General features: G+C 36.0%; 9 protein-coding genes, 2 long non-coding RNA genes and 3 pseudogenes across 32 annotated transcripts; 3 read left to right on the top strand and 11 right to left on the bottom strand.

Annotated features, from left to right (window-relative positions):
- The first annotated feature begins 45 nt into the window (after window positions 1-45).
- LOC137729517 (disease resistance RPP13-like protein 4) lies at window positions 46-20306 on the top strand. 2 transcript variants are annotated; one of them, XM_068468484.1, is made up of 5 exons: window positions 46-173; window positions 448-509; window positions 1273-1357; window positions 17133-18925; window positions 19215-20306. In XM_068468484.1, exons 4-5 carry the CDS (start codon window positions 17137-17139, stop codon window positions 20024-20026), a joined length of 2601 nt encoding a protein of 866 aa, XP_068324585.1. In that variant the 5' UTR covers window positions 46-173; window positions 448-509; window positions 1273-1357; window positions 17133-17136; the 3' UTR covers window positions 20027-20306. The 2 variants fall into 2 exon arrangements, with proteins under 2 accessions (XP_068324585.1, XP_068324586.1); XM_068468485.1 differs by having other exon boundaries at window positions 52-173; window positions 445-509.
- A 213-nt stretch (window positions 20307-20519) lies between these two features.
- Window positions 20520-23271, bottom strand: LOC137728645 (uncharacterized; annotated as a pseudogene).
- Window positions 23272-33239: 9968 nt separating this feature from the next.
- Window positions 33240-33795, bottom strand: LOC137728644 (cold-responsive protein kinase 1-like). The gene is made up of 2 exons (XM_068467373.1): window positions 33652-33795; window positions 33240-33533 (listed from the first exon to the last, which is right to left on the bottom strand). Exons 1-2 carry the CDS (start codon window positions 33793-33795, stop codon window positions 33240-33242), a joined length of 438 nt encoding a protein of 145 aa, XP_068323474.1.
- LOC137728866 (probable LRR receptor-like serine/threonine-protein kinase At1g53430) lies at window positions 33552-39913 on the bottom strand. Of its 2 annotated transcripts, XM_068467652.1 has the most exons (24): window positions 39743-39913; window positions 39448-39598; window positions 39256-39327; window positions 38982-39053; window positions 38758-38829; window positions 38576-38647; window positions 38395-38466; window positions 38157-38228; window positions 37938-38012; window positions 37768-37842; window positions 37595-37666; window positions 37201-37278; window positions 37041-37115; window positions 36462-36527; window positions 36290-36358; window positions 36113-36172; window positions 35875-35922; window positions 35744-35796; window positions 35295-35662; window positions 35004-35202; window positions 34778-34912; window positions 34242-34651; window positions 33881-34121; window positions 33552-33802 (listed from the first exon to the last, which is right to left on the bottom strand). In XM_068467652.1, exons 1-22 carry the CDS (start codon window positions 39873-39875, stop codon window positions 34449-34451), a joined length of 2292 nt encoding a protein of 763 aa, XP_068323753.1. In that variant the 5' UTR covers window positions 39876-39913; the 3' UTR covers window positions 33552-33802; window positions 33881-34121; window positions 34242-34448. The 2 variants fall into 2 exon arrangements, with proteins under 2 accessions (XP_068323753.1, XP_068323754.1); XM_068467653.1 differs by lacking the exon at window positions 39448-39598 and having other exon boundaries at window positions 33554-33802; window positions 39743-39880.
- A 23231-nt stretch (window positions 39914-63144) lies between these two features.
- On the top strand, window positions 63145-70240 carry LOC137730197 (disease resistance RPP13-like protein 4). Of its 2 annotated transcripts, none has more exons than XM_068469265.1 (5): window positions 63145-63280; window positions 63494-63555; window positions 64288-64371; window positions 67112-68916; window positions 69202-70240. In XM_068469265.1, exons 4-5 carry the CDS (start codon window positions 67116-67118, stop codon window positions 70011-70013), a joined length of 2613 nt encoding a protein of 870 aa, XP_068325366.1. In that variant the 5' UTR covers window positions 63145-63280; window positions 63494-63555; window positions 64288-64371; window positions 67112-67115; the 3' UTR covers window positions 70014-70240. The 2 variants fall into 2 exon arrangements, with proteins under 2 accessions (XP_068325366.1, XP_068325367.1); XM_068469266.1 differs by having other exon boundaries at window positions 63174-63280; window positions 63491-63555.
- A 68-nt stretch (window positions 70241-70308) lies between these two features.
- On the bottom strand, window positions 70309-74780 carry LOC137730198 (tonoplast dicarboxylate transporter-like). 3 transcript variants are annotated; one of them, XM_068469267.1, is made up of 6 exons: window positions 74211-74780; window positions 71977-72469; window positions 71446-71489; window positions 71269-71364; window positions 70646-71159; window positions 70309-70528 (listed from the first exon to the last, which is right to left on the bottom strand). In XM_068469267.1, exons 1-6 carry the CDS (start codon window positions 74631-74633, stop codon window positions 70491-70493), a joined length of 1608 nt encoding a protein of 535 aa, XP_068325368.1. In that variant the 5' UTR covers window positions 74634-74780; the 3' UTR covers window positions 70309-70490. The 3 variants fall into 3 exon arrangements, with proteins under 3 accessions (XP_068325368.1, XP_068325370.1, XP_068325369.1); XM_068469269.1 differs by having other exon boundaries at window positions 71977-72454; window positions 74211-74778; XM_068469268.1 differs by lacking the exon at window positions 74211-74780 and adding an exon at window positions 73091-73745 and having other exon boundaries at window positions 71977-72454.
- A 2578-nt stretch (window positions 74781-77358) lies between these two features.
- Window positions 77359-80665, bottom strand: LOC137730194 (uncharacterized). 14 transcript variants are annotated; one of them, XM_068469253.1, is made up of 8 exons: window positions 80566-80665; window positions 80227-80361; window positions 79897-79989; window positions 79130-79790; window positions 78796-78958; window positions 78328-78383; window positions 77944-78020; window positions 77359-77697 (listed from the first exon to the last, which is right to left on the bottom strand). In XM_068469253.1, exons 4-8 carry the CDS (start codon window positions 79133-79135, stop codon window positions 77598-77600), a joined length of 402 nt encoding a protein of 133 aa, XP_068325354.1. In that variant the 5' UTR covers window positions 79136-79790; window positions 79897-79989; window positions 80227-80361; window positions 80566-80665; the 3' UTR covers window positions 77359-77597. The 14 variants fall into 14 exon arrangements, 13 of the variants coding, with proteins under 13 accessions (XP_068325354.1, XP_068325355.1, XP_068325361.1 ...); XM_068469254.1 differs by having other exon boundaries at window positions 79130-79201; window positions 79345-79790; window positions 80227-80657; XM_068469260.1 differs by lacking the exon at window positions 78796-78958 and having other exon boundaries at window positions 79130-79201; window positions 79345-79790; window positions 80227-80658.
- A 2231-nt stretch (window positions 80666-82896) lies between these two features.
- Window positions 82897-90189, bottom strand: LOC137730193 (tonoplast dicarboxylate transporter-like; annotated as a pseudogene).
- LOC137730196 (uncharacterized) lies at window positions 87889-89348 on the bottom strand. The gene is made up of 2 exons (XR_011068098.1): window positions 89312-89348; window positions 87889-88108 (listed from the first exon to the last, which is right to left on the bottom strand). It is a non-coding gene; the product is annotated as an uncharacterized lncRNA (long non-coding RNA).
- Window positions 90190-92289: 2100 nt separating the features above from the next.
- On the bottom strand, window positions 92290-96321 carry LOC137730012 (probable LRR receptor-like serine/threonine-protein kinase At1g29720). 2 transcript variants are annotated; one of them, XR_011068076.1, is made up of 13 exons: window positions 96143-96321; window positions 95951-96019; window positions 95774-95833; window positions 95532-95579; window positions 95012-95062; window positions 94653-94925; window positions 94267-94465; window positions 94058-94186; window positions 93777-93907; window positions 93478-93686; window positions 93126-93357; window positions 92890-93040; window positions 92290-92772 (listed from the first exon to the last, which is right to left on the bottom strand). XR_011068076.1 is itself a non-coding variant. In XM_068469074.1 (12 exons), the coding sequence occupies exons 9-12, from the start codon at window positions 93509-93511 to the stop codon at window positions 92485-92487; spliced, it is 705 nt and encodes a 234-aa protein (XP_068325175.1). In that variant the 5' UTR covers window positions 93512-93686; window positions 93777-93907; window positions 94058-94186; window positions 94267-94925; window positions 95012-95062; window positions 95532-95579; window positions 95774-95833; window positions 95951-96019; window positions 96143-96321; the 3' UTR covers window positions 92290-92484. The 2 variants fall into 2 exon arrangements, 1 of the variants encoding a protein (XP_068325175.1); XM_068469074.1 differs by having other exon boundaries at window positions 94267-94925.
- Window positions 96322-96655: 334 nt separating this feature from the next.
- LOC137727279 (disease resistance protein BAK6-like) lies at window positions 96656-99227 on the bottom strand. Of its 2 annotated transcripts, none has more exons than XM_068466144.1 (8): window positions 99154-99227; window positions 98874-98945; window positions 98457-98710; window positions 98278-98349; window positions 98058-98129; window positions 97508-97922; window positions 97084-97161; window positions 96656-96997 (listed from the first exon to the last, which is right to left on the bottom strand). In XM_068466144.1, exons 3-6 carry the CDS (start codon window positions 98522-98524, stop codon window positions 97847-97849), a joined length of 288 nt encoding a protein of 95 aa, XP_068322245.1. In that variant the 5' UTR covers window positions 98525-98710; window positions 98874-98945; window positions 99154-99227; the 3' UTR covers window positions 96656-96997; window positions 97084-97161; window positions 97508-97846. The 2 variants fall into 2 exon arrangements, with proteins under 2 accessions (XP_068322245.1, XP_068322246.1); XM_068466145.1 differs by having other exon boundaries at window positions 96656-96994.
- A 21134-nt stretch (window positions 99228-120361) lies between these two features.
- Window positions 120362-127819, top strand: LOC137730190 (disease resistance RPP13-like protein 4). 2 transcript variants are annotated; one of them, XM_068469249.1, is made up of 5 exons: window positions 120362-120482; window positions 120653-120705; window positions 121469-121551; window positions 124695-126490; window positions 126777-127819. In XM_068469249.1, the coding sequence occupies exons 4-5, from the start codon at window positions 124699-124701 to the stop codon at window positions 127586-127588; spliced, it is 2604 nt and encodes an 867-aa protein (XP_068325350.1). In that variant the 5' UTR covers window positions 120362-120482; window positions 120653-120705; window positions 121469-121551; window positions 124695-124698; the 3' UTR covers window positions 127589-127819. The 2 variants fall into 2 exon arrangements, with proteins under 2 accessions (XP_068325350.1, XP_068325351.1); XM_068469250.1 differs by having other exon boundaries at window positions 120373-120482; window positions 120650-120705.
- An 80-nt stretch (window positions 127820-127899) lies between these two features.
- On the bottom strand, window positions 127900-132249 carry LOC137730192 (tonoplast dicarboxylate transporter-like; annotated as a pseudogene).
- A 3365-nt stretch (window positions 132250-135614) lies between these two features.
- LOC137727377 (uncharacterized) lies at window positions 135615-142776 on the bottom strand. Its single transcript, XR_011067791.1, has 2 exons — window positions 141900-142776; window positions 135615-135794 (listed from the first exon to the last, which is right to left on the bottom strand). It is a non-coding gene; the product is annotated as an uncharacterized lncRNA (long non-coding RNA).
- Window positions 142777-143002: the final 226 nt, after the last annotated feature.

Genomic DNA, 143002 nt, shown 5'->3' with positions numbered 1-143002 from the left:
ACGGATCCCCTACTTCTGTTCTCAAATATATTGTTTCCATGAAATATCAAACCCAAGAGTATAAGGTATAAGGTTTTTCTTTTTTTAGGTGGTCTTGGAGCATCAATCTTATTGATTGCATAGTCAGTTGCAGATGAAGCAGCTGGCTAGCTTTCACCAGAAAACAAAACAAGGTAGCATTCACCTTCTTCTCCATCTTTCCCCGCTAATTAATTATACTATAGATTACAGAGTAAAAGTCATCAATTTGCCGGGGGCCTCAAACTCATCCGGAGTTGGAGAAAAAAAAAAACCTTTCTCAACGGAATGCATCAACAAAACTGCCCTTCCAATAATTTCTGGTTATATATATATATATATATATATATATATATATGTATGTATGTATGTATGTATGTATGTAACTCTAACTCACAATTGGATTAATTCTTTGTATCTGATCAGCAGGATTTGAAGTCGTCGGATAGTCAAGTTGAACTCGATCGATTTGCACGCATATGTTAATTTGAGTATGTGCATTCCTGAATGATGATGTATAAATTAATTATTGTCAAGTTCTTAGTTAATTTGGTTGTGCCTTCGATCTATATATGTTCAGGACGTCAAGAAAGGATGATGTTTTAAGCGAAAAATACTTCAAACGTTCTTAAAAGTTGATTTTTGTGAAGCTAGATGCACCAAAACCAGATAATATATATACATATGTAATGAGTAGAGCAAAATATTAAGAAAACAAATTGAGTGTTTTATGAATAGTATTTTATATTAAATAAAGGCACAAATCATGTAGTATTTAGATGATCATTTCTTTGTATGACTGTACTAATTAGAGCTTAAGTAAAAGTTACTATGAATTTGTATAAATAAAGTCACAAATCTGGCACAAGTCCAAGGGTAAAACACACATATATCTCTCTTATGTTCCTTCCCACTCTATAATTTATTTCACGATACTTGTATCAGTAAAACAAACATGCATGCTTTGGACTAATAGTGAGGAATAATTCCTCTCTCAAAAAGGTTATCAATAGTTCCTCGCCTTAGACTATCTCCGAGGTGCCTACAATGAAATCCTTATTATAAGACTCTTTCCTGCTTTTAGAGGAATTATCTTCTCGCTATAGGTGTATTTTACTGTAGTATATGAAGTTCTAGAGGAATCAATGAGGATCGTCTCTCTATATTTATTTCTGAAAGTTTTATAGCGATGATTTTCGTTGATACTTTATTTACAATTAGGTTTGTTCTAATTAGATATGGCTTTCTTTGTAGATTCACCATTATCAAGGGCTGGCAGTGCTCTGTACTCGATTGGGGAGAGGTCCCTTGAAGATCAAAGTTTGGACACGTCAACCAAGTAATTCTAAACTCAAATTCATGTTTCAGAGCCTTGATTATATGAACAATTACCATGAAGAATGAACCCAATTTAGTAATTTATAGAATTCTATATCCTGGTTTGGTTATTCGATTATCGTGAATTGCTTGAATTATGGAGTTTGCATGTGCAGTTAGTGACCAAAAATCTGGAAATCAAATAAATAAATCCTAAACAAGAATTCAGGAAGAATTAATTCTCGAGTTGGGTATGAAGCCCAAACCATCAGCCGAGCGCTTGAGCCGAGCCAACAACTGCTCGCGACTGAGTGTTAGGAATCAAACTCGATGGTTTGGTTCAACCTTAACTCTGCAGCAATGGTGTATGGCTGGAGGTAGAAGACATGTATAACAGAAATGGAATAAGCCAAATTCGTAACATATTAAAACATGAGAACGACCGTCGCAATTAAGGGAGGCTTGCCTTGCAAGTCAAGCGGAAACCATAATCCAGCTGGTCCCAATAACAAACCAAAACCATAAAAAGCCCAATAACAACAAAGCTTAACAAATTACAACTTATTAGCCCAAAAGCCCAATTCACAGTCCTAACATCATACCCCCCCTGGAAAAACAACCTCGTCCTCAAGGTTAAAACTGAAATTGTAGAAATCGGGTTTGAAAAATCTTCATAATCTTCCTATGTTGCATCAATCTCCTCCTGGCCAGTCCACTGCACCAGAAGTTGCACTCCAGCTGTATGATTCTTCTTATACATCATTCTGCTCAGCACCTTCAATGGAATGCCATGACTTAGTTCAGAATTAGGACAATCTGGCAGTTGTGTAGTAGATTGCACCAATGCTCCCAGTGCTTCTTCAATGCACTGACATGGAACACTGGATGGATTTTGGACCCACAGGAAGTTTGAGTTTATATGCCATAGGGCCAATCTTCTCCAACACTTCATAAGGACCATAGTATATGGGATGCAGTTTGTGTGAAGTATGTGAAGCTAAGGACTGAAATTGGTAAGGTACCAACTTTAAATACACAAAGTCACCAACCACAAATGTTCTTTCAGTCATATGCTTGTTAGCTTGAACTCTAATTCTATTTTGAGCAATTCCAAGTTACTTTTCAGTATGGAAATAACTTTATCCCTCTCCAACAACCCTTGTTCCACTGTCTCAAGCCTTGCAATGCCCTTTTCATGAGGATTCACATGGGGATGTGCATATCCATAGACCATTTCAAAAGAGGTGAACTTGGAAGATGAACGTATGAAGTGTTGTAACACCATTCAGCCCATGGAAGCCAGGAAGTCCACATCTTGGGTTGAGTGCCTACAAAGCACCTGAGATAAGTTTCTACACATCTGTTAACCACTTATGTTTGTCCATCACTCGGGGGGTGGTAGACAGAGCTTATGCAAAGTTTTGAACCCTGTAGCTTGAAAAACTCTTTCCAAAAAGCGCTAAAAAAATTTAGGTTCCCTATCGCTGACAATGGTTGAGGGCATGCCATGAAATTTGAATACATTTTCAACAAAGGACTGAGCCACTGAAGATACAGTATGGGGATGTGCTAATGAGATGAAGTGGGTGTACTTACTCAATCTGTCAACTACCACCATTATCACAGATTTCCCTTTACTGATAGGAAGACCAACAGTGAAATCCATGCTTATGTCAGACCAAACCTTTTTTGGAATATGCAATAAGCAATAAGGAGAAATGGTTTCATACTTGTTTTGTTGGCAAATATGACATTCAGAGACAAAAGACTTTGATATCACCTCTCATACCAGGCTAATAAAACCCCTTTTTGAGTCTCTGGTAAGTTTGAAAAACCCATTGGTGACTAGCAGCTGGGGTAGAATGATGCTCAGGGATTAGTTTTAACTTCCAATGTAAATGAGGGTTAACCACAATTCTGGATTTATACTTCAACATACCATTATCAAGATGATAATGAGCAAGCTTAGAAGACGAAGTGGCAGAATGAGTAGGTGCGGTGAGTTTTGCTTTTTCTACAGGATCCATTCTTCACCTTCATTGAATCTCCAAAGTTCATCCAAAGTAGGGGTAGGTAATTGAAGAACAAACCATAGAAGGGTCATCCACAGGTTCCATAGCTACATGTAACCTAGATAAGTCATCAGCTACCAAGTTCTCAGGTCTCCTCTTATATTGAATCTCATAAACAAAGCCTAGAAGTTTGGACACCCATTTTTTTTGAAATTAAGTATTGGCTCTCTGATCAAGGAAATATTTTAAGCTATTATGATTTGTCCTGATAATTAAGTGTCTGCCCTGAAAATAGTTGTGCCATTTCCTTGCAGCATGAACAATTGCTATGAGTTCCTTTTCATAAGAAGAGAGTAATTGATTTTTGGGTCTTAGAGCCTTGCTAGAGAAAGCAATAAGCCTTCTACGATGTTGTAGTATTGCACTTATACTAGAGTCTGAAGTATCACATTCAAGTTCAAATAGTAGAGAGAAATTAGGCAAAGCAAGAACCTGAGGTGATGACATTATAGTTTTGAGTTGCTAAAAAGCTGTAGTTGTTGCAGAATTCCAGTGAAACCCATCTTTCTTGGTAAGATGATAGAGTGGTTAGCATATATTCCCATAACCTGGTACAAACTTTCTATAATATCCTATAAGTCCCAAGAAACCTCTCAATTCTTTTACAGTTTTGGGTATTGGCAAATGAATGATGTCTTGAATTTTGTAAGGGTTAGCCTCAACACCATGACCAGATACAATGTGACCAAGGTACTCAATTTTACTTTGACCAAAAACACACTTTTGTTTTTTAACAAAGAGTTGTTCCTGTAAGAGTTCAAAAGTGAGACGTAAATGCTCTAAGTGGTCCTTCGAACTCTTAATGTAGACTAAAATGTTATAAAAAAAGACCAATATAAAGAACTCTAAGATATGGCTTGAAGATGTCATTCATGAGATTTTGGAAAGTGGCAGGGGCATTGGTGAGGCCAATGGCATAATCAAGTACTCATAGTGTCCATGGGTTCGAAATGTAGTTTTTCCGCATCTGCAGGGTGTATTCTAATTTGATGATAACCAGACCATAGGTCCAACTTAAAGAAATATATAGCTCCAAATAACTCATCCAATAAGTCATCAATAAGAGGAATAGGGTATTTGTCCTTAATGGTTAGGGAATTGAGCTCCCTATAGTTCATAAATAGCCTCCAAGTCCATTCTTTCTTTTTGACCAAAAGCACATGAAAGGAAAAGTGATGTGACTATGCCTGATGAACCCTGAGTCTAGTAGTTCCTTCAAAGCCTTTTCAATCTCAGTTTTTTGAAGAGGACCATAGTGATATGGTCTTATGTTAGGGGGTTTGCCCTATGGATCAATGGTATATGTTAATCATGGTCTCTATGTGGAGGCAAGCTGGAAGGGAGGATGATCGTCTCCTCATATTGACCTAATAGAGACTGCAACTCCTGGAGTTGATCATTAGTAAGATTAGAAGCTTCTAACTTCTGGTTCTCCATAGAGTACAAGAACAAACCAAAGTTGGAGCTAAAGATTTCTTTGTCGAGATGCTGCAAGGATATTTTCTGAATAGAAAGAGTGGGTGCAGGACTATGGACCAATTTGTAATGAACATTGGCCTTATCAAACTCCATTGTGAGCAACTAGAAATCCCAAAGAACTGGGCTAACAGAAGATAACCATTGGACACTCAATACTATGTCACAGCCTTTAGAGGAAGGGAAAACTAGTCAACTGAACAGTCATAACCACCCACAGATAATGGAGTGGATTTGTAGCAACCAGAGCTGCTAACTCTACCCCCATCAGTTATCATAACCTCAAATGGTTTAGTGGGTGAAGAAGGCCAACCCTTTTTTTTTAATAATCTGGAGTCCACAAAATTGTGAGTATTGCCATAATCTAACAGAATGATAACTTGTGGGTGAGTGATAATACCCTGAACTTTCATGGTCTGAATGGTTTGCTTGGCAGTGGTACAATAAAAGGCACAGTTACTAAGTTCCATTGCAAGACACTCAGGTAAGGGTTCCTCTACTAAACCTTCCCTAAATTCCTCAGGCAAACCATATCTAACATAAGCAGTTGCTTATGAGCAGCTCTACTCTATTTCTCATCACAAAACCAGCATTCCCCCAACTCTCGTTTTCATTGAATTTTAATGGGAGACAGTTCCTTGACCAACAAGGCACCAGGCTTAGGGTTAGAATTGGGAGTGGTGGTTTGTGGCCTAAAGGTAAAAGGCTACTTAAAAGTGGCGGATCTAAGTTCAGTATGCTTAGGTCAATATGGATAGCTAAAGATATAACATCATGAACAGTTGCAGGACGAAGAAGTTTATCATCAAATTTTAATTCCTTCTTGAGTACCCCCAAGAAACAACTCTTAAGTAATACAAGACCTACATCAGGAGTACGAGTAGCTAATTTACGAAACTTAGCAACATAATCTTTGAGGGTACCTATTTGGCACAATTTGAACAAGGCTTTTGCACAATCCTCAAACTCCGAAGGTCCAAATCACGATAAAATGCCTTAGTGAAATCATCTCACCCAGGCGTAGATTGAAAACAGTCAATTCAACGAAACCATTAAAGTGCGTCCCCCTAAAGATGAAATGAGACAGCTCTGTGGTAATAAGCAAAGAATTGCTCGATCTTGTAGATCCAGGCAAGCGGATCATCCTCAGGGACAAGGAAGGATCCACATAGGGACCTGGGAGGTCCCAAGATCCGTCGGCGATCTTAAATCACTGCTAGAAATTTTTCGGGGACCCCTCGTACTCGAGCATGAGGTCTGTGCAGGTTGCAGTGGCTATTTCTTCTCGGAGAAGATGACCACGCACGGAAAAGAAAGAAAATAGGGACCCTTCCTGTTGTGCTAGGATAGCACCAAACCACGCGGAACCAAATCAAGCTAACCCACAGAAAATATATCAAATGAAATGCAAGAACAATATAGAAAATAACACCAAGATTTTAACGAGGTTCCTCCACAGTCAGTGTAACTGGAGTACGTCCTCGGAGCAGTAGGAGCTCACCCAATAATCCACTATCAACCAAATGAGAGTTTACAAAGTGTTGGCAATCTCACAACCCAAAAGCCCAATACACCCAATAGCTCTCACACACCAAAGAAACAAATAGAGGAAGAAATATAATGAATAATTTCTTCTCTATACATATAGCTCAAAGCTATTACAACAACAACTACTTTGGTGGATGATTACTAACCAATTGAAGCAGCAGCTTCTCTTCTCTCTTTGCAGCTCCTTTAGCTCTCTGCAACTCTCCTTAGCTCTCTGCAAAAGGAGCTCTTTTCTTCTCAGCCGAACAATGAGCTCTCACTCCCTTTTTCTCTACTAAAAAAAGAACTCTTTCTTTTCTCTAGTCTTTATGCCAAAACCAAAGCTCACGGGTGGTGAAGGGAACCAAAACATTTTCAAAAGCAAAGGTCTTTTCCCTCTTTTCCTCCCCAAAACAAGGAAGGTGTTTGCCACCTTTGAATTTGTTTATTCTAAAGTATGGCCACTTGGCCACTTATTCAACAATCTCCACCTTGGCCAAGTTCCGAAAAACGCCATGATAAGCCAAACAACACAATTAACACACAACATCACTCCCAATCACTAGCAAGAGAACAACTCATGCCGAGCCAAATGCTCCAAAACTCCTACTGCTCAACGCCTTCTTTATATAGGCAAAATGTGAGCCAAGTTCAAGCAATGAACAAACTTGGCTACACCAACAACCTTAGTCAACATATCAGTGGGGTTGTCTTTAGTTGGAATCTTCTGAAGAATGATTTCTCCTTCACCAACAACTTCACGAACAAAGTGATAACGCACATCTATGTGCTTGGTCCTCGCATGATGAACCTGATACTTAGCCAAATAAATGGCACTCTGATTATCACAATGCACCTCCACCTGCTTCTGATCAACCCCCAAATCTCTAATCAGCCCATGTATCCAAATGGCCTCCTTTATAGCTTCAGCAACTGCCATATATTCAGACTCTGTAGTAGACAAGGCAACAGACGACTGCAAAATGGACCTCCAACAAACTGGCCCTTTAGCCATAGTAAACACATAGCCTGTAGTAGACTTCCTTCCATCCAGATCACCTGCATAATCTGAATCAACATAACCAACAGCAAAATGACCAATACCAGAGTCATCCCTCTCAAAGCATAAACCAATATCTCGAGTACCATGGAGATACCTCAATATCCACTTAGCTGCATTCCAATGCTCTTTACCAGGATTATGCATATATCGACTCACCATGCCAACTGCATGAGCAATATCCGGTCTAGAGCATACCATTGCATACATCAAACTACCAACCAAATTTGCATATGGTATATTTTTCATTTGTAGCTTCTCTTGATCAGTTTTAGGACATTGTAGAGAACTCAATTTAAAATGAGGAGCCAAAGGGGTACTAACCGGTTTAGTTGAATCATGAACTCCAAACTTCCGAATCAACTTCTCAAGGTATTGTCTTTGATTCAAACAAACCAAACCCTTCTCTCTGTCTCTAGTGATCTCCATGCCAAGGATCTTCTTTGCTTCTCCAAGATCCTTCATCTCGAACTCATTTTTCATTTGCTTCTTCAATTTCTCAATCTCTTCAACATTATTTGAGGCAATCAACATATCATCAACATATATCAACAAATAAATGAAAGACCCATCTTGCAACTTCTTGAAGTACACACAATGATCATATTGACTTCTAGAATAATTTTGGCCTCTCATAAATTTATCAAACCTCAAATACCATTGTCTTGGAGATTGCTTCAAGCCATAAAGTGATTTCTTCAACTTGCAAAACAAATTTTCTTTCCCTTTCACTATATACCCATCCGGTTGACACATATAGATCTCTTCATTCAAATCACCATGTAGGAAAGCCGTTTTCACATCGAGTTGCACAAGTTCAAGATCATATTGTGCAACAAGAGCTAACATAATACGAATTGAGGAGTGCTTCACAACTGGAGAAAATATTTCGTTGTAGTCAATGCCCTCCTTTTGTGCATACCCTTTAGCAACTAATCTTGCTTTGAATCTCACATTGCTTTTCTTATCAGCATCTTCCTTCTTGGCATACACCCATTTGCAACCAATAGCTTTCTTACCCTTAGGCAATTTAGCTAACTCCCAAGTCTTGTTTTTCATGAGAGAATTCATCTCGTCACCCATGGCATTGCACCACTTCTCCTTTTCTTCACTCTCAATGGCTTCCTCAAAATTGGATGGAATCTCATCAGTGATAATAGGAAGAGCAAAAGCAACATAGTCACTATACCGAGCTGGCTTGGTAATATTTCTCTTTCCTCTGTTCTTAGCAATAGACTCTTGAGGTGAAACTTGCTCTTCAACTTGAATAGAATCTTCAAGTTCAACTTCTTCAACATCCTCATGGTCTCCCACTTCTTCACTTGTAGTAGCTTTGACATCAGCGGAAATAGGATTTGAAGTACTAGAGGCAACTTTCTCAAGCTCCACCTGTTGGACATCTTTCACATTCTTTTCAGAGTCTCTGAACATATTTTCTTCATCAAATGTCACATCTCTGCTGATTACAAGTTTCTTCATCTCCGGGCACCATAACCTGTAACCTTTGACACCACTACTAAAACCAAGAAAGATAGCCTTTTTGGCTCTAGGATCAAGTTTATTTTCAGTTACATGAAAATAAGCAGGTGAACCAAAAATACGAATATAATCATAATCAGTAGAAGGTTTTCCAGTCCATACCTCCATTTGCGTCTTACCCTGAACAGCAGCTGAGGGTAACCGGTTGATGATGTGACATGCATAAGTAACTGCCTCTGCCCAAAACGACTTGCTCAAACCCGACTGAGACAACATGCATCTAACCTTCTCAAGCAAGGTTCGATTCAATCTTTCTGCAACTCCATTTTGTTGTGGAGTTCCCCGGACACTAAAATGTCTCACAATCCCTTCCTCTTTGCAAACTTTAAAGAAAGGGTCGGATGTGTATTCACCACCATTATCCGATCTCAAAATCTTAATCTTTCTCCCAGTCTGGTTCTCAACCATTTTCTTCCAACCCAAGAAAATGCTCAACACCTCACTCTTGTGCTTCATAGTGTAGACCCAAGACCTTCTTGAATAATCATCAACAAAGGTCACGAACCAATGTCTACCACTCAAAGAGGGAGTCTTTGTAGGACCCCAAACATCCGAATGCACATAATCAAGAATGCCCTTCGTCTGATGTACAGCAGTACCAAACTTTACTCTAGTTTGCTTTCCCAAGACACAATGCTCGCAGAAATCAAGCTTACAAGTCGTGGCACCTTTTAGAAGACCTTGTTTCACAAGCCCTTGTAGAGCTTTCTCACCGGCATGGCCTAATCTCATATGCCACAATCTAGTAGTATCAGAATCGGATGTGCCCATATTTTCTGAGACTACAGATGCTTCACCTGTCACAGTGCTTCCTTGCAATAAATACAAATGGCCACATCGAGGAGCTTTCATCACAACAAGTGCACCATAAGTCACCTTCAATGTCTGCCCATCTGAATGAAACCTGAAGCCCTTGGCTTCCAAAGTTCCCAAAGAAATAAGATTTTTCTTCAAATTCGGTACATACCGAACACCTGTCAACTCTTTAACCATGCCATCATGCAACTTCAAACGAACTGTACCAATCCCTTTTGTTGTGCAAGGATTGTCATCTCCCATGAACACAACACCGCCATCAAACTCTTTCAAGCTTGAAAACCAATCCTTGTGAGGAGTCATATGATGAGTACAACCCGTATCCAACACCCACTTAGTAGCACAATCAAATGATGAGGAAGAGGTTAAAGCAAAATCAGAAAAATCAGTTTCAACCTCAGCAACATTAGCTTCAGAGCTTTCTTTTCCTTTGGTCTTCAACCTAGGACAATCTTTCTTCCAATGACCCTTATTATGACAAAAAACACATTCATCCCTTTCCAAAGGTTTTCTACCTTTAGAGTTTCCTCTAGGTCGAGACTGTGATTTTTTCCTACTAGAAGACGATCTTCTCTCCGATGATCTACCTCTAACAAATAAAGCTTCCGAGGTACTATCATGATTTTTATCTCTATGCCTCATTTCATAATTCATCAAGGCATTTGACACATCTTCAAATTTCACAGTTTCTTTACCATGCATAATAGTGGTAACAAAATGCTCATAAGAGTCCGGCAAGGAATTCAACAATATTAAGGCCTTATCTTCATCCTTAATATCCTCATCTAAATTTAACAAGTCGGCAATCAACTTATTAAAAGCATCAAGGTGTCTAATCATTTTTGTACCTTCTTTGTATTGGAAGCGGTAGAGCTTTTTCTTCAAGTGTAGCCGGTTCTCTGCACTCTTCGTCATATACTTGTCTTCCAATTTTTGCCACAACACACTTGCCAAAGTCTCCTGCATCACAAAATACTTCTGAGTTTTTGCAAGGCACAACCGAATTGAAGAGCAAGCCCACAAATTTAATTTCTCCCATTCCAGTTTCGACATAGCTTCAGGCTTCTCTCCCAAGGCGGCAAGAAGATCTTGTTGAGCCAACACATCTTTGACCTCACATTGCCACATCCCAAAGTTGTTTGTGCCATCAAACTTTTCAACTTCGAAATTTGCATTTTGCACCGTAGTTCTTGCAAATCCGGAGCTGCTTCCAAAAGGATTCTCATCCTGCCCGTCTGACATTTTTTGGCAATTAGACAGTACCCAAGAGCAACCAGTGCTCTGATACCAATTGTTGTGCTAGGATAGCACCAAACCACGCGGAACCAAATCAAGCTAACCCACAGAAAATATATCAAATGAAATGCAAGAACAATATAGAAAATAACACCAAGATTTTAACGAGGTTCCTCCACAGTCAGTGTAACTGGAGTACGTCCTCGGAGCAGTAGGAGCTCACCCAATAATCCACTATCAACCAAATGAGAGTTTACAAAGTGTTGGCAATCTCACAACCCAAAAGCCCAATACACCCAATAGCTCTCACACACCAAAGAAACAAATAGAGGAAGAAATATAATGAATAATTTCTTCTCTATACATATAGCTCAAAGCTATTACAACAACAACTACTTTGGTGGATGATTACTAACCAATTGAAGCAGCAGCTTCTCTTCTCTCTTTGCAGCTCCTTTAGCTCTCTGCAACTCTCCTTAGCTCTCTGCAAAAGGAGCTCTTTTCTTCTCAGCCGAACAATGAGCTCTCACTCCCTTTTTCTCTACTAAAAAAAGAACTCTTTCTTTTCTCTAGTCTTTATGCCAAAAACCAAAGCTCACGGGTGGTGAAGGGAACCAAAACATTTTCAAAAGCAAAGGTCTTTTCCCTCTTTTCCTCCCCAAAACAAGGAAGGTGTTTGCCACCTTTGAATTTGTTTATTCTAAAGTATGGCCACTTGGCCACTTATTCAACACTTCCAACCTCTCTCCTCCTTGCTTCTGCCATGTTGTCATCCATTAGTGCCACCCACTTCTCCTCCAACATTTCTCTGTCGTCTGGCGGACAATACACATGCCCAAATTTCCCCAAATTATTTCAACCACCTTAGTAATTTTTCTTATGGGTGAAATATCCTACATAAGTTTAGTAAGATGGATATGATCTTCATGGGTTGGTGGAATTTGGGGGTGTAGCTGCCATGGCTTCGGGAGAATGGGGAGGGAGGCGGTTGGTGGAGGTATGACAGCTATGTTCTTAGTGAGAGAGAATGTGGATGTTTGGAAACTAGGAAAAGAGAAAAATGGTGTGTTTGGTTAGAAAGATAGTGGAAGTTTGGGGAGAATTTTATTTGACCGGTGTTTTAAATTTAGTGATCCATATTAGATAATCAATAACTTAGGTACTCTCTATTAACTTATGAAACCTCGTAATAGACACTTGAATTATAATTTTATAATTTGTAATATTGTTTTGCATATGATTTTTGATCTTTATTATTGGGACTCTCAAGTTTAAAAACCTGAACCCGCCACTGCTCAGGAGGAATTTAGGAAAATCAATGTGAAGTTGGAAGGGCCGGTGGTTATTAGGCCCTCTCATATCGTGAATCTCATGACGCGGAGTGCGAAGAGGGTCGATGGCTGGAGGATCGGCCGAATCTGGAAGGATCGATCGGATCTGGCAGAATCGCAGGAGGAACTGGGTTAGAGGAAGATCCATAGCCCATAACACAAGTTACTTCGCAGCAGAATTGCTCGAAATACATCGGCAACTTCCCATTTAACGCCTCGGAGATGGTGACATAGATATTGGCGACATAAGCCACTAACACAACAACACGCTCATCTATTACTGAAAATCAAGTGGTAGTAGTGTGGCAGGTATACAATGAAGGGTAACCAGGACCGAGAGGGTGATCCCAATGTTAGGAATCAAACCGGATGGTCTGATTCAACCTTAACTCTGCAACAATGGTGTATGGCTGGAGGTAGAAGAAAACAAACTCTATTATTCTTAAAATAACCTCTAATAAATATCTAATATTATAAACTTATCTCTTAGAAAAAAGAATATAATCAAATAATATATAAATCTAAAATTAAGGATACAATCATGATCGAATTTTACCTGCTTCATTTAACATAAGAAAAACACATGATTGTTTTATATCAAGAAAAATGTTTTACATGACATACATTTTTTTGAATACGTGATTCAAAATAAAAAAAAAAAATCTTGAAATTTAAATTGCAAAAATGTCTTACAGTAAACCAATTAAAAAAGAAAAAAAAATATATAAATTGTGGATGAGCACTGCACCAAGTTCAATTTTCGTCAAACTCCTTAGGAGTTAAAATCGCGCCTAACCTATTAGTTTTATATATCTTTTAAGGTCTTTACCAGTTATTTTATAAATGAGCAAACTTGTAATTAAAAAGTAGATGGGAAGATAAGACAATAGAATGGGAATAACAAAACTCTAATAATAAAGCTATTTTTTGTGATAAATAGACAACTCAAGATTTAAATAATATTAAAATAAATGAACTAGGATGAATTGACAAAAAATGTTTTAAGGGGATTGCAAAAAGGCCCACAGGCTTGGGTATCCGCATATGCCGGACCCTAATGGGGTGGTTATGGATGACAATAAACGGTTATGGGGCGGGTTTGGAATTTTCAAAAAAAAAAACTCGGGGTGGATATATATGGAATGGAGCGGTGGTGGTATTGCAAAACCCGACCCGAACAGATATACATATAATTAAAGTGAAACTAATGAAAATGGTTTGAAAAATTTGAGTTTTAACGAAAATGACAAAATAAAGGGTAAAATGAATAGTACCATGATTGACTTTTTAGTGTAAAAATGTGATTTTTCGTTAAATTGAACAATACCGAGAGTTTATCGTTAAAATTCCCTATAATTAATTAGGGTAATATTCCTTTATTATTCTTAAGTATTATGATTTGCAATACATCAAGTTTTTATTTTATTTATTTTTTATTTATTTCAGTCTCATATCTAAAATTAAGTTTTTCTCCAAGCTTCAAATCTCTGTTAGATTAATCATTAGTAACTCCGTTAAAGTGTGATATGGCTTCCACGTGGATGATGACTCTGCATCCACGTGTTACTGTGGTCCCACGTCAATATTAAATTAAAAAATAAGAAAGAAAAAATCTGAAATTCCTGACCCAACTGGGTTCTTCGTTGTTCTTACGCTGACGAGCACCACCCACATCATCATCAATAACTTCGCGGCCATCATCCATTGCATCAACCCCAATCAAAACTTCATCCGCTATCGGGTCCCGACTTCTGAATCTCCTTTTTCTTATCAAAATGGGATGCGGGGGTAGAGCAGCAACGCCGACAAATGCAAGAGATTGGAAAGCCGTTAGACAGAGTCAACAAATAAGGAGTCGACGGGAAAATTTTAATTTTCTATTTTCTCAAGAAAAAATTTAATTTTTTAATTGTCCACGTAAAAACCGTACCAACACTTCAATAAGTTATTAACGGTCAACCTAATTGGGAAGCATGGGTATAGCAGCGACGGCGGCAAATGCAAGAGATTGTAAAGCCGTTCAAGCGGAGTCAGCACGCAAAGAGTCGACAAGAAAAATTTTAATTTTAATTTTGTAAAAATAAAAATAATTGTTTTATATAAAAAAATAATGTTTTAATTGTCTACGTGGAGCCAAAGTACTATGTGGATACACAATTATTGTCCACATAAGAGCCGTGCCACACTTTAACAAAGTTATTAACGGTCAACCTAACGGAAATATGAAATTGAGAGGAAAACATAACGTTAGGTATGAGACTGGGATGAAAAACACTTGATGTATAAAAATTTAAAAACCACGGTACTTCAGGGTAGTAAAGTGATAATTATCCATTTAATTATTAGTACAATTCTTATAAATTATGTTTGTGACTCCTCCGCTTTATTGGTTATGCATTGTCTCATATTTCCTTGCTATTATAATTGTGTGGAGTTTTTCTTTTGAAGTTACTTACTTTGTTATTATCTTTTTTGATTTACATACTTACGCTAGTCGATCATTGATTATCTTGTATTGCATAATCAATATTTCGAGATTAGTTTTTTTTTTATCATAGGCGGGTTAGTTGATGTTGGTTTAAAACATCTTCAAAGGAGATGTTAAATTTTAAACATCAAAATGATAATTGATAGCTTATGCGGCAATTTGATATTTTGTACAATATTTTGCTCCACCCAATATGTTAAGTAATAATGTCATTTAATAATTTTTTTTATTTTTTTGTGGAGTCCAATGATTAAGGCAATCAATCAAATATTTCAAAAACATAACACATTTATTATATATTATATTAATCTATCAAAATATCATTTAATAAATTTGACATCTGCTGTCAAATTTGATAGCAAAATGCTTTGCCTTCAAATGATTCAGCGTCACCTAAGAAATTGAAGGCTCGGTTGGAGAGAGTTTACTGCCATTTTTTACTGTTGTATACTTATGTGGTAATTTTAATATCTTCTTCGAAGATACTCTTAGAGTGCACCTCCCCACGGAGGTGGGGATGTGGAATCCCCGTTTAAAAAGAATATTTATGAATGTTGTTATGAAAAAAAAAAAGTCACCAACGGAGGCAGGGATGGAGGTGAACTCCCCCGTCGCCCTGCCTCGTTGTCATTCTAATGTTTTTGGGGAACAGATTAATAAACCTTAGCGCAGACCCAATTAAAAACTAGTGAAAAAACGTATGGAAAGTTTGTTGGACATGGTTCTCAACGACTGTTAAAAAACTTAAAAAAAAATCAATGAAAGATGCGTCTTTGGCTGTTTGGTTTTATATTAGTGAGACTTGAGAGCAGATTCGTATAATAAGAAAAACTGCGATAACAGATTTCGCATACAACTATTGATTCCCTAATTCGTTTGAGACCTGGGTTCTTTGTTGGGACAGAAGCCCAGTCAGTTTTTCAAGTTTTTCTTCGAGTCAACAATGGTGAAACTCCACTTGACGTGTGTATGAGATGTGAAGCTCCACTTAACTACTAAAAAATTAAGAAATCATTGAAGCCAATAATAACAAAGAAGCTGAATAAGCCATCACCTTGATCTTTATTCAAAGACATATCCTGTAAAGCATTACAAACTAAGTTCCTTGCTAAAGAGGATCCTTTGGCTCACTCTTATGGATCATTCCAATTATTAAAAAAAATGAGCTATTTGCTTGAAGCAAGATATAATTGGAAAAAAAAAAGGGATTGTAATTCAATTAGTAAGCTATATTTTATGTATATAAAATTTAAGCTAGTTAACCATGGTTAATCCATCAACTCGTGGTGTACTCTAAGAATGGTGGTAACGATCACCACCTAGTAATTAAGAGTGAGTAGCAAATTCATATCCTATATTAAGTGTAATTGTGTGAACTAGATTGAGAAATCTTATAGGGTTTAGTTTGGGGTCAAGTAAAGCCCACCATCAATTAGTATAAATGAAAGGGCAAGACTAAGGTGAAAACACACATCACAAACCTTTGGTCCATATTCTGAACAAGGATGGCCTCCCATGTCCTCCTTAATTTTTTGGGTAGTGAAGGGGGCGACGCTTGGCACTTGATGCAGCGTCTTTAGCATTTGTTCCCCTCTTCTCTGCTTTCTGTTTGTTTCCTTTGGTTGTTGCCTCTTGGTAGGCCTCCCTGTGTTTTTGGCTCCGGCCTTGGTTTTAATATAACCTCTCTTTATTCAAAAAAATGAAAACCCTTGATCCCCTCTTCTCTTTCATTCCGTCCCTCTCACTCACTCTATAATTTATTTCACAATACAGTCTAACATTTAAAAATAACAGTTTTACTATTATTAAGGGGGATGTCATCTTATTCGTTTGTTATTATTATTATTATAAGAAATATTTTACATTAATTTACATTAAGAAAAAGAAAATAATTTAAATCCGAGACACAATGAGTTTTTTTTTTTTTTTTTTTTGAAAAAAACCATATTATCTACACTAAGGGGGAATGGGTGGGCTTAGCCTCATAATGAGCTAGCAATAATGTGGTTCAAATTCGGCTTTGGGGAGAATCGAACCTAAGACCTCTCACAAGTGAAGAGGAATACCACTAAAATGTAGTATTAAGTGACAAGACACAATGAGTTGAAGTGGAAGATTCTACAATTCACCACTTGCAATTTTCCAACTTATTCTATGCTAAAATGTTATCGTATAGATTTTATCTATTTTAATTGTCATAAATAGTTATAAATATAATATAACCAAGAGCGAAATGTGTAAAAATGTAACAGATCGATGACGATGCTAATAGCTCTGGTTCAGGCCGTAACAGCAAAAGCAGTCAGTGCTGCAGCGCACGAAGCTCAGTTCTGTTTTAATTTCAAAAGTGAGCTTGAGAAGATGAAGAAATGGCTTGGAAAAATGAATTGCTTAGTTGTCGACGCAGATAAGAACCTGAAACTGTCCGATCAGGAAACGATCAAGAAATATTTGAGTGAGCTAAGGGAAGTGATTTATGAAGCCGACAACGCATTGACGGATTGCCTGATTAGGGAGGAAAAAAAGAAGAAAAATAAGTTCTTCTCATGCTTGTTGCCTCTGGATCCGGTTTTCCCGCATAAGATGGGCAGGAGGTTGACAAACATTAATTCTGATATGAGGGACGTGCATGACGAGTTGGTCAAGTATTTGAGTGCATCAGCTGCTGCACAACATAGTAGTATGAGCCAACCCATCAGCAGCAGCAGGCCATTTGTTTGTTCACTAAACCCACATAAGACATATGGATTGGATGGGGACATAGAAAAGTTGAAAGGGTGGATACTTAACGGCGACGAGAAGGAACAAGCAATGAACTGCATTGGCATTGTGGGGATGGGGGGCTTGGGGAAAACCACCCTTGCTCAAAAACTCTTTAACGATTCTCAAATCTTGGCTCACTTTGAAAAGACAATGTGGGTGTGTGTCTCGGAAAATTTCTGCGAGCGGGGGATCCTGAAGAAGTTACTCAACAAAGTTAACGTAGAAACGTCTTCCTTGGATAGTGATGAAATATTGCGCAGACTCATTAATGTCCTTAACGGTAAATCCTATCTTATTGTCCTGGATGATGTGTGGCCTTACAGAAACAAATCAGATTGGTTGAACGACCTGTGCTCCAAGCTACCAACATCAGTTAGTAAATCCAGCTGCATCATTATTACCACCAGGAATGAACACGTTGCACAAACAATGGTTCTTAGAAACACACAAATTCATTACCATAAACCTCTGAAGAACGAAGACAGCTGGGATTTATTCAGTGAATATGCATTTCGAAAAAGCAAGGGAGAATGCCCTGGTGATCATTTTAAAGATGTCTCCGTGAATATCTTGAAGAAATGTGGTGGCCTTCCTCTGGCAATAAAAACTTTAGGAAGCTTATTGTCTGAGAAGGTTGGTTCTCCTTCAGAATGGACAGACATTTCGGACAAATTCCATGAACTCACAAAAGAAGGAAAAACTGACTCTGTCATCAACTCTCTGCAGTTAAGCTATGATGAACTTCCATTTACCAGTCTTAAGCAATGCCTATTGTGTCTCTCCATTTATCCTGAAGACTTTGAGATAGATGCTGAACAGTTGATTCACTGGTGGGTTGGGGAGGGCCTCGTCCAGCAACAGGGCTCAAACACAGCTATAGAATTAGGATATAAATATCTCGCAGAACTAGTGAATAGATGCCTGCTGGAACTAGTGGATCGGCGATGGTACGATGGGAAAGTTTATAAGTGCAAGATACACGATATGGTGCGGGAGGTAATTATCAAGATTGCGGGAGAGGAGGCATTTTGCATCTTCAATGAGCAAGGAAAGCTAATGCAGAAACATGAGCAAGATGAGCAAAAGCCACGATGGTTCCGTATCAGCGAAGACATGGATGATGACGAGAAGGAACTAGAAGATAATCCAAAGTTGAGGACATTTTTTCTCATGTCAAGCCCTCCTAATAACTTTGGCAAGAATTTTAGGTTCCTGGAGTCCCTCAGGGTGTTGGACTTGTCTTACTCTAAAGTTGTCGAAGATAGCAGCAGCCTGTCTCCAGGTAGAACGTACTTTAAATTCTTCATCATGCTTTCTAATTTCGATCGATTGAGTGTGTGCACTTGTGTATGTGATGTTTGTGCATATAAAAACGATTATCACAAGCCTCTTTTCTTCCTTTATGCACGCCCACTTTATTTATGACCTTTGATAGAATAAATCAAAGGAAAAAAATAAACATGAGTGTGTATAAGAAGAAGAGACATGTAGAAATCATTTTCCACAAACAAAAACAAAAACAAAAAACGAAACAAAACAAAATATTCCATCTCACATGTTTTATTTAACAGTGACGTGCGCTGAGGATCTCTTCAGAGATATCAGTTCTCTCCAACGCTTAGCATGTCTAAACTTGAGTGGAACTCAGATACGGGAAGTCACGTCTTCAATTAAGAAACTGCTTAACCTCCAGCTTTTGGTGTTGAAAGGATGCAAAGAACTAGTCAAAATACACCAATCAATCAAATGTTTGAAGAGGCTCATTGTCTTGGACCTTGGAGATTGTCCCCTTGTTTGCCTACCCAAGGGTCTAGGAAGCCTCTGTCTTCTACAAGAACTCACCGGATTCAAGGTGGTGAATCCGGCCAAAACACAAGGTTGCGCCCTTCGTGAGCTCAGCGAACTAAAGCAGCTAAGAGTTCTTCGAATTGTCCTAAGTGCTGACACTGAAATCTCCCAAGACGAAATGGGTATCCTATCAAGAATCAGCAATCTCAAGGTCCTTACCATTGACGCTGAAGAATGTAAAGAACGGGAAACTTTGGGAAAGTTAGACGGGCTTAAGATGCCTCCAAATCTCAGGGAGCTGTATGTAAGGAATTATCATTCCAAAACAATGCCCAACTGGTTTCATCCGGCCAAGCTTTCTAGATTGCAGTATCTCTGTGTCGAGAATTGTGACATTGTGAGACTGACCAGTGACGAGTCCCCTTGGAAAAATGTTGAGGGTTTGTGTTTGAAGTTGCTGAGGTTTGAGGAAGATTGGGAGAACTTGAGGAAAATTATGCCTGCACTTCGCTACATGGAGATTAGCAGTTGTTTCGAGTTCAAAAATTTTCCCTGCTCGGTTGGCCAGCGAGGAGTTTGGACAAAGCAAAGTTGATCAGTATAGAGTGATCAATAACAGCCCAGAAAATCACCATCTCCATGGAAGCCTCCGATCATTGGTTTATCTTGGTTACTCTAGCCTTAAACTTTGTATGCGAGTTATATATTGGTGTGCTGTTAAAAGTTAAATTTGCATGGGATGTAATGTATGATTAGAGATTATGTGGTGATATGATCTAGTATAATAAGCAAAAATGTATATGCATTAGTAGTAGTTTATTTATTTGATTGGTTTAAAGTTAATTTGATTGATATACATATTCACTCATGTTTATAAGGTTGACCATCATGGAGTTCAAATATAAAATGTAATTTAAAGTTGTGTTTCGAATTCATATAGGTATCTTAGTTACTGATAGACTCACAAATGAAGGGGATCATAAAACTATCGCTAATGAAATATGTTCTACTTTTTTTTTATGCCCTGAAATTTTGCGAGACATGGAAACATTTCTGAACTTTCAAGTCATTGAGCTGGTTCATTTGTCTTAAATACATAAGCTCCTGCAATTTTCCCAGTCCATCAACTTCTCACCCTTTTGCTTTTTGCTTGGAATTCTGAACAAAAAAGTTGCAACCATAACCTACAAACATTTCAAGTTACACTTGAAAATTTGATCCAACGAAAGGTCTGTTTGTAAGGCTATTTCGTCTTTAAAGTTAGAACACACAAGAAGAAAGGTCACTCACACTGACAGTTCCATCTCCGGCACGCCCGTTGAAGAGGACTCCCCAGCCCGGAATATCCTCTGTTATGCTTCTTGTCATCCACAAAACAATCAGCATCTGCAGAAAACGCTAGTCATAATAACTGGAGGACACATCCATACTCGAAAACTATGCAAAACTGAGTACTTGGGGACGCACCGAAAACAAAGCCAGTACCATCTTCTCAGCAAAAGCCATTGGACCTGCCGGTTGCCGCATTAACACTTGTAAGTTGATTTGGAAATACACATACACAGAAGGCGTTCTCTAGTGCCTAAAATTAGATACTGAACATTGGGCCAAAAGAAAAAAAGAACATGGCCAATACGGTAATACGATGTGTTACATATTTTATTATGGCATTTGGGGTATTCACAGCAATTGCCATAAAAAAAATTGGCTTTTTCGAGATATTTTTGTAAGAAACACTTTTTCTCATCAAGCTTTAATACCAGTTCTTTCATCAGAAACACGTTGATTTTTTTTATAACAGTCCTACTCCCTCAAAAACACATTTGAACTTTTTTTGCCTAATTTAGTTAGAAGCAGTTTTAGTTGTCAAAAAATTCACACAACAATGCGTGATTGATTTAGAATACACCAAAATTGGATGCTGATTGCATGCAACTTGCTATAAGTTTGAGAGTTCCTACCTAGCAATTCGAGCTCCTTCTTCAAATGGGCCTTGTCTAAATAAACAGAGAGAATCTGGCCTAAACTCCTTGAGCAACACAAGCAGCAAAGCAAACCCCACAAAGCCAAGAACATCAACAATGCCGAAGGGAAGGCGAAACAGAACCAGGTGCTGAAGGCGATCAGAGCTGCTTGTGGGAATTAGCTCTTCCATATTCCAATCAATATGAGATTGACACCTGTCCCCGTCAGAGTGCTCATCCCTCCTATGGTTATGGAGTACAACACCCCCAGAATCACGGCTTTGCAAAAGTTGCTCACAACCACGGATTGGTCGGGACCCGTCGAAAACTGCTGGAGAATTCCGGTGGCTACGGGCATCATCATCACCGCAGTTGCCACGTTGTGCATCCACATGCTGATGAATGCTGCGGTCCCACATATTCCCAGCAGCAGCAATGGCGGATTCAAGGGATCTCCGCAGAACACTAGTAATACTAGTTAAATGAACTTGTAAAAATTTGTAAATATGTTACTAGTATAAAGTAAACACTTTAATTAATATTTTAATAATAATTCAATCATCGAAAGATTTTTTATTGTGCCTAAACACTGCCTATTAGATCAAGTGTTATAATACAATTTATTGGAAACTTGAAAAAGGAAATTCTAACCAATTTTATTATGACACTTGATGTACCAAACAATATTTCCGGCACATTAAAAACTTTCTCTCAATCATCAATGACCATGACATATAGATGGTTTCTTTAGCAATAACAAATATTATTCATGTACCTCTGAAGTCCAAAGTTCGATTCTCCTTCACTAAAATTGCTTGAATCCAAAAAAGGAATTATTTTAAAAACCCTAAGCGGATGGTATGCGACAGGGTTTGAGCACAATGTGGCTCTCACCCTGGTAGGATTCGAGTGCTAAAACAGTCAATTCTTAAGTTGTGACACGTATTAATGTTGTTGAAAATATATTTATGTTTGCTTTATAGACGTCAATAATATTTTGTGGAAGATGTATCACATTTTATATTACTATTTATTTTTGTCTTATTATTTCTATAAAAAAACAATATAAAATATTAACGTGGTTTAACCGTGACCATCCAAAATAGAAGGGCACGGGAGGGCATCGAAAGTGGAAGGCAAACAAGCCTTGTCCTTTTAATATGGGCTAAGTACTCATTAGGTTCTCTCTCTCTCTCTCTCTCTCTCTCTCTCTCTCTCTATATATATATATATATATTATAATATTTATACATTAATGTTCCTCAATCTTGAAGAATTATCATAGTTAAATATACCCAAATCTTTCATCAATTTGGCATATATATATATATATATTTATATCCTATATCTACGACTACAATTGTCAGAAAGATGATATTAATTATAATAACCAAACCCACAAAAGAAAACGAACAACTAAGAATTAGACATCAACTATTTCTTCGTTTTCTTTATTATATGGTAAAAGATGATAAACTTCAAGCAATCCAAAGTTCACTAGTGCATAAAACAACGCATTAAAATATGATTTGATCATCGTCCTGAAAATTAGTTAAATTCTACCAATTGATACAAAAAAGAGGAATTGCTTAAAATGCTCCCAAGACTTCTCCGACACAAAGACGTGATAGTAACCGACGGCAGAGATGGCGGCAGGATCAGCCACCATCTCATCCCTGGCGGAAATGACAAGCAGATATTTGATGCCGTCCTCCACTATGAACTCGCCCCCTTCAACGTTCACAAACACCAACTTGTTCTGGCCTTTGGTTTCCAATTGCTTGTTGTAGTCCGTCACTGCAGAGTTCCCGATATCTTTCAAATGGGGTCGATCGCTGATGTGTACGGCTCGCGATGGCCGACCAGAAGGCTCCATCGGTCCGAGGCAGCGACCACTAAAGGAAGGAGGACGAGGGCGAAAAGGAGGAGGTATTGAGGGCGCATCATGACCGTTGTTTTCTTTATTTTGTTGAAGATTTTTACGGCACACCACACAAATGACAAGTGATGACCTCAACTGGTGCATGGCTGGATTATACATGTGACGCAGATGCATGTATGATGAAGGGCTCTTTATTTTTTCGTACAAATTTAACAGATTTTAATTATATTTGTTGAACTGACCATATGCTTTGAACCTGCACTCCTTCGCATTAAGTTTCATTTAATTTTGTGATGTGATTTCTTCCAATATTTGTTTGCTACATTATTTGGTTTGTGATTCTCACATACGTCTCCGAGAAGAAAATACGAACTTTATCAAAGTTCAGTAATATCCTTAAGTAACGTTTCGCATTATTCATGACAAGGTCCTCATAACTTTGAAATCCAATCACTCATCTAAAAGGTCAAATATGTTTTAGTGATATTTAATCATTATCTCTAACCGTCAATAAATAATTGTACTTACAGAGTGTAAGTATCGTAGCTATTCTCCACTTTTAGGGTGCTAATGTCATTTTGTGCTATAATAAGCATGCATATTATGATGGCTAACGATTTTGTTTTAAGTCACTTAAGTGGATAGTCTGGTGTAATTGTGAATACAAAGTTTTGGGAAGAAACTTGTAATTCAATGAAATAAAAAGTTTATTCATTTTTTCTACTCTTTAATTGTTAAAGTTATTTGTGAGTATTTTCAATTGCCACAGAAAAGAACAAGTATTGTTTATTCATGTTTTGTATGTCTTTGAGGGGAGTTGGGAGAGGTGACCGTCTAGCTAGCTCCACCAACCAATGCAAGGTTCTTTAAGGGTTGTCTTGTGTTGTGCACCTCAAAGGAGTTGAGAAAGGTAACTGTCCAGACTCAGACTCGGACTCTTATGCGAAGGTAGTTACGCTTCTAATGGATGTTGAATTAAGCCTTATATTGATGCTTATGATGGTTAACTGTGATTGTATTCAAGTTTTTCACTCACTTAAGAATGAGTTTGTTTTTTATTTTTTTGGTAATGTTATTAGGGAGCTTAATTATTTTTCTTTTAATAAATCATTTATAGATCTAGGTAAGTAAAGCAATTCCAAAAATTATTTTCCCTGTTTTATTTGTTAAAAATAGCTATTTCCTACATTTGGTTTGTGATTCTCACAGACATTCAGTAAACAATTCGGCCCTTCTCGATTAAAAATAATAACTTAACTTACAAAAGATCAAGAAAATTAAGAATTAAACATCAAATTTTCACTCAATTTCTTTATTATAATGAAAGGAGGTGATATCTTCAAGCAATCCAGAGTGCATTAGAGCATATTAAAGACAACGATGAAAATACGAAATTATCATAATCTCCATAAAATTATTTTGTTTTTGACAATTAATGAAATGAGATCAATTGCCTGAAATGCTCCCAAGCCTTCTCCCACATAATGCCCTCATAATCGTCAGTAGCAGTGGCAACAATGGAATCAACCACCGACCCTTTTTTTTCAAAAATGACAAGCCGGTAGTTGATGCCCGCCACCACCTGACTGTCACCCCGGACGACGCTCTGAAACGGCAACTTGTTATAGCCTTGGGCTTGCTTGTTGTACTCCGACACGCGAACTCTGCGATCTCTTTCACATGGAGGTCACTCGTGTTCTTTATGGGCTGCCAACAACAGGTTATAAGGCCCCATCGGTTTGCGGCAGTGGCCACCGGAGGAAGGAGGATGAGTGCGACAATGAGGCGGCAGTGAGGGCGCAACGTGACCGTTGATTTCTTCAATCCGTTGAAGTTTCTTTAACTGGCTCTACTCCACAGACGACAAGCGATGACTGATGACCTGCATTAGGGGATGGCAAGATATATAGGTGGTGGTTGGACGTGCATAACGGATTAGGATCCTCTTCTGAGCTAAATGTGAGGATCCTCCTGAGCAAGCTCATGGGGTCGTTCAAATTTTATCCAACGGCTACAAACAGGGAGCCCCTCTAAAAGTTGTAATAATTGTAACCTTTGGATAAAATTTGAACGGCCATATGAGCTTGCTCAGGAGGATCTTCACCCTTAGCTCAAGAGAGGATCTTGATCTGTGCATAATGGGCAGGAAAGTAAAGGGTTTGGCGTACATGGAAGGTTAGATATATATATATATATATTTTAGTACATCGATATTATATACACTAAAAGTGAGAGTTCGGCTAAGCCAAACAATGAGCAGCCTAATTTGGTATCAAATTCACCTTCCACGAGATTCGTACATGGAAGGTTAGATATTGATTTGTGTATTCTGGATATTACTGTCCATTATCGGGTCATTCGGGGATTTTCTTCGCGATTGCTTTCTTGATATATTTAGGGTATGGTGTTACCCTTAAGTAGACTATAGTTATCTGTATTTATAAAATGAGAAGGCAAAAATGGTGAAACTTTTAGTATCCTATAATGCTTTACTTTCATAGAAAGGTATAGAGAACAACCCTAACAAAATAAGGACAAAATAGTAATTTTAATTAAATCTTCAACCCAGGAGACCAATATAAAAGAAAGGATAAATATCAGTTTACTACCCTCAAGTTTCGTGGGTTTCAAAATTTGGTACATGAAACTTTTTTCATCCCAAAGTCATACCTAAAGTGTTAATTTTGGGACAATCTCATACATCTGTTAAGTTTTCCGTTAGAACTTTTGTTAATTGATGATGTGGCACCCACGTGGACAATTACTGGGCACCACGTGTCAATATGGGCCCACTTCAATATTAAAAAATTAAAAAAAAAAAAAAAAAAAAAAAAAAAAAAAAAAAACCGTACCCACCTTCTCCCCCGCACCCTCTCTCATTCCCTTATCTTTTCTACAGCCAGCACCTATTCCCTCATTTCTCTATTATGCACCTGCACCACCCTACATTCTCTTCTCTGCACCTGCATCCATTCCCTCCATTCTCTCATTTGCACCTGCAATTGAAGAGGCTTTGCTCAATCAGGGTCTTTGCGGTGTTGGTGGAATCAAGGATTGAAATGGGGATGAAATCGATGCCGTATCGGGAAGCATGGTGGATGAAAGAGGTGTGATATCCCATCCCTAAAATTATTATTTTATTTTATTCTTGACGTATTTCGAAGATTTGATTGGAACTAGTTCTTTATTTCTCCAAATTTAAGAAAATCGAAGTGAGGGGTACTTTAGTCATTTCTAATTTCTCAACCTTTTCGGTCAACTCTTGAATTGGTTAGGTAGAGTTCGATTCCATGAGCGCGTAGGCGTAAACAGATTTTTTTTCCGAGTCGGAACAGAGAAGTTAGAGTCGTTGAAGTTGGTGGCATTTTGGTAATTTTACCAAAATGCTATAATTGGAGTGAAACCTCCTGAAAAGGGGAGAGGTTTCAGAAAATGGAAAGGGGGAGCTGCCTAACCGTTTTAGGGAGAATTGGACCCATAAACCCACCAAACTTGACCCGCTTGTATCTTCTTCATTCGAGCTCCGTTTTGGGTGATCTTGGTGTCCATGGAAAGCTCTTGACGAGCCCTACATTTCTGTAATGTTAGATTTGCCCATTTCTTTTCCATCTTTGCAGTTCGAGGTCGCAAAGCCCACAACTTTTCCGGCGGTTTTATCATTTTTCCGACGATTCCGGCAATGATTTCCTTCGAGTGAGGTATGAAACTTCATCTACTCTTCAAAATATTCAAGTGGGTATGCTTAGTTTGTCCTTTCGTATTCATTTTAGAGTTGGGTGTTTTGAACCCTAGAAATCCGGTTTTCTCCGGTGAAATTGGACGGTTTCCGGTTAGAATTTATCGTTGGCCTAGTTGTGAAAAGTGTTTCCCTTGTTGATCTCTAGCTACCACGTAAATTTGAGCTCATCTAGTTAATGTTGAAAATTCGGTGTTTCTAAACCCTCCATCTTGACTACCACCGCGTGTGGCGGTGCGTGGGATCGTTCACAAGTGTTTTCTAGGTTCCAAATACCTTCTAGTGACCCTGTGAACCTATGTCTAGCTCGGTTTCCAAAGATTCATTTGTTTGGTGTGGTGATCAATTTGGACCGCCACTTGTTTGTGTGATTGACGACAATCCGACCGTTGGATCATAATGAAACTTTAGTATGTTATTCTCAAAGCATAATGTGGACTTTGGGAAGTTATGGATCATAAATCTAATTTGCGAATCGTTGTGGACCCCATCGTTGACCGAGAGTTGAATTATGGTTAACATGTCTCAGAACGTTCTAAATAATAAAATTAGTACTATGGGAGACTTAAAGTGAAGTCTAGTGGGCCTACATTGGTTAGAGAGTGACTTGAACATATGTGATATGGTTATTACCTTGATTTCTTATATTGGTATCATCTGTGAATTTGACTTGGTCTTACAATGTGATTCTATTGAAATGTGATTATATATATATATATATATATATATATATATATATATATATATATATATATATATATATATATTTATTTATTTAGCCATAGACCTATGTTTATTAAACATGATTTGGCTTGTGTACTGATGATGATCGTGATATGTGATTTGACGTGCATATTTGAAAGGTGGTTGATTTACATAGATGGTATGATATGATGAAATGTGAGTGACTTTAATATATGTGAATATGAAATAGTTTTATAATCATTTTTCCTATAAATTGTTAATTTTTCATATTTAGCCAATGATATAGTTATATGAAGTGGGATTTGACGTGCATATTGGAAATATGGTTTGTTTTCTATAAGTGGCTTGATTTGATGCGGTGATGGCTAGTGGTGGACCTTTAACCCATTGCCATGGGGTTTGTTGCTTTGAAACATATGTCAATGCTCGTTTCATTATTTCATTCCTTGTTTCGTTGAGCCTTTATAACTTGAGTAACTTGATTTATGTGTTGTTTCATAGATTGTTGGTTATGCAATGTACTCCGCGATTCCGTTGAGTGATGGTCAGGAATCGTATCCTAGTTTGGATTCCGTTGAGTGATGGTCCGGAATCCTTCCTACTTCACTCCGCGATTCCGTTGAGTGATGGTCAGGAATCGTATCTTGGTTTGGGTTCCGTTGAGTGATGGTCTGGAATCCCTCTTACTCTGGATCCCATTGAGTGATGGTCCGGGATTGTATCCACCTTAGTTCATTGAGTTTAGTTTGAGATGGTTGCAAAGGTGTAGGCTTTGGATGAACTGTGTCGCCCTAATTCTACTTTCATTGTGTGTATGTGAATATGGGTGTGAGATGTTATGGTTGTTTGAAATGAACTTTTGGATGTCTGGGTGACTCCTCAGAGTTTTCAAAAGTTTGGTATTGATTTCTTATGAAAGATTTATATTCAAGGTTTATAAATTGTGATTGATGGCTGGTTTTATTATTGTATCACATGCTTATTTTATTGTCCCTCACCCGAGCCTCTCAGCTTATCTGAGTGCCTGATTTGCCAGTGCACCAATTCCATAATATTGGCATTGACTTTACATATGACATGTCTGGGTAGATTATGAGAAACCACTTGATATTTTGGTTCCGTTGAGTAATCTGGAACCCAATGTTGTTGGATTCCGTTGAGTGGTCCGGAATCTTTGCTCTTGTTCATTCCGTAAGGTGATCTTAGAATCCTAAATTCGAGTAGATGGGAATTACCCACAATAGATATTGTGAAAATAAATTAGAATTACCATGTTATTATTCATAACCCAAGTTGGGAATTATGAAGAGTTCTTTAATTAAATTCGTGAAATGATATGTTATCTCACTGATTGATTCACGTAATTAAATATTAATATTGTGCTTCGTGATTCCTTGATATGTTACAAGCTATGTATTGAGATATAATGTTGGAAGTATAGTGATTGGTATGATGAAGTGTAATGTGATTTGACTTGCGTATTGGAAATGGTTGTGATATGTGATTGAAATGCATATTGAATTGCTTGGGAGATGTGAGGTTTAGTAATTGAACGATAACCCATTGTGATGTGGATTTGTACTCGATATTGCTTCGTTTCGTTGAGTTTTCATGAATTGGGTAACTTGAATCATGTCTTGTTCCTTCGAGCCGTTGTTATGCTTCTTGGACTTCCGTTCAATTCGGTTGGGTGGTCTGGAACTGAGTTCTGTTTGGATTTCGTTGAGTGATGGTCCGGAATCCCCTTTGGTGCCTTGGTCCGTTGGGTGGTCCAAAATCCCCTTTTTCCAAAGATGTAGTCTTCAACCGAATTGTGTTGCTCTAGCTTTGCATTTCGACATGTTGCATGTGTTATTGATGATGTGATGGTTAACATTATTGATTGATGTGATTATGGAATGACGTTGGATATGAGTGTGGTTATCATGAGTATTTTAGTTGATTAATATTTCTAGATAATAATGTGTACTTTGTTAATTCTTAATTATGTTACACACAATGAAATGCGATTTTATGTGGGAAACGTGATGAATTATGTAATGGATGAAGTGGAAATGTTAATCGTCATGTGGGATTGTTATGTCGGATATCATTGTTATTGTTATGATTAGACTTGTTGATAAATGTGGCTAGAGAATGGTATTGTGCTTCGTTGGTTCTTTGAAAGGATATATGTTGTGAATTGCGGTATCATGTCGCGACATAATGACCTATATATTGATGGAGGGGAAATCATGATTTTCAGGTGGGTTTGTTATGTAACCCTGAGTCTAATAATTTCATGCTTGTCAAGTTTTATTGATTGATTGAGAAATGTTATACCTTTCGACTTAATCAGACTGTGTTATATGTCAATTATTGAGCATGACGAACTATGAATGGCTTGATCCCTGTTTAGGGTACGTAGGCAGTCTAACATGGAGGTTAGATGCAGCTATAATGCATACGAAAAATAACTATGCGATTCGATTATTGAGTTATGCTTGCCCATATCCCGGAGGTGAGATATGATATATACGGATTTTGGTGACGTCACGTGTCAATTCTGGACGTATGTCAGGATTGAGGCGTGACAAGAGGACTGGATGAAGGTTTGCTCTTTTTTGGGTGTGAAGGCGTACCCGATGTTGTGGCACCCGTACCCACCCTCCCAGTTATATAAATCCCCCTAATTTCCATCCCATAATATTCATCATCAGTAATTAATCCAAAGATTAGAACTTTAATTACTAAATGGAGAGGAAACAAGGAAAAGGGAAAAACTAGGCGGCGCCGAAGAAGGATTAAAGCGATGTCGGAGGTCACGGCGATCGAGCATTGATGAGATTCGGTCCGCAGTTTATTCCTGGGAAAGGGAGTCGGACTGCATGTGGATTTAAGTTGGGGGACGATTGGGGAGAGTGTGGTGTGGTCTGACAAAACGACAGCATAGTGCACGAGGCTGTGGGAGTAGTTTGACAAATCGAGCTCACCAACGATTTAGCCATGGTTTACGTGCGTATAGGGAGTTGGGTGTGTTCAATGTGGGCTACGGTTTACCCGCGCAGAGGGAGTTGGCCATGGTTTACCTGCAAAGGAAATGAGGAACTGTGGTGCGGGTTACAGAGGAAAGAAGGGAAGGATGATGGGTGGGGGTTGCAGAGCAATGGAATGTACGGGTTGTTGGGGAGGTAGAAGACGGGTAGGTTAGTTTTTTTTTTTCACGTGGCATCCAATCATTGTCCACATGAGCATTACATCATCAATTAACGGGAGACTTAACAGCCAAACTAACGGATATATGAAACTGTCCTAAAATTAACACTTTAGGTATGGCTCTGAGACGAAAAAAACTTTATGTACCAAATGTTGAAAACCACGAAATTTGAGGATAGTAATCTGATATTTACCCTAAAATAAAATTAGATAAACTCAAGGACAGACGTGGTCAAGGGGCAAACAAGGATGGATCATCGATCGTGCATGTGCAGACAGAGAGTAGTGAGATTCTCTCCCCTACAATTTTTGTCGCTTTTTCTTTTCTCCTCTAGCACTTTTTATTTTTTTAATAAAAAAGTTAATACAAAATGTTGACGAAACTTAATCGTGACCATTCAAATAGGAGATGGAGAAAAAAGAAAAGGGGAAGAATTCTACTCTTTGAAAGCATGTTGGCAATTAAGTTTTTACTTTAAAATAAATTGACAACATACGTAACATGACTCATTCATAAACTCATGCAAAGTCCATTCATTCATAATTTGAAATTCACTCACTCAAATGATTGCCTCCAATTATTTATTTATTTCAACTCACTTTTATATCAACAAAAACTATATATAGTTATGGATGACCAACCTGATGGATAAAATACAAATGCTTGTTATGTGGGTATGGTCATGGTTTGGAATTTTAATTTGCATCATGTCAATATTTTTTGGCAATTTACTAAGATGATCTTTTTTTTTTTGTTAAGCGATAGATTTGTTAGATTAAGTGTTAGATCAGAGAGTTGACGAGATTTGAATTCACGCCATGATGCAAAAGCAACACTCCTCTTACCAGTGCGGTTGAGGGCCACTTGTTAAAATGATCAAAAAAAAAAATTTGGATTGTCTAACTGATTGGACACTCTTATAAATCCATCGCTTAAAGGATTTAATATTGAAGGATAACCCATTTTCCAAATTGCGAGAGTAAAATTAGGGGTGGGCACTAGAAATTGAAAACCAAAATCAAAACACGAACCAAATTGAATCAGACCGAACAATTTAGTTTTGTAGTCTTGAAACGGTTTCAGTTTGAAACCGGATCTCACTATAAGAAAACGATTGGATTTTGGTTTTGACTTTTAAAATTTTCAACCATGAGGCTGCAGTACATTTCAATTTTTTTCCATCTCTCTCCTTCTCCTCACATTACCAAACTTGTAAGTCAAACAACATTGTACCTCGGTCACTACATAAGTCAAATCAAGCAACCAAAACCTTAAAATATATATATATATATATATATTGTCAACAGTTAAGTGAGTTCTGAGGGACTCAAAAAAAAAAAAAAGAAGGTGTGTTCTGAGGGGAAAAGCAGGTGGGCAGCCTTGAATCCGAGTCAAAAGGGCTAGAAGAGTGTGTAATTTTTATTATGACACTGGTCCTCCTCTAAAGTATACAATTAATAAGGAAGAATAACATAAAATAATATTAATCATACTGAAGAGCTGAAAAATTGGTGTCACATTAACCTAGTTCATCACCTCTTCATCGGTCCCTAAGCTCAAAGCCGAGGGCCCAATTTCCTTTAGGAACGGATCGTCTAAAGGCTCCACTTAAAAAGGAAATCTTAGGGCTGTATCCAATAAAGTGAAGCAACTGCTGTTTCTAATCCGACCCATCAAATATTGTGAAAAAGCAAAACAAAATGAGATGGATCTGAAAACTGGTCGCCTAATGTGTAACAAGTTAGATCTTTAATGGTTTCTGCAAAAGCGTGACAAGCGTGACGAGTTCGATCAATAATGATAGATTTTTCATTATACTTGAAATACGAAATAGTACATTACATATTACTTTACAATTGAAGAATGGTTGAAAAATGAAAATTTTCTTCTGTTTATATAAGAGTAATGTTAGAGAGGTTAAATTTGTAAATCAAATAATGTGGTATATGATGATTAAATGATTGCTTAAGTGTTGATTAATATGCATATTTTTTATTTGTTACATTTCATTTGGTTGGCAAATTTAGTTTAAAAATTTGATCTTCCTAGCATTATCCTTTTTATAATGATACGTAATGTACCACTCGATGTTTCGAACACAATAAAAAAATTCTCACAATTAACATGATATACAATGATACAAAAAAGAAAAAATTTCAAACCAAAACCAAAACCTCAATGTTGTGATATAACATTTTGCTGGAAAAAGGGTTCACAAAGTTTATAAGGATACGAAAGAAACCACAAAAAAGATTAAAATACACCAGTAGCGGTAGCAATTCAAGAACGCCTAATGCTAATCATATGAACTTTTTCAATCTAGAACTACTTTCCGGGATCATTAGACGAAGTTGATGCTGCTGAAGTCTTCCCCGAAGAGGTGGAACCAGCAACATTGCCATCGCCGGTGAGCTTGGCGGGTGGAAAAACCTCGCCAAGGGTTTTTTCGCCAACCAGAACACTCACAACTTCAGACATTGTAGGTCTGACACTAGGAGCTAGAGTGGTGCAATGGACTGCTAATTTCATAATGATGAGGGCTTCTTTTTCATCATATTTATTAGACAAATTTTTATCAACCAAGCTCGTCAAATTTCCTTTGGCAAGTGCTTGATATGCCTGCACATATGCAGGATGGGTTGTTAGCATCAGGCTTGAATGCATATTCACACCTAAAAATGCATAATCAAATATAGAGAAGAAAACACTAAAGCACAACCCTGTCACTCTTGCTTACCCTGTCTAAAAGAACCTGAGTTTCCTCGCTTGATTTGCTCAATATGTTTCTCTTCCCACTAACAATTTCGAGTATGACCACCCCAAAGCTATAAACATCCGATTTGCTCGTTAAAACATTTGTTTGGAAATACTCTGGCGCCATGTAGCCTCTGTAGTAAGCATAAGCATTTAGTTTTACATAGACTTAAATTTGCCTCATAAAACTAATGAGTTGCTAGTTTACTTACTGCGAAACTTCTCTTGTGATGACCTTAACTTTCTCTTCGTTGGTATAAAAACTTGCAAATCCAAAGTCTGATAACTTAGCCTCAAAATTTTCATTAAGAAGAATATTAGCGGATTTTATATTCGTATGAAGGATCTTTACTCTCGGATGCTCGTGTAGATGATCCAAACCCTTTGCTATTCCCAAGCAAATTTTAACCCTTGTATTCCAATCAAGCTTGACTGTGCTAGAAGTGCTCGAGTCTGCAGTTGCATACACTTCAATACGTTATATGTTGTATTCGTCTTTCATGATAGTTTTTAAACCATTATATGCATCAAAACATCACAGTACAAGTAAACAAGAAGTAGAAAATGCATTACCAAATAAGATGTCGGCAAGGGATTCCATATACTCGTAAACAAGAAGTTGGAGGTCTTTACCAATATAAACATCCAAGAGTTCAAGGATATTGTTGTGTTGTAATGAACTTATGGTGCCAATTTCCTTGTTCAGGCCTTCGATTTTTTCGTTAAATTGAGCGGGATTTAGTTTCTTCACGGCCACAATGTAACCTTGCAGTTTTGCCTTCATCCACACAAAATTATAGAATAAAACAAAATTACAAAAATTATAAAATGTATACAAGTATAGAAGTTTACCTTATAAACTGTTCCAAAACGACCAAGTTTCGTGTTGTCACTAAAATTTTCAGTAGCTTTTATTAATTCTTTGACTGTGACAAGTTTGTCTTTAAGCTCGTCATCTTTTTTTTCTTGACCTATTTTGATTTCTGTACAAAGAAAAAAATGCATCAAGAACATATATACAACTTTAATTCTTTTTGTTTTGGTGTATCAAAGAAGGCATACAGAGTGCAGTATATAATTGTAGCTTAGCATGCAGCTTATTGACTTACTGGGCTCCTCTTTGATTGACAGCCAGCCCATCCTCCAAGCGAAAGCCAATAAGAGCAGCAGAGCAGCAATGAAGGATGCAATCGTAATCAATGCAATGCGTAGACGTTTATATTTATCGGGACTAATATCGAACTCTGAAATTAGTGGGAAGAGAGCAATAATACATGAGTGTTCATTTGAACAAAATAAATTAAAAAGCAATCAATTCACGAAATAAAATATTACCAGGATTCACAGAAATAGCTGATATTAGAGGTCCATTAAAATTAGGCTGGTAAGCAATAGACCCCTTTCCAGGCCAGTACAAGTGGATCTCTAACAGATCACTATCATGTACAACCTCAGCTGAATGACTTACACTTATTGGTTTTTCTCCAATTCCCTCCTTGTCTCTAATGTCGAAATAATTTAGTGTCCTGTTACCCTGCCACAAAATTTACGTAAAATGAGATGATGCAATAAATAAAAGTAGAATGATGTGATTGTTACCATGACCAAAAAAAAAATAATTGTTACCTGAATATATACATCAAATGCGCGTTTCCTTAGACTAGTATAGTCTGCAACATTGGTGTATATAATTTCATGGAAATGAAGCGTCACATTATATGTGCCTTTACGTAGACAAAAAGCATAATACTTGAGGGATACCGGGGACAGACGAGCTTTTTCATACAACGGTGCTTCAGTAATGGAAACTCCACGTGTTGTGCTCTTGATGAAATCACTAGTATTACTTTTTAGTACACCAATGTCTCCGGAAAGGCTGTAAGCCCAGTTTTTCTTTGGGCTTGTGTAAGAGAGGGATGTGTCATTATCTTGATCATATATATTCCCAAGAACAGTTGTCTCTTCACCACCACAATTAATAAACAAGGAATGGTCTGCAGGAAAAATTAACATATAATATATCCTGCAGCATTTAGTTTGTTTTCAGGATGCCGATTTCTGAAGAATAAACTTACACTTTGGTTTGTTTCGAGGACAGTATGTGTTTTTCATTCCAAATGTATCCATCCTAAAAGTAGTTACCAATATGTTATACAAGGTTCTGATGATCGAGTCTCTTACTAATACAAAAGGGAAAAAAACATACATATCTGGTAAAGAGGTTGAGGAGTTGGGGCAGCAGGCAAACAAGTTCCTGAAAAGAAAAAAAAAGTTAAGGCCATGAAACAAAAAAATTTCATAATTGATATTGTCTCCAACTTAAGCGACGTGCTACAATAGTTGTGGTGTGGTTTAAACAAAAGGCCTTAATGCAATTAGTAGTGGAAGTGGAACCATTCAATTTCGTCAACAGAAACATTAAAGAAGAAAGAACATATCCTCACAGTTGTAGGTTGCTTGGAACTGCAGAGTCTACTGCTGAAAAATTGTTGAACGAAAGATCCCTAAAAAATAACATAGCATGCATCAATCTCATTAATTAATTTGTACATATGAGCAAAAAATTAAAGCTGTCGCAAATGAAAGTCCTTCCAACTTCAGTTCAGAATATGAAGACATACATCCTAGTTTGGGAGGCCCGAAATATCCAACGTGGGACTGGCCCGTTAAGCATATTTCCAGAAAAAGACCTGAATATAATTAAGCGTATATATTATATTAACGCATGTAATTAACAAGACTTAGATCTGTAGTTGATCTAAATTCTTCCAGTTAAGAATGTTATTCCTTTACATGTAAATCATATCTGATTTCATATAATGAGGGAGGCCACCGGTTAAATAATTGAAGCTCAAGTCTCTGCAAGACAAAACACAGAGGATTAACAGTTAAAGGAGTTTTGATCTACAATGATATTAAGAACATACTCAATTATGGTTCCATGTAATTGGCTATATATTGTGAAATAAAAAATACAACATAGAAAGATATATCAGACGATGCTTAATTAATTATCTAATGACGCAGTTGAAAGTTTGTTGGAGAGCGCTTTGAGAATAGCTAAAAGTACTTTTTAATAATGAAATGCAATTACGATTGCCACAAAAAGTAATAAATGATTTTGGGTCATAAAAATGTGTTTTGGAAAAACCAGTGCACATCATATACTTTTTCAGAAAACACTTGTAAGTGTTTTTGCAAGAAATCACTTGAATTTTTAATAATAAAAAAATTGAAACGTTTTTAATGAAAACACTTATAGCATAAGCGCTTATGATTATAAAACAAGCCCTAAAACTGAATCAATTTTCTTTCCAGCCAAATTAACAGGACAACTCCAAAAGCAAAATTACAAAAGTGAAGTGAAATTACAGGTATCTTAGAGATGTCATTTCTTCACCAATGTATTTGGGGATTGGGCCGGTGATTGAGCAGTTCCTCAGTGTTCTGTAGAAAACGAACGTGAAGAACGAAAAATGAAGCCTTTGGGCACAAACTGGGCTAGAAGCAATTATTACAACAAGGCACTCACAGAGAAAAGAAATTAGCACTGTTGGCGATCTTTTGTGGTAATGGGAAACTATGATTCGTTGCCAGGTCGCTTATCAGCCTGTAGAGGAATAAATATATACACATTTTCAACCTCTAATAAAATATATATATATATATATATATATATATATATGTGTGTAATGCTAGAGAAATTAAATTTGTAAACAAAATTTTGTAAATAAAATGACATGGAAGCTCATTATTGGATATTACTTAAACATTGATAAACGTGCTCATATCTACTGGTAACATATTATTTAGTTTGCAAATTTTGTCTACAAATGTAACCTCTCTAGCATTAACCTATATATACACACACACACACATATATTATAGAACCAGCAAAGTGAAAGAAAGAGGAAGATGTCTTATACAGATACTGAAGGTTTTGCAAACTGAATATTTCTTCAGTCACCCGTCCTTCGAAATTGTTTCCCATGAGCACCCTGCACGCCGTGTAAAAAAATTGTCTTTTTAAGAAACCTTAATGGTAAGCGGGAGAGGATAATATTGCTACCTGCTGAGTGTAAAGCTAAAAATTACTTACAGGTAATAGATATTAGTCCACTTGGCTATGGTTTCAACTGGTAAGGGACCAGAAATGTAATTCCCAGCTATTGAACTGTATGCATTCACCAGTCACCATTATATTCTCTTAATTATTTAATTAATGTGTGGCAAACCTCAAATTAATCATTGACAGGAGTGAACACTTACAACTTTTTCAGGCTTGTGAGGTTGCCATAAGAAGTATTTGGAAATTTCTCACTCAAATAATTGGCCGACACAAGGCTGCAACAATGAAAGAGACACTCCTATGTTAATTACTTTTGCATATTAACTCTTGATTGTTATCTATTTTATTTAGTTTTTAAGCGACGAGTTTGGGGTTTTTTTTTTTTTTTTTTTTTTTTTTTTTTTGTCATTTAAACTTACAAGGTTGTGAGTGATTTCAACTTTCCGAGGCTTTCTGGAAGAGGACCAGAGAGCTGATTCTCAGACAGATCCCTGTGGGAAAAAAAATGACAAAAGACTTCTTAGAATTAAGGTTTTAGAAGATTAATTATATATATATATATATATATATATATATATTCTTTTTATCTAAACATGCATACAAATAAAATCACAAGTCTATAAGTATAATTAAATGTGGTGTAAGCAAAGAACAAACATAGTTGTAAGAAGCGAAAGATCTCCAAAACCCTCAGGAATTGTGCCTGATAGCATATTAAACTGCAGATATCTGCAAAAGCCGGTGAAAGTAAAGCATGCATGAAATGAATTAATCCATGACAAATTAAAATCTGAGGTGGAGGAGATTAAGAAAAGAAATAATTAATTAATGTACCCACAATTCAGTAAGCTTCGTCAGTGAACCAAAATTTCGTGGTATACCTCCGCTAAGCAAGTTGTATTGCAGATATCTATATATATAGAGCGTGAAAATGACTTGATAAGAATTTTAACAAAAGAAATTAATGGAAATTAATCAAGATGACTCTCCACAATTAAATTGGCGACATCAAGCCCTTACAAATATCGAAGAGAAACCAAGCCCCCTAAGCTTGCTGGTATTGGACCACTGAGTTGATTTTGCGATAGATCCCTTGATACAGACACAGAGAACCCCAATTCAGGATTCTAATTTTCACAAGTACATATTGATTAACAATGAATTTTCATGTAAAACTATCCATATATTCATAATCATGCAAATTCTAGTGTGTGCGTGTAACCATCTAGTATATATTTACTTACAAGGTTCCGAGATACATCAAATTCCCCAATGTATCAGGTATGCTGCCATGAAGTTTGTTGCTGGATAGAATGCTTTTGATATGATATTTGAAAGAAAGAAAAAATAAATTAATTAGGTTGAACTTATGATTTCTTTACACTCTTGCTTGGTGAATATTTTTGTGAAGGTTAGTTCTTTTTACACCCCAAAGTTGTCACTGGAGTCTGCAACATAACATAAACAACTGAAATTACATTAAAGATTGGTGGGCAGAGAAAGAGTCGGATTACGTACAGTCTCCGTAGATTACTAAGATAACCCACACCTTCATGAATAGTTCCAGTTAAATCTAAGTTGCTTATTTCACTGCCACACAAAATGAGTGCACAAAAAAAAGGGTTAATACCGTTCTATACATAATTTAAACAAGATTTTGATGATTTATTTGACCTAATGCGTATTTGTGAAATACTGTTTCATACATACATTTCAGAGATGCGGCATAGATTAGTTGCGTTATTGCAATCACAATTGAATGTAAAACCATAAGCTGAGACTCCATCGACGCACATTGTGTTTGTAATGGCTGGTTGTTGCTTGAACTCTAAGTCTCTCATAATGGCTCGGAGAGCAGACACTACCAATATTTCGGTAAGTAATTAATAAATACGATGATCTCTTAGCTGAAATTAATTAATTAGTTAAACATGTGTTTGAAGGCGATTTAATCAGAAAGTTAGCTGATGATTAAAACAGATGGAGTGATATTGGTAATGAATACCTTCATCTACCGGCAGTCGAGGCACGTCGGCTCTACAGTGGAATTTGGATTGAGGCCAGCGTCCAAGTTGCCAAAGTAGAATATGGTAAAAAACAAGCTTTGTAAGCTGCAGTCTAAGAGAAGGCTTACTCATTTCTATTGCTAGGTCGTGACTCGTTGTAGAAGATAATTTGCTCCATCAATGTCGATTACCTATATATATTACGAAATCACCCGTGGAAATGAGACCCATCTATATTATAAAGGTGGTCAACATCGCAATCGGTAATGTGGTCATCAATATAAAATATGTACTTGCGAACAATTTCATTACAAAAATGATACTCTTATCATATTTTTTATACCGTAATTGTATCACTTCTATAATATAAATAAGACTCACATATGTTTGTGGACCTTACCTTTATTAGAAAAATGATAAAAATGTGGTAAGTATAGCCACACTCATTTCATTATTTGAGATCTCTTTAATAAAGACGATACTCATTTCATTATTTTTCAGAAACATTTTTGCCCACTACCGCTAGTTTTGATGGATGCTCACCTCTTCCCCCACCAACTAATCAGGATTAAATTTAATATTAAAATACTTTTGAAAAGAGTTAAAAATAAATAAATTAAACATAATAAAAATTTCCAACAGGACTCCTCCTCTTCCTCTCTTTTCGACCCAATAACCACCACCCCGGCAACGGCTACAAACACCCACGCCCCGAAGCCACCACCCTCCATTCCTCCATATTTTACTTCAAATCGTCCGGGCCATGGACGCCAAGTCCACCTCCGAACCCTCCATTCCTTAATTACAGTAATACTGATGTCGTTTTGTGGTGTTCCCAATTGGGTTTCTCGAATATTTCTTCTCTTTTGATGATATTAAGCATTTGAAGAAATGGGTTTACTTGTGATGATTTTATCCATGTTTTCAGTACTTGACTTATTTACTTATAATTTATAAATTACAGGGCTGGGTTTGTGAGTGTCTTGTATTATATAATTTGTATTTTGTCTGTTGGCTAATTAGTTATGTATGGAACGCAGTAATCGCACAATTTTTGGCACGGCATCGTTTCGTCTTCCCGGAGTCTCTCACACTTTTTTATTATTTTCTGCAAATTCGCAATTGGAATCAATATTGTAATTTGGATCTTCTGTATGGACATAAGTTTCTGGATGCAATAACACTTCACCACTTTTTCAACCAAAAAAAAAATACAAAAGAAAAACACTTCACCACTTTGGGATTTTTGATTTGTGATGTTTGCCCAATAACAGAGAAGGGGGAAAAAACGAGAGAGGAAAGAGATGGGAGGAGGGAGGAAGAAGGGGATGAGACGCTTGAGAATCTGAGATACAAATGTTAGGATTGCGTTGTTGAGTTAACATTTATCTTTAAGGTGTGTACAAAGGCAGCACTAGTGTTCTAAAATTCATCATTTAACATTTAACATTAAGGTGTGTGATGAACATTTATCCTTAATGGAATGCAGTAAAAAAAGATAAATGATTTCCAATTGAAATTCAAAAGAGATGTTAAAAAGTCTATATCAGCAATAACGTTAAAAAAAGACAGTACTAGTGTTTCTCAACTGAAATTCCAATTCATATGTGGCATGACATAAAATGATAACAGAGAGAGTTGCTGACAGCTGCTTCAAATCTATTTTTAGTGGGTAATAAATGTTTTTTACAATTTTTGTTAGGGAATTGTTATTGACACTCCAAAATTCTCAATCTACACTCCAAACTTTCTATATTTAGAAAGAAAAATACACTTGTGAGGAGTGTAGAATGAGATTTTTTGAGTGTCAATAACACTTCCCTTTTTGTTATTACCTTTTGTTTTAGAAATACTAATTACAACTAATATGTAATTAATAATAGTTTAAATCTGACGTATCGAGTGAAGAACAAAATTTACAAAAAGATTAATGTGCCACATAAGTGATGAATGGTTTAGGTGTATGGTGAATCAAGAGGAAGGTTCTATTAAAAAATGGTGAGCATACGCTATAGTTATGATGATGAGCAAAAATGCTCCAAAAAAGTGATTAAATTACATAGACGCTATTGTGGATTTTATAAAATAGAACTAAAAAAGGGAAAGAAAAAAAAAACTGAAGAAAAAACCTGTAAAGGTGCAAACAAGAGGTCAAAACCTGCATGGGAGAGATACCTCCATTTGTTTCCTGCTTATCGACCTTCACTCTTGTCAAGTCTTTGCTCTATCATCCTTGGATAGAACCTTCCTCTTGATTTAGTTTCAAATCCCTGCAATGGTTTATTTGTCCATATTTAATTTGTTCTCTGGTTCTGCTGCTAATAAGTTTTGAATAAGATAACCCCCAACTATTACACCAAAATTTCATGGCTCTTGTAGCATGGCAATTGTGTTTAAATCAAAATAGATAGATTTTGTTACTGCAATTAATGACAGATTTTTCAATGAGCTGGGAATATAGGGTAGTACACCACATATCACTATACAAGTGGAGGAACGCTTGAAAACTAAATTTTTCTCCATTCATACAATGACATGGTGTACATACCACTCCAGCCACACTAATTTCAAACAAAAACCAAAACCTCAATAACATAAACCCCAAGTTTTCTTCTTCACGAATAAGGAAGATTGTTTATAACATGAATACCTCCCATCGTCTCATCCAATCGATTCTCTCATATCTATCTATGTTCGTCGGGATTGCCTGTATCATCTCCCGCCCTAGCTAGGATTCGATTGATTATCACCATTTTTCACAGACTAGATCCAGGGTTCCCTTGCCAGTCAGCATCCACGTTCGTGCTATATATGTTGAACCCACCAAAACTAGAATTAGAGCGACGCCCCACCAAGCCTTCCGAGGCCGTCGCGGTTTAAGCATCATTATTTTTAATCAACTACGCTTGTTTTAGATTTATGACGTGGAAAAGGTGTTATTGAACTTGAACAATGGCGCATTTTATGCATCATAAAGCATATTTTGTATGGCACCCTCATTTATGTTATTAATGACGCAATATGTAGTAGTGTCTCCATTTCTTCTCTTCAAACTTTTCTCTAGTTTTATTCATACACGTTACTGTAGTTATCAGGCTACTTAGAAATATTGGTTAAGTACTTTATGTTCTTGCTCTCAAATTTTCAATATTTTATTTTCATTGCTTGTTATGTTTTTCTCATTCCCCTCACTCATACACTAAATAACTCACGTCATCATCACTGCCCTTGTCGATGTGCTCTGCTAAATCCAGCTCGTTTCACACCTTCTGTGAGGCTGTGAGAAACAAATGAATCGTTGTCTAGAATGAGTATTTGGATTATTTTGGTGGTCCGTGTATATGGCCGATTATGATTTTCCATCTGAGGCTACTTCTAATTAAAAAGGGTATCTATATTCGTTTTGATTTAGATTTGATGAATACACACACACACATACATATATGATGAACTATACAGTAGATTGTTATATATAAAACATAGAAGCCAAATTATGGAATATGAAATTATTGCCTGATTAGTTTGACAGAACAAAAGAATAAAAAAATCTAGTACATTACTATCACAGATTCACAATGTAAGGTGATTGTGGGTTTGTTTGTAGAGATTAAGATGGTTGTTTAGAAGTCCAAAATAGCCACCAAATTTGTGAAGAGATCTAAACACAAAACATTAGGTATTCGAGAAAAATAATACCCCAAGATAGTTGATTGGATATGCAACGAGATGTACAAGAAACTCATCAAAAGAAAATAGAGCGGATTGACAAGAAAAAAAGGGGGGTTTTGAACTTTGATCTTTGAAGAAGATTAAAATTTAATAAAAATCTAGTGTTAGATTGGATATTGATTTTAGTCCTTTAATGTGTACTTAATTCAAATTCATATTATATTTTTGTTTTTATATTTAATAGATATCTTGTTTAATGTCATTACATTAAATTTAAATTTATTATTATACACATTTTAATTCATTAATTTTATTTAACTTCTTCTAATTAGTGTACCTCAACGTCCGTATCATAATATATTTTACTAAATTAGTGTACCGAAATGTCCGTACCTAAATATATTGTAATACCTAAATACATTGTAGTGAATTAATGGCACATAAGAAAATATGCAAAAATATGAGTGTACCAAAAATTATGTACCTAAATATATGATGCTAAACTAGTGTACCGAAACGTATGCACCTAAATATGTTATACTAAACTTGTCATATCCCAATCCGGCTCCTCCGTAGCACAATATTGTCTGCTTTGAGCTTACCATTCCCTCACGGATTTGTTTCTGGAAACTCAGACGAGAACTTCCCAGTGGGTCACCCATCATAGGATTGCTCTCACCCTCATAGGATTGCTCTCACCCGAACTCGCTTAACTTCAGAGTTCCAATGGAATCCGAATCCAGTGAATTCCCAAAAGGCCTCGTGCTATAGGGAGGGGAGCATATACATATAAGGTACATCACCCTCTATCCGTTGGTCGATGTGGGATCTTACAAAACTAGTGTACCGAAATGTCCGTACCTAAATATATTATACTAAACTAGTGTACTGAAATATTCGTACCTAAATATATTACAATGAATTAGTGGCACATGAGACATATGCAAAAATATAAGCGTACCGAAAAATCTCTACGAAAATATTTTCTTATATAAGATACTTATCATAATGAGAAAAAAAATTTATAATATAATCTTAAAATTTTATTTATGAACACCATAAAATTATAAATAAAAAAAAAGACATTAAATACATATACCGGCATTAAATAGAGTTTAGGGACTAAAATCAATTTTTAATTTTGTATAAAACATTTTTCTAAACTTCATCTTATTTAATAATTAAAAGCTAGTTTTCTTAAAAAAATGAGGAGGAGAAAATTAGAAGCATGGGTGTTTGGGGAAGGGAGAAATAAATCACAATTAATGATAGAGGAGAGTGAATCAAATTCTTAAATAAAAGAGAGTCAATTGTGAATTAATTAAAACACAATCTCTTATTCCTCAAATTCTTTGATAGATGGTTAAGTGGAGGTAATATTAGTGGCATTGGTAGTGGACTATACTGACCTGAAAGTTTATCACAACCGTAAATTATGGATTAATTAAGAATAGAGGAGACCCTAAACCAAGAAGTTAAGGATTACATTTATGTAACCAACATCTTATTCAATTTTAAACATATTGCCTTTATCCCTCTTGGACCAACTAGACCTTTATTCCTCTTATCATCATCTATTTGCCCTGTTGCAGTTCATCAATTATTTATAAATTTGTCCTGAATGTTTTAGTCTGAGCCAGCAGGCACGTATAACTATTGGGTCCTGTATTTCTGTAAGAGAAGTAACGAGAAAAGTATCCCTGATTATTTGATTGGAAATCTTGTTTCATGCATTATTTGGCATTTTGCTTTTGCACCACATATTGTCTATAAAAGTTAAAGCTCCAAACAATCGGCTTTGTTTAAAGTTGTCGTCCTTTACACATATCTATGAACAATTGGAATTTTTTTGAGTGGCGTACATGCAAATTTGATTGGAATCTTGCTTCAAATAATTAGGCCATATCTATGAACAATTATTAGATCATATCTAAACCCTAAACAATTATTTTCCTATCTACCACTTTTTGATTCATTGCACAAAACTCGTGTTTCATGCATAATCTGTCATTTTGCTTTTAGCATCAAAGTTTTCCACAAGATAGGCTTTGTTTAAAGCCTAATCGTACGAACGAAAACCATGATTACTAAAAGACAATAACAATAATAGATTAGTGCCAGCATTAAGGAGGAGTACCTTGTGCAATTGCACAAAGCCTCCACATTTAAAGGTCCCCATTAATCAACTATAAGATTTGATTATTTTGTTTCTTGTTTGCCGAGGGAGTGTTGAGATATGTAGAGAGATCAAGGCTTTAATATCACTTTGTTGCAGAAAATTAAAGACTACTTTTATTTATGTCTTACTATAACTGCTGTTTTGCAATTTGGATTAGTGTTTATCGTTTCTACTTTAATTTATTCATCATTTTGTTTTGTTTCTTGATTTCTTTTATACCCAAATGATTTTTTTTATTTATCACATAATTTTAAATTTTTTAAGATTAGGCTCTAGAAAGACGCCTTTTTGTTGTTGATTGTTCTTCATTTTGTTTTGTTTCATGGTTTTTTTTTTTTATATGTTCACTAATGATTTTGTTGATTGATCACATGATATATTAAGGCTTTAATTTCATTTGTTGCGGGACATTAAACTATCCTTAATTTAGGTCTTACTATGATTTTTGTTTTGCAATTTGAATAAGTGTTTCTAGTTTCTACTTAATTTATTCATTATTATTTTTGGTTTCATGGTTTCTTTTACATGTGTGCTAATGGTTTTGTTATCACATAATTTATTTTATTTTTGTATAAGGGTTGAGATTCGGGACACACATTTAGACATTTATTTTGTAGAGTCTACTTCGTAATGTATTTCAAAAATATAAATCGTCTATATTTTAGTACTTAATTCATTGATTATTAGACAAATCCAAAACTATTAAGATATTCATTTATAGGGAAGATAATGGCTGAATACAATTATACAAAGAAACATTAAATTTAATTCAACGGACATATAGTTTTGGATTGAGTGATTTTTGGTTGATATGATCTTCAGATGAACGATTTTGATCATTAAAATACATTATGAAGTGGGATCCTACAAAAATGTGTGTTAAAATGTGTATCAAAAGTGCGTGTCTCCGGATTCCAACCCTTCTTTTAATTATGATACTAATAGATGATAATTTTTTTACTATTTTAATATACTTTAGTGAGACTATGTAAATAGGACTCATTCATTTTACCTGAATAAAAAGGCGTTTATCATTTTTGTACATGGCTTCTGAAATCTTATAGACGGAGATGAAGATCAACAACAAATTCGAGTCCTGTCTACCACTTTTTGATTCATTGTACAAAACTCATGTTTCATGCATAAGCTGCCCTATTTCTTTTGGCATCAACAGTAAGGGCTGGTTTGGTATTGCTGTGCTTTGAAAAAAATCTGCTTCTGCTGTGCTGTGAGAATAAGCAACTGTGAAATAAAGCAGCAGAGTGTTTGGTAAACTTTTTTATAAAAGTGCTTTTGAAAAGAAAAAAAAGCAGTATTATAGTGTTTGGTAAATTTTTATGTAAAATAGATGTGAAAAAAAGCCGGTTTTTCAAAATTGGGTTTTGCAGCTTCTTGTTTTTAGCTTTTTTTATCCAAAACTGTGAAAAAAAACTGAAGCTGAATGTTTACTAAACACAAAAACAACTCCCAGTTTTTTTTTATACCAATTTTTTTCAGAATCACCTCAATACCAAACCAGACCTAAAGCTTTTCAAAAAATGCTCCACTTGCTGTCTAAAAAGTTAAGCTTTAATCATGACAAAAAGAAAATGCCCCGAACGGTCAAAAAGCAACTTTCCAAGCAAATAATCCAGAAAACAGAGGATAAGGAAGAGTTTGGGTTTAGTTTATCTGTTGGTGTTTGAAATCATGTGTGGATGGTTGGAAATTAATCAATTATTGGTGTACAAGTTTCCTGAAGAATTAAAGAAAATTATGAATAAGGAAATATAGTTTTTGTATTTACACTCCTCATCCCATTTAAGTTCACCCCATAAATAATGTTCAGCCTCAAAATATCAATATCACCCTTCAATAAACAATTTAAAAACTGAAAAGAAAAAAGAAAAAAAAAATCAATATCACCCTTCAATAAATAATTTCAAAACTGAAAAGAAAAAAAATTAAAAAAAAATTAAAAATAAAAACTTAAAAGCACCCGGCGCACACCCTTCTCCACAGTGGCCGCATCCGCCACCACTTATCTTCTTCTCTTCTACCACCACATCCCAAACCAGTTTCGTTTTGTTTTCTCCCTCGCAATCCCAATATGCTAGACGAACGTATGGGTGCAGATATAAACCCTGATTGTCCTACTGCCACTCACCAATTTATTTTTGTGTCATTGAGCAATTTGATATTATGATCTGGAAAGTTTGGATTTGCTTAGAAAAGATAATGGATCTGTTTTGGGCAAAGATTTCTTTGGAGAATTCTCCTTGGACCTCAGCACAGCTTCCCAAGGAATTGGCATTTTGGATATGTATATTGGGTAGTCGGGCTCTTGCTTGCCTTGTGTGCTGCAGTAAGAGCTTGAAGTTTTTTCTGAAATGTACCTTTGTGGGGCCTTAGGTGTAGGCATTGAGGCTCGCAATCAAAACTAACTAAGTGCTTAGGCGTGCCACTACTATATCAGTATAGTAGAAGTAGTCGAGTACTTTTACTTGTAGTCCTATATGTCCATCTGAAGGGAGTCTAGAGCCCTTTTATTCATCTGATTAGTTCCAGTTTAATGTTTACAATAATAAAGTTAACCTTATTAACCAGATCTGAACACGAATGGGTCTTAACGTGAGAGACAATTGCAAAGAGAGTTAAAAACATAGTAGAATATGTATTAAACGACATATCTACAGGCTATAAATACAAACACAATGAAGTCGGGCAAGATTTCACCTTGTCGGGCAAGGTTCAAACCTTTTGCAACTACTTCTCTTTGAGTTTGTCGAACTATTGTAAGTACTGGGGAAAATAAGTGCAAGTAGGAAATACAAAGAGGGTTTCCTAAAGTGAATTAATACTACAAATCTGGGATCAGGTAGTAGAGCTTCTAATATTGCCAAAGAATGGCTATCTGCAGGGGATCTAAGTCTAAAAGGGGTAGAGTCTGGACGATGTACAGGCTTCTGGGTGTTTGCTTGTCTGAGGGGCAAGTTTGTATGTCTTTGAGTTTGATTGGTTGAGTGTCCTTGTCTCTAGGGCCTGTCTTCCCTTTTATAGGCAATTTGGCCTGGCCGCTGTAACTCTTGCTCTTGCCCGAAAGTACTGGAAGGGTAGTGAGTCATCATCTTTTTACTTGTAATGCCACTAGAAAGTGTTCTTTGGCTGATAGTAAGTTAGTCTTCATCACTTGTCACTTCAGTTATAGACACGTGACTTGTGTTTTGGCTGAGAAGGTTTCAGTTTGCTTCTGAGCTCGATGCTGGGCTTCGGGCAAGTCTTCCTTTAAATTGGCATCCTTGGGTTTTCCTTCATTTAAACCCAATATTCAAATATTAACCCAAACAGGATCTAATTAGTTTTAATTGATTTGATATATTATTTATTTATTTTTGTTTAAATCACAATTTCATTTTGGGAGTAATATTTTGTCTTCATTTTTTCAAGGTACTGGGTGTTACAGAGAGAAGAAGAGTGGTGATGGTGGAATCTTGGAGAGGCAACGTAGGTATACCAAAGATGGAGTAAACAAGGTGCTGCTGGTTTATGACTCAAAGTTGCAGAGTAGAGAAGATGACTGGAAAAAAAAAAGGGAAACGTTTAATGAATTCGTCGCTATGATTAAACAAAGTCGGTTGAATATTTTTGGTTAAAAACATAGTTTGAGAGACTATTTTCATTAAAGGCTTATTATATTAATACTCCACATATTGATGAATACACATCACATACTTAATATACTCCATATTTACTTTTTCAATTAAAATTTATCTTATTACACCTCACATTATTTGTCATAATACTCTCACACGACACACTCTCAAAATGAACTTCACATTTTTTACGTGCACTTCACATTTTTGACATAAACTCAACACAATTTACATCTGAAGTGCGAATACATAAAGTCATCCAAAGCACCTTCAATGTGAAGTTGAAGGCCAATATGATGCCGGAATTTTTCTAACTTCACCCAAGCACACATGAAGGACAACTCCACTTTGAACATGGGGGGATTTAGTTCAACAAATCCTAAACGACGTATTGGTGCGGGTGGAATAGGAGAGAGAGTCGGTCCACTTTATTTGCATGTGTTTCTGTTCATATATCAGTAAAGAGCTAGTTGCACTATTTGGACAGTTTTCTGTTGAGTATACATGATTCAAGAAAGCAAAAAGGATTACCGGGAAAAAAATTAAACTCAAGGAATTATGCCTGGAAATATTTTATGGCGAATCATTGTATGCTATAAATAATCACATTCTTTTGCTTCCTCGAATCCTCGTCATCACATATCTGTTCAAATAAAGTTGGATATGATTCATGCTTTAAACTTAAAGTTGGATATCTGTCGGAAGCGGTAGCTATAGGCATAACGCAGCCTCCTACTTCATTTGAGAGATATCATTCATAACGTAATTATAGGCATGCTCATGTTATTGAAATCATCTAAAACAACGAAATTTGAGAGATACCATTCATAACGTAATTATAGGCATGCTCATGTTATTGAAATCACCTAAAACAATGAAATATATGAAGTCGTACTTCATGTGAAACTTCTGAAACATCGATCTTATATTTCATTCTTAATTTTTTTTTTCTCCATTAACGTGTTTGTAATTTTATTGGTTAGGGTTTTGTTTCACAATGAATGGCGATAGTGGTTTTAAGAGTTGAAGAAGATAAATAATTTTGTGATACACATTAAAAGTGATTAGGGTGTATTCAACACTATGGGGATGCATTTTTTTCACCGGACCATCTCAGACTGAACTAACTTCGAGGACTAAGCTAGACTGGCTTGACTTAGATTAAGCAGGACAAAGATAGTGAAACGTATGGTATGGCGCCAGACAACATGAAAAAGTATTAATTTTTATATCTAATGTATGGTATGGCACCTGAAATCGAATCTCTAAAACTGAATCGTTTAGATCGATTACCTACGGAGATCGAGTTTGACGGGTTAAATTGCCATCCCTTTGAAGCATTAACCCATGTTTTTCCTCTCCTTTCCATGGGAGGGTTAAAATGGGAAACAAGAATATATCTAATGTCTGGTTTCATTAAAGTGGGCCCCATTTTGAAATTTTCATCTAAATGCTAGGGGAAATCCACGTGTCTAGCGAGTCTATGCAGACTTGCTTTTGGGGCAAGTATAGCAAAGAGAGAGGACCATATTCTTTTTGTAAGGATTTCAGAAATTCTTCAATTACGTCTGTTCATTGTATATTATATAATCAATTTTTATCAAGTATTGTTTATATTCAATTTTAAATAAAAAAATTTACAATGATTTCTAACTGCACGATGTACGATAAACGAATGTGATTAGAGAATTTTCAAAATCCTCACACAGAGGATCTGGCGAGGATACTCCTGGATAATTGTGCTTCTCGTTCGTGCGATTACTCATAACATGTAATTAAAAAAAGGGAGTTTTAACGAAACACTTCCGGTACTATTCACTTTTAACGAAAAATCATATTTTTACATTTTTCTGGTATTATTCACTACGTCTTTATTTGTCATTTTTCATTAAAACTAAAGTTTTTTTAGATTTTTCATTAGTCTTCCTTTAAAAAAGCAAATTATAGTTTTGTGAAACTCTTTTTATTAAAAGATGTATGATATCTACACATCTATTTGTATTTCTCACACTCTTCTTGTGACATCCCACATCGCCCAGGGGAATGATCCTTATATGTATATTCTCATCCCTACCTAGCACGAGGCCTTTTGGGAGCTCACTGGCTTCGGGTTCCATCGGAACTCTGAAGTTAAGCGAGAAGGGGGCTAGAGCAATCCCATGATGGGTGACCCACTGGGAAGTTGCTCGTGAGTTCCAAAAAACAAAACCGTGAGGGAATGGTAAGCCCAAAGCGGACAATATCGTGCTACGATAGTGGAGCGGGCCCGGGAAGTGATCTGTCCCGGGCGGGGATGTGACACTTCTAATTTTCAACCGTCGAAGCAGATGAATCGAAGAATATCAAAGAACAAAAATTAACAAAGAGGGTGTGAGAAGTTTTTTTTTTTTTTTTTTTAAGTGTGTAGATAACACACCCCCTTATTAAAACTCTCTATTTTTATGTCCATTCCGCCACTATGTTAAATTATGAGAATTAACTAAAATCCCTAATTTATGTATCTTTCTTTTTTGTATCCTATTTTGAATGTTCCTGCCATGGGGCACCTGCAACACATCTAAACAAAATAGTTACCTATCAAAACTAAAATAAGCAATATAAAATACCTTACCAAATCTATTTAGTATAAAGTTAACATGATACTCAAATTTATTTAGTAGGAGGTAAACACGATACTCAAATGTATCTACAATATAAAATACCTTACCAAATCTATTTAGTATAAAGTTAACACGATGCTCATCATACCTCCAATATAGGCAATGGAACTTCGAAAACTCAAACCTTATACAAACATGAATCTTACAATTGATTTCCTTATATTTATTGGCACTGTAGAATAAACATAGGAGTGTGATATCTACACACCTCTTTTTACTTCTCACACATTATTCTAATTTTTGGCCTTCGGATCTTATGAATAGAAGAATATCAAAAGGCAGAAATTAACAAGAGGGGTGTGGATAGTACACCCTTAAACATAAGAGGCAAAAGAAAAAAGAAAGTTGAAGAAGATTCATGGAGGTGGCAAGTGCCAAAATTCCAAATAAAATGTAGTTCAAATAATAACAAGGGGAATTTGTTTAAGCAACTTTTAATCATTCTTGGAATCGGGGCTGGATTTTGTAAAGCTCCTTGTATAGTTCCTATTTTTTGGCCTCTCCTACAGATGGCCTTGCTAAAGGTAACTTGGGTCTTGTGGCTTGTGGTGGGGTTTTTCGAGATTCTGCAGGTTTTTTTCTTGGTGGTTTCTCACTGAGCTTGGGGTATTGCACTTCTTTCTATGCAGAGCTTCATGCTGTCATTCTTTTTGTGGAATTGGCTCATGTGCGGGGTTGGCAAAGTTTATGACTTGAAAGTGACTCTTCTAGCGTGGTATCTTGTTTTGCTTCTGGTTTTTTTTTCTCCTCCTTGGTCACTCTAAACTCATTGGAAGAACAATATTTTCCGATTGCAGCACATGGTAGTTTGTTGATCTCATACATTTCAAGAAGGGAATGCAGTTACTGATAAATTGGTCAATTTAAGCTTCCCTCGTCTTCACTTGTTTGACATGACATTCCTCTTATAGAGATTCTTCCTTTTTTGCAATTAGATTTCTTGGGTATGCCGATCTACATGTTTATCTCCCTTTTTTGATGTGTGGTTTTCTTTTTACCTAATTTTTTTGAATTTTTCGTTTTTGGTTTGCAGCTTGTTTCTTACCTTTTAGGTTTTATTTTAGAGAGTTTTGGTCCTATGTCCACCCTTTCCTTTTCTTGTATTTTCTATTTTCAAGAGGGTTAAGGTCTAGTCTCCCTTTTCTCTTGTATTTTATTTTTCAAGAGGAGTAATGTGTATGTCTCCCCTCTTTTCTTGTATTTTGTTTTTCTTGCTTTATAAGGGGTAAGGTTTTTGTCCTTTTTGACTAGGTATAACTTTTTTTTAATCAATAAATTTCTTTCGTATTGTCAAGGTTTTCTAACAAAAAAAAAAAGAAAAAAAAACAATTTTGAATCATAACAATTAAAACCATGATCTAGGGAGTTTTAACAAAAAACCCGCGGTACTGTTCACTTTAACGAAAAACCACATTTTTACACTAAAAAGTCAATCCTGTAACTATTCACTTTACCCTTTATTTTATCCTTATCGTTAAAACTTAAAGTTTTCTATTTCATTAGTTTTCCTTTATATCTAAGTGTGGTCATAAAAATCATGTTTCTATTCATTTTTTTTAAGTTAACGGCATTTGTGACTGAAAGATAACAATTTATTAAGTCTGCACTGAAAAAAGAAGGTTACCCTACGGGTTTAAATAAGAAATTTAATTGTCTAATTATTAAAAGCCAATAACAATAATAGAGTTTGTCCTGACTTAAAGTTCAAAAAGATTGACTTCGTGTTGTCATCGATATAGTTATATACACGCCATGGCTATCATCCGTCACTCACAAGATTTATTATTTGTATAGAATCATTAATTAAATATAAATGAAAGATAATAGTTATGAAATGTGGTAGTTAGTAGTGGTGGTGGCGTCAACAGTGATGATGGTTGGTGGTGATGGCGGCAGCGATGGTAGTGGGTGGAGGCGATGGCAGCAGCGGCGGCCACAACGGCATGTGGTGATGGTGGTAGCCGTGGTGGTGGTGGCAACATGTGGTGGGGGTAGGTGGTGGTCACTCATGGTCAAGTTTGTTTTTTTTTTTTTTTTGAACTCTCACTTATAGAAATTTGAAAATGACACACATTTACATAGAATTTAAATTTGGGAATTGGAGGTCCCAAATTTCAAGTTTTTTTTCATGCGGAAATTCTAAATTTCTATGTTTATGAATCCAAATAAGGAAATTGATACATGTCAAATTATAAATTCTTATTTTTGTCCAAAATTCAAGTTTATTTCACTCCTCCAAATATAGTGTTAAAGTTGACTAAAGATACAACGTTTAATTTTCCAAGTTACCCTTCAAGTCAAGTAAATATATACATTAGGACTTTTAAGCTAGAGAATTGCTAAAAGAACTCTCATAAATTAGGACTCTTCATGAACTCTTTGTCACATCACAATTTAACATCAATTTTTGTGTCAACATTATAAAATATTATGCTAAAAATATAAGATGATAAAAAATTCATAGAGAATTCTACTTTTAAAAGTCTCTAACATTTCTCTTTAAGCTATAATTTGATTGGAAATCTTGTTTCATGCATTATGTGGCATTTTTCTTTTGGCATCAATGTTCAAGAGTTGAGCTTGTATTTTCAAAAAGCTCCACGTATTGTCTAAAAGTTAAAGCTCCAAACATCGGCTTTGTTTAAAGTTGTCGTCCTTTACACATGTCTATGAACAATTGGATTTTTCTTGAGTGGCGTACATGCAAATTTGATTGGAATCTTGCTTGAAATAATTAGGTCATATCTATGGACAATTATTTTCGTATCTACCATTTTTTGAAACTCGTGTTTCATGCATAATTTGTCATTTTGCTTTAGGAATTGTTATTAACACTTCATATTTCTCATTTTAGATTCTAAACTTTTTATATTTAGAAAGAAAGATACACTTGTAAAGAATGTAAAATGAAATATTTGAAATGTCAATAACACTTCCTTTTGCTTTTGGCATCAAAGTTTTCCTCAAGATAAGCTTTGTTTAAAGCTTAATCGTTACGAACGAAAACCATGATTACTAAAAGACAATAACAATAATAGAGTACTTAGTGCGAGCAGTCAGGGGGAGTATCTTGTGCAATTGCACAGAGCCTCCACATCTAAAGGTCCCCATTAATCAACTATGAGATTTGATTTTTTTGTTTCTTGTTTGCGGAGGGAGAGTGGAGAGATATGTAGAGAGATCAAGGCTTTAATAACATTTGTTGCAGAAAATTAAAGACTACTTTTTGTCTTTCTATAACTGTTGTTTTGCAATTTGGATAAGTATTTATAGTTTCTACTTTAATTTATTCATCATTTTGTTTTGTTTCTTCGTTTCTTTTATACCCTAATGATTTTGTTGATTTATCACATAATTTTAAATTTTTTAAGAATAAGATCTAGCAAACGAGTTTTTGTTGTTGATTATTCATCATTTTCTTTTGTTTCATGGTTTTTTTTATTTTTTATTTTATATGTTCACTAATAATTTTGTTGATTGATCAGATGATATAAGGCTTTAGTTCAGCAAATCCTAAACGAGGTATTGATGCGGGTGGAATAGGAGAGTGAGTCGGTCCACTTTATTTGCATGTGTTTCTCTGCATAATCAGTAAAGAGCTAGTTGGACCATTTGGACAGGTTTCTGTTGAATTTACAGGATTCAAGAAAGCCAAAAGGATTATAGGGAAAAAATTAAACTCAAGGAATTATGCCTGGACATATATTTTATGGCGACTCATTCTATGCGATATGTGACAGCCCGTTCCAGATTTTCGAACCGTAGAGGTGAAATGACGGTTTTGCCCCTAGTATGGTTGTTTTGTTGTGTGGTTGTTTTGGGATTTTTGTTGGCAGGTTCTGGGCCACACACACTCCCCCACACCTCCCTCACCCTTTCCCTGCCCTGCACCCCTGTCCCGAGCCCTTTCTCTTTCCCATTTCCATCCCCATTTGTACGGACATACCCCAAAACCCTCCAAATCTTCACAGATCAAGGAAACAAAGTACATATTCATGCTCGTGAGGTCCGTAGAAGTCCAACCATACCCATTTCAGGTAAGGATACCTTCGTTTTCACGTCGAACTCGGGATACCCCGATTTTGTCACTGTTCATGCACACGTTAATTCTTGTGTTTTTGGGAATTTCAAGCTTGTAGGAAGCTTGGTGAGGTCCTTAGGAGGCTCGGGGTGGTTCGTTTGAAGGTTTTGGACGTCGGGATCGTGAGTTACAAGGTTGGCCGGAGTTGGTAGTGTTTTCCCGGCGAGCTCCCTTGTGTTTTAGTGCTTGAAAGTGGTATGGATTTCTTCCTCTCGTTGTAAGCTTCATTTTGGTACCAATTTTGTGAAATTTGGTTGAAAAACGAAGAAGATATGAAGTTTTGAAATTTTCACGATTTTCCGGCGCCGGAGCCTCGCCGGAGAAGACGACGGAATATTCCGTCAGTTTGGACGGAATATTCCTAACGGCGTTAACTGACGCTGTCAGTGTGCCAGGCACGTGCCTGCGAGTGGCCGGCGCGTGGGGGTGCGTGCGACGGTGGAAAATTTTTCTAAAAATATGGGGATGTTCCTGAGGTTGAGTAGATCACGTTGGTGTATTCATACACCCCATTTGAGCATTGTATGAGAAGTTATTTCATAAGGTTGGTTATGTGCTTTAAAATTAACGTTTTTATAGTTGTTTCGCATATAGGTGAGACCTATCCCGAGGACAAGCGCGGTCACTCGAGGCAAGGGGGTTACGACCCTTCTACATACTAGTGAGTGGGCTTTTGGTTTTCCGTATATACCTATATACTTATGTTTTTCCCATAAATTGATTTGAAACATTATACGTTTATATGCCATGCTTATTGTTTGCCATTTATTTACGCATTATGAGTCGCATATGTTTATATATGTTTGGTGCTGCGGACGCACATGTAAGTGTCAGGTGAGTTATGATTTATGTTTACGTTCAGTAGTGATTTGAGATGCATAGAGAGCTCATAACCTGCACCCCTGGTATTAGTGCTCCCGCCCAGAGTTGGGCACAGTCCTTCACGTGATGTTCACCTCCCGCACCACACGCTCATCTTGGATCCAAGTTAGGTGCACAGTCTTGTCATACATACCACTTTAGGTGGTTCTGACTTGTAGGTGACCCGCAATTATTCGCCCAGCCTTCACGTGATCGTAGCACTTAAGCGTACTTACATTACACCCAGTCCTGTCGTACAGACCACTTTAGGTTGTTCCGACTCGTGTGCAGGTATAGTTAGTGAGATAGAGATTTGAGCTCTAGATTCAGCCGTACAGGTCACGTTATGTGACTCCGGCTGACAGATTACATGGCATTGATTTGATATTCCTGAGCACTTACATTTTATTTAGAGACATTTGGCATGGCATATTTTCCGTGCATGAGATTATATATGTATATTATGTTCTGGGACGTATACAGGTTTTACGGCGAGGGGTTAGAATCTGTTTTTGAAATGATTTTTTTTTAAAAGCTTTGTTTTTGCCCACTCACGCTTTTGTTTTGCGCCCCTCCAGGTTCTAGTTGGCTAGCACTTTTGGTGGATTCCCTGAGGATTTTCCCCGGCATATCTGACAGCTTATCACCAGTGTAGGACCATCTTTGGGGTGTGTTTATGTAGTATTGTTCTCTCGGACTGCATTAGGTCTTCGTGCTCTAAACTTTGTTTTCACACTTACGCTTGCACATGTATGCTCTTACCTTATGTAAAGCTGGATTTTATTTATTTGTACTACTTTTATTATTATTTTATTAGCTTCCGCACTGTGCACATGGTTACGTCACTTCCACGTGACGGCCAGCATGCCCTGATCTCAATCGGGGTGTGTCATGATAGATAATCACATTCTTTTGCTTCCTCGGATCCTCGTCATCGCATACTTTACTTAAGGGATAATAATAACGAAATACTTCTGGTATTGTTTATTTAAAATTAAAAAAAATCACATTTTCACAATAAAAAATCAATCCTAGTACTATTCACTTATAACACATTTTTATCATTTTCGTTAAAACTCAAAGTTTTCAAACCACCCTTTTCATTAGTTTTCCTTAATAATTATATGTTCAATCATTCATATTTTAAATAATAATTAGAAACAAAGTTGGATATATGTCGGAAGCGGTAACCTCCTACTTTATTTGAGAGATATCATTCATAATGCAAGTATAGGCATGCCCATTTAATCTTACCTCATGTGAAGCTCTTTAAACATTGATTTCATATTCCATTTTTTTTTTCTTAATGAACGTACTTGTAGTTTTATAGGTTAGGGTTGTGTTCCACAAAAGAGGGCAATAGTGGTTTTAAGAGGTGAAAAAGATAAATAATTTTGTGATACACGTTAAAAGTGATTGGGGTGTCTTTAAAAATATTTTTTTTGGGGTATTTGAACTTTAATCCTTGAAGAAGATTAAAATTCAATAAAAACCAGGTGTTAGATTGAATATTGATTTTAGTCCTCTAATGTGTACTTAATTCAAATTTATATTATATTTTTGTTTTAATATTTAAATAGATATCTTATTTAATGTAATTACATTAAAATTAAAATTATTTACTATTATACACATTTTAATTCTTTTATATTTATTTTACTTCCTTTAATTAGTGTACCTAAACGTCTGTATCATAATATATTTTACTAAATTAGTGTACCGAAATGTCCGTACCTAAATATATTGTAGTGAAATAGTGGCACATAAGAAAATATGCAAAAACATAAGTGTACCAAAAAATTCCGTACCTAAATATATGATACTAAAGTAGTGTATCGAAATGTCGGTGCATATATATTATAATAAACTAGTGTACCGAAATGTCCGTACCTAAACATATTATACTAACCTAGTGTACCGAAATATTCGTACCTAAATATATTGTAATGAATTAGTGGCACATAAGAAAATATGCAAAAACATGTGTACCAAAAAATCTTTACGAAAATATTTTTCTATATAAGATACTTACCATAATGAGAATTAAAATTTATAATATTTTCATAAAATTTAATTTGTGAACACCATACAATTATAAATAAAAAAGAGAGACATTTAATTTGTTGGCATTAAATAGAGTCTAGGGACTAAAATCAATTTTTAATCTTGTATAAGACATTTTTCTAAACTTCATCTTATTTAAGGATTAAAATTTAATTTTCTATTTATTTTTTGGGGGGCTTTTAGATCCAGGTCAAAAAACATAGTGTGTTTTTAGGAGTGAGTCCAGTTATCTAATTATATGTTTTTACTTCTTTTATACTCATTTAATATTTTCTAAAAATATTAAAAATCAATTAAAATCTTTTAATATTATGCATTTTCCAACTCCAAAATATCTAATTAATATCTTATAACAAAAAAACTAGTATGCTAACATAGATCTATCTGCAAAACATTATACCCTAACTCAAGTAGCAAATATATGAATATATATTATACTTATAAGTGAGATATAAAACCTAACTAAAAGGTAGAAAAGACATAATATACCTACAAGCAAGACACATCAATCTGTGACAGGTTAACTATGAAAAAAAATTTGTCATATAGGTAGATAAATAAAATTAATCTGTGATATAGGTTGATTATAAAAATTAAAATAAAATCTATAAATGTGTTAAAACGGGAGGAAGAACAAGAAATAACAAAAAAATAAATAAAAAGAAAAAATCAAAGAGATAATTATGAAGAAATTTGATTTTTACAATAAATTTTTTCATTGAAGAGATAATTATTGATAATAAAATATTTAAATTTAAGAAATTGGACTATTCCTACTATTGACTAAAAAAATTGGACTTATATCAAGTTTTTAAGACCTTATAAGGTCGAAATTATTATTGCATATTAGAGTATATAAGTATTAATATGGATGCATTCAATATTATGTAGAGTGCTAATAAAAAATATTTCTTCAATTTTCAATAAAAAATAAAAATATTAAAAAGACTCTAAAAAATGAGACTCTCTCTAAATTTTTTTTTTTTTAAAAACAAATATGAAATAAAACATGTTACCAAAAGAAAATTGCTTGCGAGACTCGCTTTGAGCGACTCCAACCATCCCCTCTAAGATTCCACGTGTTTTAGTTTTCAAAAGACGCAATGGGCTACTTTTATTTCCTGTTGTGCCGTCCATCAAGCCTAGGAAGCATTTGAGATCCTAACCTCCTCTAATTTTTAAAGATAAAATATAAATAAAAAACTTCTCTCTCTAATCCACATTCTTTTTTTCTTTCTCCTTCCCATTTTAAAATAAAAATAAAAATTATTCTCACACAGTAGGGCATATGCTAGTTATTAATAATGCAATGCATATAGTTACTAGTACGGACTTAATGCATGATTATTGGTAACTATTCTCTATATAATAAATATTTATATTTTTTTATTAAAATGAAAATATTTTAGTTTGGGGCATGAGTTCGGGGCGGATACCCCAATAACCTAACCAAACTCAAAATTGAAAAATTTATTCGATGGTTATACATAACCATAAAGTAGCCGAAATCTAATTCGAAACCGAACCATTCGGATCGGTTATTTATGAGGATTGAGCTGGACATGTTAAATTGCCATCCTTAGAAAGCATTAACCCATGTTCTCCCGACGTGGGAAACAAAAATTTATCTAATGTCTGGTTTGTTTAAAGTGGGCCCCATTTGTTTATAGTTTTGTGAAACTCTTTTTATTAAAACTCTCTATTTTTATTTCCATTCCGCCACTATGTTAAATTATGAGAATTAATTAAAATCCCTAATTTATGCATCTTTCTTTTTGGTTTCCTATTTTGAATGTTCTTTCCATGGGGCACCTGCAACACAACTATTTTTATTAAAACTCTCACTGATGGAGTATCGTACTTCTTTCTATGCAGAGTTTCATGTTGCCATTCTTGCTGTGAAATTGGCTCACGCGCGAGGCTGGCAAAAATTATGACTTGAAAATGACTCTTCTAGCGTAATATCTTGTTTTGCTTTTGGTTCTTTTTCTCCTCCTTGGTCACTCTAGACTCATTGGAAGAACGATATTTTTTTATTGCAGCACATGATATTCCGTTGATCTCATACATTTCGAGAAGGGAATGTAGTTGCTGATAAATTGACCAATTTAGGGCTTCTCTTGTAACATCCCACATCGCCCAGGGGAGTGATCCTTATATGTATATTCTCATCCCTACCTAGCACGAGGCCTTTTGGGAGCTCATTGGCTTCGAGTTCTATGGGAACTCCAAAGTTAAGCGAGTAGCGCTCGAGAGCACTCCCATGATGGGTGACCCACTGAGAAGTTGCTCGTGAGTTCCCAAAAACAAAACCGTGAGGGAATGGTAAGCCTAAAGCGGATAATATCGTGCTACGGTGGTGGAGCGGGCCCGGGAAATGGTCCCCCTGGGTCGAGATGTGACAAATTGGTATCAGAGCCAATCCCTGGCCGGAAGTGTGCCGACGAGGACGTCGAGCCCCTAAGGGGGGTGGATTGTAACATCTCACATCGCCCAGGGGAATGATCCTTATATGTATATTCTCATCCCTACCTAGCACGAGGCCTTTTGGGAGCTCACTGGCTTTGAGTTGAATGGTAAGCCCAAAGCAGACAATATTGTGCTACAGTGGTAGAGCGGGCCCGAGAAGTGATCCGCCCCGGGCCGGGATGTGACATCTCTCGTCTTCACTTGTTTGGCATGCTACTCCTCCTATAGAGATTCTTCATTTTTTGCAATCATATTTCTTGTGTATGTCGGCCTACAAGTTTATCTCTCCTTCTTGATGCGTGGTTTTCTTGTTACCTAATTTTTTTGGATTTTCCTTTTTTTGTTTGCAGCTTGTCTTGCAGGTTCTTACCTTGTAGGTTTTATTTTAGAGAGGTTTGGTCCTATATCCACCCACCCTCTCTTTTTCTTGTATTTTTTTTTTTTCAAGAGGGTTAAGGTCTTGTCCCTCTTTTTTTTTCTTGTATTTTCTTTTTCAAGGGGGTAAGATGTATGTCATGTCACCTCTCTTTTCTTGTATTTTGTTTTTCTTGCTTTATGAGGAGTAAAGTTTTTGTCCATTATGACTAGGTATAACATTTTTTTTTCATATCATTAAATTTCTTTTGTATTGTCGAGATTTTCTTAAAAAAAAAATCAAATCATAACAATTAAAAACCATTAAATGTATTAAGTGTGGGCTTAAAATCATGTTTTTATTCACTTTTTAAGTTAACGGCATATTGTGACTGAAAGATAACAATTTATTAAGTTTGCACTGAAAAAAGAAGGTTACCCTACGGGTATAAATAAGAAATCTAATTGTCTAATTATTATGAGAGATTATATTCATTAAATTTCTTTCGTATTGGCGAGATTTTCTCAAAAAAAAAAAAAAAAATCAAATCATAACAATTAAAAACCATTGAATCTATTATGTGTGGGCATAAAATCATGTTTTTATTCACTTTTTAAGTTAACGGCATATTGTGACTGAAAGATAACAATTTATTAAGTTTGCACTGAAAGAAAAAGGTTACCCTACGGGTATAAATAAGAAATCTAATTGTCTAATTATTATGAGAGATTATATTCACACATTCTAAATTACTTCTCTTACATCTTTTTAATTTTTTAATATTTTCTACATATCACTAATAGAAAAATATTAAAAAATAATAAAAAAAATAATTTAAAATGTGTAAATATAATTTTCCATTATTAAAAACCGATAGCAATAGTGGAGTCTGTCCTGACTTAAAGTTCAAAAAGATTGACTTCGTGTTGTCATCCATTACATGTTACATACACGTCATGGCTATCATCCGTCACCCGCAAGAACCAATGATTACTAAAGTTCGACAACAATAATAGAGTATTGTGGACCGTCAAAAGATGAAAAAAAATTATTGTGTTCTCTGATATTTCAAATATTTTAATCTTTAGATTATAAATTTTTGTATTTTCTAACTATTAAAATGTTTGTATTTTCTAAATAAAAATTTATACTTTCAAAACTTCAAAATATGTCACTTTGTACTACGGTCTAATAATATTTTTCTTTATTTGTAAGTGAGAGGTTTTAGATTCAATTCTCATCAAAAGTGAATACGAACCACATTATTGCTAAATCCATTCCTTCATTTTTAGTATAAATAATATTATTTGTTAAAAAAAAATTTAAAAGAAAACCTCAAAATATGAAACCGGGCTATTTTAGAAAGTCCCAAAAGATAATCACCGCCCCCTACTTGTGTGCTTTTACCTCTATATATATATATATATTTGAACGAAATATCAAGCCCAAGGGTACAAGTTATAAGGTGTGTTTTTTTTTAATGTAGTCTTGCGGCATCAATCTCACTGATTACATAGTCAGATGCAGATGAAGTAGCTAGCTAGCTGTCACCAGAAAACAAAACAAGGTAGCATTCACTTTCTTCCCCATCTTTCCCAGCTAATTATACTATAGATTACAGAGTAAAAGCCATCAATTAATAATTTCTGGTTTCATTTACTATACATATATATATATACAGACATATATACGTGCATATATATATATATATATATATATATATATATATATCTCTATCTCTCTCTCTCAAATGGATTAATTCTTTGTATCTGATCAGCAGGATTTGAAGTCCTCCGATAGTCAAGTCCAACTCGATCGATTTGCGCGTATACGTTAATTTGAGTATGTGCTTCTGAATGATGATAGATTAATTATTGTCAAGTATTTGGTTGTGCCCTCGATCTATATGTTTCGAATGTCAAGAAAGGATGATGTTTTACGCCAAAAAATACTTTAAATGTTCTTAAAAACTTGATTTTTGTGAAACTAGATACACCAAAACCAGATCATACATGTGATGAATAGAGCAAAATATTAAGAATACAAATCGAGTCTGTTATGTATAGTATTTTATATTAAATAAAGGCACAAGTTCTATAGGATCTAGAAGATTATTTCTCTGTCTGACTGTTTTTCTTGGGGTTAAGTAAAGGACACTATGAATTAGTATGAATAAAGGCACAAGTTCAAGGTTAAAACACATATATCTCTTTCATGTTCCTTCTTACTTTATAATTTATTTCTCAACACATTTATCAGTAAGACAAACATGCTTTTAACATTGCATTATATAGTAAGAAATAATTCATCGTAAAAAGGCGATCAATAGTTCCTTGCCTTCGACCATCTCCGAAGGATTTACCTCAATGAAAATACTTTATGCGACTCATTTCCTGCTTTTATAGAGGAATTATCTTCTCGCTAAGGGGGCATTTTATATAGTATATGGAGTTTGCTGAATCAAATAGTCTTTGAAGGATTATCTCCCTATATTTCTTTATGAAACTTTTATAGTGATGATTATCATTTATTCACAATTATGTTTGTTCTAATTATATATGGCTTTCTTTGTAGATTCACCATTAGCAAGGGCAGCAGTGCTCTGTACTCGATTGGGGAGAGGTCACTTCAAGTTCAAAGTTTGGCCACGTCAACCGGGTAATTCTAAACTCGAATTCATGTTTCAAAGCCTTGATTATATAAACAATCACTATGAAGCATGAACCCAATTTAATAATTTATAAAATTATATATCATATCGTGAATTTCTTGAATTATGATGTTTGTGAGTTAAGTGAATCTGGAAATCAAATAAACAAACCCTAAACTCGAATTCTGCAAGAATTAAATCTCGAGTTGGGTATTGGACAAAGCCCAAACTATCAGCCCAACTTCTTTCTACACTCCAATTTATTTTCTAACCAAGAATCGGAGTAAGAAAGAATTAGAGTAAGCATGAAATGCATTACCCAGAAATCGGAGTCAAGCATTTGTATTAGGAAAATTTGATTTGAACTCACAACTTCTTTCTACTGAGAATTTATGATTTATAGCGAAATTTTGACACCTAAATTCGTAAATGTCAGTTTTTATTATAAATTTCAAATATAACAAAAATTCACATTAATCTATTTGAAAATCTTATCTATATATGATGCTCATTAAGTGATTTTCAGAAAATTTTCATGCTTTAATTTTGACCAATGTACCCTCAAAGTTAAAATCCAAAGACCATAATGCAAATGAGATTTTTTATGTTCTTTCTTTCTTTCACGTTCTTTTTCATTGTTAGGGTTTTGATTATTCCCACATCCTAGTCCAATAAGTTGAAAGAAAGAAAAGACATTCAGCCAAACAAATTGTCAATTCATTTATTGATTGACAAACACCTACAACTGAATTGCATATTCTTGCATAATAATTGATTGATATTCTGGAAATTTCATAACATACAACTTCTGCATACTTTCAAAATAGAAATTTTCCAGTCTTCAATTGGATGGAAATCTCCAGTACACGGTTTCATAGCATTGTGTATGTGTGTGCGCGCGCGCGTATCATCTTAATTTGGGGCACACATGGATCGATCTAATGGTTTTTCCATAGCTCCTATCAATTCTAATAAATCAATTTATACTTCAATTTTGATACTTAAAATGCATTTTCACTTTAACAATATTGCAGCCGACATATATTCATGGTGTTAGTCTTGTTTAACGCCTACAATTATGCCACTCCTCTCCTAATGAACAACGATGAATAAGATTATTGAGAGTTTTAACAAAAAATCCATGGTATTGTTCATTATAACGAAAAATCACATTTTTACACTAAAAAGTCAATCTTGGTACTATTCAGTTTACTCTTTATTTTGTCCTTATCGTTAAAATTCAAAGTTCTCAAGTCTTTTTCATTAGTTTTCTTAAGATTAAAAGGCTATTGGCTTTTTAGTTGTAATTAGGTTTTAATTTTGAGGCCAATGGAGACATTTAATTAAGTGAAATTTTGGATACATTTGAAATTTTCTATAAAAACTAATAATTATGAATTCAAGGCTTAAATTTTGGCTATTAATGATAAAAACTTCTTTCTACACTCAACTTATTCTCTATACTCTATTATTTTAATTAAACTATCAATATCTTTTTAAACCCAAATTTACTATCTAAATTATTCTTACAAACCTAATTCAATATGTAAATTTATCTCTACATCCATTTAAAAAATAAACAATCAAAATCAAATGTTCTCCAACTCATTCAAATAATAATCAAGGAATAAAAAGAAAATCGTAGGACACAATGAAATCCTTCCTACAAGAATGAAGAACCATGAAATTGCAAATAAAATGCTAAATGGACACAAGAAAATTATAGCATGAGGTAGCATAGTACAAGCTGTGGCAAACAGAACCCCACGACCATTGTTCTATATACTAGCACTGATAGTATTCACGATTGACCCCCTCCGCCTAATTCCATATGAGACATGCCACTTCGGCCGAGAAAGGAACACGTCTTGGCTTTCGGGTTCTAGAGCCTGAAGACAAGGTTGCTAGTTCTGCAAAGTTCAATATCAAATTCGGCTTTCAGTGTGCCGAATGTAGTAACCTTGTAACACCTCACTTCACCAAGAAGGCTGATGAGATGACCTCTACCAACAAGGACTCGGAAATCCTTATTGACTGAGACTTGGATAAATAATTAGTTGGTCTCAAAGCAGTGCTGTTTATCCAAACTGAAGGTGTTCCTCGGTCGGCTGATTCTACGGCTCTAGTGCTGTTTATCCAAATTTAAGATGTCGCCAGTTGCCTCCACAATGCTGTTTATCCAAATTGAAAATATGTTGGCGGGAAAAAAGAAAATAAAAAATCTCAAGGTGATTAAAAAGTTTACGCAAGGTAGTTGTGTGTTGAATTAGCCGGGCTTCTCGTTGCGCTACGTCTTGAATTAGCCACCATGAATTAGCTTTATAATAAAGGCGCAAGACTAGAGAGAAAGCACATATCACAAACCTTTGATCCCATCTTCTCTCTCTTTGCCATTCCCTCTCACTCATTCTATATTTTCTTTCGCAATTGGGTCTAACATTTTTATTTTTAAAAATTACTATTATTGAGGAGAGGGAAGAGTTTGCCATCTTATTTATTTATTTATTATTATTATTACAAGCTATGTTCTACACTTATTTACATTAAGGAGAGAATAATAGTTTGAACCCGAGATGTATTGTGTTGGAGAGAAAGATTCCAACCACCATAACAATTCACCACTTGCAATTTTCCGACTTATTCTATGCTAAAATGTTCTAATATGGATTTTATCTATTTTTAATTTTCTTAAATAATAGTATCATAAATATAATATAACTAAGAGCGAAATGTGTAAAAATGTAACAGATCGATGACGATGCTAGCAGAAGCTCTGGTTCAGGCCGTAACAGCACAAGTACTCAGTGCTGCAGCGCACGAAGCTCAGTTCTGTTTTAATTTCAAAAGTGAGCTTGAGAAGATGAAGAACTGGCTTGGAAAAATGAATTGCTTAGTTGTCGACGCAGACAAGAAACTGAAACTGTCGTCTGAACAGGAAACGGTCAAGAAATATTTGGGGGAGCTAAGGGAAGTGATTTATGAAGCCGACAACGCATTGACGGATTGCCTGATCAGAGAGGAAGAAAAGAAGAAAAAGAGGTTCTTCTCATGCTTGTTGCCTCTGGAGCCGGTTTTCCCGTATCAGATGGGCAGGAGGTTGACGAACATTAATTCTGATATGAAGAAGGTGCACGACGAGTTGGTCAAATATTTGAGTGCATCAGCTGCTGCACCAGATAGTATGAGCCAACACATCATCAGCAGCAGGCCATTTGTTGGTTCACTAAACCCACATAAGACATATGGACTGGATGGGGACATAGAAGAGTTGAAAGGGTGGATACTTAAAGACGACGAGAAGGAACCAGCAATGAACTACATTGGCATTGTGGGGATGGGGGGCCTGGGCAAAACCACCCTTGCTCAACAACTCTTTAACGATTCTCAAATCTTGGATCACTTTGAAAAGACAATGTGGGTGTGTGTTTCCGGAAATTTCTGCGAGCAGTGGATCCTGAAAAGGTTACTCAGCAAAGTTAATGAAGAAACGTCTTCCTTGGATAATGATGAAATTTTGCGCAGACTCATCACTGTCCTTAATGGTAAATCCTATCTCATTGTCCTGGATGATGTGTGGCCTTACAAAAACAAATCAGATTGGTTGAAAGACCTGTGCTCCAAGCTACCAACATCAGTTGGTAAATCCAGCTGCATCATTATTACCACCAGGAATGAACATGTTGCGCAAAAAATGGTTCTTAGAAACACACAAATTCATTACCATCAACCTCTGAAGAGCAAAGACAGCTGGGATTTATTCAGTGAATATGCATTTCGAAAAAGCAATGGAGAATGCCCTGGTGATCATTATAAAGATGTCTCAGTGCATATCTTGAAGAAATGTGGTGGCCTTCCTCTGGCAATAAAGACTTTAGGAAGCTTATTGTCTGAGAAGGTTGATTCTCCTTTAGAATGGACAGACATTTCGAACAAATTCCATGCACTCACAACCGAAGGAAAAACTGTAGATGTCATCGACTCTCTGCAGTTAAGCTATGATGAACTTCCACATACCAGTCTCAAGCAATGCCTATTGTGTGTCTCCATTTATCCTGAAGACTTTGAGATAGATGCCGGACAGTTGATTCACTGGTGGGTTGGGGAGGGCCTCGTCCAGCAAAAGGATTCAAAAACAGCTATAGAATTGGGATATGAATATCTCGCAGAACTAGTGAACAGATGCCTGCTGGAAGTAGTGGATCGGCGATGGTATGATGGGAAAGTTTATAAGTGCAAGATACACGATATGGTGCGGGAGGTAATTATCAAGATTGCGGGAGAGGAGGCATTTTGCATCTTCAATGAGCAGGGAAAGCTAATGCAGAAACATGAGCAAAATGAGCAAAATGAGCAAAAGCCACGATGGTTCCGTACCAGCGAAGACATGGATGATGACAAGAAGGAACTAGAAGATAATCCAAAGTTGAGGACATTTTTTCTCATGTCAAGCCCTCCTAGTAACTTTGGCAAGAATTTTGGGATCCTGGAGTCCCTCAGGGTGTTGGACTTGTCTTACTCTAAAGTTGTCGAATATAGCATCACCCACTCTCCAGGTAGAACGTACTTTAAATTCTTCATCATGCTTTCTAATTTTGATCTATTGAGTGTGTGCACTTGTATATGTGATGTTTGTGCATAAAAAAATGATTATCACATGCCTCTTTTCTTCCTTTATGCACACTAACTTTATTCATGACCTTTGGATGGAATAAATCAAAGGAAAAAAATAAACATGAGTGTGTGTAAGAAGAAGAGACATGTAGAAATCATTTTCCATAAACAAAAACACAAAAATGAAACAAAACAAAATATTCCATCTCACATGTTTTATTTAACAGTGACAAGTGCTGAGGATCTCTTCAGCTATATCAGTTCTCTCAAACGCTTAGCATGTCTAAACTTGAGTGGAACTCAGATACGGGAAGTCCCATCTTCGATTCAGAAACTGCTTAACCTCCAGCTTTTGGTGTTGAACGGATGCAAAAAATTAGTCAAAATACACCCATCCATCAAATGTTTGAAGAGGCTCATTGTCTTGGACGTTGGAGATTGTCCCCTTCATTGCCTACCCAAGGGTCTAGGGAACCTCTGTCTTCTACAAGAACTCACCGGTTTCAAGGTGGTGAATCCGGCCAAAACACAGGGTTGCGCCCTTCGTGAGCTCAGAGAACTAAAGAAGCTAAGAGTTCTTCGAATTGTGCTAAGTGCTGACACTGAAATCTCTCCAGATGAAATAGGCATCCTATCAAGTCTCAGCAATCTCAAGGTCGTTACCATTGATGCTGATGAATGTCAAGAACAGGAAACTTTGGGAAAGTTAGACGGGCTTAAGATGCCTCCAAATCTCAGGGAGCTGTATGTAAGGAATTATCATTCCAACACAATGCCCAACTGGTTTCATCCGAATGTGCTTTCTGGATTGCAGTATCTCTGTGTTGAGAATTGTGACATTGCGAAACTGACCAGTGATCAGTCCACTTGGAAACATGTTGAGGGTTTGTGTTTGAAGTTGCTGAACTATGAGGAAGATGGGGACAACTTGAGGAAAATTATGCCTGCACTCCGCTACATGGAGATTCGCCATTGTTCAAAGTTCAAAAATCTTCCCCGCGAGGTTGAAGAGCAAGGAGTTTGGAGAAAGAAAAATTGATCAGTGTATAGTGATCAATAACAGCCCAGAAAATCAGCATCTCCATGGAAGCCTCCGATCATTGATTTATCTTGGTTACTCTAGCCTTAAACTTTGTGTGCGATATGTATTGTGGTGTGCTGTTAAAACTTAAATTTGCTTGGGATGTTATGTTATTTTATTAGAGATGATGTAATGGTGTGATCTTGTATAATAAGCAAAAATATATATGCATTAGTTGTACTTTATTTATTTGTTTGGTTTAAAATTAATTTGATTTGATGTACATAATCACACATGTTTATGAGGTTGATCATCTCTGACATCATATATGAAATGTAAATTTAAAATCATGCTTCGAATTCATACAGGTATCTCACAATCACAGATAGACTCACAAATGAATGGAATCATAGAACTATCGCTAACAAAACATGTTCTGCTTTTTGTTATGCCTTGAGATTTTGTGAGACATCGTAACATTATTGAACTTTCAAGTCATTGAACTGGTTCACTTGTCCTAAATACATAAACTCCTGCAATAGCCAAAACTCAATAGTTACTTATGAACTACAACATCAAATAGAATTAGTGAAGATGAAAATTCATCAAAATTTAAGTGAGCTAAATAATGAAGAGAAAAGGAATGTTACCAAGAGTGGGCATCAAAAGGGACAACACAGCAATCCCAACAATCTTCAATGGCAAGCCAATCTTGATCATGTCTTGGATCTCAATGTGGCCAGTGGCGAATCCTACGGTATTTGAAGGAGTTGCCGTAGGAAGCAAGAAAGCAAATTGTGCCCCAATGCCACCCGGAATCATCAGAAGGAGAGGATGCACATGCATACTTTTGGCAATTTGAATTAGGAGAGGAATAATAAGCGTGGCTGTCGCATTGTTTGATGTGATCAACTCAGTGATGGAACTACTTATGAGACACACCGCAGGTGCAATGGCAACATATGGGACTGCCTCCAAAAAATCTAGGGTTTCAGATAATAAATTAGCAAGGCCACTGGATCGAACTCCGTCAGCTATGGCTAAACCAGCACCTAATAACAATATGATATTCCAGGGTAGCTTCTTGCATTTTTCCCAGTCCATCAACTTCTCACCTTTTTGTTTTTTGCTTGGAATTATGAACAAAAAAGTTGCAATCATAACCTACAAACATTTCAAGTCACAGTTGAAAATTTGATCCAACGAAAGGTCTGTGTATACGGCTATTTCGTGTTTAAAGTTAGAACACATAAGAAGAAATGTCAATACTCACACTGACAGTTCCATCTCCGGCACGTCCGTTGAAGAGGACTCCCCAGCCCGGAATATCCTCCGTTATGCTTCTTGTCATCCACAAAACAATCAGCATCTGCAGAAAATGCTAGTCATAATAACTGAAGGACACATCCATACTAGAAAACTATGCGAAACTGAGTACTTGGGGACGCACCGAAAACAAAGCCAGTACCATCTTCTCAGCAAAAGCCATTGGACCTGCCAGTTGCCGCATCAACACTTGTAAGTTGATTTGGAAATATAATTACACAGAAGGTGTTCTCTAGTGCCTAAGATTGGATACTGAACACTGGGCCAAAAGCCAAAAAGAACAGTTTCTAAAAATTAAAAAAAAACCAAAAAGAACATCACCAATACGGTGATACCATGTGTTACCTATTTTATTATGGCATTTGGGGTATTCACAACAATTGCCGTAAAAAAGAGTGGTTTTTTCGAAATTGCCTTTGTAAGAAACATTTTTTCTTATCAACACTTTAATATCAGTACTTTCATTAGAAACACGTTGATTTTTTATTAAAAGTCCTACTCCCTCAAAAACACATTTAAATTTTTTTTGCCTAATTTAGTTAGAAGCAGTTTTAGTTGTCAAAAAATTTACACACAACAATGCATGATTGACTTAAGATACACCACAATTCGATGTTGATTGCATGTAAGTTGCTCTAAGTTTGAGGGCTCCTACCTAGCAATTCGAGTTCCTTCTTCAAATGGGCTTTGTCTAAATAAACAGAGAGAGCCTGGCCTGAACCCCTTGAGCAATACAAGCAGCAAAGCAAACCCCAGAAAGCCAAGAACATCAACAATGCCGAAGGGAAGGCGAAACAGAACCAGGTGCTGAAGGTGATCGGAGCTGCTTGTGGGAAATAGCTCTTCCACATTCCAACCAATATGAGATTGACACCTGTCCCTGTCAGAGTGCTCATCCCTCCTATGGTTATGGAGTACAACACCCCCAGAATCACGGCTTTGCAAAAGTTGCTCACAACCACGGACTGGTCGGGACCCGTTGGAAACCGCCGGAGAATGCCGGTGGCTACGGGCATCATCATCACTGCAGTTGCCACGTTGTGCATCCACATGCTGATGAATGCTGCGGTCCCACATATTCCCAGCAGCAGCAATGGTGGATTCAAGGGATCTCCGCAGAACACCAGGGTTATCTGTGTTTTGGAATACTAGGTAAATCAACTTGTCCAATTTGTAAATGTAAACATAAATACGTTAATCAATATATAAATAATAATTCAAACATCAAGAAATTTTTCAATGTGCCGTAAATACTGCCCGACTGATCAAGGGTAATAATACATTTTGTTAGAAACTTGAAAAAAGAAAATCCAACCAATTTTATTATGACACTTGGTGTACTAAGTCGTATTTTCGGCACATTAAAAAATTTCTCTCAATCATCAACAACCACATCATATAGTTTCCAAAATTTAGTTTAAATAGATGGTCTCTTTAGCATTACCATAAATTATTCTTGTACCTGAAGTCCAAAGTTTGTTTCTCCTTCACTAGTATCGCTTGAATCCAAAAAAGAAATTATTTTGAAAACCCTAAGCGGATAGTATACGACAGGGTTCGAGCACAATGTGGTTGTCACCCTAGTAGGGTTCAGACACTAAGGCACTCAATTCTCAAGTTGTGACACATATTAATGTTGTCGAAAATATATTTATGTTTTCTTTAAACGATGTATTTATGTTTGCTCTATTGATGCCAATAATATTATGTGAGCGATGTAATACATGAATGGGTTAATACGAGAAAACAACAATGAAAAGAGGGCTCACATTCAAGGCCAATCTTTTGTGTATGTTATAATGCTCAACAGCGAGAGCCAAAATAAAGCTTCCAAGAACGAGGGCAATAACATCGTTCGTGTAAGAGTGGGCAACATCATCTGCAGAGGCAATTCCGAAGAGCGGGAAGAGGAAGAGAGGGGACATTGAGGTAACTGGCATCGGCACGGCCTCCGTGAGCCACCAAGCAAACACCCAGGCAAGCACGGCCAACATATTCCGGCTAGCGACGGCGCCATCTAAGTTGACACAGAGGCAAATAACGGTGCTCAAAAGAGGCCCCAGGAGGATGGACAAGTTCTTGGATGGTAGAATGGATTCCAGTGAAGAAGGGTAGCGGATTTGTGAGTTATGGTTTGGATTTGGATCATCAAGTGGGAGAAGTGGGATTTTGGGGTCATTGGAGGGAGGACTATCCATTTGATTCTTGTTGATTTTGGAATGAAATGTATGAGAATTCAAATTCACGTTTCCTTTCTAACGTAACATTTACCTTGGATTAGTAAAGCGTTATTGACGCTCCTCTCTTGCATTTCCGTATTCTTGGACAAAAGTGCATTAATTTAGGAAGAAAAAATAGCTAAATATATTTTTTCAATATTTAAAATTTCGATAGGATATAGAAAAACTAATGAAAATGATTTGAAAACTTTGATTTTTAACGATAAAGACAAAATAAAGGGTAAAGTGAATGATACATAATTGACTTCTTAATGTAAAAATGTGATTTTTCGTTAAAGTGAACAGTACCAGAAACTTTTCATTAAAGTTCCCTATTATATATCTATGGGATTAGTCAGTGAACTAACTAGTAAATGACAGATTTCTCAAATCTAATCCAACGAATTTCCGGGCAAACCAAATTTAAAATTATTGTATGTAATATAATATGGCTGCAGTAGCTTTCTACCAAACAAGAAATGCAAAAATAACCGAGGGAAATTGTGAACGAATAAAGAAGTAAAATGTTTGCCATTTGGTCCCTTCCTTTGTTTTTCTCATGTATCTGTACGCTTGTACTAAAATAACCATTAAGCATAATAATCACAGCATGAATAACCATTAAGATGATCCATCTTAGCAGAGAAGCATGGTAGCTAGAGAAACTCACATTCAAGGCCAATCTTCTGTGGATGTTATAATGCTCAACAGCAAGAGCCAATATAAAGCTTCCAAGAAGAAGGGCAATAACATCGTCCCAGTAAGATTGAGCAACATCATCAGCAGAGGATATTCCAAAGAAGGGGAAGAGAAAGAGTGGGGACATGGAGGTAATTGGCATGGGCACGGCCTCCGTGAGCCACCAAGCAAACACCCACACCAGCACTGCCAACATGTTCCGGCTGGCCACCGGGCCATCTAGCTTCACACAGAGGCATATGATGGTGCAAAGAAGAGGTCCGAGGAGGATGAAGAAGTTCTTGAGTGTTATAATGGATTTCAAGGATGAATGGAAGCTCTGCGACCGTTGGATTTGATCGTGGAGAGGGAGAAGCGGGGTTTTGGGGTCTTCGGATATTGGATGATGATCCATGTTATTGATGTTGGATTGGATTACGGAAATCACTTGGTTATATAATGCGAGGAAATGGTGCTTTTATATTCGGTTTTGTATACAAAGAAGTAAGGCTTTTCTATCTAGTTATGCATACAAGGAAGTAAGGTTAATTGGTTGGCCGGTGTAGTGTGTCCGTCTTTTTGTCTTTGAGTTTGAGGCTTTTTTATTTATTTATAGAGTAATGCCATTTAGACTTGCAAATTGTTCATGTTACTGATACACACTCTAATACAAATAAATTCTATAAATTAAAGTGTTTTAAAATATCGTTTATCAAAACATATACAATAGTAGACAAATTTGTCTTTCTTTTTATACATATAATGTCACACGTAGGTATTGTAGATCATATTCATGCGAGTTTTGAATAATATAACTTATGTGTAAGAAGTTTTTGACTCATTCATCACTAAAGTAGTAGTAAACAAGTTTGGCTTTCATTTTGGTATTGCTAATTAAATTGGACTTTGCTACTTATTGTCATTTATTCGCTAAGAGTTAGCAAAATTTATATCCAAGAACATGGCAAAGTGTGACATTTTCTAATAGATTACCTCTCATTCAAATTTAGTGCGGGCAAAGAGGCCACGAAACAGAGCCACGTGTGCAGAAAAGGACTACAAATTGCCACAACCATTGAACTTGATAATAATGCAAGGTCCAGCCGGGCTATCATCTGAATGATTGTGCTATATTGTTGTCTTGAAGAAATTTTTAATTGTGACAGGAACACGGGTGGTATATTACGTGTTTTTATGTAAATAGTAGAAAATTATATTTTTTAAGTTATTAACTTTTTAACATACATATCTCACTATTTATATAATAACATGTGATGTATCATTCCGTTTGACGGTTACACTAAAAAATCTCTCATTTTCTTGACCTCGAAATGATTTGTCTGTATACATGGCAGACCCAAATTCATTTTTTCACTGATGATTAAACTTACAGGTAGTTTTGGAGCATTTTTTAGGATAATGTTAAAATGACTATCAATTTTGAATATTGAATTATTACTAATTAACGTACTTATTTTTCTATAAATATAATCCAATCACAACACGTAAAAATAATACATATCAACCTCTAGAAGTTGGACTCTAAACTTCAGTGCAATCTACTACTCAAATAATAATCATAACTTAGAGGTCGATTTAGCTGGAGCAATCCTAAATTTAGGAATTTAAATTATATTATAATTTGCAGTAAGTTTAATGTTTTCTGGTTTTAAAATCTCTATGTCGAGACAATCACAAAAAATAAAAATAAAAGCCCATAATTACCTTGTGGAACACACATTATAGCTATCCAACTTTGTGGTTTCTATCGATCGAGAGGACAAAATTGCCATTCTAAGAGCAATAATGCTCAATCAAACACAATCACTAAGGTAGGGGTATAATTATATGTGTGGTCCTCCTCTTCTTTTGGCCTTTTTCCTTCTTTTCCTTTAGTTTTCTTAAAAATGGTTGGTGGCTAGTATTGTCATGGCCCCAAGTTTGGTTTTGCCAAATCTTGTTACATGTTCAAGCTCACATGATCAATTATTCTAGCTGCCCTCAATTTCGAAAGATAACGTGTGGGATTGAAAATAAGACCATCAAAACTCATATCACTTAGTGATACGTAATTTGTTGGTGAAAGTGACATAAAACACATATTGGGCAAGGCATTGATGATTCTTCTCCAAGTATCTCACACGAGATCAGGAAATAATGTCAACATGTATATAAGTAGGGTATCAAATATCAATCCTTCATGTGAGGCCATGTACATTTGATTTTATAATGGAATAACTGAAGAAAGTTGGAGTTACAACATAAAATTAATTGGCAATATGATGAATAGACCAACTTACTTATAAGCTCATATGCAAGGTCCCTTATCCCTTCAATATGAGATTCATTCTCAACACGCCCCCCTCACGTGTGGTAAATTTCAAACCTAACACATGAACAAACACAAACAGGATGACGTGAAACGCGCGTGGCCGTTGGGCTTCACACGTGGGACAACCTGCTCTGATATCATGAAAAGTTAAGGTTCCACCATAAAAGTCTATGCAAAGTCCCTCCTCCCATCATTGTGAAATTTATTTTCAACAATAACTACTTAATTCTTTCATTTCTCTTCTTTCAAGTTTCAGCCTCACTTTCATTTCCTCTAGCCATGATCTCCACGCGTGAGTATATCTTTCGATTCATCTGTTCATTCACCGCGAGCGAAAGGTCGAGTAACACAAAAAGCTTGAAAATGAGAGTGACTAGGGAAGCTTCCTTCTCTGTTTTCTAGTATGCAGTCCCTAGTAGGTTCAGATGTTCATATTCTCATTAGTCGGACGAAGACTATTGTTGTCTGTTCTTTCGCACGTTGAGAGAGACAGTATTTGAGAAACATTTATATGCTGATCAATTATTCGTCTTTAGTTTTTGGTGGTAAGTCAACTACATATATTTATGATCATGTGAAAGTGGATTTACAGGTTTTGGATTGCCAGAGATCAAGTACTAGCAAATAAGAAAGTAAAATAGCACTCAAAAGGAAGTAGTGGTTGCAGCTTGTCAGAAAAAATTTGTTTGATAGTAAATGCACACGCCAGGAACAGTTCAGATGATATTTGTGTAAAAAAAATTATTTAGGTTAAAAAAGATGGGGCTTTACTTTTGCCCAACACACGAATTTAATCAGGCCCGTTTCACTACATATTTGGAGGCCCATTATTCTGTTCATAGCTGAAACTTTACAAAGTTTGACCCGTTGCGTGGAATCTGTGAATTTTTCGTCAATCTGAAAGTTATCATCATCGGCTCCTCCCTCGTTTTCTCATGGGTACCAAAGTAGTCGCCACCGAACCTTCGCATTCCTTAAACTTACTTCCACCGTGCGAAGGCGAACAAGAGAGCCTAGCATGTCCTTTCTTGACATCCTCTTGTGATGTCAATCAGCACATGCTAGGATCTCTCGCTGGTCCTGCCATGATGCAAGTAAAGGAATGCATAGGTATTTTGAGGATGATTGTCGGCGAGTACATTGGTACCTATGAGGAAACGAGGGAGTAGCTGATGATGGATATCTTGGAGTCAAAAAAATGAAGAAATGGACGTCATAAAATGGAGCCAAGGAAATGTATTTGATGTATAGAAGTTACTAGAAAGTACTAACCGCGCGTTGCTGCGGGATTAGAAGATGTATGAAAGATCATGTTTAAAATATAAAAAAGTATGTGCTAATAGTAAATTGTTTCAATTTAGGTACAATGAACTGAAACTTATAACAATCGTACCCAATGTTGTGAGAATAAAGGTTTTGGCTGGAATAACACTGATTATATGTGTTCCCCTTCTGCATTTGTTGTTCCTGCTAGAATAAGAACAAATTTACAAAATAATTTGCGTATTTTGGTAAGAGATTAACAAATCAGCTATAATTTATGAGAGTAAATGTAAGAATGGATAAAACACTTTAAATAACTGTAAGTTTTATAGAAAAGCTTTTCAATCCAAGATCATCCAGAACTATGAAATAGAATATATACCATGAATTTAAAATATAAAAAAATAAAAAATTCACAGATTCAACTTTCATAGCATATAAAACACAACTTTCACAATATTCAAATAAAAAAAATTTGTTGGAAGGCTGAAAGGAAAAATCCAAAATTGATTACCTTGAGCATAAAGGGCTTCGAAAGCTGCAGCCCCAAAAAATGAGGAGCAAAGTGTTCTGAAAGAAAAAACAAAAGCAAATCATACAATCAAACGACTAACGATATACTTGCAAAACCATTAATAGGATCTTTCAAACCATTCATTATGCTTATTCATGTCATTTTAGTATCGAACCTTTTAGGAATCTAAGCTCATCAAAGCATAACTTCGACAAAATACACATAGCAAATCGACACTTAATTTCGCATGATACAACTAAAAAAAGTATAAATACACCAAAGAAGCGACTTTTCTTTCCCAATGGTCCTTTTTATGTGTCTTGCTTGCCTTTAGCAACCCAATAACAAATAATCATTTTGTGTATTGAAGCTCATAAATGCAAAATATCGATAGTAAAAAACTCAGTAAAAAATGCAAGGAATCGATAACCCATTAAGGAAAAACAACAAAGAAAGCCATTGGGTTACCATAGTCAAGCGCTCTCAATTGCCTTGAAATGGGGGTACTACCATAGACACATATCCAAACCAGACGCAACGGCTCATATTCTCTCAATGCATTGGTTTGACACAAAACACAGAGCCCTAAGATCTTGTAGTACGATTTGGATTTTTCCTGCGCATGCATATACTACAAAAGTAATATAGTTAATTGAAAAAAAGACTCCGGCTTATCACTTGAAGCCATGTTTCCAATTGCTTCTTGTGTTTTATTAATTTTTCTTCTCTAATTAAAAATAAATCATACATACTCCAAAAACCAAAAAGAAATTGTTGCAAAGGGGAAATTAGAAAACCATACCACCATCAAATGTTGCACGGAAGGTATCTGAAGAACCAAGCAGGAAAATTATGTGAGCATAGAACCGTCTATCTGCAATTGGTCAGTACACAATAAAAAATTTAAAGAGGTCCCTTATGTTAACAATACAATCACCCATGCTAATTGAATATTCTGTAATGTCAGCTAACATAGCATACGTAGGAAGAGCTTAAATAAAGATAAATGATTTAAACCTTCGTCTAAGAGAATGACATCGGACAACATAGGATTGTCTACATACTGCTCCCCCAGATAGACCGGCATGAAGATTTATCAACCATCACAGGCAATTCATACCAAATAAATACTTTATTGCCTAAGATGACAGTAATTTTAAATGAAAAAAAGGAGCCGTAGAATAAGCATAGAATTCAATTTCTTTCCACAAAAGCTATACTGAATCAAGCAAATGAAATAGACTTTAGTTTTGTTCGAGCAGAATTCAAAAATCTAAAACCTGATATTAGAAAAGCTTATTAACATCTCAACCAATCATGTTCAAACATTGTGGATTCAGTTTCTACAATGAAACCCGCTACAGGAGAGAAATTTTTGACTCAAATGGGTGATATTACATCTACTTGAAGAGACTAAAACTAAAAGTCAAGCAACCAAGTTGTTCCTCCAACGACCCAAAATTCTGAAATAAAAAAAGAGAGGGTAAATCTATTAGCAATTCGGAGCCTTTAAAATGATCAAAAACTGGGATAACAACAAAGAAATTGGCAAAAAAAAACTGAACTTACCAATCATTGGTGACCCTCATATGATAAGAAACCTCCCATACTGCAGCCTCCAACGCCTATCCAAAAAAATATCTAATCGCGACGGGATTATTTCTTGCAGAAAAAGAAGAGGAACTTAGACCAAACAGGAAGCACACAGTGCTTTTGGTAGAAAGTGGCGAAAAAGAAGTGGAATCAGTGCAGGAAACAAAAGATCAGTGGAAGCAAACAGAGAAGGTGAGGTCCTCGAGAGAAAGAAATGAAAACCGAAAGAAAATTCGCTATTTACATTTATATCAAAATTACGAACAGGAATTTAATCTTATTTGGAACATCCTTAAGCAATCTTACCTCAAAGCACATCACCCAGGTAGGTGCTATAGCATGTGTGGCCTGATCAGCCAACTGCGCGTGCCCCACCGTCGAGATCACCACGTCGACTTGCTCGATCGCCTTCACCAAACTCTCGTGATCGTATAGATCACCCTGTAAATTATAAATAAAAAGAAAATACAAATCAAGCAAAACCTAATTGGCTAATCGGATTAAAAAGCTACAAAATGCTGGTTTCGTCGTTTTTAGCAAGAATGTGAGAGAGAACTCAAGATCGGAGATCCAGAAAATGCGAGGTTTCAGAACAAAAAAAGCTAAAGGTGAGGTTTCAGAGCAAGAAAAGCTTTTGTGAGACACCTATCGTAAAGGAAGAAAGGGTGTAGAACTTCTGGAACCGGACCAACGCGCGGCTCGTGAACAGTGCTGGAGCACTGATGGACAAAAAAATGAAACCAGAAGCTGGAGCAACAGGGGACGCGTGGGCAATCAGGGCAGAAAGGTCTTTTTACTGTGGAGAAAGAGCAAAAAGTAGCACGCAAATAAGCATTCGAAGGGCGTTTTAGTCTGTTTACTGGTAATGAACAGTGTTTTTGTGTTGAGTTTTAGTATATGAATAATATTGTGGGTAGGGATGAGCAAATACCCATTGGTTATGGGTAATCGCGGTTACCTGTCCATTTAAATTAAACGGTTACAGTTATAGATAACCGTTTAGATAAATAAACGGTTATTTACCCACGAAATTTAAATGGACGGTTATGAGTATTAACCGCGGTTATAAACAGGTAACCGTTTACCCCTTTATTTTATATATGTAAAATTAACACAAACCATGTTCTCGATCCAATATACTTAGCACCCAATAAATTAGCAAGGAATTCATCGGTCCTTCTCTCAATAACACTGCTACAGGAATGATGATTCTCATTATCAAGGAATTCACCAAATTAATTTAAATTTCTTGCGGGTAACCGTGAAATTGACAGAAATGCTTTGACATAAATGTCTTCTAAACAATTTTTGTAACCCAATAATACTTAGCAAATATTATATTTACCTTCATTGGTAACAATTAAAAATATCGTCTATGAACTATTATTTCAATTATTGTAATGGTATAAGGACTTAAAAAATTAAAATACGGAAATATATGATGAATGTACCTATAATGGTGTTTAATTGTCAAAACATGGAAAATTATGACAATTTTTTTTTAATTTTCAAGTTGTTAAAAAACATGTAGACGGGTGAAAAAGGAGCAATGGTAAAAAAAAAAAAAAAAGAAAAAAGAAAAAGATAAACGGGTTAAAAAGGGTAAATGGGTAAACGGGCATTAAACAGTTATGGTTAAATAAGTATGTGGTTATGGGTATAGTTAACCGTTTATAAACGGTTATGGGTATGGGTATAACAGTTTAGGCAATTACCCAACGGGTAAACGGTTATGTGGGTATGAGCATAAATGGTTATAGGTAAATAACCGCGGTTACCCACCCGCCATAACCATTGCCCATCCCTAATTGTGGGTACTGTATGAATGAAAATTTTAAGTCAAAGAAATGTTATCTTAGAGATGGAGTTACGTCCACATTGATGCAGTATCCCGTTTTCAATATGCAAGAGTAAGTTACATTATACAAGAAGACTTGTTATCTTAGAGAGCGCAAGACACTGATTCGAGAGACTCCTCTAAATGAGGGTGAGGGATACCTTTTATAGTTCTGGGGTGCTCCTCTCCTTTTATGGTACTTAAATGAAACTCATAAATTTTTTCTGCATTATATAAAAGATAACGAATATAGTAGAAAGGAAACACATGCATGTTAAAAGCTTCGTAAGACTCCTAATCAAATTGCAAATTCATCATAAACAAGGTTATATTAAATTCAATAATTCATAGTATTTCTCAAAGTTTTGCTTTTGCTTCTTTTTATACATAGAACTGGATAAAAGACAACTTAAATGCCAGCGCAAAAATAGAAAGAGTCATGTCGTCCAAAATTGAATTCTTCTAAGATTCATTGCTTGATTTTGCATGCTCGGTCGATATGAACGTTCTGAAGTATCTTGTAATAAAATCGGTTATATTTGTTTAATGATGACATAATATATTTACTTTATCGTGACAAGATAAACTATTTGATCACACAAAACTAAAACTAAAACTAAGATGCATTAAATAGTTTTTTTCTTCAATTAGTTCTATATGTCTAAATGATAATTTTTCATTTTTATTGTAAAACATGTGATTATGGACCTAAACAAATGAATTTTTTTATTTTTTCAATACAAGCTATTGAAAAAAAGGATTCAAACTTGATAATTTGGGTGAGAGAAAGTATCAACTCTTGTGAACTCTTAAGTTTAAAATGAGGAGATAAAAGAGAAAAATTTCCACTTTTGTTGCTATCATATTAGATTAAAAATGTGATTGTGTAAATCTTAACATATCTAGGATATCTTTATGGGATTCTACCATATCTCTTAGACTATATATTATCCTATTAGAGTTGTAATCCTATTGGAATAAAGAATTAACATTCTCCACTGCTATAAATAAAGGCACAATGGAGTAGAATAGAAAGCACCTCACAATTACACATCAATCTCTTCTCTCTCTATGTCGTACCCCCTCTCTCTCTGGCCTCCATAATTGTTCAGCAAATTATGACTACAACACGTTGGCCTCCATAATTGTTCAGCAAATTTTGTGAGACATCGTAACATTATTGAACTTTCAATCCTAAATACATAAGCTCCTGCAATAGCCAAAACTCAACAGTTACTTATGAACTACAACATCACGTAGAACTAGTGAAGATGAAAATTGATCAAAATTTAAGTGAGCTAAATAATGAAGAGAAAAGGAATGTTACCAAGAGTGGGTATCAAAAGGGACAACACAGCAATCCCAACAATCTTCAATGGCAAGCCAATCTTGATCATATCTTGGATCTCAATGTGGCCAGTGGCGAATCCTACGGTATTTGAAGGAGTTGCCGTAGGAACCAAGAAAGCAAATTGTGCCCCAATGCCACCCGGAATCATCAGAAGGAGAGGATGCACATGCATACGTTTGGCAATTTGAATTAGGAGAGGAATAATAAGCGTGGTTGTTGCGTTGTTTGATATGATCAACTCAGTGATGGAACTACTTATGAGGCACACAGCAGGTGCAATGACAACATATGGGACTGCCCCCAAAAAATCTAGGGTTTCAGATAATATATTAGCAAGGCCACTGGATCAAACTCCGTCAGTTATGACTAAACCAGCATCTAGTAACAATATGATATTCCAGGGTAGCTTCATGCATTTTTCCCAGTCCATCAACTTCTCACCCTTTTGCTTTTTGCTTGGAATTGTGAACAAAAAAGTTGCAATCATAACCTACAAACATTTCAAGTCACACTTGAAAATTTGATCCAACGAAAGGTCTGTTTAAAGGCTATTTCGTGTTTAAAGTTAGAACACATAAGAAGAAATGTCAACACTCACACTGACAGTTCCATCTCCGGCATGCCTGTTGAAGAGGACTCCCCAGCCCGAAATATCCTCCGTTATGCTTCTTGTCATCCACAAAACAATCAGCATCTGCAGAAAATGCTAGTCATAATAACTGGAGGACACATCCATACTCAAAAACTATGCGAAACTGAGTACTTGGGGACGCACCGAAAACAAAGCCAGTACCATCTTCTCAGCAAAAGCCATTGGACCTGCCGGTTGCCGCATCAACAATTGTAAGTTGATTTGGAAATACAATTACACAGAAGGTGTTCTCTAGTGCCTAAGATTGGATACTGAACATTGGGCCAAAAGCTAAAAAGAACATGACCAATACGATGATACCATGTGTTAACTATTTTATTATGGCATTTGGGGTATCCACAACAATTGCTATAAAAAAGAGTGGTTCTTTCGAAATTGCTTTTGTAAGAAACACTTTTTCTCATCAACGTTTTAATATCAGTATTTTCATTATAAACAAGTTGATTTTTTATTAAAAGTCATACTCCCTCAAAGACACGTTTGAACTTTTTTTGCCTAATTTATTTAGAAGCAGTTTTAGTCGTCAAAAAATTCACATACGACAATGCGTGATTGATTTAGGATACACCACAATTCGATGCTGATTGCATGTAAGTTGCTCTAAGTTTGAGAGATCCTACCTAGCAATTCGAGCTCCTCCTTCAAATGGGCTTTGTCTAAATAAACAGAGAGAGCCTGGCCTGAACTCCTTGAGCAATACAAGCAGCAAAGCAAACCCCACAAAGCCAAGAACATCAACAATGCCGAAGGGAAGGCGAAACAGAACCAGGTGCTGAAGGTGATCGGAGCTGCTTGCGGGAAATAGGTCTTCCACATTCCAACCAATATGAGATTGACATCGGTCCCGTCAGAGTGCTCATCCCTCCTATGGTTATGGAGTACAACACCCCAGAATCACGGCTTTGCAAAAGTTGCTCACAACCACGGACTGGTTGGGACCCGTCGGAAACCGCCGGAGAATGCCGGTGGCCAAGGGCATCATCATCACCGCAGTTGCCACGTTGTGCATCCACATGCTGATGAATGTTGCGGTCCCACATATTCCCAGCAGCAGCAATGGCGGATTCAAGGGATCTCCATAGAACACCAGGGTTACCTGTGTTCGGGAAAAAAAAAAAAAATGGTTAACTCGTAATACTAAGTAAATCAACTTATCCAATTTGTAAATGTGTAACCAATAAAAAATAAGTGTCATTAAGCTTTCCCAATATCTTATGTCTTCACCCACTTTGAAATAATACTTTTATTGACAAATTTGTCCTTGTATCAAATCACTTTACTTAAAAAAATCACTTTACTTAAAAACCAATCAATCATATATTGCCACAACCCCCTTCACCTGCACAATTAGGATAAATTATTGAGTAATGCTAAAGAGACTAAATTAGCAAACTAAATGATGTGTCACCAATATAAATGAGCACGTCTATCAACGTTTAGCTAATAAATCAATCATAAACTTACATGTCATTTAGTTTTCAAAATTTAGTCTTCCTAGCATATTACTCTAAATTATTGAAAAATGATCCTTGCCGGATGCTTTTCTTGGGTATCCGGTGATCGTGACCGTTTATCGTACATCGTGCAGTCAATTTTCGTTAAGTACTATTTTATATTTAATTTTAAATTTTAAATTTCAAAATAATTTCTAACCGCATGATGTACGATGAATGATCACGATCACGGAATTCCCAAGAAAAAGATCCGGCAAGGATCCTTTTCCTAAATTATTAAAGAGAGGCGGTAATACAGTATTATCACATACATAACCTCCACCCAAAATTTAACACATATACAATTATTATACAGCTGAACTTAAAGCTTATTTTAACATAAAAAAAATGAAATGTAAGAAAAAAGATAAAACTTGAAGAACCTCATAACCACCACCCTCTCCGATAGGGATGGGCAACGGTTATGGCGGGCGGGTAACCGCGGTTATTTACTCATAACTGTTTATGTTCATACCCGTATAACCGTTTACCCGTTGGATAATTGCATAAATGGTCATACATATACCCATAACCGTTTATAAACGGTTAACCATACTCATAACCGTGTACCTTTTTTACCATAACCGTTTACCCGTTTTTGAACTCATTTATCCTTTTTTTACCCATTTACCCATTTTTCACCCGTCTACATGTGTTTTTTTAACAACTTGAAAATTACAAAATAACAATTTGTCATAATTTTCGTTTTCTAACAATTAAACACCGTTATAAGTACATTTTAGCATGCATTTCCTTATTTTAATTATTTAAGCCCTCATACAATTTCAATAATTGAAATAATAGTTTACGAACGATATTTTTCTGATACACCCAAGCAAGTCTTTAATTATAATCCTTATGATTACAAAGTAAATTTTCTAAAAACAAGAAGTAGTTATTATCTTGAATACTAAATGATTCAAAAATAAAAAATATTCCAAAACTAAATACTTTCGAACACTAATGCTTTCAGAAGAGGTTAATTAATTATGTGGCTTTGTGCTTAGGTGTAATGTGTCCCTTAATTTACGTGACTTTATGGAGCAACTGCATGGGAAATGTGCATGCTGCTCCAAAAAAAAAAATGTGTATACTGATATCAAAATGGGATTTGCTTGCACGATGTGGTCACGTCATGGGTACATAATCTTCTTGCTATGATTTTGTTATCAGTCAAACTTTATGATGTAATTTAAAAATATTGAATCGCATGAGTGTTCACACACAAAAATATTCATCCTTTATTAAATTAAATGGAGGGAGAGATGAGCAGGGACGGGACGTTTGAAACTTTGAGTTTGACGGAGAGATTGAAAATTTAGAGTTTTTAATTTTTTTTTTAATTTTACATATATTAAATTAAATGGATAAATGAATACCTATTATAACCGCGGATAATTCTCATAACCGATGGATACCTGTTACAACCAAGGTAATATCCATAACTGTCCATTTAAATTTCATGGTTAAACAGTTATACCCATAACCGTTTGTTTGTCTAAACGGTTACGTATAATCATAACCGTGAATTTTAAATAGGCAGGTAACCGCGGTTACCCACACTCATGGATAATTTGCCCATCCCTACTCCCCGACCTCAGCCTCCACAACTTCACCCCATTTTAATTTCCTACCTCACTGCTTCAACCCCAAACACTCCTTCTTCCTCCTCCCCTCTCTTTCTCATCTCCCTTTCTCTTATGCACTGGCTTTCTCACTGATCATCTCGCTCGCCATGGCTGAGACCTTCGCCAAACACGTCGAGGCTGTGCTCGGACGGAAAGCCCATCTTGTCCACTGATCTCCTCTGCGATCCACCGACGACTCGATCAAATGGGGACTCGAGAACCATCTCCCGATTCCACAAATGCGCCGTTGAGGCCGACCGAGGATTTTGGGTGAGGAGGGGCACTAGGTGTGTTTTGGAGATGGGGGCTGAGGATTTGGGTGTGTTGATAGTGACAGTTCTGGGAATTTTTTGGGAAGGGACTGCCATGATATTTGGAGTTGGAGTTGTTGGGTATATTTGTTTAAAGCAAGGAAAATTGGAAGAAGAAATATATAGGGTTATTTTGGGAATAATTGTGCGTGGGAAAAGAGTTTATGTGTGTTTTGTTTTTTTATGCTGGTTGTAAATATAAGGTGGGCGGAGAAATAAGACACTGAGGTGGGCATAACACCATTCTAGAAAATAAATACGTTAATCAATATTTAAATAGTAATTCAATAGAAATTTTTTCAGTATGCCGCAAACACCGCCCATCAAATCAAGTGTAATAACACAATTTGTTGGAAATTTGAAAAAATAAACTCTAACAAATTTTATTATGACATTTAGTATACCGACCTGTATTTCCGGCACATTAAAAAATTTATCTCAATCATCAACAATCATGCCATATAGTTTCCAAAATTTATTTAAATAGATAGTCTATTTAGCATTACCATAAATTATTCATGTACCTGAAGTCTAAATTTCGATTCTCCTTCACTAATATCGCTTGAATCCAAAAAATAAATTATTTTGAAAATCCTAAGCATATAGTATGAGCTAGGATTCGGGCACAATACAGCTCTCACCCTAGTAGGATTCGGAAACTAAAGCATCCAAATCTCAAGTTGTGACACGTATTGATATTATCAAAAATATATTTATGTTTGCTTTGTTGGCAACAATATATTGTGTGAACGATATTTCACATGAATGAGGTAATATGAGAAAACTGCAACGAAAAGAGGACTCACATTCAAGGCGAATCTTTTGGGTACGTTATAATGCTCAACGGCGAGAGCCAAAATAAAGCTTCCAAGAACAAGGGCAATAACATCGTTCATGTAATAGTGGGCAACATCATCTGCATAGCCAAAATAAAGCTTATTGTCTATGGATTTTGTGAACGAGCAGATGTTAGGGATGGGCAAAATACTCATGGATTTAGGTAACCGTAGTTACCTGCTCATTTAAAGTTCACAGTTACGGTTATGGGTAACCGTTTAGACAAATAAACGATTATGGGTATAACCGTTTATCCATGAAATTTAAAGTGACGGTTATGGGTATTACCCGTTATTATAACAGATATCCACATGTTATAAGTATTACCCGCAGTTATAATAGACATCTATTTACCCATTCAATTTAATATATGTAAAATTTAAAAAAATAAAAAATAAAAAACCCTAAATTTTCAATTTCTCCGCCAGACTCAGAGTCTCAAACGTCCCATCCCAGCTCATCTTTCCCTCCATTTAATTTAATAAAGGATGAATACTTTTGCGTGTGAACACTCATGGGATTCAATATTTTTAAATTACAGCATAAAGTTTGACCGATAACAAAATCACAGCAAGAAGATTATGTACCCATGTAATGACTACATCGTGCAAGCAGATCCCATTTTGATATCAGTATACATATTTCCCATTCAGTTGCTCCATAAAGTCACGTAAATTAAGGGACACATTACACCTAAGCACAAAGCCACATAATTAATTAACCTCTCCTGAAAGCATTAGTGTTCGAAAGTGTTTAGTTTCGAAATATTTTGGAGATTTAAATCATCTAGTATTCAAGATAATGACTACTTTTTGTTTTTAGAAACTTTATTTTGTAATCATATGGATCATAATTAAATATTTGATTGGGTGTAGCAGAAAAATATCGTTCGTAAACTATTATTTCAATTATTGGAATTGTACGAGAACTTAAATGATTAAAATAGAAAAATGCATACTAAAATGTACTTATAACGGTGTTTAAATTTAAAAAAACGAAAATTATGACAAATTGTTCTTTTATAATTTTCAAGTTGTTAAAAAAAAACATGTAGATAGGTGAAAAAATGGTAAATGAGTAAAAAAATGATAAATGGGTTCAAAAAAGGGTAAACGGGTAAATAATTATAGTTAAATAGGTATACGATTATGAGTATAGTTAACCGTTTATAAACAGTTATAAGTATGGATATAATCGTTTATGCAATTACTTAACGGGTAACCGGCTATGTGAGTATGAGCCTAAACGGTTATGGTTATGGGTAAATAACCGCGGTTACCACCTGCTATAACCTTTGTCCATCCCTGGTCAGAGCTATGTAAAAACAAAAGGGAGCTGAAGTCCATTCTCTACGGCAATGGTGAGTCTGAACGCGTTTCAGAAGCTTGTGCCCAAGTTCACCCATGAGTTTTTTAAAGAGAACACACTTCCACTTCTTATTACATGTCTTCCGAAATTGAATACTGACTCACATAATAGCATATATAACAACATTGCAGCAAATTACCAATTAATCGAAATTTTGATATCCAAAACAATCACAACATGGATACTTTCAAACAGAAGAAATTCACAAACTAATTTTAACTATTTCAGAATTCACAATCGTCAATTTTTAATGAAATCCGAATGAATAAATTCCTTAACCTGGTTGCTAAAAAAAGAACTTTGATCATCAACCAATCCCAAATATACTTTGGTCATAAAAAAAACACATGAACAATCCCAAATTCCAAAGTTTTCACAGAATAAATATAGAAACAAGGGAGAACCGGATCAAAATTTCAATCAGATCGTATTGAATTGGATCGATTTTTGAAGGGATGGAAAATAGATACCTTTTCCTCGCGTTTGCTTTCCCGAGAATCGGGAGAGCGCTGGGCATAGACGAGTAAATCCCGGGTCTGACGAACGATGTCGGCGGGGATTCGGGGCTTGGACTTGAATAATCCCTTCATCTTGTTGCTGTGGGGGCTTTGGCTGCGATGGGGTCGTTTATCCTGATGCTGCTGCGGCGGTGGCTGAGGAGAGAGCCTCGGCGCCGTCAGAAGGCTGGAGGAGGCTCTCCGCTGCTCTCCACCTTGGTTGGACGTACAGATTCCAATTGTTGTTTGATTGTCGTGGACTCCTAATTGTGTTCCCTAATTTACTCCAACCCAATTTAGCCTTCACTTTTTCACCCGATGAATCCATGAATTCTATTTATTACTGGAAATACATGGTTAAAATTATATAATAATTATTTTTTATAATTAAAATTATCTTATTTAATGAATTGTTGGTATTAAATATTTAATTTTATTTTTTTCATTTAAAAAAATTCTTTTTTTTTTAATTTTTTTTTTTTATTTTGTTTTCAGAAAATATCTTGGAAGTCGAGTAATCCTTATCCCGCTGACCGTTGATGGTTGCTCTCCGAAATCTGGATAAAATAGATTGGTGATAAATTTTTATGTACAAGTAGTTAAATTTTTTTATTCAAGATCCAGCCACTAATAGTATGACACTTGTTGTATAGGATCGTGGTTTTAGCATACTGAAAAATTTCTTGATTTGGAGCATGTGCACAAAAAAGGAGAAAAATATAATTTACCAAGGGTGCATTTTGCTCACGAAGTGGTGGTAATGCTCACCAGAGCCTACTTATTACCACTAAATGCATTTAAATTTTGAAATTTGTTTTTATTCACTATACAAATCTCGAAATTTAAACTTATACAACGCTGATGGATATGATAGTGAGCAATATCATCATCACTTGAGAGTGATGTACAAAAATATTCTCATTTATCAAAGGGCACATCAGCAATTAAGTGGGCCTCACTCATGCCAGTTAGAGTATTAACATATTTCTTAACAGATTTGATGGAAAATACAAAAGTGAAGCTAAAATCAAATTTCAAAGTACAAAGTTGCAAATTGTGAACTTAAGGAACGTTTCACATTCTCAGGTTCTCATAACTTCGTGTTGAAATCCACTCACTCATTTAACGATCAATATGTTTTAGTGAAATCTAACCATTATCTCTTACCGTCAATGAATGATTGTACTTGCAATGTGTAAGTATGGTAGCTATTCTCCACTTTTAGGTTGCTAATATCATTTTTGTGCTATAATAAGCATGCATATTATTATGGCTAACGATTTTATTTAAGTATCTTAAGTGGATCGTCTGGTGTAATTGAGAATATAAAGTTTTGGGAAGAAACTTGTAACTCATTGAAATCTAAAGTTTATTTATTTATGGCTTTTTAGCCAAAATTATCATTGAGATTTGCATAACTCTCCTTAAGATTTGAAATCAATACAAGTGATCCCTGAGATGGTCCACCATCAATCATTCTTCTATGAATAGTTATGTTAAGTAAATATTAAAATGATGAAAGTACCCTCAATTTAATAAACAATAGGTCAAAATGATTTGACAAAAGAGGGTATTTTGGTCATTTTATCCTTATTTAATGAAGATTTTTTCACGGAATGACCAAAATGATTGATGGTGGACAAATTCAGGGACCAATTCTATTGATTTCAAATCTGAATGACCAAAATGAGGAGTTATGTCATTGTCCATATTAACACATGGCGTCCAATAATTCTTTTAATTTTTTTTAGTTTTTTAATTTTTAATCTTCATGTGGGCCCATATTAACACATGTCGTCCATTCATTGTCCATGTGGGCGCCACATCACTACTTAACAGCTGATTTAACAGCAAGCTTAACAGATGTATGAGATTGTCCCAAAATTTCGATTTCAAATATCACTATGGGATGAAAAAAACTTCATATACCAAATGTTGAAAACAAAAAAACAGTAGTAAACTGAGATTAACCCTATAATGAAATATAATGTATCCCTTCGTGTTTCTGATACACTAAAGAATTTATCATAATTAACAAGGTATGAAGTGAATGAGTCATTCGCAAGGAGAAGGTGAATTATAATTGACTTAAAAAATGGGAAAATTTCAAACAAAAACCGAAACCTCAATGTTTACATGAATACCTTTTAAATAACAGAAACTCCGAGTTTTCTTTTTCACGAATAATTAAGGACTCTGTGCAAATGAACACGTACAAGATTGTAATTATATTTTTGTTGCTTTCGATTTATAACAGAAGATTGTTTATTCTTGTACGAGTAGGGAATCTGTGCAAAACATGATATCTGTACATTATGCACAAAACTGACTAGTTAAAGATTTAAACGGGAGAAGAAAAATTAGTCAGAAGTTGTGAATGGAATAACGCTGCACATGTAACAAATTTCCAAGTTTTGATATGACATTCTGCTGGAAGAAAGGGTTCACAAAGTTCAAAAGGATGCGAAGTACAGAAACCGCGAAAAAGATTAAAGCACACCAGTAACAGTAGCAATTCAAGAACGTCTAATGCTATTCACATAAAACTTTTGAATAATATAGAAATACTTTTCCGATGATCATGTACGCCTTAGGTTGAATAAGACGAAGTTGATGCTACTGAAGTCGACTTCCCCGAGGTGGTGGAACTAGCAACATTGACGTCGCCAGTGGGCTTGGCAAGTGGACAAACCTCGTCAATGCTTATTTCGCCAACAAGAACACCCACAACTTGAGACATTGTAGGTCTGACACTAGTACCTAGGGCGGTGCACTCCAGTGCTAATTTCAAGATGATGGCGGCTTTTCTTTGATCATACTTTCGCAAACTCTTATCAACCAAGCTCTCCAAATCTCCGACTTTATTTGCTTTATAAGCCTGCGCATATGCAGGATCGATAGTTAGCATCAAGCTTGAAACGTAATCATACGTAAAAATGCATGATCAAACATAGAGAAGAAAGCACAAAAGCACAACCCGGTCATTCTTGCTTACCCTATTTACAAGAAATTCAAGTTCCTTCTTTGATGAGCTAGCTACGTTTCTCTCCCCACTGACAATTTCAAGTACGACCACCCCAAAGCTGAAAACATCTACTGTGTCTGGTAAATCTTCCCTTTGCAAATACTCTGGCGCCGTGTAGCCTCTGTAGGTAGTATAAGAAATTATCATGTAGTTTTACAAACTTAAATTTACCTTGTAAAAAACTGATGAATTACTAGTTTACTTACTTCTTTGTTTCTCTTGCGATGACCCTAACTTTTTCTTCTTCGGTATAAAGCTTTGCAAATCCAAAGTCTGATATCTTAGCCTCAAAATTCTTATTAAGAAGAATATTAGTGGATTTTATATTCGTATGAACAATCTTTACTCTGTCAAGGTCATGTAGATATTTCAAACCCTGTGCTATTCCCAAGCAAATGTTAAACCTTGTTTCCCAATCAAGCTTCACTCCGTTGGGGACTGCAGTTGCATACACTTCAATACGTTATATGTTGTATTCGTCTTCCATGATAGTTTTAAAAACAAAATACGTATCAAAACATCACATTACAAGTAAACAAGAAGTAGAAAACACGTTACCAAATAAGATGTCGGCAAGGGATTGCTTTTCCATATATTCGTAAACAAGAAATTGGAGGTCTTTTTCAATATGAACATCCAACAGTTGAAGGATATTGTTGTGTTGCAATGACTATGATGTGAATTTCCTTTTTCAATTCATCGATTTTTTCCTTAAAATGACGGGAATCTAGTCTCTTCAACGCCACTGTGTGACCTGACAGTTCTGCCTTCATCCCCCGAAGAGGTTATAGAATTAAAAATAAATAAATAAATAAATAAATACAAAAATTATAGAATGCATAAGTACAGAAGTTCACCTTAAAAATTGTCTTAGAACCGCTGATTTTTTTTCTTTCACTGAAATTTTCAGTAGCATTTATTAATTCTTTGACGGTGACAAATTTGTCTTGAAGCTTGCCATCTATTTCTTCACGACCTATTTTGATTTCTGTTCAGAAAAAAAAAATGCATCAGGAATATATATCAAGCAGACAACTTTAATTTTTTTCGTTTTGGTGTATCAAAGGGGGCACATTCACGTACAGCAGTGCAGAGTGCAGTATATAATTGTAGCTTAGCATGCAGCTTATAGACTTACTGGGCTCCTTTTTGATTGACAGCCAGCCCATCCGCCAAGCAAAAGCCAATAAGAGCAGCAGAGCAGCAATGACGGATGCAATCGTAATCAATGCAAGACGTATATATTTATCGGGACTAATTTCGAACTCTGTTTTTGGTGGAAAGACATGAGTGTTAGTTTGAACAAAATAAATTAAAAAGGAATCAATTCACGAAATAAAATATTACCAGGATTCACAGAAATAGCTGATATTAAAGGTCCATTAAAAGTAGGTGGGTCCCTGTCTGTCCCCTTTCCAGACCAGTACAAGTGGATCTCTAACAGGTCACTATCATGTACAACCTCAGCTGAATGACTTACAGTTATTGGTTTTTCTCCACTTCCCTCCTTGTCTCTAATGTCGAAATCATTTAATGTCCTGTTTCTCTGCAACAAAATTTACTTAAAATGAGATGATGCAACAAATAAAAGTAGAATGATGTATTGTTACCGTGACCAGTAAAAAGAACTGTTACCTGAATATATACGTCAAATGAGCGTCTTTTTAAACTAGTATAGTCTGCATCATTGGTATATATAATTTCATGGAAATGAAGCGTAACATTATATCTACCTTTACGTAGACAAAAAGCATAATATTTGAGAGATAGTGGGGACAGACGAGCTTTTTCATACAATGGTGCCTCAGTAATGGAAACTCCACGGGTCGTGCTCTTGATGTAATCACTAGCATTATCTTCTTTATTTACACCATGGTCTCCGGAAAGGCTGTAAGCCCAGTTTTTCTTTGGACTAGTGTAAAAGAGGGATGTGTCATTATCTTGATCATATATATTCCCACCAACAGTTGTCTCTTCACCACCACAATTAATAAACAAGGAATGGTCTGCAAGAAAAATTAACGTGTATCATAATATATCCTGCAGCATTTAGTTTACGTTCACGATGCCGATTTCAGAAGAATAAACTTACACTTTGGTTTGTTTCGAGGACAATGTGTTCTTCATTTCAAACGGATCCATCCTAAAAGTAGTTACCAATAAGTTATACAAGGTCTGATGATTGAGTTTCTTAGACCATTTCCAATGGTTGGGCTAAATGTCAAATTTTTTAGCCCGAAAAATTTAGCTTTTAGCCCAAAAACAGTTTTTCTACTCAAACCATTATACCCTAAAATTTTAGCCCGGGATTATTAAAGAATGAATTTAGGCTATTTTTTTTTGTTAAATTAATTTTTTTTAAAAATAAATATGTAGACTATCGTAAATTAATTTTATGAACATTTTAATCTAAAAAAATTTAAATTTCGATAAATATTGGGTAGAGTCCACCCCGATTTCTGGGCTAAATGTCGGGGGGAATTTGGCATTGGTTTAGCATTTAGCATTTAGCTCAAAATTTCCCCTTGGGTTTGAGTGCGTTTGGGGGGAAATTTGGCTTTTAGCCCACCATTGGAGTTGGTCTTACTAACACAAAAGGGAAAAAAACATACATATATGGTAAAGAGGTTGGGGAGTTGCGGCAGCAGGCAAACAAGTTCCTGGAAAAACAAAAAAAAAACAGTTAAGGTCATGAAACAAAAAAATTCATAATTGATAATGTCCCCAACTTCAACGATGTGCTACAATAATTGTGGTGAGGTTTAAATAAAAGCCCTTAATGCAATTATTAGTAGAAGTGGAACCATTCAATTTTGTCAACGGAAACATTCAAGAAGAAAGAACATATCCTCACAGTTGTAGGTTGCTTGGTACTGCAGAGTCTACTGCTGAAAAATTGTTAAACGAAAGATCCCTAAAAAATAACATAGCATGTATAAATCTCGTTTATTAATTTGTACATATGAGCAAAAAATTAAAGCTGTTACAAATGAAAGTTCTTCCAACTTCAGTTCAGAATATGAAGACATACATCCTAGTTTGGAAGGCCCGAAATATCCAACGTGGGATTGTCCCGTTAAGCATATTTCCAGAAAAAGACCTGAACATAATTAAGCGCGTATATATATATATATATATATGTATTATATTAACGCATGTAATTAACAAGACTTAGATCTGTAGTTAATCTAAATTCTTCCAGTTAAGAATGTTATTTCTTTACATGTAAATCATATCTGATTTCATATAATGAGGGAGGCCACCGGTTAAATTATTGAAGCTCAAGTCTCTGCAAGACAAAACACAGAGGATTAAATTAACAGTTAAAGGAGTTTTGATCTACAATGATATTAAGAAGATACTCAATTCTAGTTCCGTGTAATTGGCAATATATTGTGAAATAAAAAATACAACATAAAAAGATATATCAGAAGATGCTTAATTAATTATTCAATGACATGGTTGAAGGTTTGTTGGAGAGTGCTTCGAGAATAGATAAAAATACTTTCTAATAATTAAATGCAATTATGACCACATTCGCCACAAAAAGTAATAAACGATTTTGGGTCCTAAAAGTGTGTTTTGGAAAAACCATTACAAGTCATATGCTTTTTAGAAAAGAGGAAGATTCTCTATCCTTCTATTCTCATACATTTCCATCACCTCTTCTTATACATTGTTTTTTATCTTATTATTTTTATAAAAAAATCAATATAAAATGTTGACGTGACTTAATCATAACCGTTCAAATAGAAGGGTATGGAAAGATAGAAAAATTAAGAGGGTACAGAATCCTCCTCATTTCAGGAAATGCCTGTAATTGATTTTGCAAAAAACAACACTTAAATTTTAATAATAAAAAAATTGAATCGTTTTAAATGAAAACATTTCTAGCATAAGCACTCATGATTATAAAATAAGCCCTAAAACTGATTCAATTTTCTTCCAGCCAAATTAACAGGACAACTCCAAAAGCAAAATTACAAAAGTGAAGTGAAATTACAGGTGGGTTAGAGATGTCATTTCCTCACTAATGTATTTGGGGATTGTGCCGGTGATTGAGCAGTTCCTCAGTCTTCTGTAGAAAACCAACGTGAAGAATAAAAAGTGAAGCCTTTTGGGCACAAACCGGGCTAGAAGCAATTATTACAACAAACTGCTCACAGAGAAATGAAATTAGCACTGTTGGCGATCTTTTGTGGTAATTTGAATCTAGGATTTGGTGCCACGTCGCTTATCCTCCTGTAGAGGAATAAATATATATACATTTTCAACCTCTAATCAATATATATATATATATATATATAAATATAATGCTAGAGAAATTAAATTTATAGATAAAATTTTGTAAATAAAATAACTTAGAAGCTCATGATTGAATATTACTTTAGCATTGATAAATGTGCTCATTTCTACTGGTGACATATCATTTAGTTTGTAAATTTCATTTACAAATATAACCTCCTTAGCATTACCCCCCCCCCCCCCCCCCCCCCCCCCCACACACACACACACACACACACACACACACACACACAGAGATATTATAAAACCAGCAAAGCGAAAGAACGGGGAAGACGTCTTATACAGATACTGAAGGTTTGGCAAACTGAATATTTCTTCCCTCACCGGTCCTTCGAAATAGTTTCCCATGAAACCCCTGCATGCCGTGTAAAAAAATTGTCTTTTTAAGAAACCTTAATAGTAAGAGGGAGAGAATAATATTGCTACCTGCTGAGTGTAAAGCTGAAAATTACTTACAGGTAATAGATATTAGTCCAGTTGGCTATGGCTTCAACTGGAAAGGGACCAGAAATGTAATTCCCGACTATTGAACTGTATGCATTCACCAGTCACCATCATATCCTCTTAATTATTTAATTAATGTGTGGCAAACCTCAAATTAATCATTGATAGGAGTGAACACTTACATGTATTTCAGGCTTGTGAGCTGGCCATAACTTTTTGGAAATTTCTCACTCAAATAATTGCCACTCACAGCGCTGCAACAATGAAAGAGACACTCCTATGTTAATTACTTTTGCATATTAACTCGATTATTATTTCTATTTTATTTAGTTTTTAAGGGATGAGTTTCTTTTTTTTTTCTTTTTTTTTCTTTTTTCATTTAAACTTACAATGATGTGAGTGATGTCAAGTTTGCGAGGCTTTCTGGAAGAGGACCAGAGAGCTCATTATCAGACAGATCCCTATGGGAAAAAATGACAAAAGACTTCTTAGAATTAATGTTTTAGAAGATTCATTATGTATGTATATTTATTTATTATCTAAACATGCATACAAATAAAATCACAAGTCTATAAGTATAATTAAATGTGGTGTAAGCAAAGTACAAACATATATGAAAGACTCGAAAGATATCCAAAATCCTCAGGAATTGAGCCTGATAGCATATTATACTGCATAGCCCTGCAAAAGCCGGTGAAAGTAAACCATGCATGAAATGAATTAATCCATCAAAATTAAAATACGAGGTGGAGGAGTTTAATAAAAGAATATATAATTTATGTACTCACATTTCATTAAGATTTGTCAATGAACCAAATTTTCGTGGTATACCTCCGCTAAGCAAGTTGTCATTCATACGTCTATATATATAGAGCGTGAAAATGACTTGATAAGAACTTTAACAAAAGAAATTAATGAAAATTAATCAAGATGACTCTCCACAATTAAATTGGCAACATCAAGTCCTTACAGTTTTTCAAGAGAAACCAAGTTCCCTAAGCTTGCTGGTATTAGACCACTGAGTTGATTGAACGATAGATCCCTTGACACAGAGAACCCCAATTCAGGAATCTAATTTTCACAAGTACACACTAAAGCATCTAGTTGATTGATTAACAATGATTTTTCAAGTAAAACTATCCATATATTCATAATCATGAAAATTCTAGTGTGCGCGTGTAACCATCTAGTATATATTTACTTACAGGTATTTGAGATCCATCAAATTCCCCAATGTATCAGGTATGCTGCCATGAAGTTTGTTGTTGGCTAGAGAACTTTTGATATGATATTTAAAAAGAAAGAAAAAAAAACAAAATGTAATTAGGTTGAACTTATAATTTCTTTACACACTTGCTTAGTGAATATTTTTGTGAAGGTTCGTTCTTTTTACACCCCAAAGTTGTCACTGGAGTCTGCAATATAATATAAACAACTGAAGTTACATTAAAGATTGGTGGGCAGAGAAAGAGTCAGATTACGTACAGGGACGTTAGATGGCTAAGATAACCCACAGTGTCATGAATAGTTCCAGTTAAACCAAGGTTGTTTATTTCACTGCCCCACAAAATGAGTGCACAAAAAAAAAAAAAGGGGGTTAATACCATTCTATATATAATTTAAACAATATTTTGATGATTTATTAGACCTAATGCATATTTGTGAAATATTGTTTCATACATACATTTCAGAGATGTGGTCATTCAAATCGCATCTGATTGTAAAAGCATAAAATGTTCCATCGCACAATTTGTTTGTAATGGTTGGAAGTTGTTTGAATTCTAAGTCCCTTGTAATGGCTTGAAGAACAGACACTGCCAATATTTCGGTAAGTAATTAGTAAATACGATGATCAGGCCTCTTAGCTGAAATTAATTAATTAAACATGTGTTTGAAGGCGATATAATTAGAAAGTTGGCTGATGATTAAAACAGATGGAGTGAAATTGGCAATGAATACCTTCATCTGGTGGCAGTGGAGCCATGTAGGCTCTACAGTAGAATTTGGATTGTGGCCAGCGTCCAAGTTGCCAAAGTAGAATATGGTAAAAAACAAGCTTAGTAAGCTGCAGTCTTAGAGAAGGCCTACTCATTTCTCTTGCTAGGTCGTGACTCGTTGTAGAAGATAATTTGCTCTAGTAATGTCGATTGCCTATATATATATATTACGAAACCACCTGTGGAAATGAGACCCATGTATCATATAAAGGTGGTCAACAACACAATCGGTAATGTGGTCATCAATATAAAATATGTACTTGCGGACAATTTTATTATAAAAATGATATTCTTATTACATTTTTCATATTATAATTATATCATTTTTCTAATATAGATGAGATTCACATGTGTTTCCAACAGAACCAACTCAGAAACACCCCGTCCTCCTCTTCCTCTCTTTTCGACCCAACAGCCACCACCACCACCAACCCGACAACGGCAACAAACACCCAGGCCCCGAGGCCACCACCCTCCATTCCTCCATCTTTTACTTCAAATCGTCCGGGCCATGGACGCCGAGTCCACCTCCGAATCCTCCATTCCTTAATTACGGTGATACTGATGTCATTTTTGTTGGTGTTCCCAATTGGGTTTCTCGAATATTTCTTTTCTTTTGATGATATTAAGCATTTGAAGAAATGGGTTTATTTGTGATGATTTTATTCATGTTTTCGGTACTTGACTTATTTACTTATAATTTATAAATTACAGGGCTGGGTTTGTGATTGTCTGTGTTATATAATTTGTATTTGGTCTGTTGGCTAATTAGTTATGTATGGAACGCGGTAATCGCACAATTTTTGGCACGGCATCGTTTCGTCTTCCCGGAGTCTCTCCGTACGGTCCACCCAATGTCTAATGTAGACGCGCTCCAATACCTCGAATCTGCTCTCCAATTCCTCATACTCGCCATTGCCTTCCACTCCAGCTTTGGGGGTTTTCATCTCATCTTATTCATTTTTTAACATTTTGCCCTTATCCGTCTTGGACCAACTAAACCTTTATTCCTCTCATCATCATCTATTTGCCCTGTTGCAGTTCATCAATTATTTATAAATTTGTCCTGAATGTTTTAGTCTGAGCCAGCAAGCACGTATAACTATTGGGTCCTGTATTTCTGTAAGAGAAGTAACGAGAAAAATATCCCTGATTATTTGATCGGAAATCTTGTTTCATGCATTATCCGGGATTTTGCTTTGGCATCAATTTTCAAGAGTTGAGCTTTTTTCAAAAAGCTCCACATATTGTCCAAAAGTTAAGCTTTAAAGCTCCAAACAACCGACTTTGTTTAAAGTTGTCATCCTTTACACATGTCTATGAACGATTGGGTTTTTTTTTTAGTGGTGTACATGAAAATTTGATTGGAAATCTTAGTGGCGTACATGAAAATTTGACTGGAAATCTTATTTCATGCATTATCTGGCATTTTTCTTTTGGCATCAATGTTCGAGAGTTGAGCTTTCTTCAAAAGGCTGGACATATTGTCTAAAAGTTAAAGCTCCAAACAATCGGCTTTGTTTAAAGTTGTCGTCCTTTACACATGTCTATGAACAATTGGAATCTTTTTGAATGGCGTACATGAAAATTTGATTGGAAATCTTGTTTCATGCATTATCTGGCATTTTTCTTTTGGCATCAATGTTCGAGAGTTGAGCTTTCTTCAAAAGGCTCGACCTATTGTCTAAAAGTTAAAGCTCCAAACAATCGGCTTTGTTTAAAGTTGTCGTCCTTTACACATATCTATGAACAATTGGAATTTTTTTGAGTGGTGTACATGCAAATTTGATTGGAATCTTGCTTGAAATAATTTGGTCATATCTATGAACAATTATCAGGACATATCTAGGAACAATTATTTGGTCATATCTATGAACAATTATTTTCCTATCTACCACTTTTTGATTCATTGCACAAGACTCGTGTTTCATGCATAATCTGTCATTTTGCTTTTGGCATCAAAGTTTTCCACAAGATAGACTTTGTTTAAAGCTTAATCATATGAACGAAAACCATGATTACTAAAAGACAATAACAATAACAGAGTACTTAGTGCCAGCATTAAGGGGGAGTATCTTGTGCAATTGCACAGAGCCTCCACATCTAAAGGTCCCCATTAATCAACTATGAGATTTGATTATTTTGTTTCTTGTTTGCCGAGGGAGAGTAGAGAGATATGTAGAGAGATCAAGGCTTTAATATCATTTGTTGCAGAAAATTAAAGACTTGCTTTTATTTGTGTCTTACTATAACTGTTGTTTTGCAATTTGGATAAGTGTTTATAGTTTCTACTTTAATTTATGCATCATTTTGTTTTGTTTTTTGGTTTCTTTTATACCCTAATGATTTTGTTGATTTATCACATAATTTTAAATTTTTTTAGATTAGGATCTAGAAAGACACGTTTTTGTTGTTGATTATTCATCATTTTGTTTTGTTTCATGGGTTTTTTTTTTTTACATGTTCACTAATGATTTTGTTGATTGATCACATGATATATTAAGGCTTTACTTTCATATGTTGCGGGAAATTAAACTGTCCTTAATTTAGGTCTTACCATAATTGCTGTTTTGCAATTTGATTAGGTGTTTCTAGTTTCTACTTAATTTATTCATCATTATTTTTGGTTTCATGGTTTCTTTTTCATGTGTGCTAATGGTTTTGTGATCACATTTTTTTTTTCTTTTTTGGGTATAAGGGTTGAGATTTAGGACACACATTTTTTACACACATTTAGACATTTATTTTGTAGAGTCTACTTCGTAATGTATTTCAAAAATCTAAATCTTCTATATTGTAGTACATGATTCATTGATCATCCTTGCAAAAAATTAGACAAATCCAAAACCATTAAGACATTCATTTATAGGGAAGATAATGACCGAATACAATTCTACAAAGAAACATTAAATTTAATTCAACGACATATGGTTTGGGATTGGGTGATTTTTGGTTGATATGATCTTAAGATGAACGGTTGTGATTGCTAAAATACATTATGGAATGAGGTCCTGCAAAAATATGTGTCAAAATGTGTATCAAAAGTGCATGTCTCCAGATCCTAACCTTTATTTTAATTATGATACTAATAGATGATAATTTTTTTACTATTTTAGTATACTTTAGTGAGATTATGTAAATAGGACTCATGCATAGTACCGGAATGAAAAGGCTTTTATAATTTTTGTACATGGCTTCTGAAATCTTATAGACGGAGATGAAGATCAGCAACAAATTTGAGTCCTGTCTACCACTTTTAGATTCATTGCACAAAACTCGTGTTTCATGCATAATCTGTCATTTTTCTTTCGGCATCAACAGTAAAGCTTTTCAAAAAATGCTCCACTTGCTGTCTAAAAAGTTAAGCTTTAATCATAAAGAAAAATGCCCCGAACGGTCAAAAAGCAACTTTTGAAGCAAATCTTCTATATTTAAAGCAGGAGGTCAGTTTTGATGTCACGACGTCGACAAAAATATTAGGATAAAATTGCTGTTTAATAAAAAAAATTCAAAATAGCTTAATATTATATATCAAATAATGTAGGGGTAATTTGTTGGTCATCATAAAATATAATATAAATAAAAGTGAGATGAGAGAAAAGAATAAAAAAATGGAAGGATGAGTGAGAGTTGATGGTGCCCATGTGAAAGGGAAAGAAAAATATAAGAAAAAATAAGAAAAATCATGAATATTGTGTTCAAAATGTTTTAAAAGTCGTATGGTGCAGATGATAAATTAGTAAAGTTTTTTTTTTTTTTTTTTTTTTTAATTAGTACCTCGTAATGCGCTAGTAATAATATGATTCAATTAGTTGTTTATTGAATATTATTTTCTTTATAAAAAAGTTTTTCGCACGCGGATAATAATGTGATTAAATTAATTGTCAAATGATTTTTTTTTTAACAAATGATATTATCTACACTAAGAGGAGGGGTGTGCTTAGCCTCATAATGGACTAGCAATAATGTGATTCAGTCAATTGTTTATTAAATATTATTTTCTCTATTCTTAATGTAAATTCTATAGAAACTGATTTTATTATGTAAATTCAGCTGCTTTAATTGGTTTATGAGGGGTTTCTTCTAGCATAATCTAAAATTATTCATTTATTTCAAATATTTGATGTGACATCCCACATCGCCCAAGGGAGTGATCCTTAAATGTATATTCCCATCCCTACCTAGCACGAGACCTTTTGGGAGCTCACTGGCTTCGGGTTTCGTAGGAACTCCGAAGTTAAGCGAGAATGAGGTTTGAGCAATCCCATGATGGGTGACCCACTGGGAAGTTGCTCGTGAGTTCCCAAAAACAAAACTGTGAGGGAATGGTAAGCCCAAAGCGGACAATATCGTGCTACGGTGGTGGAGCGGGCCCGGGAAGTGATCCGTCCCGGGCCGGGATGTGACAATTGGTATCAGAGCCTAATCCTGGCTGCGTATGTGCCGACAAGGACGTCGGGCCCCTAAGGGGGGTGGATTGTGACATCCCACATCGCCCAAGGGAGTGATCCTTAAATGTATATTCTCATCCCTACCTAGCACGAGGCCTTTTGGGAGCTCACTGGCTTCGGGTTCCGTAGGAACTCCGAAGTTAAGCGAGAAGGAGGCTTGAGCAATCCCATGATGGGTGACCCACTGAGAAGTTGCTCGAGCCTCCTTCTCGCTTAACTTCGGAGTTCCTACGGAACCCGAAGTCAGTGAGCTCCCAAAAGGCCTCGTGCTAGGTAGGGATGGGAATATACATTTAAGGATCACTCCCTTGGGCGATGTGGGATGTCACATTTGACGTTTCTTTTATCAATTTACGCATTTAAATACATTTAAAACTTGTAAGTCGCGCGTAGCACGCCGTGATTCAAAAAATGTCTTCTGCACATGTATGAGCACGTGCATGAATGCTAGTGTATATATAAAGTCGGAGGGTAGTTTTGTTGTCACGGCTTTGACAAAAATATTAGGACAAAATTGCCCCTCAACCAAAAAAATCCAAAAGTGGCCCAATATAATATATCAAATAATGCAAGGGTAATTTGGACATCATAAAATATAATATAAATATAAGTGGGAAGAGAGAAAAGAATTAAAAAAATGGAAGGATGAGTGAAAGTTGATGGTGCCCACGTGAAAGGGAAAGAAAAATATAATAAAAAAAAAGGAAAATCATGAATATTGTATTCAAAACATCTTAAGAGGAGTGCAATGCCGTTGATAAATTAGTAAAGTTTTTTTTATTTTTTAATAGTACCTCACAATGAGCTAGCAATAATGTGATTCAATCAGTTGTTTATTAAATATTATTTTCTTTATAAAAAAAGGTCTTTCGCACACAGATAAGAATGTGATTAAATTAATTGTCAAATGATTGTGTTTTTTTTTAACAAACAATATTATCTATACTAGGGGGTGAACTTAGCCTCACAACAGGCTAACAATAATGTGATTCAATCGATTGTTTATTAAATATTATTTTCTTTATTCTTAATGTAAATTCTATAGAAACCGATTTTATTATGTGAATTCAACTGCTTTAATTGGTTTTTGAGAGTTTCTTCTAGCATAATCTAAAATTATTCATTTACTTCAAATATTTGACTTTCTTTTTGTCAAAAAACGCATATAAATACATTTAAAATGTGTAAGTCGCACGTAACACGCCGTGATTCAAAAAATGCTTTCTGCACGCACGTGAGCGCTTGCATGAAGTCTAGTAATCCAGAAAACAGAGGATAAAGAAGAGTTTGGGTTTAGTTGATCTGTTGGTGTTTGCAATCATCTGTTGATGGTTGGAAATTAATCAATTGTTGGTGTACAAGTTTCCTGAAGAATTAAAGAGAAATTGTGAATAAGGAATATAGTTTTTCTATTTACACTCCTCGTCCCATTTAAGTTGACCCCATAAATATGTTCAGCCTCTAAATATCAATATCACCTTTCAATAAACAATTTAAAAACTGAAAAGAAAAAAAAAAAGCTTAAAAACACCCACCACGACGGCATACACCCTTCTCCACCGTGGTCGCATCCGCCACCACTTATCTTCTTCTCTTCTACCACCACATCCCAAACCAGTTTCGTGTTGTTTTCTCCTTCGCAATCCCAATATGCTAGACGAACTTATGGGTGCAGATATAAACCCTAAGTAATTGTCCTACTGCCACTCACCAATTTATTTTTGTGTCATTGAGTAATTTGATATTATGATTTGGAAAGTTTGGATTTGCTTAGAAAAGATAATGGATCTAATCAGTTTTAATTTATATGATATATAATTTATTTGTTTTTGTTTAAATCACAATTTCATTTTGGGAGGAACATTTTGTCTTCAGGTTTTCTAGGTACTGGGTAGTACAGAGAGAAGAAGAGTGGTGATGGTGGAGTCTTGGAGAGGCAACGTAGGTAGACCAAAGATGGAGTAAACAAGGTGCTGCTGGTTTATGACTCAAAGTTGCAGAGGAGAGAAGATGACTGAAAAAAAGGGAAACATTTAATGAATTCGTCGTTATGATTAAACAAAGTTGGTTAAATATTTTTGGTTAGGAACACAGTTTGAGAGACTATTTTCATTAAGGCTTATTATACTGACACTTCACATATTGATGAATACATATTATATACTTAATATACTCAATATTTATTTTTCAATTAAAATTTATCTTATTACATATCTGTTGACCCTAAAAATTACAAAACCTACGTGGCGCGCAGGCCGAGTAACTAGTAAGCTAACTACGTCCTTCGGTTGAATGCGGGGCGTGCCAACTCGTCGGCCGAGCTCGGCCGAGGAGTAAAATTTGTTGATGTCGCTTTGAGCGCGTCGTTGACTTCTTTATCTTGCGATTGCGACCGAGGAAGGAACACTCTCGGTCTCTGAGTTCTACAGCCTGAAGACAAGGCTGTTAATTCTGCGGAGTTCAATAATCGTCGGAGCCCGATTCGGTCACCGTGATTATATTCGTGAGAGTATAGGCACGTCGAATCGAGACCAAGGTGTATGGGCACAGGTACTCGAACGTGATGTATGTCTTGATGGTAAACGTAGTTCGGCCGTCGGAATGCCGAACCCTGAAACCTACTTGCGAGTATCCAATCATAAAACCACTCGGCGTCCTGTACGCCGAGCAATGCGATTCGTAACACCTAACTATGCCGAGAAAGCTTAGCAAGGTGACCTCTGCCAACAAAGGTTCGAAAACCTTTCTCGACCGAGACTTGGATAGATAATCGGTCGACCTCGACGCAGTACTGTTTATCCAAACTGAAGGTGCTTCTCGGTCGGCTGATTCTGCGGCAGCAGTGCTGTTTATCCAAACTGAAGGTGCTCGCCGGGCGCTTCCACAGTGCTGTTTATCCAAACTGAAGGTGTGTCGGCAGGAAAAGAAAAGGAAAAATCTCAAGGTGTTTGAGAGGTTTTGCGCAGGGCAATTGTATGCTGATTGTATTGGAGCTCCTCTGAATGGTGTTCGCAGCCTTGTATTTATAGAAGCAGATGTGTGGTGCGGGTTCACTTGTGTAGAATTTGACTTTAATTCAAACTCACCAGCTAGAGTATAGGTCAAAGACTTCTCAAGATAAGCAACAACCTATTTTTTAGATGTCATCATTATCTCCTTACTTTTAGAAATAATTTTCTTAATAATTCGCCAGATAACATTGTGATTATTAAAATCATAATATTATCTAGACAAATTATTAATCAATTATCTCAACCTTCTTCCAATCCAATGGCTCAGAATTTTACTCATTCTACGGTCTCGATTGCTCAGGCCGATAGTGTAAAATCGGGTTCAAACATTGCCCCCCAATTTCCTTGAGCTTCGGCTCATAAGCCGAATGGTTAAGGAAATTAGCGCAATCGAAGAAATATATGGTCGAGAAATCCACTCCATAGCCTGACAAGTCTCGAAATAAACCTCGACGAGCTGGCCGAGAAAAAACCAAATAGGGTCGAAGTCCTGAAGGCTCTCGCCCACTGCTTCTCATGGTACTCGGAATATATATATATATATATATATATGTACAAGTGCCTGATATATATATATATATATATATATATATATATATATATAGAGGTAGTTGATTGCCTGATATGATTTGTCTGCCATGCCTTTAGCATATATATATATAGACACACACAAACACACATACACATAAAACAAACCTGTGCCGAGCATCATCTCGCCGAGCTCGGCATGTGTGTTCGTGTATATATATGTTAGTGACTTATAAAAGTGGCTAAACCATATGGGGCCGAGAGAAATGAGCCGAGTTCAAGAAGCATTGGGTTAAAGTCACATCATCAAAACCACCATCACTCGGCTTTGAGGAAATTCATCTGTTTTCCACCAATGGGCTCCACGCCAGTCTCAGCGGCCTCCTCTTATTAACCGAATGAGCATCTCACTATTCGTGTCTTGGAACTGCGAACACAAACCATTCGGCCAAATTTTTTTTTATTTTTTTTATTTTTATTTTTATTCAGCCATATAGTTTTGTAAAGTGGGCCGAGGCCGAGGCCAAGAAGAATTGGGTGTAGAACCTATATATATATATATCCCATTGTATTCGGCCAAACTTTCTTTTATTCGGCCAAAGAATTGTATTCGGCCATATAGTTTTGTAAAGTGGGCCGAGGCCGAGGCCAAGAAGAATTGGGTGTAGAACCTATATATATATATATATATATATATTCGGCCAATCTGGCCATATATATATATTTGGATTGCCGTACTGTAGTTGCCCCCTTTATTTTCTTCGCATCGGCCGAGGAGCCGAATGGTCCAGGAATTTATTTGTCAACAGGTATCAAAAATTTCCCCAGCTTCGGCTACATGGCTTTGAAACTTGTAATTCCGCCAAATGACCACGAAAAACATATAGTTGAGAACTTGTTGAGAAACCACCGCCGAACAAAATGTATTCGGCAAACTAATGTTTAAAATTCCATTCCTTTCTCCAGTTTCTTCGCCTTCAAAAGTTCCATAGACTTGGTTACATCACTTGGAAAGTATATTGGTACGAGACCGAGAAGAACTGGGGTTGAGGATAAAGTGGGGCCGGGACCAAGTAGAACTAGGGTCGAAGACGATGAAAACCATTCCTGGAGCTCGGCCTGCCTATATATACATATTTATATATAAAAGTGGCATATATAAATATATATATATACACACACGGCATCCTGATGTAAGCTAACTTTAAAACCAAGGTTAGGCTTGAAATTTCAAACAAATTGCACACTGCACTAAGCATCAGGCCATCACCGCTTAAATTTCACTAAGGAGAAGCTTATTGAGAGCAAGCCCATAATGTCTGCCCCCCATTTTCTTTACATCGGCTTGCATAGCCGTATGTTTAAGAAAATAATTTATTTATTATATATATATTTTTAGCATACGGCAATAAAAGTGGTCGAACCATAAATAGGAGGAGGCCAACGATGTTTTATTCCAAGCCGAGATCGTTTAATATGAAAATTTTCAAATTGATTTCTCTCTAGGCCGAATAAAGAATTTTCTCCAAATATTTGTAACTTGGTGAAAATTTTTTCATTTTCGGCCGCCGAATGTGTTGAACAATTATTATGCCCCACAAGCATAATTTCGGCTTTTAATTCAAACAACTTAGCCGAATGAGATTTCTCTATATCGGTGTTATCACCAATAATCATATTGATTGGCGTAGTTTCGGCATCTAAAACCATGTCTCTAATTACCATATCAATTGATGTGGTTTTATGGTCCGAAGTCGTGTATCGGTATTGTTCGTCATTGGAACACTCCTCTAAAGAATCATTTTCTGAGTCAATTTTTGGCTCAGAAACTTGAACATTTTCTTCTAGGCCTACCACACTTTCAGTCTCGACCGAAAAAATAGGTGGCCTTTGTTCCTCGACCAAATTAACAATTTTATTAGGCCGATGTCTGATTACGGCCGAAGCGGAAAATTGCCCCCCAGTCTTTTCAACCAACCATTCCTCAAATGGAATTGATTTGTAGTCGAAAACGTAAGGAAAATATTTTCCATCTAGCCAGGCATTAAATCAAGCCCTGTCTTCATTTACCCATTGCTCTTGCAGGGCAACATGAGCTTTTATTCTCAACATGTAAGCGAATGACTTTTGCAACTCTTTATGGCCACGAAGAACTTTTTCCACTTCCAAAGATCTTTTTCGTTCTTCATTGTGTTTTTTCAATTCCTCTAGGCGCTCGTACAATCGGCTACGTTGAGCCAGATTGGAATCTTGATATATCATATGAACTTCGTAGTTTTAGCACTGTGTCCCACTGGGCGTGCCAAAATGTTGACCCTAAAAATTACAAAACCTACGTGGCGCGCAGGCCGAGTAACTAGTAAGCTAACTACGTCCTTCGGTTGAATGCGGGGCGTGCCAACTCGTCGGCCGAGCTCGGCCGAGGAGTAAAATTTGTTGATGTCGCTTTGAGCGCGTCGTTGACTTCTTTATCTTGCGATTGCGACCGAGGAAGGAACACTCTCGGTCTCTGAGTTCTACAGCCTGAAGACAAGGCTGCTAATTCTGCGGAGTTCAATAATCGTCGGAGTCCGATTCGGTCACCGTGATTATATTCGTGAGAGTATAGGCACGTCGAATCGAGACCAAGGTGTATGGGCACAGGTACTCGAACGTGATGTATGTCTTGATGGTAAACGTAGTTCGGCCGTCGGAATGCCGAACCCTGAAACCTACTTGCGAGTATCCAATCATAAAACCACTCGGCGTCCTGTACGCCGAGCAATGCGATTCGTAACACCTAACTATGCCGAGAAAGCTTAGCAAGGTGACCTCTGCCAACAAAGGTTCGAAAACCTTTCTCGACCGAGACTTGGATAGATAATCGGTCGACCTCGACGCAGTGCTGTTTATCCAAACTGAAGGTGCTTCTCGGTCGGCTGATTCTGCGGCAGCAGTGCTGTTTATCCAAACTGAAGGTGCTCGCCGGGCGCTTCCACAGTGCTGTTTATCCAAACTGAAGGTGTGTCGGCAGGAAAAGAAAAGGAAAAATCTCAAGGTGTTTGAGAGGTTTTGCGCAGGGCAATTGTATGCTGATTGTATTGGAGCTCCTCTGAATGGTGTTCGCAGCCTTGTATTTATAGAAGCAGATGTGTGGTGCGGGTTCACTTGTGTAGAATTTGACTTTAATTCAAACTCACCAGCTAGAGTCTAGGTCAAAGACTTCTCAAGATAAGCAACAACCTATTTTTTAGATGTCATCATTATCTCCTTACTTTTAGAAATAATTTTCTTAATAATTCGCCAGATAACATTGTGATTATTAAAATCATAATATTATCTAGACAAATTATTAATCAATTATCTCAACCTTCTTCCAATCCAATGGCTCAGAATTTTACTCATTCTACGGTCTCGATTGCTCAGGCCGATAGTGTAAAATCGGGTTCAAACAATATCATATTTTTTCTTATATTACCCTCACATGACACTCTCAAAATAAACTTCACATTTTTTACGTGCACTTCACATTTTTGACATAAACTCAACACTCTTTACATCTTAAGTGCAAATACATAAAATCATCCAAAGCACTTTCAATGTGAAGTTGAAGACCAGTGTGATGCCGGAATTTCTCTTATTTCTCCCAACCACACATGAAGGACAACTCCACTTTGAACATGCGAGATTTAGTTCAACAAATCCTAAACGACGTATTGATGCGGGTGGAATAGGAGAGAGAGTCGGTCCTCTTTATTTGCATGTGTTTCTGTTCATATATCAGCAAAGAGCTAGTTGCACTATTTGGACAGGTTTCTGTTGAGTTTACATGATTCAAGAAAGCAAAAAGGATTATAGGGAAAAAATTAAACTCAAGGATTATGCCTGGAATTATTTTATGGCGAATCATTCTATGCTATAAATAATCACATTATTTTGCTTCTTCGAATCCTCGTCATCACATACTTAAGGGATAATAATTATCCGTTCAATCATTCATGTTTTAAATAATAACTAGAAACAAAGTTGGATATCATTCAAGCCATAAAGTTGGATATCTGTCGGAAGCGGCAGCTATAGGCATAACGCAGTCTCCTACTTCATTTGAGAGATGTCATTCGTAACGCGATTATAGGCTTGCTCATCTTATTGAAATCACCTAAAACAATGAAATATATAAAGTTTTACTTCATGTGAAACTTCTGAAACGTCAATCCCAGATTTCATTCTTAAATTTTTTTTTTTCTCCATTAACATGTTTGTAGTTTTATTGGTTATGGTTTTGTTTCACAATGAAGTGGGATAATGGTTTTAAGAGTTGAAGAAGATAAATAATTTTGTGATACACGTTAAAAGTGATTGGGGTGTATTCAAGATTGTGGGGATGCATTTGTTTCACCGGACTTTCTCGAACCGAACTAACTTCAGAGACTAAGCTAGACTGGCTTCGTTTAGACTAAGCAGGACAAAGATAGTGAAATGTATGGTATGGCGCCAGACAACATGAAAAAGTAATAATTTTTAGGGTAAATTACATAAAACTACCTCAACTATTGGGTCTTTAACAATTTCATAACTCGTCTTTAAAAAGTTTCAATATCATACCTTATCTTCGAATTTGTTGTCATGTCATACCTTCTGTCAGTTGCTTGTCAATTATTCTGTTAAATGCTAACGTAGCTTGAGACGAGACCCATTTTCTATTAAAAAATTAATTAAATATTAAAAAAATTAAAATACAATTATTTAAATATTTTTATGAAAAGAAGGCGGGACCCACCCACCTTTTTCCCTCCTACTCGTCTCCCCCTCGCACCCTTCCTCCCTTCACTCCAGAACCACACCGTTGCGCACCCTCTCTTCCTCCATCTCCTCCTCCCTCCCATGGCACTCCTCATCTTCCTCTTCCTCCTCTTCCTGCTTCACTAACCTCCCCACACCTCTCCCCATTTCTCTCTCGATCTCTTCCCCTTCTCTTCCATTCTTCTCTGTTCTCTTCGAATCTCCACACCCATAGTAAAGAATGGAAGAGCGAGAGGCCAATGCGGACGTGACTAGGTGCTGATTTGAGGCCCACGCAGGAAAAACGCATACGGCCGAGATAGCGTTAGCGTTCCTCATTTTCCTTCTCTTGTGGCTATAAGGGCGGTAGACAGCATTGATGTTGACGACCTAGAACGCGATTTGTTCTGTTGACAACCCAGAACAGCGACTGCTCGGGAATGTCAGATGCGATTTGATTCTTCATGGGTTTCGAGGTGATGAAATTTTGGTTTTGAATTTGATTTTTGGGGGTGGGATAATGATATTTGATTTTGGATTGGGTTTGATTTTTTGTTTGAGGTCTGATGGGATTGGTGCCGTCGAATAGCTGATAAATGAGAAGGAGATATGAAGAAGGTGGGGGGCAGTGGGGGAGATCGAGAGAGAAAAAGGGAGAGGTGTGAGGGAAGACGGGTGGGGGTGTGGGGGAAAACGGGTGAGAGGGAAGAAGGTGGGTGGGTCCCACCTTCTTTTTATAAAAATATTTAAATAATTGTATTAATTTTTTTTTAATATTTAATTAATTTTTTAATAGAGGAATTGGTGATAAGCTAATATCTATATATGTTTTATATCAAATTCACTTGTCTTTTCTTAGTTAGTTCTTTATATTTTTGAGCTATTTACCTTGGTTTTGTGTTTTGTTGGATTTGTCAGGCAAAGAAAAGAAAAATAGCACAAGTGGGATTTTAAGTAACAAATTCGTCAAAACTGCCTGTGCAGATCAGCTGACTTTGGAAGCAAGTTGCGGACAGCTCAGAATGAATTAGAGAACGAGTCTTATACTCTTGGAAAGCTATGGATGTATATTTTCTGGAGCATTTCGCGGATTGTTAATATCATTTTTCTAGAAGAAGTTATGGTCGTTTTAACACTGAAAGGTTCCCAAGAGGCTGAGCAGTTTGTAACTAACAAGAAAGCATTGAAAGCAATAAATCCAATAACTCTAGCAGCCAAAATTGATGCAGCCAAGAACAAGCCAGCTGACACCTATTCAAATATCAGAAGAAATGGAAAATTAAATGGGAGTAATGGGCATAAAGGCTACCTAAAGAGTTACAATTGTTTTACCATTTCCTCTCACTTATTGTCATCACTAAATGGTTGTTAGCGGGGTGAGTTATGAAAAAAAAAATTGGGGCAGCAAGCAAGAAGAAAAGGGAGAAAAAAAAAGATAGAGAAAAGAGAAAAAAAAAAAAAAAAAAAAAAGAAGGTTGTGTTGGGGAAGGAAGGAAAGGAAGGAGGAAATCTTGGCATTCTCTTCTTTAGGTTTTATCTTCTCAAACTCATGTCTTTCTTTTGATTTTATTTAAGGATTATGTGTAACTAAATTTTTAGTAGTTAGGGGCTGTTTTGAAGCCCCGAATATGATTGCAAGTTTGTTATGACATTTCGTTTGACTTACTTTTATAAATAGATGAAAATTGGTTCACTACTTGTCTCATTGATGAATTCTTTATGTGTTTTCTACAGATGCATAATCAGTAAGCATATCTAGGATTCTAATACTATGAATATGTGTGTATCTGCCCTTGTCGAATGAGGACCTACATATGTTCTAGAGTAGTACTTGTTAATTGCGGTTAACATGTGAACCAATTTCTAGGATAAGTAAGACAACACTAGTACTTATGATGCCTTGTGATGACTCAAACTCTTTTTGTTCTTAATGATTTTTACTTGTTAAATCTATGAAAACGCCATTCTAGGTTGCATGCTAGAGACTAAGTTAAGTTGAAAACGCCATTCTCTTAACATACTACATAAGAAAGAGTAATAGGTTGAGTTCTAACATTGAGCCAACTTGAGCATCTTCATCCGGAAATGAAAGGAATTTGAATGAAACATAACATGTTTGCATGCTTATTTGGTGGTGGATAGCAATTCCCCTAACTCGTTTTTCTTAATTTGTGAACTACTTAAAATCTGTTTGTATCTTGTTTTTGTTCGATTTAATTTAAATAGCAAATCAACTCCAAAAATCCCAAAAATTTGTTAGTATCTGCATATAAAATTTTGTAGACTTTAAATAAGAGTAAGTCGGTCTAATAATTATTTTTTGGTGGCTGGTCAGTGGGGACAGTAACCCAGTTTTTGTGACATTTTAAGTAGTTAGATAAAACAATCTTCTGCGGGAAAGACCCTTATTTTCATATGCTACAATTGACAAATCTTAGTGTTAATAAGGAAAATCAAAAGGACATTTGTGTACTACTTTGTGGTGTGCTTTTAATCCTATCAATTGACAGACAACTGACGGAAGGTATGACATTGCAACAAATTCGAAGATACGGTATGACATTGAAACTTGTTAAAGACGATGTATGAAACTGTTAATGACCAATAATTGAGGTAGTTCTGTGTAATTTACCCTAATTTTTATATCTAATGTATGGTCTGGCGCGCAAAATCTAATTTCTGAAATTGAACCGTTCAGATTGATTACCTACAGAGATTGAGTTTGATGGGTTAAATTGCCATTTCTAGGAAGCATAAACCAATGTTCTTCTTCCTCTCTTTTCCATGAGAGGGTTAAAATGGGAAACAAGAATCTAATGTCTAGGTTTTTTTCAAAGTGGGCCCCATTTTGAAATTTTCATCTAAATGCTAGTGGAAATCCACATGGCTAGCGAGTCTATGTAGACTCGGGCCGGGCCTAATTTTGAAGGGACTGGATCGGACCCAAGTTTAAAAGAAACAGGTCGGTTCGGGCTGGGTCCACGGGTCCTTTGATTTTTTTATTTTATTTTATTTTTTATTTTTTGTGATGATCGACTAGGCACTGAGGATGCTCGATGAGGTATTCGTGCTTCATGGAGAGGTCCATGACGTGCTTCACGCGCTAGTTACGAACGTCCACAATCTCCATTGACAAACGACTCAGAGCCTCCTTGATGTCCAAATCGTAGTAAGGATCGTACATATCGTCGTATTAAAGCCCTAAATTTTCATTACCAATTTAGCATAGTTCAAATCTAATACAATCAAATCGGTCTATACATGCATAAATACATATAGAGAGAGACAAAAGTTACCAATTTGTGAAATAGGAAGTGTACCGTAATGGCGAAGGCATTGGGAAACGACTTTCAAACCAGTTTTTCCTTAGATCCACCAAATATTTCAGCAATGACACCATTTTTCCTTTTCTCAGCAATGACACCATTTTTCCTTTTCTCTCTTGCTTTTTATCTATTTCTCTCTCTAGGGTGAGTTTCTGGACGAATCGTCGAGTTTCTGAGGGCAGCGATGTTGTGGTGGCTATAGCTATGGTTGGATTGGTGGTGCTGTTATGTTGGTCGCGACTCGCGACGGCGGTGATGGGCTGGGTGATTTTTGTGAGGTGAGGCTGGAGAAGACAATTGAGATTTAAGAGTTGGAGTCGAGGGAGGGATTGATTCCTAAACTCCGGATTTCTGATAATTTTGTGAGAATTGGGAGAAACGGGTCCAAACGGGGCCCCTGTTTCCTAAGGTTTTTGCACCCGCCCTGGCCCGCCTTGTTTTTTCTTTACAAATTTTAGACCCGCCTCAAACTGCGTGGAACCGGCCCGCCCTACGGGCCTAGGGCCTGTTTGCCCACCCCTAATGCAGACTTGCTTTTGGGGCAAGTAAAGCACATAGAGAGGATTCTAATCGGATTCTCCTTATGAGGGTCTCGGGAATTCTCTAATCACATATGTTCATTGTACATCGTGCGACCAATTTTTGTCAGGTGCTGTTTATATTCAATTTAAAAATAAAAAAAATTTATAATGATTTCTGATCGCACGATATATGATAAACATATATGATTAGAAGATTTCTAGAATTCTCACAAAGAGGATTCGACGAGAATCCTCCTAGGTAATTGTGCTTCTCATTCGTAGGATTGCCCATAACATGTAATTAAAAAAAAAAAAATTATTTATAGCTTTGTGAAACTCTTTTTATTTAAAGAGATATGATATCTACACATCTATTTTTACTTCTCAAACATTTTTCTAATTTTCGGCCATTGGATCGGATGAATTAAAATTAACAAAGAGTGTGTGAGAAGTAAAAAAAAAAGTATGTAAATAACACACCCCTTATTAAAACTCTCTATTTTTATGTCCATTCCGCCAGTATGTTAAATTATGAGAATTAATTCAGGGGTGTGCTATCCACACATCCTTTTTTACTTCTCACACTCCCTTATTAATTTATGTCCATTGATCTTCTTCAATTTATCCGATCCGACGACCAAAAACTTAAAAAGTGTGGGAGAAGTAAAAAGGGATGTATGGATATCACACCTCTTAATTAAAATCCCTAATTTATGCATCTTTCTTTTTTGTTTCCTATTTTGAATGTTCTTGCCATGGGGCACCTGCAACACATCTAAACAAAATTGTTACGTAATCAAAACTAAAATAACCAATATAAAATACCTTGCCAAATCTATTTAGTATAAAGTTGACACGATACTCAAATTTATTTAGTGGGAGGTTAACTTCCCAAATTTATTTAGTAGAAAGTTAGAAGGGAATGAATAAAAAAAAAAAAACATATACTCTATCTACATAATAGATAGGTAACTACACAAACAGAATACGTAGAATAAACCAATTTCTTTATATAAAAACATAGAATGTATCTACAACATAAAAAAACAAATTGACATTACTATTCTAAATATCTTCGCCTAGCGCTGTCTAGGTGCTAGGTGGTTGGCTACCATCTGGATTAATGCTTAGGCGTTTTGAAAATTAAGAAGGGATGCCTAGACCTAGTAAGACGCCCGCCTAAACCCACGCCTAGACACTCGCCTAGCCCGTCCAGACCTGCCTAGGTTGCAATTCATTTAGACAGAAAATATCTAACTTTCATTTTGCCTTTTATTTTTTCAATAAATTGTAAGAGATTTGTTGAATACTTAAAGGAACACACATTATATACTTGTTCCCCATGTTTTCATTATATTCCAATAGCTCATAATATATATGTCATTTCATTTTATAGTTTATGATGAAATCATATATATTTTAAGTATAAACAAACACTTATTTACACGAAATATAATAGATTTAATTGAATCCGCCTAGTCCGCCTAGAGCCCGTCTAGCCGTCTAGGAGTTAGGTCCCAACCCGCCAACCAACTAGCGCCTAGTGTCTTTTAGAACCACCTATTGAAAAACACAAATTCCCAAACTCATCATACCTCCAATATAGGCAATGGAACTTCGAAAACACAAGCCTTATACAAACATGAATGTAATATCTCACATCGACCAGGGGAGTGGATCCTGTAAACCTTATATGTATATTCTCATCTCTACCTAGCACGAGGCCTTTTGGGAGCTCACTAGCTTTGGGTTCCATCGAAACTCCGAAGTTAAGCGAGTTCGAGCGAGAGCAATCCCAAGATGGGTGACCTACTGGGGAAGTTCTCGTGTGAGTTTGCAGAAACAAAACCGTGAGGGCGTGGTAGGGCCCAAAACGGACAATATCGTGCTATGGTGGAGTCGAGCCCGAGATGTAGTGGAGGCCCGGGCTTGGATGTGACAATTTGCTATCAGAGCCAATCCCTGGCCGGAAATGTGCCGACGAGGATGTCGGGCCCCTAAGAGGGGTAGATTGTAACATCCCGAAGTTCTCGTGTGAGTTCCTAGAAACAAAACCGTGAAGGCTTGGTAGGGGCCCAAAGCAGACAATATTGTGCTACGGTGGAATCGAGTCCAGGATGTGGTGGGGGCCTGGGCGGGGATGTGACAATGAACCTTACAATTGCTTTCCTTATATTTACTGGCATTGTAGAATAAACATAGGAGTGTGATATCTACACATCCTTTTTTATTTCTCACACATCCTTCTAATTTTTGGCATTCAAATCGGATGAATAGAAAAAGATCAAAAGACAAAAATTAATAGGGGGTGTGGATAGTACACCCTTAAACATAAGAGGAAAAAGAAAAAAGAAAGTTGAAGAAGATTAATGGAGGTGGCAAGTGGAAAAATTCCAAATAAAATGTATTTCAAATATTAACAATGGGAATTTGTTTAAGCAACTTTTAATCCTTCTTGGAATCGGGGCTGAATTCTGTAAAGCTCTTTCTATTGTTCCTTTTTTTTGCATCTCCTACAGATGGCTTTGCTAAAGGTAACCTAGGTCTTGTGATGGGGTTTTCCGAGATTCTGCAAGTTATTTTCTTGGTGGTTTCTCACTGAGCTTGGGGTATCGTACTTCTTTATATGCAGAGCTTCATGCTGTCATTCTTGCTGTGGAATTGGCTCATGAGCGGGGTTGGCAAAAATTATGGCTTGAAAGTGACTCTTTTAGCGTGATATCTTGTTTTGCTTCTGGTTTTTTTCTCCTCCTTGGTCACTCCAGACTCATTGGAAGAACGATATTTTTTTATTGCAGCACATGGTGTTTTGTTGATCTCTTACATTTCGAGAAGGGAATGCAGTTGCTGATAAATTGGCCAATTTAGGCATTCTCTCGTCTTCACTTGTTTGACATGCCACTCCTCCTATAAAGATTCTTCCTTTTTGGCAATCAGATTTCTTGGGCATGTCGATCTACAGGTTTATCTCCCATTCTTGATGTATGGTTCTCTTTTTACCTAAATTTTTTTTGGATTTTCCTTTTTTGGTTTGCAATTTGTCTTACAAGTTCTTACTTTTTAGGTTTTATTTTAGAGAGTTTTGGTCTTATGTCCACCCTTTGTTTTTCTTGTATTTTCTATTTTCAAGAGGGTTAACGTCTGGTCCCTTTTTTTATTGTATTTTATTTTTCAAGAGGAGTAATGTGTATGTCTCTTATCTTTTCTTGTATTATGTTTTTCTTGCTTTATGAGGGATAAGTTTTTTATCCTTCTTGAGTAGGTGTAACTTTTTTTTAATCAATAAATTCCTCTCAAACTGCCGATGTTCCAATTTCGAATCATAACAATTAAAAACCAATAAATCTAAGTGTGAGACATAAAATCATGTTTCTATTCACTTTTTAAAGTTAACGGCATATGGTGACTGAAAGATAATGATTTATTAAGTCTCCACTGAATAAAGAAGGTTACCCTACGGGTTTAAATAATAAATCGAATTGTCTAATAATTAAAGGGCAATAACAATAACAATAATAGAGTTTGTCCTGACTTAAAGTTCATGAAGATGGACTTCGTTTAATGTTGTCATCCATTACATGTTATATACACGTCATGGCTATCATCCATGATTAACAGAAGTCGACAACAATAATAGAGTTTTGTGGACCGTCAAAAGATAAAAAAGTTCTTGTGTTCACTAATATTTCAAATATTTTAATCTTTAAATTATAAACTTTTGTATTTTCTAACTATTAAAATGTCTGTATTTTCTAAATAAAAATCTAACTTTTAAAATCTTAAAATATATGACTTAGTAATATGGTCTAATAATATTTTTTTTTACTTGTAAGTAAGGAGTTTTACGTTCGATTCTCATCAAAAGCTAATTCAAATCACATTATTACTAACTCATTTGCAAGATTAAACTTATTCCCTCTATCTTAGTATAAATAATATTGTTTATTTTTTTTAAATCAAAATATAAAACCGGACTATCTTAGAAAGTCCCAAAAGATAACCAGTGCCCCCTACTTGTGTGCGTATCTCTCTCTCTCTCTCTCTCTCTCTCTATATATATATATATATATATATATATATATTGTTGCAATGAAATATCAAACCCAAGAGTACAAGTTATAAGGTGTTTTTCATGTAGTCTTGGTGCATCAATCTCACTGATTACACAGTCAGATGCAGATGAAGCAGCTAGCTAGCTTTCACCAGGAAACAAAACAAGGTAGCATTCATCTTCTTCTCCATCTTTCCTGCTAATTATACTATAGATTACAGAGTAAAAGCCATCAATTAATAATTTCTGGTTTCATATACATACATACATACATACATACATACATACATACATATATATTATCGCAAATGGATTAATTCTTTGTATCTGATCAGCAGGATTTGAAGTCCTCCGATAGTCAAGTCCAACTCGATCGATTACGTTAATTTGAGTATGTGCTCCTGAATGATGATAGATTCATTATTGTCAAGTTCTTAGTTGATTCGGTCGTGCCGTCGATCTATATGTTTTGGACGTCAAGAAAGGATGATGTTTTATGCCAAAAAAAATACTTTAAATGTTCTTAAAAACTTGATTTTTGTGAAACTAGATACACCAAAACCAGATCATATATGTGATGAATAGAGCAAAATATTAAGAAAACAAATTGAGTTTGTTATGAATAATATTTTATATTAAATAAAGGCACAAGATCTATATGATCTAGAAGTTTATTTCTCTGTCTGACTCTATTTCTTGAGGTTAAGTAAAGGGCACTATGAATTAGTATGAATAAAGGCACAAGTTTAAGGGTAAAACACACATGTATCTCTTTCATGTTCCTTCTCACTTTATAATTTATTTCTCAACACATTTATCAGTAAGACATGCATGCTTTTGACGCTGCACTATATAGTGAGAAATAATTCTTTGTAAAAAGACGATCACTACTTCCTCGCCTTAGGCCATCTGCAAGAGGATTACCTCGATGAAAATCCTTTATGTGACTCATTTCTTGCTTTTATAGAGGAATTATCTTCTTGCTAAGAGGGTATTTTATTGTAGTATATGGAGTTCGATGAATCAAATAGTCTTTGAAGGATCATCTCCCTATATTTCTTTATGAAACTTTTATAGTGATGATTATCATTTATTCACAATTACGTTTACCGTTGACTTTTTGTTAAAACTCCCTTTATATGCTCTCTTTGTAGATTCACCATTAGCAAGGGCAGCAGGTGCTCTGTACTCGACTGGGGAGGTCACTTCAAGTTCGAAGTTTGGCCACGTCAACCGGGTAATTCTAAACTCGAATTCATGTTTCAAAGCCTTGATTATATAAACAATCACTATGGAGCATGAACCCAATTTAATAATTTATAAAATTATATATCATATCGTGAATTTCTTGAATTATGTTGTTTGTGAGTTATGCGGAGTTACTGACCAAAAATCTGGAAATCAATTAAACATACAAAAGGAAAACTAATGAAAATGACTTAAAAACTTTGAGTTTTAATGATAAGGACAAAATAAAGGGTAAAGTGAATAGTATCAGAATTGACTTTTTAATGTAAAAATGTAATTTTTCGTTAAAATAAACAATACCATGAGTTTTTCGTTAGAATTTCCTTAAACAAACCCTAAACTCGAATTCTGCAAGAATTAAATCTCAAGTCCTATTTGACAAAGCCCAAACTATCAGCCCAACGCTTGAGCTGAGCCAACTAGTGCTCGCGACTGAGCCGAACAGACAGCGAGGTCAAGACATCGTCCTTAACGAACGGACACGCGAGATTCCGGTTGAATATCGCCGGATTATGGAAATCTAGCGCTCATGATGTTTTTCCTGCGCCGTTAGCCGCATTCTCCCCATGCGACTAACATCATAGCGCCCTCCCTCCTCGACGGAAGTCGAGGATTGGGCAGTGATGGTACCCTCAAGCCACCTGTTTTCTGCATCTGAGTAAGTAACGATGTTGATGTCGAGCCGGTTGCTCCATCCCGCGTCACCCACCAACTACCGTTGGGCTTAGGGCATGTTTTCCAACCAAGAATCGAAGTAAGAAAGAATTAGAGTAACCATGAAACGCATTACCCATAAATCAGAGTCAAGCATTTGTATTAGGAAAATTTGATTTGAACTCACTTCTTTCTACTGAGAATTTATGATTTATAGCGAAATTTTGACACCTAAATTCGTAAATGTCAGTTTTTATTAAAACTTTCAAATATAACAAAAATTCACATTCTGGAAATCTTATCTGTATATGATGCTCATTAAGTAATTTTCAGGAAATTTTCATGCTTCAATTTTGACCAATGTACCCCCGAAGTTAAAAAACCAAACACCATATGCAGATGAGATTTTTTATGTTCTTTCTTTCTTTCACCAACGGAGGCTGGGATGGAGGTGGCGGCCGACCCCGCCCCCCTGTCATCCTAATGTTTTTGGAAAAACAGATTAATAAACCTTAGTTCCCCGTTGTTTTCTTCCACAAGCTCCTTGCTCCGTGAAACTCCTTTCTCATCCCCAATTCTTTTTTCTTTTCTTTTCTCCATCTTTTTCCCCGTCATCATTGCTCCCTGATACTCTTCTTCCCATCCCCCAGTTCTTTCGACTTCCCCATCTCTTTTCTCCATCTACTTCTCATCTCTCTCTCCAACAACATAGCCACCGTAATATATCCCACAGCCACCATAGCAGTAGATCCGGAGTGTGTATTCAATACCAAATGTGCACCAAGCGAGTTCCAAATCCGATCTTCGCCAACGACAACCTGTTCTTCACCAACTGCAGCTTCGAAACCCATCCTGAAAAAATCATCCTGAACCCGTGCAGCTTGAGGCCCATCATCGCCGATTGACGAGATTGAGCTGGTGAACGTTCAAGGGAGTCGGTAGACTCGGCTGAAAGGTAGAAGGAACAGGAGTGGTGGGTAGAAAAGTTGGACTTCTTCTGGCGGAGGCTTATCCCAGAATACAAATACCCCCTCTATGGAAATATTGATAATCGCTTGAATGCTTCGAAAAAAAGTGCAATTCCGTTTCTTCGTATTTCACTACGGTTTTGTAAACATACCCTTACAATATGTTTAGATAGAGAAATAAACTTCAAGTTTTCATAGAAATCAGAATTTATAAATTAACATGCATGGATTCTCTCACTTAGATTCATATATATATAAATTTATAATGTCTAGATATAAACAAAATTTGTAATTCTTAAGTTTAAACTCCAAGTAAATATGTGTTAATTTTAGATTTCTATGAGTAATAGTTTAAAAATAATAAATTCCATATTTCAAATTTTTTTTGTTGTTTTAGGTTAAGTAAATAAGAAAACTCAAAAACATAAAAAAAAAAAAAATTCATTATTTTAAAATCCTTTAGTAATATTAAATTTATTCATCCAAATAAAATGCTAGAGCAAACTAGCCAATAGCCATATTTGAGCTCTGCTCGGCTTTGGGCATCACTGCCCAAATTCGTTTCAAACTTGGGTTCCTTATTGGGCCAGAAGCCCAACCCATTTTCCAAGTTTTTCTCGGGCTATATTTTTTCCACCTTAGCCCAGCATGCATACTTCGAGTCAACAATGGCAAAACTAAACTCAACGGGATATAAAATGAGAAGCTCCACTTAACTATTAAGAAGTTAGAAAACTAGCGAAGCCAACAATAGCGAGGAAGAAGCTGAATGAGCCATCACTCTAATCTTTATTCAAAGACATGTGCATGAAGCATTACAAACATGGTACCTTGCTAAAGAGGGTCCTATGGCTCTTTGACTTGCTCTTACAGATCATTCCAATCATGAAACAATAATCTACTTGCTTGAAGCAAGACATAAGTGGAAACAAAGGAATGTAATTTTATTATTAAGCTATTTTTTATGTATATAAAATTTACGCTAGTTAACCATGATTAATCTCGTGTTGCACTCTAAGGAACTGGGGCAACGCTCAGGACCTAGTAGTTGAGGGTGATGAGCAAATCCATATCCTATATTAGGTGTGATTGGCTAAACTAGTTGGGGGTCAAGACAAAGAGAGAAAACACAAATCACAAACCTTTGATCCCATCTCACTCTTGGCCATTCCCTCTCACTCACTCTATAATTTCTTTCACGATTGGGCATAACATTTTTTTTTTAATTACTATTATTAAGGAGAGGGAAGAGTTTGTCATCTTATTTATTTATTTTATTATTATAAGCAATGCTCTACACTGATTTACATTAAAGAGAGAATAATAGTTTGAACCCGAGATGCATTATGTAAGAGAGAGACTCTAACCACCATGGCAATTCCACTTGCTATTTTTCAACTTATTCTATGCTAAAATGTTCTAATATGGATTTTATCTATTCTTAATTGTCTTAAATAATAGTATCATAACTATAATATAACTAAGAGCGAAATGTGTAAAAATGTAACAGATCGATGACGATGCTAGTTGAAGCTCTGGTTCAGGCCGTAACAGCACAAGTAGTCAGTGCTGCAGCGCACGAAGCTCAGTTCTGTTTTAATTTCGAAAGTGAGCTTGAGAAGATGAAGAAATGGCTCGGAAAAATGAGATGCTTAGTTGTCGACGCAGATAAGAAACTGAAACTGTCGTCTGATCAGGAAATGATCAAGAAAAATTTGAGTGAGCTAAGGGAAGTGATTTATGAAGCCGATAACGCATTGACGGATTGCCTGATTAGGGAGGAAGAAAAGAAGAAAAAGAGGTTCTTCTCATGCTTGTTGCCTCTGGATCCGGTTTTCCCGCATGAGATGGGCAGGAGGTTGACGAAGATTAATTCTGATATGAAGGACGTGCACGATGAGTTGGTCAAGTATTTGAGTGCATCAGCTACTGCCGATAGTAGTTTGAGCGAACACATCAGCAGCAGCAGGCGATTTGTTGGTTCACTAAACCCACATAAGACATATGGATTGGATGGGGACATAGAAAAGTTGAAAGGGTGGATACTTTACGACGACGAGAAGGAACCAGCAATGAACTACATTGGCATTGTGGGGATGGGGGGCTTGGGCAAAACCACCCTTGCTCAACAACTCTTTAACGATTCTCAAATCTTGGATCACTTTGAAAAGACAATGTGGGTATGTGTTTCAGGAAATTTCTGCGAGCAGTGGATCCTGAAGAAGTTACTCAACAAAGTTAATGAAGAAACGTCTTCCTCGGAGAGTGATGAAATTTTGCGCAGACTCATCAATGTCCTTAACGGTAAATCCTATCTCATTGTCCTGGATGATGTGTGGCCTTACAGAAACAAATCAGATTGGTTGAAAGACCTGTGCTCCAAGCTACCAACATCAGTTGGTAAATCCAGCTGCATCATTATTACCACCAGGATTGAAGACGTTGCGCAAACAATGGTTCTTAGAAGCACACAAATTCATTACCATAAACGTCTGAAGGACGAAGACGGCCGGGATTTATTCAGTGAATATGCATTTCGAAAAAGCAATGGAGAATGCCCTGGTGATGATTATAAAGATGTTTCACTGCGTATCCTGAAGAAATGTGGTGGCCTTCCTCTGGCAATAAAGACTTTAGGAAGCTTATTAGCTGCGAAGGTTGATTCTCTTTTAAAATGGACGGACATTTCGAAAAAATTCCATGCACTCACAACCGAAGGAGAAAATGTAGATGTCATCAACTCTCTGCAGTTAAGCTATGATGAACTTCCACATACCAGTCTCAAGCAATGCCTATTGTGCGTCTCCATTTATCCCGAAGACTTCGAGATAGATGCCGAACAGTTGATTCACTGGTGGGTTGGGGAGGGCCTCGTCCAGCAAAAGGATTCAAAAACAGCTATAGAATTGGGATATGAATATCTCGCAGAACTAGTGAACAGATGCCTGCTGGAAGTAGTGGATCGGCGATGGTATGATGGGAAAGTTTATAAGTGCAAGATACACGATATGGTGCGGGAGCTAATTATCAAGATTGCGGGAGAGGAGGCATTTTGCATCTTCAATGAGCAAGGAAAGCTAATGCAGAAACATGAGCAAAATGAGCAAAAGCCACGATGGTTCGGTATCAGCGAAGATATGGATGATGACCAGAAGGAATTAGAAGTTAATCCAAAGTTGAGGACTTTTTTTCTCATGTCAAGCCCACCTAATAACTTTGGCAAGAATCTTGGGTTACTGGAGTCCCTCAGGGTGTTGGACCTGTCTTACTCTAAAGTTGTCAAAGATAGCAGTACCACATCTCCAGGTAGAACGTACTTTAAATTCTTCATCATGCTTTCTAATTTCGATCTATTGAGTGCATGCGCTTGTATATGTAATGTTTGTGCATTAAAAAAAATGATTATCACACTCCTCTTTTCTTCCTTTATGCACACCTACTTTATTTATGACCTTTGGATATAATAAATCAAAGGAATAAAATAAACATGAGTGTGTATAAGAAGAAGAGACATGTAGAAATCATTTTCCACAAACAAAAACAAAAAACGAAACAAAACAAAATATTCCATCTCACATGTTTTATTTAACAGTGTTGTGTGCTGAGGATCTCTTCATCTATATCAGTTCTCTCAAACGCTTAGCATGTCTAAACTTGAGTGGAACTCAGATACGGGAAGTCCCATCTTCGATTCAGAAACTGCTTAACCTCCAGCTTTTGGTGTTGAACGGATGCAAAAAATTAGTCAAAATACACCCGTCCATCAAATGTTTGAAGAGGCTCATTGTCTTGGACGTTGGAGATTGTCCCCTTGATTGCCTACCCAAGGGTTTGGGGAGCCTCTGTCTTCTACAAGAACTCACCGGGTTCAAGGTGGTGAATCCGGCCAAAACACAACGTTGCGCCCTTCGTGAGCTCAGCAAACTAAAGAAGCTAAGAGTTCTTCGAATTGTCCTAAGTGCTGACACTGAAATCTCCCAAGATGAAATGGGCATCCTATCAAGTCTCAGCAATCTCAAAGTCCTTACCATTGATGCTGAAGAATGTAAAGAACGGGAAACTTTGGTAAAGTTAGACGGGCTTAAGATGCCTCCAAATCTCAGGGAGCTGTATGTAAGGAATTATCATTCCAACACAATGCCCAACTGGTTTCATCCGAATGTGCTTTCTGAATTGCAGTATCTCTGTGTTGAGAATTGTGACATTAAGAAACTGACCAGTGATCAGTCCACTTGGAAACATGTTGAGGGTTTGTGTTTGAAGTTGCTGAACTATGAGGAAGATGGGGAGAACTTGATGCAAATTATGCCTGCACTCCGCTACATGGAGATTAGCCATTGTTCAAGGTTCAAAAATCTTCCCCGCGAGGTTGAAGAGCAAGGAGTTTGGAGAAAGCAAAATTGATCAGTGTATAGTGATCAATAACAGCCCAGAAAATCACCATCTCCATGGAAGCCTCCGATCATTGATTTATCTTGGTTACTCTAGCCTTAAACTTTGTGTGCGATATATGTTGTGGTGTGCTGTTAAAACTTAAATTTGCTTGGGATGTAATGTTAGTTTATTAGAGATGATGTAATGGTGTGATATTGTATAATAAGCAAAAATATATATGCATTAGTTGTACTTTATTTATTTGTTTGGTTTAAAGTTAATTTGATTTGATGTACATAATCACACATGTTTATAAGGTTGATCATCATGGACATCATATATGAAATGTAAATTTAAAATCATGCTTTGAATTCATATAGGTATCTCAGAATCACAAATAGACTCACAAATGAATGGAATCATAGGACTATCGCTAACAAAACATGTTCTGCTTTTTGTTATGCCTTGAGATTTTGTGAGACATCATAACATTATTGAACTTTCAAGTCATTGAACTGGTTCACTTGTCCTAAATACATAAACTCCTGCAATAGCCAAAACTCAATAGTTACTTATGAACTACAACATCAAGTAGAACTAATGAAGATGAAAATTGATCAAAATTTAAGTGAGCTAAATAATGAAGAGAAAAGGAATGTTACCAAGAGTGGGCATCAAAAGGGACAACACAGCAATCCCAACAATCTTCAATGGCAAGCCAATCTTGATCATATCTCGGATCTCAATGTGGCCAGTGGCGAATCCTACGGTATTTGAAGGAGTTGCCGTAGGAAGCAAGAAAGCAAATTGTGTCCCAATGCCACCCGGAATCATCAGAAGGAGAGGATGGACATGCATACTTTTGGCAATTTGAATTAGGAGAGGAATAATAAGCGTGGCTGTCGCATTGTTTGATGTGATCAACTCAGTGATGGAACTACTTATGAGACACACAGCAGGAGCAATGGCAACATATGGGACTGCCTCCAAAAAATCTAGGGTTTCAGATAATAAATTAGCAAGGCCACTGGATCGAACTCCGTCAGCTATGGCTAAACCAGCACCTAGTAACAATATGATATTCCAGGGTAGCTTCTTGCATTTTTCCCAGTCCATCAACTTCTCACCTTTTTGTTTTTTGCTTGGAATTATGAACAAAAAAGTTGCAATCATAACCTACAAACATTTCAAGTCACACTTGAAAATTTGATCCAACGAAAGGTCTGTGTATACGGCTATTTCGTGTTTAAAGTTAGAACACATAAGAAGAAATGTCAATACTCACACTGACAGTTCCATCTCCGGCACGTCCGTTGAAGAGGACTCCCCAGCCCGGAATATCCTCCGTTATGCTTCTTGTCATCCACAAAACAATCAACATCTGCAGAAAATGCTAGTCATAATAACTGAAGGACAAATCCATACTAAAAAACTATGCGAAACTGAGTACTTGGGGACGCACCGAAAACAAAGCCAGTACCAACTTCTCAGCAAAAGCCATTGGACCTGCCGGTTGCCGCATCAACACTTGTAAGTTGATTTGGAAATATAATTACACAGAAGGTTTTCTCTAGTGCCTATGATTGGATACCGAACACTGGGCCAAAAGCCAAAAAGAACAGTTTCTAAAAATAAAATAAAAACCAAAAAGAACATGACCAATACGGTGATACCATGTGTTGCCTATTTTATTATGGCATTTGGGGTATTCACAACAATTGCCGTAAAAAAGAGTGGTTTTTTCGAAATTGCATTTGTAAGAAACATTTTTTCTCATCAACGCTTTAATATCAGTACTTTCATTAGAAACACGTTGATTTTTTATTAAAAGTCCTACTCCCTCAAAAACACATTTAAATTTTTTTTGCGTAATTTAGTTAGAAGCAGTTTTTGTTGTCAAAAAATTTACACACAACAATGCATGATTGACTTAAGATACACCACAATTCGATGTTGATTGCATGTAAGTTGCTCTAAGTTTGAGGGCTCCTACCTAGCAATTCAAGTTCCTTCTTCAAATGGGCTTTGTCTAAATAAACAGAGAGAGCCTGGCCTGAACCCCTTGAGCAATACAAGCAGCAAAGCAAACCCCACAAAGCCAAGAACATCAACAATGCCGAAGGGAAGGCGAAACAGAACCAGGTGCTGAAGGTGATCGGAGCTACTTGTGGGAAATAGCTCTTCCACATTCCAACCAATATGAGATTGACACCTGTCCCCGTCAGAGTGCTTATCCCTCCTATGGTTATGGAGTACAACACCCCGAGAATCACGGCTTTGCAAAAGTTGCTCACAACCACGGACTAGTCGGGACCCGTCGGAAACCGCCGGAGAATGCCGGTGGCTACGGGCATCATCATCACTGCAGTTGCCACGTTGTGCATCCACATGCTGATGAATGTTGCGGTCCCACATATTCCCAGCAGCAGCAATGGTGGATTCAAGGGATCTCCGCAGAACACCAGGGTTATCTGTGTTCTGGAATACTAGGTAAATCAACTTGTCCAATTTGTAAATGTAAAAATAAATACGTTAATCAATATTTAAATAATAATTCAAACATCAAGAAATTTTTCAATGTGCCGTAAATACTACCCGACTGATCAAGGGTAATAATACATTTTGTTGGAAACTGAAAAAAGAAAATCCAACCAATTTTATTATGACACTTGATGTACCAAGTCGTATTTTCGGCACATTAAAAATTTTCTCTCAATCATCAACAACCACATCATATAGTTTCCAAAATTTAGTTTAAATAGATGGTCTCTTTAGCATTACCATAAATTATTCTTGTACATGAAGTCCAAAGTTTGTTTCTCCTTCACTAGTATCGCTTGAATCCAAAAAAGAAATTATTTTGAAAACCCTAAGCGGATAGTATACGACAGGGTTCGAGCACAATGTGGTTGTCACCCTAGTAGGGTTCAGACACTAAGGCACTCAATTCTCAAGTTGTGACATATATTAATGTTGTCGAAAATATATTTATGTTTTCTTTAAACGATGTATTTATGTTTGCTTTATTGATGCCAATAATATTATGTGAGCGATGTATCACATGAATGGGTTAATACGAGAAAACAACAATGAAAAGAGGACTCACATTCAAGGCCAATCTTTTGTGTATGTTATAATGCTCAACGGCGAGAGCCAAAATAAAGCTTCCAAGAACGAGGGCAATAACATCGTTCGTGTAAGAGTGGGCAACATCATCTGCAGAGGCAATTCCGAAGAGCGGGAAGAGGAAGAGAGGGGACATTGAGGTAACTGGCATCGGCACGGCCTCCGTGAGCCACCAAGCAAACACCCAGGCAAGCACGGCCAACATATTCCGGCTAGCGATGGCGCCATCTAAGTTGACACAGAGGCAAATAACGGTGCTCAAAAGAGGCCCCAGGAGGATGGACAAGTTCTTGGATGGTAGAATGGATTCCAGTGAAGAAGGGTAGCGGATTTGTGAGTTATGGTTTGGATTTGGATCATCAAGTGGGAGAAGTGGGATTTTGGGGTCATTGGAGGGAGGACTATCCATTTGATTCTTGTTGATTTTGGAATGAAATGTATGAGAATTCAAATTCACGTTTCCTTTCTAACGTAACATTTACCATGGATTAGTAAAGCGTTATTGACGCTCCTCTCTTGCATTTCCGTATTCTTGGACAAAAGTGCATTAATTTAGGAAGAAAAAATAGCTAAATATATTTTTTCAATATTTAAAATTTCGATAGGATATAGAAAAACTAATGAAAATGATTTGAAAACTTTGAGTTTTAACGATAAGGACAAAATAAAGGATAAAGTGAATGATAAATGATTGACTTCTTAATGTAAAAATGTGATTTTTCGTTAAAATGAACAGTACTAGAAGCTTTTCATTAAAGTTCCCTATTATATATCTATGGGATTAGTCAGTGAACTAACTAGTAAATGACAGATTTCTCAAATCTAATCCAATGAATTTCCGGCAAACCAAATTTAAAATTATCGTATGTAATATAATATGGCTGCAATAGCTTTCTACCAAACAAGAAATGCAAAAATAACCGAGGGAAATTGTGAACGAATAGAGAAGTAAAATGTTTGCCATTTGGTCCCTTCCTTTGTTTTTCTCATGTATCTGTACGCTTGTACTAAAATAACCATTAAGCATAATAATCACAGCATAAATAACCATTAAGATGATCCATCTTAGCAGAGAAGCATGGTAGCTAGAGAAACTCACATTCAAGGCCAATCTTCTGTGGATGTTATAATGCTCAACAGCAAGAGCCAATATAAAGCTTCCAAGAAGAAGGGCAATAACATCGTCCATGTAAGATTGAGCAACATCATCAGCAGAGGATATTCCAAAGAAAGGGAAGAGAAAGAGTGGGGACATGGAGGTAATTGGCATGGGCACGGCCTCCGTGATCCACCAAGCAAATACCCACACCAGCACTGCCAACATGTTCCGGCTGGCCACCGGGCCATCTAGCTTCACACAGAGGCATATGATGGTGCAAAGAAGAGGTCCGAGGAGGATGAAGAAGTTCTTGAGTGTTATAATGGATTTCAAGGATGAATGGAAGCTCTGCGACCGTTGGATTTGATCGTGGAGAGGGAGAAGCGGGGTTTTGGGGTCTTCGGATATTGGATGATGATTCATGTTATTGATGTTGGATTGGATTACGGAAATCACTTGGTTATATAATGCGAGGAAATGGTGCTTTTATATTCGGTTTTGTATACAAAGAAGTAAGGCTTTTCTATCTAGTTATGCATACACGGAAGTAAGGTTAATTGGTTGGCCGGTGTAGTGTGTCCGTCTTTTTGTCTTTGAGTTTGAGGCTTTTTTATTTATTTATAGAGTAATGCCATTTAGACTGACAAATTGTTCATGTTACTGACACACACTCTAATACAAATAAATTCTATAAATTAAAGTATTTTAAAATATCGCTTATCAAAACATATACAATAGTAGACAAATTTGTCTTTCTTTTTATACATATAATGTCACACGTAGGTATTGTAGATCATATTCATGCGAGTTTTGAATAATATAACTTATGTGTAAGAAGTTTTTGACTCATTCATCACTAAAGTAGTAGTAAACAAGTTTGGCTTTCATTTTGGTATTGCTAATTAAATTGGACTTTGCTGAGCAATAAGAACGAAAGTTCTACCCACAGCTACAACTACTGGCGCGAACACGATGTGCTATAAGCTAAGCTGTTCACCTTGTAGACGGAGGAGATATAGAAAGTGTGCCGCACTATTGAAAGGCTCGACCCGGCCCGGAAGAGCGCATTTTGAAATCGTAATGATCAACCGCCCCCTCTTCTGGGAAAAGTGGTTCATCTCGTAGAAATTTATATCCAAGAACATGGCAAAGTGTGACATTTTCTAATAGATTACCTCTCATTCAAATTTAGTGCGGGCAAAGAGGCCACGAAACAGAGCCACGTGTGCACAAAAGGACTACAAATTGCCACAACCATTGAACTTGATAATAATGCAAGGTCCAGTCAGGCTATCATCTGAATGATTGTGCTATATTGTTTTCTTAAAAAAAAATTTAATTGTGACGGGAATAAAGGTGGTACATTAAGTGTTTTTATCTAAGTAGTAGAAAATTATATTTTTTAAGTTATTAACTTTTTGACACATATATCTCATTATTTATATAATGACACGTGGTGTATCATCCTTTGTGACAGTCACACTAAAAAATCTCTCATTTTCTTGACCTTGAAATGATTTGTCAGTATACATGGCAGACCCAAATTCATTTTTTCACTGATGATTCAGCTTACAGGTAGTTTTGGAGCATTTTTTTAGGATAATGTTAATATGACTATCAATTTTGAATATTGAATTATTACTAATTAACGTACTTATTTTTCTATAAGTATAATCCAATCACGACATGTAAAAATAATACATATCAACCAATAGAAGTTGGACTCTAAACTTCAGTGTAATCTACTGCTCAAATAATAATCACAACTTAGAGGTCGATTTAGCTGGAGCAATCCTAAATCTAGGAATTTAAATGATATTATAATTTGCAGTAAGTTTAATATTTTTTGGTTTTAAAATCTCTACGTCGAGACAATCACAAAAAATAGAAATAAAAACCCATAACTGCCTTGTGGAACACACATTATAGCTATCCAACTTTGTGGTTTCTATCGATCGAGAGGACAAAATTGCCATTATAAGAGCAATAATGCCCAATCAAACACAATCACTAAGGTAGGGGTATAATTATATGTGTGGTCCTCCTCTTCTTTTGGCCTTTTTCCTTCTTTTCCTTTAGTTTTCTTAAAAATGGTTGGTGGCTAGTGTTGTCATGGCCCCAAGTTTGGTTTTGCCAAATCTTGTTACATGTTCAAAGTCACATGATCAATTATTCTAGCTGCCCTCAATTTCGAAAGATAACGTGTGGGATTGAAAATAAGACCATCAAAACTCATATCACTTAGTGATACGTAATTTGTTGGTGAAAGTGACATAAAACACGTATTGGGCATGGCATTGATGATTCTTCTCCAAGTATCTCACACGAGATCAGGAAATAATGTCAACATGTGTATAAGTAGGGCATCAATCCTTCATGTGAGGCCATGTACATTTGATTTTATTTTGGAATAACTGAAGAAAGTTGGAGTTACATCATAAAATTAATTGGCAATATGATGAATAGACCAACTTACTTATAAGCTCATATGCAAGGTCCCTCATCCCTGCAATATGAGATTCATTCTCAACACGCCCCCCTCATGTGTGGTAAATTTCAAACCTAACAGATGAACAAACACAAACGGGATGACGTGAAACGCGTGTGGCCGTTGGGCTTCACACGTAAGACAACCTGCTCTTATATCATAAAAAGTTAAGATTCTACCGTAAAAGTCTATGCAAAGTCCCTCCTCCCATCAATATGAAATTTATTTTCAACAATAACTACTTAATTCTTTCATTTCTCTTCTTTCAAGTTTCAGCCTCACTTTCATTTCCTCTAGCCATGATCTCCACGCGTGAGTATATCTTTCGATTCATCTGTTCATTCACTGCGAGGGAAAGGTCGAGTAACACAAAAAGCTTGAAAATGAGAGTGACTAGGGAAGCTTCCTTCTCTGTTTTCTAGTATGCAGTCCCTAGTAGGTTCAGATGTTCATATTCTCATCAGTCGGACGAAGACTATTGTTGTCTGCTCTTTCGCACTTTGAGAAAGACAGTATTTGAGAAACATTTATATGCTGATCAATTATTCGTCTTTAGTTTTTGGTGGTAAGTCAACTGCATATATTTATGATCATGTGAAAGTGGTTTTATGGGTTTTGGATTGCCAGAGATAATGTGCTAGCAAATAAGAAAGTAAAATAGCACTCAAAAGGAAGTATTGGTTGCAGCTTCTCAGAAAAAATTTGTTTGATAGTAAATGCACACCCCCGGAATAGTTCAGATGATATTTGTGTAAAAAAATTTATTTAGGTTAAACAAGATGGGGCTTTACTTTTGTACGCCCAACACACGAATTTAATCAGGCCCGTTTCACTACAAATTTGGAGGCCCATTATTCGGTTCATAGCTAAAACTTTACAAAGTTTGAACCATTGCGTTGAATTTGTGAATTTTTCGTCAATCTGAAAGTTATCATCATCAGCTCCTCCCTCGTTTTCTCATAGGTACCAAAGTAGTCGCCACCGAACCTTTGCATTACTTGAACTTACTTGCACGAGAGCCTAGCATGTCCCTTCCTGACATCCTCTTGTGATACCATCAGATCAACCATGGACTGGTTGGCATCGTTAGAGGATGTTAGGTCGATCGGCACATGCTAGGGTCTCTTGCTAGTCCCACCACGATGCAAGTAAAGGAATGCATAGGTATTTTGAGGACGATTGCCGGCGAGTATATTGGTACCTATGAGGAAACGAGGGAGTAGCTGATGATGGATATCTTGGAGTCAAAGAAATGAAGAAATGGACGTCATAAAATGGAGCCAAGGAAATGTATTTGATGTATAGAAGATACTAGAAAGTACTACCTGCGCGTTGCTGTGGGATTAGAAAATGCATGAAATATCATGTTTAAAATATAAAAAAGTTTGTGCTAATAGTAAATTGTTTCAATTTAGGTACAATGAACTGAAACTTATAACAATCGTACCCAATGTTGTGAGAATAAAGGTTTTGGCTAGAATAACACTGGTTATATATGTGTTCCCCTTCTGCATTTGTTGTTCCTGCTAGAATAAGAACAAATTTACAAAATAATTTGCGTATTTTGGTAAGAGATTAACAAATCAGCTATAATTTATGAGAGTAAATGTAAGAATGGATAAAACACTTTAAATAACTATAAGTTCTATAGAAAAGCTTTTCAATCCAACATCATCCAAAACTATGAAATAGAATATATACCATGAATTAAAAAAAAAAAAAAAAAATTCACAGATTCAACTTTCATAGCATATAAAACACAACTTTCACAATATTCAAATAATAAAAAAATTGTTGGAAGGCTGAAAGGAAAAATCCAAAATTGTTTACCTTGAGCATAAAGGGCTTCGAAAGCTGCAGCCCCAAAATATTAAGAGTAAAGTGCTTTGAAAGAAAAAACAAAAGCAAATCATACAACCAAACGACTAACGATATACTCACAAAACCATTAATAGCATCTTTCGAACCATTCATTATGCTTATTCATGTCATTTTAGTATCGAACTAGAAAGTTCTACCCGCGCGTTGCTGCGGGATTAATAAAAATTGTAATAAAGCTTATGTTTCAAAGATGTAAAGTCTATGCCATAAAAGATTTATACTATTTACATATGAAAATCTATCCAACAGACACCAAAAATTGTAGTAAGTTTTATTACTTAATCTAGAATGACAATACGACAAATGTTGTTTACTGCAACGCACAAAGTTTTTCTCCAATACTGTTGATTGATAAGAAAGCACCCTAGGTAAGGAAAGAAAATATTGTAACACATGAAATAAATTTATATGACAATGGAATTATACTGTAAAGAAAATAAGAATATAGTATGGTTACCTTTTTTAGCAATTTTATAGCACCTCATCAACTTTTGTGCGTTTGCCTCTGATTAGTTTTGTCTCACTATAACAAAGATTGAAAATGACAAATGTATATTAGATAAAAGCTGGATGAAAAGTAGGAGAACACACTGTTTGGTAGGGTGTAAATAGAAGGTTATATACCCATCGATCAATTGGGGTGGCAAAAGTTGTATAGCTGAAGTTGCTATGTAAGCATTCTATATCATTGCGAATGTGCATCATTCATTTCTTAGTTGCTTTTAGTTCAAACCTAAACCAAAGAAAACAAACAAAATATTAATTACAGAATCATGTCTTTGCAATTTAACTTCTAACATGACTAAATATAATTTGAAGACAATAAAGCTTGAACCTAATTCTATCAGCCAAAAGGGAGGAACACTAAATTTTACACACGAAGTCCCAAGGGGTTTGATAAAGAAATCCCAAAACAGAAACTATAATTTGAAAACTGTGCATAGATGGTCAACTGTGTTCAAATGTGTTAATAATGTACATCCACCAAATTGGAAATATCAGGTTGTGAAAAATGAAGCTACTTCCTTTATAATAACAAAATGTTGGTCAAAATACCACAATGTGAACAAAGATATTATAAAGAACAAATACAAAAACGATACTTACCAATATCGACATATGGATTTCTTCGAAAGAATGTTACATGCAGTGTTATTATCTCAATGGTTTGGTCTGCGATAAGAACCGTAACTATTTAGAAAGCAGTATCATTGCTACTTGCTAGTCTTCCTACATGATTTAAGAATATAATTAATTAAATAGGTATGGGATCACATTGACCATAAATTATTACATGCATCTCAAAAAAAAAAATGAGAATAGTCGTCGGAAAAATAGAAAACCCTTGCCGGAAAAAGTAACTGTTACGCAATTAGATCTCTTTTAATAATTGCACATTTAAATCTTTTACTTGATCGGTAAGATGTCATAAATACAATGTTCCACAGTTCATTACATTCTGATTTCTAGCCATCAGAACCTGAAACACATAACTAATAGAAACTTACCACAACATTGTCAAAAGAGAATATAAGACCATAAACTTCATCCAGTTTGACGACATATCGTATTCGTTTAAGAAAATCTTATTGCAACTTGTCTTCCAAAAAATCCTACTCACAGTAAAAACTAACAGTAGCAAGTTATAGCATAATCAGTAAAATAATTTCGACAGAGCATATAAAACAATCACTACCATACATATAACTCCATAAATTACACCACGTCAACCTTGAGAGGTCCAACATGTCCAAAACTCTCAAAACCTTTTCGATATTCAGCTCCAATCGCCTGAAAACAATGAGAAGTGGAGGAAAAAAACATAAATTCATCAAAATTTCCTACCAAATGAGAAGTTAAAAATGGAAAGTATTTTCACTGACGAATATATGCATAGTATTAGTTACTATGTTGAACTGTTGGTAACACGGAAAATACTCTTCCATTCTCTTACCCACCAAAAAAAGAAAGCACTATAAAAATCTCAGAGAAATTCTTTGCAAGATTATTGAAATTACAAAGGTGGTAAACCAGCAAGTCATGTTTTGGATCAATGTTGGACCACATTTGTTTCACTTTAACTGTCATAATTACAACCTCAAGATTAGATTCTAAATTCCACAATTAGATGAGCAATGCTTCCTGATTCCGCATGATTAAACATTTGCAATTCACACAACCTTCAATTTTAAAAGAACACATAAAAGAAACAGAACTTAAAGTATCGCTCTTTTTTTACCTTCTCAAAATCGTGTCTCAGGGAAGCTGTTGTCAGAGGCTTAGCTTTCTAGTGTTTACAATCCACGAAATAAAAAATAAATAAAAAAGAGCCTCTATAACCAAAATATGCATAGTGGTATTTTTCATTAGACAAATTACTTATTGATTAAAAATTGGGTAGTTTAATTATAATTACCTCTTAAGTCCTATTTGTAGTTTTCCTTATTTAATAGCTTTTAGAGCTGAAAGTTTGAGAGCGACTGCAAATAAAAGATCAAAAGAAATTTAAATTCATAAAAATTAATAAAACCCCAAAAGAGAAAACTGAGTTTGAAGTTTTTGTTTAACTTACAACACATAACAGATCTGTTTTTGTAACACATTTAGTTTCTTGGGTTCAAATTTTGGAAAAATAATCATTGATACATGAGATAAATGTCAGAAAAATATGTTGAAAAGAAGATGAGTTGTTCATATTATTTAATTTGATGTGGTTTGGTAATACTCACTGGTCCACTTTGATGCTAGAGAGTGGTTGGCCATATGGCTTGAACAGCAGAACATATGCGCTTCTGTGTAAATACAATAACAAAACAAAAAATGACCAAAAATTCTATGAAAATTAACATCTCTTATTCCATACAATATATACAGTATATATGAGTAAATTGCTTACGGGTCTGACTTCAATATAACCCCACTCCCCTTCATCCATCTAGAATCCCAGCAGCTGCTACTGTTGTAGTTCCTGCAGCTGCCACTGCTATATTGAAATTGACTACCTTAAATAGTTTATTTCACATTCTTACACACATGACAAACCAAAAAACATTCAAAACATATCAATAATCTAAAAAAAAGGCCAATTTAATACCTTTTCTCAAACAGGTGGTAAGCACTGATAACAGAAAAAACAGATGAACAACCACTGTGAAAAACACACCCACAGAGTTAGTGAAATTAGATATAGAACATGCAATCATTCATAAAACATCATGAATAAATAAAGGAAAACTTAACAACTCACCCTCACCGAAATCAATCAAACACTGTAAATCTGCAATTAACAAAACAAACAGTAAAAATTCATAAAATCAAACATGCAAAAAAAAAAATAAAAATAAAAAATCAAACATGCAACAATATAAATCTATTAAACAGTTGTTAAGATAGCATTAATGAATTTGACCTACGATTTTACTATTTTCGATTTTTGGAATTTTGAGTGAATGAATGGCAAAAGAACATATAACAAAATAACAGAACCGTACCCCATTGGAGGAAGCCTGCCCGGCCAACCCGCCACAGACATCAGCAAAGGTACAGAGCCCGGTTGCACTGAAGAATCAGAAGACCAAATCACTATGAGCAACCCAAATGAGAGGTAGAGGGGAAATTCCAATATTACTAATTTATCGTAATTTATCCTTTCAAAAGGGAAAAATATGATGGCAAAAAAATGAATTTGATGAAGCTCACCATCAGATCTATCTGGAACTTTTCTTCTCGGTGGTTTTCAACCTCTAGGATTGTTGAATTCCTGGAAGGAAAAAAAAACCCATGAACAGAAAATTAGAAAGAAAAAAAAATTAAAAAATCGAAAAAATTGAAATTTTTTTTATTACTGAAGAACAAAAAAAGAATCAATCTTTGATGCTCACGGTTTGGTCAGCATGATTCCTTCACGTTTATCATCCAATCTGAGCCTAGTAGGTTCCTTCTTGGCAGATTGTGTTTTCATCCCCTTCAATAGAATCCCAACACAAAAACAGAACTCAGTATTTTATAACTCTCACCCCCACAAAATCCAGAGGAAACAATTAAATCTAAACCCTCAAAAACCTAAACCCAAATTAAAAAAAAAAATGACCTAATTCTAAACACAAAAATAACCACAAATGCAGCAAAAACTGATACACCAAAAAACCCAGAAGGGCCAGAACTAACCACAAAACGGCAAGACTTCAGACGTGAAGAAATCGGCGTGCGAAGCGCAGGAGCAAAGGTGAGAAGACGAACACAGCAAACTGAAAACAAAGAGAAAAGCGAGAAAGAGAGAAGCGGCAAAACAAAAGGAAAAAGTGAGGAGAGAATGCAATGAAAACGAAAGAAAAAGCATTAAGGCCTCTGAATAGAATAGTTCCCGATGATCAACACGTGGACGACAGTCTGAAAAATCAGAGCAAAACCAAAAAATAAAACAGCCAACCTCTGAACAGAACCCCCCACGATCATCAACACGTGGAAGATAGAGGCCCAAAAAGTAGAGTATAACCAAAAATTAAAACAATCAGAGGCCAATCAACAGCATTTGTGGGACAGAGAGAGAAAAAATAATAATTAAAAAATTAATGGCGGGACAAACAAATTATTTAAAAAATGGGAGTTAAATTAGGTCACATGGTTTGTGGCACATCAAATGAAGAAAATGGAAGAGCCTTCGAGCACCTTCCCCACCAAAAACGACGCACATGGGGAGAGCAGGTGCGAAAAACCCCAAAACGCGTGTGGCATGGGCAAAATTGCCAATTCATGTAGCATCTTGAAGAAGCCAAAAAATTGTACGTTAGATTAGGGGCATAACCGGCAGGGGACTGTTAATAAACAGTACTTTTCCACCGGCTTTTAGTATATATAGTAAATTAGGTCACATGGTTTGTGGCACATCAAATGAAGAAAATGGAAGAGCCTTCGAGCACCTTCCCCACCAAAAACGACGCACATGGGGAGAGCAGGTGCGAAAAACCCCAAAACGCGTGTGGCATGGGCAAAATTGCCAATTCATGTAGCATCTTGAAGAAGCCAAAAAATTGTACGTTAGATTAGGGGCATAACCGGCAGGGGACTGTTAATAAACAGTACTTTTCCACCGGCTTTTAGTATATATAGAATGTTTTAGGAATCTAAGCTCATCAAAGCATAACTTCAACAAAATACACATAGCAAATCGATACTTAATTTCGCATGATACAACTAAAAAAAATATAAATACACCGAAGAAGCGACTTTTCATTCCCAATGGTCATTTTTATGTGTCTTGCTTGCCTTTAGCAACCCATCTACCCAATAACAAATAATCATTTTGTGCCTTGAAGCTCAGCAATGCAAAATATTGATGGTCAAAAACTCAGTTAAAAAAGCAAGGAATCGATAACCTCTTAAGGAAAAACAACAAAGAAAGCCATTGGGTTACCATAGTCAAGCGCTCTCAATTGCCTTGAAATAGGGGTACCACCATAAACACATATCCAAACCAGACGCAACGGCTCATATTCTCTCAATGCATTGGTTTGACACAAAACACAGAGCCCTAAGATCTTGTAGTACGATTTGGATTTTTCCTGCGCATGCATATACTACAAAAGTAATATAGTTAATTGAAAAAAAGACTCTGGCTTATAACTTGCAGCCATGTTTCCAATTGCTTCTTGTGTTTTATTAATTTTTCTTCTCTAATGAAAAATAAATCATACATACTCCAAAAACCAAAATGAAATTGTTGCAAAGGGGAAATTGGAAAATCATACCACATCAAATGTTGCACGGAAGGTATCTGAAGAACCAAGCAGAAAATTATGAGCATAGAACCGTCTATTTGCAATTAGTCAGTACACAATCAAAAATTTAAAGAGGTCCTTTATGTTAACAATACAATCACCCATGCTAATTGAATATTCTGTAATGTCAGCTAACACAGCATACGTAGGAAGAGCTTAAATAAAGATAAATGATTTAAACCTTCGACTAAGAAAATGACATCGTACAACATAGGATTGTCTACATACTGCTCCCCCAGATAGACCGGCGTGAAGATTTATCCACCATCACAGGCAATTCATACCAAATAAATACTTTATTACAAAATGACAGTAATTTTAAATGCCAAAAAGCAGCCATAGAATTCAATTTCTTTCCACAAAAACTATATTGAATCAAGCAAATGAAATAGACTCTAGTTTTGTTCGAGCAGAATTCAAAAATCTAAAACCTGGTATTAGAAAAGCTTATTAACATCTCAACCAACAACCTTTAGCTCATATTCAAACATTGTGGAATCAGTTTCTACAATGAAACCCACTACATGAGAGAAAATTTTGACTCATATGGGTGATATTACATCTAATTGAAGAAACTAAAACTAAAGTATAGCAAACTATACTTGTAATAAAACCAGTTATATTTGTTTAATGATGACATGATATATTTACTTTATCGTGACAAGATAAACTATGTGATCACACAAAACTAAAACTAAGATGCGTTAAATAGTTTTTTTCTTCAATTAGTTTTATATGTCTAAATGATAATTTTTCATTTTTATTATAAAACATGTGATTATGGACCGAAACAAATGAATTTTTTATTTTTTTAATACAAGCTATTGAAAGAAAGGATTCAAACTTGATAATTTGGGTGGGGGAAAGTATAAACTCTTGTGAACTCTTAGAGCAGCTCCACCGGAGCTTTATTTGCCCAGCACCAAGTCCAAATAACAGCCCGGCCTGCAGGGAAAGTGCTCCAGCCCGTCAACTTGCCTGGCACCCAGCCCGTGCCAGTCAAGAGCCCAGCCCAAAATGGACAGACCCATTCCCCGGCCTGTTTCTGGCGCGTGCACAACACGCGGGAGCCC

This window comes from Pyrus communis, chromosome 3 (assembly GCF_963583255.1).
Source record: "Pyrus communis chromosome 3, drPyrComm1.1, whole genome shotgun sequence".
NCBI lineage: Eukaryota > Viridiplantae > Streptophyta > Magnoliopsida > Rosales > Rosaceae > Pyrus > Pyrus communis.
This window is presented reverse-complemented; position numbering and strand designations above follow the sequence as displayed.

Excerpts from the sequence above, each read along its gene's own strand:
- LOC137729517 (XM_068468484.1), top strand. The coding sequence starts at position 17,137 with ATGACGATGCTAATAGCTCTGGTTCAGGCCGTAACAGCAAAAGCAGTC. Across the intron at positions 18,926-19,214 it reads TAGCAGCAGCCTGTCTCCAG|TGACGTGCGCTGAGGATCTC; the intron begins GTAGAACGTACT and ends TTTATTTAACAG.
- LOC137728644 (XM_068467373.1), bottom strand. The coding sequence starts at position 33,795 with ATGGCGCCAGAGTATTTCCAAACAAATGTTTTAACGAGCAAATCGGAT. Across the intron at positions 33,534-33,651 it reads CTCAGGTTCTTTTAGACAGG|GCATATCAAGCACTTGCCAA; the intron begins GTAAGCAAGAGT and ends GCATATGTGCAG.
- LOC137728866 (XM_068467652.1), bottom strand. The coding sequence starts at position 39,875 with ATGAGTAAGCCTTCTCTTAGACTGCAGCTTACAAAGCTTGTTTTTTAC. Across the intron at positions 38,467-38,575 it reads CTGACGAAGCTTACTGAATT|ATATCTGCAGTTTAATATGC; the intron begins GTGGGTACATTA and ends CGGCTTTTGCAG. Across the intron at positions 35,203-35,294 it reads CATTTGATGTATATATTCAG|GGTAACAGGACACTAAATTA; the intron begins GTAACAATTATT and ends ATTTTGTGGCAG.
- LOC137730197 (XM_068469265.1), top strand. The coding sequence starts at position 67,116 with ATGACGATGCTAGCAGAAGCTCTGGTTCAGGCCGTAACAGCACAAGTA. Across the intron at positions 68,917-69,201 it reads TAGCATCACCCACTCTCCAG|TGACAAGTGCTGAGGATCTC; the intron begins GTAGAACGTACT and ends TTTATTTAACAG.
- LOC137730198 (XM_068469267.1), bottom strand. The coding sequence starts at position 74,633 with ATGGATCATCATCCAATATCCGAAGACCCCAAAACCCCGCTTCTCCCT. Across the intron at positions 72,470-74,210 it reads ACAGAAGATTGGCCTTGAAT|TATTCCAAAACACAGATAAC; the intron begins GTGAGTTTCTCT and ends TGATTTACCTAG. Across the intron at positions 71,365-71,445 it reads TGGTACTGGCTTTGTTTTCG|ATGCTGATTGTTTTGTGGAT; the intron begins GTGCGTCCCCAA and ends CATTTTCTGCAG.
- LOC137730194 (XM_068469253.1), bottom strand. Across the intron at positions 78,384-78,795 it reads ATTGAGAGCGCTTGACTATG|AACACTTTGCTCCTCATTTT; the intron begins GTAACCCAATGG and ends TTTTTCTTTCAG. Across the intron at positions 78,021-78,327 it reads CGAAGCCCTTTATGCTCAAG|CAGGAACAACAAATGCAGAA; the intron begins GTAATCAATTTT and ends TTCTTATTCTAG.
- LOC137730012 (XM_068469074.1), bottom strand. The coding sequence starts at position 93,511 with ATGGAAAAGCAATCCCTTGCCGACATCTTATTTG. Across the intron at positions 93,041-93,125 it reads ATCGCAAGAGAAACAAAGAA|AGGCTACACGGCGCCAGAGT; the intron begins GTAAGTAAACTA and ends TACTACCTACAG. Across the intron at positions 92,773-92,889 it reads TTGAATTTCTTGTAAATAGG|GCTTATAAAGCAAATAAAGT; the intron begins GTAAGCAAGAAT and ends GCATATGCGCAG.
- LOC137727279 (XM_068466144.1), bottom strand. The coding sequence starts at position 98,524 with ATGAATGACAACTTGCTTAGCGGAGGTATACCACGAAAATTTGGTTCA. Across the intron at positions 98,350-98,456 it reads TTGACAAATCTTAATGAAAT|GGCTATGCAGTATAATATGC; the intron begins GTGAGTACATAA and ends CGGCTTTTGCAG. Across the intron at positions 98,130-98,277 it reads CTTTCGAGTCTTTCATATAT|GGATCTGTCTGATAATGAGC; the intron begins GTTTGTACTTTG and ends TTTTTCCCATAG.
- LOC137730190 (XM_068469249.1), top strand. The coding sequence starts at position 124,699 with ATGACGATGCTAGTTGAAGCTCTGGTTCAGGCCGTAACAGCACAAGTA. Across the intron at positions 126,491-126,776 it reads TAGCAGTACCACATCTCCAG|TGTTGTGTGCTGAGGATCTC; the intron begins GTAGAACGTACT and ends TTTATTTAACAG.